Source organism: Lampetra fluviatilis, chromosome 63, assembly GCF_964198595.1.
Source record: "Lampetra fluviatilis chromosome 63, kcLamFluv1.1, whole genome shotgun sequence".
Lineage (NCBI taxonomy): Eukaryota > Metazoa > Chordata > Hyperoartia > Petromyzontiformes > Petromyzontidae > Lampetra > Lampetra fluviatilis.
In genome coordinates this window covers 3114644-3257188 of record NC_136337.1, presented here as the reverse complement: position 1 = coordinate 3257188, position 142545 = coordinate 3114644, and the positions used below count along the sequence as shown (strand labels likewise).

Genomic DNA, 142545 nt, shown 5'->3' with positions numbered 1-142545 from the left:
AAGACTAACGCCCAGCGACCAATGCCAACTGGAGGTGTCCTAGGCTACACCAGAGAGCAATCGTCATCATTATCATCATTATCGTCGTCACACTCCTGGCAGACTAACGCCCAGCGGTAGCTGCCAGCGGAGGGTGCACGAGGCTAGACAAAGGTAGCGATCATCATCGCCGCCTCCTGGCAGACATACGCTCCGGGTTGCTCTTGCGAAGAAGACGCTGATCCTGGCCTCTTTGAGTCATTAACCGGTTCAACGAAAACAACAAACTTCAAACAAATCAAACTTGAAACGTGAATTCACACCGAAGCGGTTTGTGCTTTCGTTACGTTGTCCCAGCCTGAAGGAGGACGCTTGTGTTGCGCCCGAAACGTCGCGATTTAATCGAGTTGTTTTCATTTACTTTATTAAGATTTTTTTTACCAGCGTGACTTCACCGAAAAAACCAAAGAGTTTGAAACGTGAACCCTGGGCCTGCCCCCTTTACCGGTTTGAGCCGCGGCGCAAAACACCGTTTGGGTAACTGGGAGACGGACGCGTTGGGAGAATCACCTTCTTGGTTCTTTCGGTAAAGTCACGTAGAATGGAAACAATACAATAATAAAAATACAACATTCAATAATTCTCACGACGTTTCGGCCACAACGCAAGCAGCCGTCCTCAGGTGGAGAGCAGGTCTGTCGAGAAGACAGCGTCTGAAACAGCGTTGGGAGAATCTTCTTGGTTCTTTCGGTAAAGTCACGTAGAAGGGAAGTAATAAAATAATAAAAACAAAACATAATAAAGTAATATAATAATATCATATAATATATATTATATTATACGATATTATTTTTTTATTTTATTTTATTATGTTTATTTTTTTATTTTTTATTACTTCCCTTTTACGTGACTTTACCGAAAGAACCAAGAAGATGAATCCCTGCAGTCACGAAAGCTTTAAATCGAAATAAAAGCATTGGGAGAAGTGAGTGATCGCCACGCCACCCACCCCCCCCCCCCCCCCCCCGCTGTTCGTCGATCGCTTACACAGGCCGAGATCTGCAGGCTTTGCAGAAGGTGCTTGGCCGGAATGAGGAAGCTGACCAGGTACTGCAGCGCGTCTCCGTGGAAGCCCTGCTCCCACACGGGAAACACCTGACCCAGCAGCGTGGGGGCGGTCAACTCGAACGGAGGGTACAGGCTCGACAGCACCCCTTCGACGCACGCATCCAGGGACTTGGAATCCTGAGAGGCGAAAGGCGCACCGCACACACGAGGAGAAGACAAAGATCACTCAACACCGCTCCCCCGTATAGCCGTTTAACAGACTGCTGGGGCAAGTGCTGTTGGGGAGAGGGCGGGTGGGTGATCAGCCTTACACCCCCCAGTGCTGAAGTTGTATACACACCGCACCGGGTACTTGCTGAAGGCTGAGTCGACTTAGGTGTGGCCCAGAACCAGCTCAGATATTGGCTGTCGCTGTTATAGGTCCAGAGCGGGAATCGGACCCGGGTCACCAGGTTTTTTACGGCAATGCACTAACCACTGCGCCACCACTCCCCCAAAGACACCCCCTGTGTAACCTTTACCCGACTGTTGGGGTAAGTGCTGTTAGCAAGCACCTATGAAGGCCGGTACGTAAGGCACTCCGATTAGCATGGTTGGCTACGTACGGTGCGAAAGAAGTTCAACATACATACAAAGTACACACATACATACTGTACCCCATACACAAAGACAAAGACCCCCCGTATAGCCTTAACATAATGTTGGGGCAAGCGCTGTTAGTGAGCACCTATGAAAGTGTGTTGGCCAGCACCACGCCCGGCCGCCTTTGTCTCCCTAGTGGCGATGTTTACACACTGCACCAGGTATTTAATTTGAGGCTGAGTCGACCTTAGGGGAGACCCAGGACCGGTTCAGATAACCATCAATGGTATTGGTGGCGAGCGGGAGTCGAACTCGGGTCGCCGGGTCTGTAGCGCGGCGCGCTAACCGCGTCACCACCGCTCCCCACACACGCACACGTTGGCCTGAGCAATGTGGTTTAGGACAAGCGCCCTACATAGCCGGCAGATACATTACATACACACAGCCCTTCCGTCAGAGGTCGCAAACGGGTTTTGATTCCTTACCCGTACCCATACCCGGCCGCACCAGGGTCGCAAACGGCTACCCGTACCCGTACCCGGCCGGGTACGGGTAGCCGGGTATCGGGTAGGGTACGGGTATCGGGTAGGGTACGGGTAGGGTACGGGTATCGGGTAGGGTACGGGTATCGGGTAGGGTACGGGTATCGGGTAGGGTACGGGTATCGGGTACCCGGTTGCGATCTCTGCCTTCCGTCAATCCGCTGCTGAACAAGAGGCTCCCCCTAACAGGCTCCTCTCGGATATAGGAGAGGGCAAAGTAGATCTGTTGCGGAGGGGGGTGGTGGGCGACACCATAATAATGGTGGTACACCCCGCTCAAAGTGAACTTGGCTTGAGCTAAAGGGTTACTCGGTGGTGCAGATATCCCCCCCCCCATCCCACCACCCAAGCCCCTACATAGCGGGCGGCCCTGCTCCCCATACTGTATGGGTCACGGGAAGCGTAATTGACTAGACTCCACCCCGCCAGACAATGCGGGTTAGCCCCCCCCGAAGGCAGGCGGAATAGACGTGGGAGCATAGAAAGTACAGCACAATCATGGATTTTTCCGCCGCACTGCCTCTTGTGCTGGTCACCCACGTTAAACCCGCAGCAGCCTATATAGGCGCCTTGCGAGAGCTATCGAGGCTCAAACCCTCAGCTTCAGCTTTGGAGATCCGTCCCACGAGAATGGGTGGCCACGTCGCGGGCGATTCGGTCGGAAGGCAACACCGGCCGGAGCAGTTTACAGAAAACAAAAGATGAAATGGTTTTTGTTTTATTTGTTGTCAGGCGCCTGTGAACGAGAGCGCGCCCCCCGCCCCCCTCTCGTCGCTTGGCATCTCTCCGTCGTGGCTCTCCAAAGAGGGGATAACCTGTTCTCCCCCAAGGCAAAAACAAAAAACACAAAGCCATCGTTGGGGGATTCGAGCGAGCGAACGCGGGCGCGCGGGCGGGGGCGAGTTTCGCCCTCGAAGTCACGCGCAAAAGTCGCGACGTCTCAGATTCTTACTTTGATTTACGCGCCTGAAAGTTCGCGCGTGAATTGTCAGCCCTGGACATCACTCGAATGCTAATAACTGTTATTACAAAACTCCGGTTGAGGGGTGGGAGGGTTGGGTGAGAATGGTGGCACAGTGGTTTGGCTACCCACATTTTGATTCCAGGGCAACGGTTAACATCAGTGGCTGGTTAACATCAGTGGCTGCGAGTGATACTTCTAGATTTGAAGCTTTCGTGACCGCAAGGATTCATGCTCTTAGTTCTTTCGGTAAAGTCACCATGTAGGTAAAAAATGAAATTAAAATGAATAAAAAATAAAAACAATAAAATCACGACGTTTCGGAGGCAACACAAGCTTCCATCTTCAGGTGAAACTGTCACAAGCATCCGTCTTCAGGTGACAGTTTCACCTGAAGACGGAAGCTTGTGTTGCCTCCGAAACGTCGTGATTTTATTGTTTTTATTAATTTTCATTTAATTTTTTACCTACGTGACTTTACCGAAAGAACTAAGAATATGAATGCGAGTGATACGTCAACTGGTCCTGGGTCTCCACCACCCCCACCCCCCCAACTTTAACAACCCGCAGTGACCAGCGTGGTGAAGTATGGTCTTAACAACAATTCCCATGTCACCAACCACGCATGCGGCGGTGGGGGAGACCTTCACTCATCCGGCAGTGCGACTGATAGAGGCCTGTGAATTAATCTATTTATAATATATTCGAATGAACGGCTATTAGTCAGACAAAAAGGGTGAATTATGAACATGGTAATAGGCTGTGTCCATGTTTTTGTGCATGACTTTGTCATGTGAGACTGCCTCTGCCAAGTCACCCCCTTGCTCCCAAATAAGAGATGTCTTGTTTGTCAAATGATGCGTCGAATAATACACGCTCTGCGGTGTGCCTGGCTAACTACGCGACACTACGTACAGCCCCTTTTGTCAATCCACTGCTGGATGATGATGATGATGGCCTCTCCCGGGGTCCATTCGACCATACCTCACCGTGATGGTCAGTGCGGGTTGGCGAAGGCGAGAATGTGCGTACATGTGTGGGGAGCGTATAAGTACAGCGCAACGATGGATTCTGACGCACTGCTGCCAGGAACGTTGCAAAACAACGCTGCGTGCAGCACCACTGAACGTCGCGACGTCGCGCTCCCAGGAGGCCTTGAGGCTGATGGGATTTATACAAAATAGAAATCTCGTGCTATTTATGTGGAGGACACACATGTGAAGGAAATCTACCGTCTGTTCATTTGGCGTCATCTGGTCGAACACCATATGAGACGAGGCTCCAAAGAAAGCTGTCTCTGGTGTGGACCAATCAGTTTCAAAGACAATGCATAAATGACCAGAGTATTGTTTTTTGTTTGCATTTGACTGCAAGTATTGTGGTTAATGTAAACATGATTCCTTGCAAAAGGTGTCAGTTGTGTTGCCAGAAAAAAGGGGAAAACCCTATTAGTTTTCTTCTTGGTTCTTTCGGTAAAGTCACGTAGAAGGGAAGTAATAAAATAATAAAAATAAAACATAATAAAATACAATTCTCACGACGTTTCAGCCACGACGCAAGCAGCCGTCCTCAGGTGAAGAACAGGTCTGTCGGAAAGACAGCGTCCGAATGAACACCACCAGGCTTGGCAGCGTATATTTAAGCTGGGTTAGAGAAGGAAGGGCGCCTTGACAAAGGAATTTGCATATCAACAGGGGAATTTAGCATATTTATGGAAAAAAATTTTGTTGTTATTTTTATTGTCCACAGTGACCCCAATGATTATTTGTGTTGAGTGCAATAACGATGTTAACCAATTCTAATAGAGAACAGCAGCAATTCCATTACCAAGAACACTTTACTGCAGTACGCACAGAGCCCATTTGGCGTCAATCCACTTCTGCACGAGGGCCTTGCCATGCCCAACGGAACCCTTGAGCCTCACAGCAAGAAGGGGCCAATGGTTAAATTCTCGACTTGGGTGCCTTTCTGTGCGGAGTTGGTATACAAGTATGCCCCCCAATGTTCTGCAGAGTGTGAGAGTGTTTGAGTGACTGGGTGTGTGAGGCTGTGTGTGAGTGTGTGTGTGAGTGTTTGAGTGAGTGGGTGTGTGAGAGAGGGTGAGGGTGTGTGAGAGAGTGTGTGAGTGAGTGGGTGTGTGAGAGAGTGTGAGGGTGTGAGGGTGTGTGTGAGTGTTTGAGTGAGTGTGTGTGAGAGAGTGTGAGTGTGTGAGTGAGTGGGCGTGTGAGAAAGTGTGAGTGTGTGAAGGTGTGTATGAGTGTTTGAGTAGGTGAGGCTGTGTGTGAGTAGGTGTGTAAGGCTGTGCATGTGTGAGAGTGTGAGTGAATGGGTGTGTAAGAGAGTGTGAGGGTGTGTATGAGTGAGTGGGTGTGTGAGGCTGTGTGTGAGAGTGTGTGTGAGAGTGTTTGAGTGAGTGTGTGTGTGAGAGGGTGTGAGAGGGTGTGTGTGAGAGTGTGTGTGAGAGTGTGTGTGAAAGTGTGTGAGTGAGAGAGTGTGAGGGTGTGAGAGGGTGAGAGGGTGAGAGGGTGAGTGTGTGAGTGAGTGGGTGTGTGAGTGTTTGAGTGTGTGTGTGAGAGAGTGTGAAGGTGTGTATGAGTGTTTGAGTGGGTTAGGCTGTGTGTGAGTAGGTGTGTGAGGCTGTGCATGTGTGAGAGTGTGAGTGTGTGAGTGAATGGGTGTGTGAGAGAGTGTGATGGTGTGAGGGTGTGTGTGAGAGTGTTTGAGTTAGTGGGTGTGTGAGATAGTGTGAGGGTGTGAGAGTGTGAGGGTGTGAGAGTGTGAGGGTGTGAGAGTGTTTGAGTGAGTGGGTGTGTGAGAGAGTGTGAGGGTGTGTGAGAGTGTGAGGGTGTGTGTGAGTGTTTGAGTGAGTGTGTGTGTGAGTGTTTGAGTGTGTGTGTGTGTGTGAGAGAGTGTGAGGGTGTGTGAGAGTGTGAGGGTGTGTGTGAGTGTTTGAGTGAGTGTGTGTGTGAGTGTTTGAGTGAGTGTGTGTGTGTGTGAGAGAGTGTGAGGGTGTGTGAGAGTGTGAGGGTGTGAGTGTATGAGTGAGTGGGCGTGTGAAGCTGTGTGTGAATGTGTGAGAGAGTGAGTGTGAGGGTGTGTCAGGGTGTGTATGAGTGTTTGAGTGAGTGGGTGTGTGAAAGAGTGTGAGGGTGTGTATGAGTGTTTGAGTGGGTTAGGCTGTGTGTGAGTAGGTGTGTGAGGCTGTGCATGTGTGTGAGAGAGTGTGATGGTGTGAGGGTGTGTGTGAGTGTTTGAGTGTGAGGGTGTGTGTGAGTGTGTGAGGGTGTGTGAGGGTGTGTATGAGTGTTTGAGTGAGTGGGTGTGTGTGAGAGGGTGAGAGTGTGAGCTACAAACAAAACACAAAATGTGAACTGGTCATTGGCCAAAGCGACATCCCAATGCTGCAAAATTTGCACGTCGCATCAATAAACTAGTCTAACACGTGGAAGCATCACCCAACTCCACAGCGCTGTGTGGAGTGAGCGAGTAGCACGCTTGGCTGCGTACGATGCGAAAGAATCTTCTTGGTTCTTTCGGTAAAGTCACGTAGAATGGAAATAATAAAATAATAAAAATAAAACATAATAAAATAATTCTCACAACGCAAGCAGCCGTCTTCAGGTGGAGAAGACGGCTGCTTGCGTTGTGGCCGAAACGTCGTGAGAATTATTTTATTATGTTTTATTTTTATTATTTTATTGTTTCCCTCCTACGTGACTTTACCGAAAGAACCAAGAAGATGAATCCCTGCAGTCACGAAAGCTTTAAATCGAGATGCGAAAGAAGTTCAGCGTGCATTCGGGAAAACTTCACGGGGCTCTCCTTCGAGAGATGAGGCTTTCTTTTAGATAAACAAGGGGAAATAAATTTCGATTTAAAGCTTTCGTGACTGCAGGGATTCATCTTCTTGGTTCTTTCGGTAAAGTCACGTAGAAGGGAAATAATTTACAACAATGTGCTTGGCAAAGCTGAGCTGCAATGTTCGCAACAGGCTATTAGTGTTTGCGGTGCCTACATTCAGATCTAAATACAAGCTATTAGTGGGGGAGGTAAATATCTTAAGAAATGGGGGGGGGGCATGATGAGTCTCCCATACCACAGAGGCCAAACACCACACTGTACGTGGCGCACAGACCCCCAGGAATCTGTGTCCAATTAGGCGAGCGGCACTGACCAGAGAGATTGTGCTGGAGGAGGGGGGGGGTCGTAAGGTCATCCCTGGTGAAGTCGGGAAACCCGATCTTCTAGCTTGGGCCTCAAGGATCCCCTCGAAAGTGCCCGCCCGCAACTGCGATAGTCATTATACGCAAGTCGGGAGTTGTTTTTCGAAGCCGGTTCTGCCAGAGGTCGCAACCGGGTACCCGATACCCGGCTACCCGTACCCGACCGGGTACGGGTACCCTTTTGCGACCCTGGTGCGTCCGGGTACGGGTAGGCCATGAGTCACTGGTGAGTCACCCTTAATTTTGGAGCTTTCGTGACTGCAGGAATTATTCTTTGGTTCTTTCGGTAAAGTCACTCATTTCCCAACGTCTTGTCTCTTCTCACAATTCAAGTTCCTAGAACCAACCCGCACCTGCAACATGGCTTCATCCCAGAGGTCGCAATCAGGTAACCGATACCCGTACCCTACCCGTACCCGGCCGGGCACGGGAAGGGTACGGGTACGGGTACCCGTTTGCGACCCTGGTGCGGCCGGGTACGGGTAGGCCGTGAGTCACTGGTGAGTCGCCGTTTATCACTCATTTCCCAACGTCGTCTCTTCTCACAATTCAAGTTCCTAGAATCAACCCACCCGCGCCTGCAACATGGCTTCATCCCAGAGGTCGCAATCAGGTACCCGTACCCGTACCCGATACCCGGCCGGTTACGGGTAGCCGGGTATCGGGTAAGGTACGGGTATCGGGTACCCGATTGCGACCCTGGTGCGGCTGTGTACGGGTAAGGAATCAAAACCCGTTTGCGACCTCTTCTCTCTTACTTGACGGGGCATTATCGCAGAGCGCGTCGAAATGTTCGCCCGGGTGACGGAGCGGGTAACAAACCGGTTAATGCTTTTCGTCACGCACGCGGATACACGTCTCGAGCAATAAACGCGACGCGTTTGTTTACCACTTTTTTTAAAACTGAGAAAAGGAGGGAGTTACCGCGGTCGTGTGACGGTCAGCGGTGAATGAGCGAGCGCAGGAATTAAGCCGATGGGCAGGTGAGTCGCGGGTGATGGTGATGGTGGTGGTGGGGTAAATTATGGGACAGCCCATACCTCTTCCAAGACGCCTGGTCGGCGTGGAAGAGTAGGCCAAATACCCTTGTCGAGCGGAGAGCTTCTCCGCACCAGCAATTGCTAAGGGCTGCACTTTGACCTTTTAACCGAGCGAGCAACGTGGACAAATGATGTAGCCACGTGATGGATTTGGGCCCGCCGTGCGGTTTGTGCGCTCAAGACGCGTGCCAATCGGTGCGTTCGGCACCGACATTCCACTGGCAAGGGTTACCGGTTCGATGCTGAATAACGGCTACCCGTTTATATAGGTGCGTCGTCTTAAACCCTATTACATGTGTAGAGTATACAGTACTAATTAGCCGTGTTGAATCGATTTCTTAACGAAGGCCATCCACACCAACCCGCGTGGTTCGTGGGGAAGGTGGGTAGTGGCGGTGGGGGGTGTTTGGCCATACTTCGCCACGCCGGTCGGTTGAGGGTCGGTGTATGCAAGGGAGCATAGACTTCAGAGGATTAAAGTGCAGTACAATAATCTCAGGTTTTTTCGGTAAAGTCACGTAGGTAAAAAATTAAAATTAATAAAAATAAAATACAAATCACGACGTTTCGGAGGCAACACAAGCTTCCGTCTTCAAGTGGAACCGTCACAGCACGACTGCTGTATCAAGTGACTTGATTTTAATTTTGTACCTACGTGACTTTACCGAAAAAACCTAAGAATATGAATCCTTGCAGTCACGAAAGCTTCAAATCTAGAATCCAATAATCTCCCCCGCCCACCCCCGCCCCCCCGATGCATCCTATAGCAACCTGTTGCACCCTGCATGGTTGTGCGTCAATCCAAGCCATCATCCAGGCGCAACACCCTGCTTAGCTTCCGAGATCTGAAGAGATCCCAAGTGACAGTGTGTAAGACAGCAACACAGTTATACACAACTAGCTTTACTACCCGGCTTCGACCGGGACATGGATTCACCACGCCCGGCCGCCTTTGTCCCCCCAGTGGCGATGATCACACACCACACGAATGACTCGTTTGAGGCTGAGTCGACCTAGGGGAGGCCCAGGACCGGTTCAAATAATCGACACCGGTGGTGGCCGTGAGCGGGAATCGAATACTAGATCACGACGTTTCGATCGCAACACAAGCAATCGTCATCAGGTGGGACAACCACGGCAAGGAAAAAACTGCTGATGACGATCGCTTGTGTTGCGATCGAAACGTCGTGATTTCTTTTATTATTTTTTCTACCCACGTGACTTCAGCGAAAGAACTAAAGAGTAGATGGAATACTGCAGTCACCAAAGCTTCAAATCAAGATTATCGGAGGATGTTTTTTGGTTTGCATTCTGACTACAGGCATTGTGGTTATTGCAAACAATGATTCCTCGTGAAAGGTTTCAGTTTGGCGTTTTAATATCTTAACACAACTGTTTTGTTGCCAGATAAAAGGGGAAATAGGCCGTCCATAAATGACGTCACGCATGTAGGGGGGGGTCAGACATTTGTGATGTGTGACGAGGGGGGCGGGGTTTGAGAAATGTGACGTCACATCAAAATGCGCAACTTGAAATAAATATAGACAACACGTTCTACTTAATTAAAAAGACTTCTTAATAAATGTTTTCTCCTACAACATCAGAGTGCAGCGCCACATTAAATACGCACTACAATGACAATAGTTTAAAGCGATTTGAAGCATGTTTTATTTTTTTTGGGGGGGGAGGGTGAAAGCTTTGTGACGTCATATTTAAGGGGGGTCTGACTTTTTGTGACGAGGGGGGGCGGTCAAAAATCGTCCAAAATCGCGTGACGTCATTTATGGACGCCCCCAAAATTCTGTTATCAAGATTATCCAAGTTATACGGATTTGGTCTCACATGTTAACGCCGATTCCGGAGTATAAGACGGCACCCCACAATATGGGTCTATCAAATCTAATCCCGCACGAAGATTTTAAAAAATATCATTAATAGGACGCTCCCAATAAGTCTTCTTGGTTCTTTCGGTAAAGTCACGTAGAAGGGAATAAAATAATAAAAATAAAACATAATAAAATAAATATTTTATTATGCTTTATTTTTATTATTTTATTAAATAATAAAAATAAAACATACTAACATCATTATTTTTCTTAAATAATAAAAATAAAACATAATAAAATATTTATTTTATTATGTTTTCTTTAATTTAATAAAATATGAAAAATTCAACATAATAAAATAATTATTGTACTATGCTTTAGTTTTAGTATTTTATTACTTCCCTTCTACGTGACTTTACCGAAAGAACCAAGAAGATGAATCCCTGCAGTCACGAAAGCTTTAAATCGAAATTTAAGCTCCCAATAAGGTTACACAGATAACGTGTGCAGGCCTCACATGGAGTGAACGCACAAGAAGATGAACACATTTCGATTTAAAGCTTTCGTGACTGCAGGGATTCATATTCTTGTTGCTTGATTTTCGTTACTTTATTATTTCCCTTCTACGTGACTTTACCGAAGAATAAGATTAACAAAGTTACACGAATCGAATTTCCCACTCCCCCCTTCTCGCACGGAAGACACCGGATAATAAGCTGCAGTTCTTTAAACACATTGTCCTGCGGAGGGAGCTGGTAGGAACGTTGGGTTGCTCGGTCAATGGCCTGCAGGGTCAACGGCGGCGTGGTGTATTCCGCAAATATGGCCGACTGTGAGGGCGGGCACAAGCCGGCGTGAGTAGGTTAAACGTTGAGTTTTATAAGGGCACCACGGGGTGACCAGCCCCACCCCACCCAGCCCCACCCCTCCCACCCCCCCATCCAGCCCCACCCAGCCCCTGCCCACCCTCCCCACCCAGCCCTCCCCACCCAGCCCCTCCCCACCCAGCCCCACCCCTCCCCCCACACTCCCCCCACACAGCCCCACCCTCCCCCCACCCAGCCCACCCCTCCCACCCCCCACCCAGCCCCTCCCCACCCAGCCCCACCCTTCCCCTCACAGCCCCACCCTCCTCACCCAGCCCCTCCCCACCCAGCCCCTCCCCACCCAGCCCCTCCCCACCCAGCCCCTCCCCACCCCCTCCCCTCCCCCACCAGCCCCTCCCTGCACGACGGACGGACGGACACAATAATCCCCTGTGGGCTGGTGGAACCAGGAGTTTCCTACCAGTAACAAAAATTGACAATGAAGTTGTTACTTAAATACCGTGTCAACCCATACGGGTTTACCCCGTATTCTTGTACGGAGGAAATTGTTTTCCCCCTTTTATCTGGCAACAAAGCAGTTGTGTTAAGATGTTAAAACACCAAACTGAAACCTTTCATGAGGAATCATTGTCTGCGATAACCGCAATGCCTGTGGTCAGAATGCAAACAAAAAAAACATGCTCCGATAATCTTGATTTTAAGCTGTGGTGGTTTCAGGAATCCATCTACTCTTTAGTTCTTTAGGTTAAGTCACGTGGGTAGAAAAAATAGTAAAATAAATGACGTTTCGGGCGCAACACAAGCAATCATCAGCAGTTTTTTTAATCCTTTATAGTAAGTTCACTTGCTTGCTTGCGCGCTTACGACCGTGCACATTTTTCGGTCGTTTTTTAACCCACTTCCCGTGCTCCAATCGAGCTGACATTTTGCACACAGACTCGTTGTGCGTGACAATTTATTTTCGTGAAAAAAATGTTCCAAAATGTTCCACTTTTTAGGAAAAAAAATGTTCATATTTAATTTAAAATACCAATGTGATCAAAATGAAACTCTTACTCAAGAAGAATAGAAATTAATAATAAAATAAAACCGATGCCACGCATATAAAGGATTTATAGTGAAAAACTTTGCTTTTACAGGTTAATTGTTTTTCTTGCTGTGGTTGTCCCACCTGATGACGATTGATTGTGTTGAGATTGAAACGTCGTGATTTATTTCATTATTTTAAGGTCCATACGGCGTAACAGCCGTTTCAATGCTTGGCAATAAAACCCACAAGTTTGCGTGTGTTTGTGTTTCTCCCTTGTGATGGCTACTTTGTAGGATGAACGTTCAGATTTATAAGGAGCACGAGGTGACCAATAAGGTCTTAATTGGTCTGTAATAAAGTAGGCCCTGATAAGGGGTTGACAGGTATGTAGTGGTGAGTGTACTCGTGGTGAGTGTAGTGGTGGTGGGTGTAGTAGTGGTGAGTGTAGTGGTGAGTGTACTAGTAGTAGAAGTGGTGAGTGTAGAAGTGGTGAGTGTAGTGGTGGTGGGTGCAGTGGTGGTGGGTGTACCAGTGGTGAGTGTACCAGTGGTGAGTGTAGTGGTGAGTGTGGTAGTGGTGAGTGTAGAAGTGGTGAGTGTAGTGGTGAGTGTGGTAGTGGTGAGTGTAGAATTGGTGAGTGTAGTTGTGAGTGTAGTGGTGGTGGGCGTAGTGGTGGTGGGTGTAGTGGTGGTGAGTGTAGTGGTGAGTGTACTAGTGCTGAGTGTAGTGGTGAGTGTACTCGTGGTGAGTGTACTAGTGGTGAGTGTACTAGTGGTGAGTGTACTAGTGGTGAGTGTAGTGGTGAGTGTACAGGTGGTGAGTGTACTGGTGGTGAGTGTACTGGTGGTGAGTGTAGTAGTGGTGAGTGTACTAGTGGTGAGTGTAGTAGTGGTGAGTGTACTAGTGGTGAGTGTAGTAGTTGTGAGTGTAGTGGTGAGTGTAGTGGTGAGTGTGCTAGTGGTGAGTGTAGTAGTGGTGAGTGTAGTGGTGAGTGTAGTAGTGGTGAGTGTAGTAGTGGTAAGTGTACTAGTGGTGAGTGTACTAGTGAGTGTATTAGTGAGTGTATTAGTGGTGAGTGTACTAGTGGTGAGTGTACTAGTGGTGAGTGTACTAGTGGTGAGTGTACAGGTGGTGAGTGTACTGGTGGTGAGTGTAGTAGTGGTGAGTGTACTAGTGGTGAGTGTACTAGTGGTGAGTGTAGTAGTGGTGAGTGTAGTGGTGAGTGTAGTGGTGAGTGTGCTAGTGGTGAGTGTAGTAGTGGTGAGTGTAGTGGTGAGTGTACTAGTGGTGAGTGTACTAGTGGTGAGTGTAGTGGTGGTGAGTGTACTAGTGGTGAGTGTAATGGTGGGTGTACTAGTGGTGAGTGTACTAGTGGTGAGTGTACTCGTGGGGAGTGTCATGGTGAGTGTACTAGTGGTGAGTGTACTAGTGGTGAGTGTAGTAGTGAGTGTACTAGTGGTGAGTGTAGTGGTGGTGAGTGTACTAGTGGTGAGTGTACTAGTGGTGAGAGTAGTGGTGAGTGTAGTGGTGAGTGTACTAGTGGTGAGTGTACTGGTGGTGAGTGTAGTGGTGGTGAGTGTACTAGTGGTGAGTGTACTAGTGGTGAGTGTAGTGGTGGTGAGTGTACTAGTGGTGAGTGTAGTGGTGGTGAGTGTACTAGTGGTGGGTGTACTGGTGGTGAGTGTAGTGGTGGTGAGTGTACTAGTGGTGAGTGTACTAGTGGTGAGTGTAGTGGTGAGTGGAGTGGTGAGTGTACTAGTGGTGAGTGTACTAGTGGTGAGTGTAGTGGTGAGTGTACTAGTGGTGAGTGTAGTAGTGGTGAGTGTAGTAGTGGTGAGTGTAGTAGTGGTGAGTGTAGTAGTGGTGAGTGTAGTGGTGAGTGTACTAGTGATGAGTGTAGTGATGATTGTAGTAGTGTGGAGTGTAGTGGTGAGTGTACTAGTGGTGAGTGTACTAGTGGTGACTAGTGGTGAGTAGTGGTGAGTGTACTCGTGGTGAGTGTAGTAGTGAGTGTACTAGTGGTGAGTGTGGTGGTGAGTGTACTAGTGGGGAGTGTATTGGTATGCTAGTGGTGAGTGTGCTAGTGGTGAGTGTACTAGTGGTGAGTGTACTAGTGGTGAGTGTAGTGATGAGTGTACTAGTGGTGAGTGTACTAGTGGTGAGTGTAGTGATGAGTGTACTAGTGGTGAGTGTACTAGTGGTGAGTGTACTAGTGGTGAGTGTAGTGATGAGTGTACTAGTGGTGAGTGTACTAGTGGTGAGTGTAGTGATGAGTGTACTAGTGGTGAGTGTACTAGTGGTGAGTGTAGTGATGAGTGTACTAGTGGTGAGTGTACTAGTGGTGAGTGTAGTGATGAGTGTACTAGTGGTGAGTGTACTAGTGGTGAGTGTAGTGGTGGTGAGTGTACTAGTGGTGAGTGTACTAGTGGTGAGTGTAGTAGTGGTGAGTGTGCTAGTGGTGAGTGTAGTGGTGAGTGTACTAGTGGTGAGTGTACTAGTGGTGAGTGTAGTGGTGGTGAGTGTAGTGGTGGTGAGTGTACTAGTGGTGAGTGTAGTGGTGGTGAGTGTAGTAGTGGTGAGTGTGCTAGTGGTGAGTGTAGTGGTGAGTGTACTAGTGGTGAGTGTACTAGTGGTGAGTGTAGTGGTGAGTGTAGTGGTGAGTGTGCTAGTGGTGAGTGTAGTAGTGGTGAGTGTAGTGGTGAGTGTACTAGTGGTGAGTGTACTAGTGGTGAGTGTACTAGTGGCGAGTGTACTAGTGGCGAGTGTACTAGTGGTGAGTGTACTGATGAGTGTAGTGGTGAGTGTACTAGTGGTGAGTGTGCTAGTGGTGAGTGTGCTAGTGGTGAGTGTGCTAGTGGTGAGTGTGCTAGTGGCGAGTGTGCTAGTGGCGAGTGTGCTAGTGGCGAGTGTGCTAGTGGCGAGTGTACTAGTGGCGAGTGTACTAGTGGCGAGTGTACTAGTGGCGAGTGTACTAGTGGTGACTAGTGGTGAGTAGTGGTGAGTAGTGGTGAGTGTACTAGTGGTGACTAGTGGTGAGTAGTGGTGAGTAGTGGTGAGTGAGTGTGCTAGTGGTGAGTGTGCTAGTGGTGAGTGTGCTAGTGGCGAGTGTGCTAGTGGCGAGTGTGCTAGTGGCGAGTGTGCTAGTGGCGAGTGTGCTAGTGGCGAGTGTACTAGTGGTGACTAGTGGTGACTAGTGGTGAGTAGTGGTGAGTAGTGGTGAGTAGTGGTGAGTGTACTAGTGGTGACTAGTGGTGAGTAGTGGTGAGTAGTGGTGAGTGTACTAGTGGTGAGTGTACTAGTGGTGAGTGTGCTAGTGGTGAGTGTACTAGTGGTGAGTGTAGTGATGAGTGTACTAGTGGTGAGTGTAGTGGTGGTGAGTGTAGTGGTGAGTGTAGTGGTGAGTGTGCTAGTGGTGAGTGTAGTAGTGGTGAGTGTAGTGGTGAGTGTACTAGTGGTGAGTGTACTAGTGGTGAGTGTACTAGTGGCGAGTGTACTAGTGGCGAGTGTACTAGTGGTGAGTGTACTGATGAGTGTAGTGGTGAGTGTACTAGTGGTGAGTGTGCTAGTGGTGAGTGTGCTAGTGGTGAGTGTGCTAGTGGTGAGTGTGCTAGTGGTGAGTGTGCTAGTGGCGAGTGTGCTAGTGGCGAGTGTACTAGTGGCGAGTGTACTAGTGGTGACTAGTGGTGAGTAGTGGTGAGTAGTGGTGAGTGTACTAGTGGTGACTAGTGGCGAGTGTACTAGTGGCGAGTGTACTAGTGGCGAGTGTACTAGTGGCGAGTGTACTAGTGGTGACTAGTGGTGACTAGTGGTGAGTAGTGGTGAGTAGTGGTGAGTAGTGGTGAGTAGTGGTGAGTAGTGGTGAGTGTACTAGTGGTGACTAGTGGTGAGTAGTGGTGAGTGTACTAGTGGTGAGTGTACTAGTGGTGAGTGTACTAGTGGTGAGTGTACTAGTGGTGAGTGTGCTAGTGGCGAGTGTACTAGTGGCGAGTGTGCTAGTGGCGAGTGTACTAGTGGCGAGTGTACTAGTGGCGAGTGTGCTAGTGGCGAGTGTACTAGTGGCGAGTGTACTAGTGGTGACTAGTGGTGAGTAGTGGTGAGTGTACTAGTGGTGACTAGTGGTGAGTAGTGGTGAGTGTACTAGTGGTGAGTGTACTAGTGGTGAGTGTACTAGTGGTGAGTGTACTAGTGGTGAGTGTGCTAGTGGCGAGTGTGCTAGTGGCGAGTGTACTAGTGGCGAGTGTGCTAGTGGCGAGTGTACTAGTGGCGAGTGTGCTAGTGGCGAGTGTACTAGTGGTGACTAGTGGTGAGTAGTGGTGAGTGTACTAGTGGTGACTAGTGGTGAGTAGTGGTGAGTGTACTAGTGGTGAGTGTACTAGTGGTGAGTGTACTAGTGGTGAGTGTACTAGTGGTGAGTGTACTAGTGGTGAGTGTGCTAGTGGTGAGTGTCATGGAACTTTATAGGATGAACGTTGACATTTATAACGGACGAATTATCTCTGAATTGTTCTGTGATTGTGGTTAAGAATTGACAGCTAAGAGACAACCACAACATCGACACATTCTGACTTAACAAAAAATAGGCGAAGGCAACGAACTTGCGAACTATTAAGTTTGTCAAAGTTTGTGTCTCATTATAAATCGATGGATAAATCCTGGACCCCCCCCCCCACCCCCAATAGGCCTCACAACTTCGCAAACTTAACGCAAACCAACCACCCGTTACGTAACTTTTAACAACTCTCTCGCAAATTTAAACAAACAACTAACAAGTTACTGTTATCGTGCGCTACTTTTGCTACCTCGTTTGGGTTTTTTTTATTTTTTGTTTTTTTGTGGGGGTCAATTTAAAAAACAACGAAATCATCGCTAACGATAACAAAAAAAACACAGCACGCTACTCTCACTGTACATACAGTGCGACCAGAATGGTGAAGTATGGACACATACCACCCCGCCCCTCCATCCAGCAGTGGATTGTAAATGTTTAGAGCACTTTAAAGCGCTTCTAAATCAACACAAAGTTGCCTTCAAATCGCACTCAATATGATCGCCGCACGAGGAAGCTAAGCAGGTGTTGAGCCTGGCCAGTGCCTGGATGAGCCATCAAACATGACACAAACAGGTGCTATAGGCTGCTGCAAGCAGGGTACCAACAACACACACACGTGCTCATGCTGCTGCTCTTGTACTGCACGTCTATGCTGCTGCTGCTGCTGTTGTAATGTACTTCTATGCTGCTGCTGTTGTAGTGTACTTCTATGCTGCTGCTGTTGTTGTTGTAATGTACTTCTATGCTGCTGCTGCTGCTGTTGTAATGTACTTCTATGCTGTTGTTGTAATATACTTCTATGCTGCTGTTGTTGTTGTTGTAATGTACTTCTATGCTGCTGCTGTTGTTGTTGTAATGTACTTCTATGCTGTTGTTGTAATATACTTCTATGCTGCTGTTGTTGTTGTTGTAATGTACTTCTATGCTGCTGCTGTTGTTGTTGTAATGTACTTCTATGCTGTTGTTGTAATGTACGTCTATGCTGCTGTTGTTGTTGTAATGTACTTCTATGCTGCTGCTGCTGTTGTAATGTACTTCTATGCTGTTGTTGTAATGTACGTCTATGCTGCTGTTGTTGTTGTAATGTACTTCTATGCTGCTGCTGTTGTAATGTACTTCTATGCTGTTGTTGTAATATACTTCTATGCTGCTGTTGTTGTTGTTGTAATGTACTTCTATGCTGCTGCTGTTGTTGTTGTAATGTACTTCTATGCTGTTGTTGTAATATACTTCTATGCTGCTGTTGTTGTTGTTGTAATGTACTTCTATGCTGCTGCTGTTGTTGTTGTAATGTACTTCTATGCTGTTGTTGTAATGTACGTCTATGCTGCTGTTGTTGTTGTAATGTACTTCTATGCTGCTGCTGCTGTTGTAATGTACTTCTATGCTGTTGTTGTAATGTACGTCTATGCTGCTGTTGTTGTTGTAATGTACTTCTATGCTGCTGCTGTTGTAATGTACTTCTATGCTGTTGTTGTAATATACTTCTATGCTGCTGTTGTTGTTGTTGTAATGTACTTCTATGCTGCTGTTGTTGTTGTTGTAATGTACTTCTATGCTGTTGTTGTAATATACTTCTATGCTGCTGTTGTTGTTGTTGTAATGTACTTCTATGCTGCTGCTGTTGTTGTTCTGCACGTCTATGCTGCTGCTATGCACTTCTATGCTACCCGCGTCTATGCTACTGCTGCAGCTGTTGTACTGTACTTCTATGCTGCTGCTGTTGTTGTAATGTACGTCTATGCTGCTGTTGTGCTGTACGTCTATGTTGCTGCTGTTGTTGTACTGTAGGTCTATGCTGCTGTTGTAGTGTACGACTATGCTGCTGTTGTAATGTACTTCTATGCTGCTGCTGCTGCTGTAGTGTACTTCTATGCTGCTGCTGCTGCTGTAATGTACTTCTATGCTGCTGCTGTTGTAGTGTACGACTATGCTGCTGCTGCTGTTGTAATGTACTTCTATGCTGCTGTTGTTGTACTGTACGTCTATGCTGCTGCTGCTGTACTGTACGTCTATGCTGATGCTGTTGTACTGTACCTCTATGCTGCTGTTGTTGTACTGTACGTCTATGCTGCTGCTGTACTGTACGTCTATGCTGCTGTTGTTGTACTGTACGTCTATGCTGCTGTTGTACTGTACCTCTATGCTGCTGTTGTTGTACTGTACGTCTATGCTGCTGCTGCTGCTGTACTGTACGTCTATGCTGCTGTTGTTGTAATGTACTTCTATGCTGCTACCCCCGCGTCTCTGCTCTCGCATTGACAATCACCAACGCGCATTGACCGGTGCGGTGAAGTATGTCCTTCCCGCCGCACGCACGGTGCGAAAGAAGTTCTACATAGACAAGGTAGCGTCATCCAGCAGTGGAGTGGCGCCGAAGTCGTCTTAACAATCAAAGATGAAGACGCAGCAGCAGCAGCAGCAAATCTGCTGTAACTCACCATGGTTGAGTGGACGATGTAGATGGAGGGTTATGAAGGCCGCTCAAGACTCAACTTCACCGTTAACTCTTTAGGCATCTTCATCATCATCATTATCACGACGATGATGAATCATAAATCCGTCACTCCATCTCTTCGTCGTGGTGGTCCGGATTGCGGGCATCGCCTCCCGCGGTGATCACGACGAAGGGAAGATGGGATGAACTCCATCGGAGCTCAGAGCCATCCCGTTGGTTTATAAACATCCACCGCAAAAAGGTCTTTGTCGTGTTAGCTACTAAGTGTGGGCACCACCACGCCACGCGCAACAACAACTCACAACAACAACAACAACACACAACACCACACAGCACGTGTGTGTGGCTCCAACTGGAATGGGAACCCCAACAACACAAAGTGGGGACCGCCCCCAACCCACGCCCCCATCCCCCACCCCCACTCCCATTCCCCCCCCCACACTCCCATTCCCCCCCCCACACTCCCATCCCCCCCCCACACTCCCATTCCCCCCCCCCACGCCCCCATTCCCCCCCCCCCCACACTCCCATTCCCCCCCCCACTCCCATTCCCCCCCCCACACTCCCATTCCCCCCCCCCCCACACTCCCATTCCCCCCCCCCCCACACTCCCATTCCCCCCCCCCCACGCCCCCATTCCCCCCCCCCCACTCCCATTCCCCCCCCACACTCCCATTCCCCCCCCCCACACTCCCATTCCCCCCCCCCACGCCCCCATTCCCCCCCCCCACTCCCATTCCCCCCCCCCACGCCCCCATTCCCCCCCCCCACACTCCCATTCCCCCCCCCCACACTCCCATTCCCCCCCCCCCACACTCCCATTCCCCCCCCCACACTCCCATTCCCCCCCCCCACACTCCCATTCCCCCCCCCCCCACTCCCATTCCCCCCCCCCACACTCCCATTCCCCCCCCCCCCCACACTCCCATTCCCCCCCCCCACACTCCCATTCCCCCCCCCCCCCCACACTCCCATTCCCCCCCCCACACTCCCATTCCCCCCCCCCACTCCCATTCCCCCCCCCACACTCCCATTCCCCCCCCCCCCACGCCCCCATTCCCCCCCCACACTCCCATTCCCCCCCCCCCCCACACTCCCATTCCCCCCCCCCACTCCCATTCCCTCCCCCACGCCCCCATCCCCCCCCACTCCCATTCCCCCCCCCCCACACTCCCATTCCCACCCCCCACACTCCCATTCCCCCCCCCCCCACACTCCCATTCCCCCCCCCCCCACACTCCCATTCCCCCCCCCCACACTCCCATTCCCCCCCCCCCCACACTCCCATTCCCCCCCCCACACTCCCATTCCCCCCCCCCACTCCCATTCCCCCCCCCCACACTCCCATTCCCCCCCCCCCACGCCCCCATTCCCCCCCCACACTCCCATTCCCCCCCCCCCCACACTCCCATTCCCCCCCCCCACTCCCATTCCCTCCCCCACGCCCCCATCCCCCCCCACTCCCATTCCCCCCCCCCCACACTCCCATTCCCACCCCCCACACTCCCATTCCCCCCCCCCCACACTCCCATTCCCCCCCCCCACACTCCCATTCCCCCCCCCCCACACTCCCATTCCCCCCCACTCCCATTCCCCCCCCCACACTCCCATTCCCCCCCCCCCACTCCCATTCCCCCCCCCACGCCCCCATTCCCCCCCACTCCCATTCCCCCCCCCCACACTCCCATTCCCCCCCCCACACTCCCATTCCCCCCCCCACACTCCCATTCCCCCCCCCCCCACACTCCCATTCCCCCCCCCCCACACTCCCATTCCCCCCCCCCCACTCCCATTCCCCCCCCCACTCCCATTCCCCCCCCCCACGCCCCCATTCCCCCCCCCCCACGCCCCCATCCCCCCCCCCACACTCCCATTCCCCCCCCCACACTCCCATTCCCCCCCCCACACTCCCATTCCCCCCCCCACTCCCATTCCCCCCCCCACCACACTCCCATTCCCCCCCCCCCACTCCCATTCCCTCCCCCACGCCCCCATCCCCCCCCCCCCACGCCCCCATCCCCCCCCACTCCCATTCCCCCCCCCCACACTCCCATTTCCCCCCCCCACACTCCCATTCCCCCCCCACACCCATCCCCCCCCCCACACTCCCATTCCCCCCCCCCCACTCCCATTCCCCCCCCCCCACGCCCCATTCCCCCCCCCCCACTCCCATTCCCCCCCCCACACTCCCATCCCCCCCCCCCACGCCCCCATTCCCCCCCCCACACTCCCAATCCCCCCCCCCCACACTCCCTTTCCCCCCCCCCCCACACTCCCATTCCCCCCCTCCACACTCCCATTCCCCCCCCCCCACACTCCCATTCCCCCCCCCCCACACTCCCATTCCCCCCCCCCCACACTCCCATTCCCCCCCCCCACGCCCCCATTCCCCCCCCCCCCCACTCCCATTCCCCCCCCCACACTCCCATTCCCCCCCCCACACTCCCATTCCCCCCCCCACGCCCCCATTCCCCCCCCCACTCCCATTCCCCCCCCCCACACTCCCATTCCCCCCCCCCACACTCCCATTCCCCCCCCCCCACGCCCCCATTCCCCCCCCCCACACTCCCATTCCCCCCCCACGCCCCCATTCCCCCCCCCCCACGCCCCCATTCCCCCCCCCACTCCCATTCCCCCCCCCACACTCCTATTCCCCCCCCCCCACACTCCCATTCCCCCCCCCACGCCCCCATTTCCCCCCCCCACACTCCCATTCCCCCCCCCACTCCCATCCCCCCCCCACGCCCCCATTCCCCCCCCCCCACACTCCCATTCCCCCCCCCACGCCCCCATTCCCCCCCCCACGCCCCCATTCCCCCCCCCACACGCTCCCATTCCCCCCCCCCCCCCCACACTCCCATTCCCCCCCCCCCACACTCCCATTCCCCCCCCCACACTCCCATTCCCCCCCCCCACGCCCCCATTCCCCCCCCCACACTCCCATTCCCCCCCCCACGCCCCCATTCCCCCCCCCCCCACGCCCCCATTCCCCCCCCCACTCCCATTCCCCCCCCCCCACGCCCCCATTCCCCCCCCCACACTCCCATTCCCCCCCCCCCACGCCCCCATTCCCCCCCCCACACGCTCCCATTCCCCCCCCCACACTCCCATTCCCCCCCCCCACGCCCCCATTCCCCCCCCCCCACACTCCCATTCCCCCCCCCACGCCCCCATTCCCCCCCCCCACACTCCCATTCCCCCCCCCCCACACTCCCATTCCCCCCCCCACACTCCCATTCCCCCCCCCACACTCCCATTCCCCCCCCCCCACACTCCCATTCCCCCCCCACACTCCCATTCCCCCCCCCCCACACTCCCATTCCCCCCCCCCCACACTCCCATTCCCCCCCCCCCACACTCCCATTCCCCCCCCCACGCCCCCATTCCCCCCCCCCCACACTCCCATTCCCCCCCCCCCACACTCCCATTCTCCCCCCCCCACACTCCCAATCCCCCCCCCCACACTCCCATTCCCCCCCCCACACTCCCAATCCCCCCCCCCACACTCCCATTCCTTCCCCCCCACACTCCCATTCCCCCCCCCCACGCCCCCATTCCCCCCCCCCACACTCCCATTAACCCCCCCACACTCCCATTCCCTTCCCCCACACTCCCATTCCCCCCCCCACACTCCCATTCCCCCCCCCCCACACTCCCATTCCCCCCCCCCACACTCCCAATCCCCCCCCCCACACTCCCATTCCCCCCCCCCCACACTCCCATTCCCCCCCCCCACACTCCCATTCCCCCCCCCCACACTCCCATTCCCCCCCCCCACACTCCCATTCCCCCCCCCCACACTCCCATTCCCCCCCCCACACTCCCATTCCCCCCCCCCCCCACACTCCCATTCCCCCCCCCCACACTCCCATTCCCGCCCCCCCACACTCCCATTCCCCCCCCCCCACACTCCATTCCCCCCCCCCACACTCCCATTCCCCCCCCCCCCACACTCCCATTCCCCCCCCCACACTCCCATTCCCCCCCCCCCACACTCCCATTCCCCCCCCCCCACACTCTCATTCCCCCCCCCCCACACTCCCATTCCCCCCCCCACACTTCCATTCCCCCCCCCCACACCCCATCCCCCCCCCCCACACTCCCATTCCCCCCCCCCCCCCCCCACACTCCCATCCCCCCCCCCACACACCCATTCCCCCCCCCCACACTCCCATTCCCCCCCCCCACACTCCCATTCCCCCCCCCCACACCCCATCCCCCCCCCACACTCCCATTCCCCCCCCCACACTCCATTCCCCCCCCCACCACTCCCATTCCCCCCCCCACACCCCCATTCCCCCCCCCCCACACTCCCATTCCCCCCCCCCACACTCCCATTCCCCCCCCCCCCCCACACTCCCATTCCCCCCCCACGCCCCCATTCCCCCCCCCCACACTCCCATTCCCCCCCCCACACTCCCATTCCCCCCCCCCCCCCCACCCACTCCCATTCCCCCCCCCCCCCACACTCCCAATCCCCCCCCCACACTCCCATCCCCTTCCACGCCCCCAATCCCCCCCCCCCACACTCCCATTCCCCCCCCCCACACTCCCATTCCCCCCCCCCCACACTCCCATTCCCCCCCCCCCACCCACTCCCATTCCCCCCCCCCCCCACACTCCCATTCCCCCCCCCCCACACTCCCATTCCCCCCCCACTCCCCCATTCCCCCCCCCCACACTCCCATTCCCCCCCCACACTCCCATTCCCCCCCCCCACACTCCCATTCCCCCCCCCCCACACTCCCATTCCCCCCCCACGCCCCCATTCCCCCCCCCCACACTCCCATTCCCCCCCCCCCCCACACTCCCATTCCCCCCCCCCCCCACACTCCCATTCCCCCCCCCCCCATACTCCCATTCCCCCCCCCACACTCCCATTCCCCCTCCCCACACTCCCATTCCCCCCCCCCCCACACACTCCCATACCCCCCCCACGCTCCCATTCCCCCCCCCCCACACTCCCATTCCCCCCCCCCCCACACTCCCATTCCCCCCCCCCACACTCCCAATCCCCCCCCCCACACTCCCATTCCCCCCCCCCCCACACTCCCATTCCCCCCCCCCACACTCCCATTCCCCCCCCCACACTCCCATTCCCCCCCCCCCCACACTCCCATTCCCCCCCCCCCCACACTCCCATTCCCCCCCCACGCCCCCATTCCCCCCCCCACACTCCCATTCCCCCCCCCCCCCCCCACACTCCCATTCCCCCCCCACGCCCCCATTCCCCCCCCCACACTCCCATTCCCCCCCCCCTACACTCCCATTCCCCCCCCCCCACACTCCCATTCCCCCCCCCCACACTCCCATTCCCCCCCCCCCCCCCCACACTCCCATTCCCCCCCCACGCCCCCATTCCCCCCCCCACACTCCCATTCCCCCCCCCCACACTCCCATTTCTTCCCCCCCCCACACTCCCATTCCCCCCCCCACGCCCCCATTCCCCCCCCCCAACCACTCCCATTCCCCCCCCCCCCACACTCCCAATCCCCCCCCCACACTCCCATTCCCCCCCCACGCCCCCATTCCCCCCCCCCCCACACTCCCATTCCCCCCCCCACACTCCCATTTCCCCCCCCTCACACTCCCATTTCCCCCCCCACGCCCCCATTCCCCCCCCCCCACACTCCCATTCCCCCCCCCCCCCACACTCCCAATTCCCCCCCCCACACTCCCATTCCCACCCACACTCCCATTCCCCCCCCCCCCCCCCACACTCCCAATCCCCCCCCCACACTCCCATTCCCCCCCCCCCCACCCACACTCCCATCCCCCCCCACGCTCCCTCCCTCCCACACCCCCCCCCCCCACACTCCCATTCCCCCCCCCCCCACACTCCCAGTCCCCCCCCACACACAGAGGGAGGAGTTACCAACCAGGCAGCGGCGTCTGTGCCACGCAATGAAAGCCCTCTGTGTGTGTGTGCCTCTCTCTGTGTGTGTGTGTGCGCCTCTGTGTGTGTGTGTGCCTCTGTGTGTGTGTGTGCCTCTCTCTGTGTGTGTGTACCTCTCTCTGTGTGTGTGTGTGCCTCTCTCTGTGTGTGTGTGCCTCCAGCCAATGGCTGCCAGTGGCAAGCAGAGGGCCACGATTCGCTGCCTCTGGCATTGTTCACTTTTGCAAATAGCCCCTCTCCCTCCCTCCCTACCACCTCCACTCCTCTCGCTCTCTCCCCACCGGTGCCACCCACCCCACCCACAGCCCCTCGGCCCTCGCTCTCTCTCGTTGCTGCTGCTGCTTTTCCTGCCACGCATCACCACGTTTTTGGCTTTGCCCACGGCGGTTCTCACTCAGTTTTGTGGGGGTTGTCGGGTCTTTTCGGGCGGGTGTCGAGGTTCAATTCCCCGTTGGATGGGTGGGGCATGCAGGGTGGGATGGGAAGTTGACTCAGCCCCCCCATCATCCTGTCCCTCCGGTGTCGATTTAAAAACAAAACACACACACACCCATCAACTTACAACTTTGTGTGCCAAATGGGCAGTCAAAACAGGGATCGTGCTTTAAATGAGTTTGCCCACCCCCGACATAGGAACGTGGAATGCTTTCGCTCAAATTCCAGTGAGGTGAGGTTTGACTCAACCCATCACTCCTACCTCGGGGGTCGATAGAATGTCTACACTTTGTGAGTAAGTCAGTCAACGGTTGCTGTCTTATGGATGGACTCGCCGTCGCCATACGAACGTGGAATTTCCGTCACTGTATCAAGGCTGTAAACGGGAGATGTGGCTCATTCGAGTAGAATATCACTTTGACCCTTTGACCTGCCTCTCATCAAATCCATTGTTGTTTCGTTTCTCGTGCGATGTGCTGCCGTGAGTGTCAGGGTTTCAACACCTTGGGACTCGAGTCACTTCATGGTCGGTGCCATCAGATCGATCGCCTCGCCTCTGTCCACCTTTTATCCTGCCAAGGGCCATTCGGATATTTGTAACATCATACGCGGGGCCATACAAAATGATCAACTTAAAAAATTAATCCGTAAAAACTAAGTTTTTCACTATAAATCCTTTATATGCGTGGCATCGGTTTTATTTTATTATTCATTTCTGTTTTTCTTGAGTAAAAGTTTCAATTTTATCACATTGGTATTTTAAATTAAATATTAAAAAAAAATTTCCTAAAAAGTGGAAAATTTTGGAAAAAATGTTTTCACGAAAATAAATTGTCACGCACGAGTCTGTGTGCAAAATGTCAGCTCGATTGGATCACGGGAAGTGGGTTAAAAAACGACCGAAAGATTTGCACGGTCGTAAGCGCGCAAGCAAGCAAGCAAGTGAACTTAATATAAAGGATTTAAAAATTAGCCCGTTATATTTGGTCAAACGTTTGATTAACTCGCCCCTAATGCGATGGGCTGGAACTGCTTCTCTTTGGTGAAGCGTGGTGATGTTAGCTGCTGGTGGTGATGATGCTGCTGCTACTCGCAACTGCTGTTCCAGGTTTGCTCCTAGATTTATTGGATTTCGAGTCCCGCCTGCGGTTGCCTTGGCAGGGCCACACCAAATGATTTCGCGGGGCCTTATATGGCCCACGGGCCGGACGTCCCACACCCCTGGCCTAAGCAGTGTACATACGGTGTGACCAAAATGGTGAAGTATGGTCAAATACCTAACACCCCCCCCCTCACCCCATCCAGCAGTGGATTGAATAAGATGACTGTAAATGATGAGTACATTAAATATATTTTGAATAAATGCAAAGTTGGCTGAGAATCGCACTGAATATGATCGCCGATTTGAAGGCTAAGCATGCGTTGAGCCTGGCCTGTGCCTGGATGGGCCATCAACCATGGACACACCAGTTCGTCGATGGTACGTTAGTAGCGTGTGGTGGTGTGCGGTGTGGGTACAATACTCCCGCATCTTATAATGCGTACTCTTCTAGATTTGAAGCTTTCGTGACTGCAAGGATTCATATTCTCAGGTTTTTTTCGGTAAAGTCACGTAGGTAAAAAATTAAAATTAATAAAAGTAAAATTTAAAAAAACTGTTTTCTTGGAATTTCTCTCACTTGAAACAGCAATCGTGCTGTGACGGTTCCACCTGAAGACGGAAGCTTGTGTTGCCTCCGAAACGTCGTGACTTTTATTTTATTTTAATTATACTTTTATTAATTTAAATTTTGTGTTCTCTTGTTTTGCTTTCTGCCTTGCTGTAATTCACTACAGGGTGTTTGAAAAGGATGGACCCAATTTCATAGCAGTATATTTCACGATGGCAACATATGACAATTACACAAAAAGTTACAAACGGTTTAATGAGTTATCAAGTCTTCTTGGTTCTTTCGGTAAAGTCACGTAGAAGGGAAGTAATAAAATAATAAAAATAAAACATAATAAAACAATTCTCACGACGTTTCGGCCACAACGCAAGCAGCCGTCATCGTCGCCTGATGACGGCTGCTTGCGTTGTGGCCGAAACGTCGTGAGAATTGTTTTATTATGTTTTATTTTTATTATTTTATTACTTCCCTTCTACGTGACTTTACCGAAAGAACCAAGAAGATGAATCCCTGCAGTCACGAAAGCTTTAAATCGAGAGTTATCAAGTTTTTACTAACCATTTTATAAATGCTCTATGTGCCCTCCACCTGCTGTACGGACAACATCGAGACGATAGTTGAATTCGTCCCAAACGCCTCTCAAAGTGTCTTCTTCCACTGAGGTCACCGCTTCCGTGATTCTGTTTTTGAGGTCATCCAGATTAGTCGCTAACGGTGGCACAAAAACTCGGTCTTTGACGTATGCCCACAAGAAAAATTCGCAGGGTGCGATGACGTCTGGGGGTGATCTTGGGGGCCAAGAGTGTAGCGTCTAGTCTTGGGGTCCCGTGTGACCTCTCCAACGTTGAGGCAGCGTGTCTTGCGAATGACTGAGGCTCGGGGCTGTTTGTGCGCTGGGAGAGGCATCCAGCGGTCATCATTTGAAACACTTATTGCCCCGCTCTTTCAAGTGGTAAGAGTTTCATTCGTGGGCGATTCGTGGTTGCAGAGATATAGCGATTTCAAATCGGGTCCATCTTTTTTAAACACCCTGTATTTAAAAAATGCGCTCGTTTTTTTCGTCATCCATATTCCACGTGTGTAAAACACAAATAAGAGACTAATCACCAACTTAAAAATCTGCAATTATGTATTCGGATGATGATGGATGAATGGCTAGTGTATGCATGTTGCACTTCTTTCGCAGCGTACGTAGCCAAGCGTGCTAATGGGAGGGGCGGCAGGTCGGATAACTAAACACAGTGGCCGACAATTGGAAGTCATTTCCTTCTTTTAAATCCTTTATATTAAATTCGCTTGCTTGCTTAGGACCGTGCAAATCTTTCGGTCGTTTTTAACCCACTTCCCGTGATCCAATCGAGCTGACATTTTGCACACAGACTCGTTGTGCGTGACAATGCATTTTCGTGAAAAACATTTTCCAAAATGTTACACTGTTTTTGGAAAAAATAAATTATTTAATTACCAATTGTTTAATGCTGCCAGACAATCATCTGACCCATAGGTGGTAGCCATCTCAAGCCAGAGGACGAGAGGACTCTAGCCGCCACGCATATAAAGGATTTATAGTGAAAAACTTTGTTTTTACGGGTTATATTTTTTACCAGGTCAGGCTCACGGAGCTGTTTCGCTCTTTGTCAGGAGCGACCTGGCCACGAGTGATTGCTCAACGAAAGTTGCTCATCGTGCTGAAATGTATAGCAGCCAAAAACTCTAAACGCGTGACGTTGATTCTAAATGTGGAGGGGGAAAACCGGAGAACCCGGTGAAAAATCCACACGGCCACGGGGAGGGAGAGAGAGAGACACACGCAAACTCCAAATATACAGCAGCAGGCGTCAGGGTTGGAATCGAACCCACGACCTCCTGTACACCAGGCGAGGTAGTTAACATCTCCTAGCCACCGTGATGATGATGAGAGAGAGAGAGACACGCAAACTCCAAATGCACAACAGGCGTCAGGGTCGGGATCGAACCCACGACCTCCTGCACACCGGGCGAGGTAGTTAACATCTCCTAGCCATCGTGATGATGATGAGAGAGAGACACGCAAACTCCAAATATACAGCAGCAGGCGTCAGGGTCGGGATCAAACCCACGACCTCCTGTACACCAGGCGAGGTAGTTAACATCTCATAGCCACCGTGATAATGATGAGAGAGAGACACGCAAACTCAAAATATACAGCAGCAGGCGTCAGGGTCGGGATCAAACCCACGACCTCCTGTACACCAGGCGAGGTAGTTAACATCTCCTAGCCACCGTGATGATGATGAGAGAGAGACACACGCAAACTCCAAATGCACAACAGGCGTCAGGGTCGGGATCGAACCCACGACCTCCTGCACACCAGGCGAGGTAGTTAACATCTCCTAGCCACCGTGGTGATGATGATGAGAGAGACACGCAAACTCCAATTATACAGCAGCAGGCGTCAGGATCGGGATCAAACCCACGACCTCCTGCACACCAGGCGAGGTAATTAACATCTCACCACAGGGAGAGAGAGAGACACGCAAACTCCAAATATACAACAGGGTCAGGATCGAACCCACGACACCCTTTACGGCAGGGCGAGGTAGATGACATCTCACCACCGTGGTACCTGGGAGAACAGTCATACGATCTTTAGGGACGAACTTTGACAAATATCATCAACATTAGACCTCCTTTGCCAGTACCAAAATATAATAATAGGGTTTTCCCTTTTTTCTGGCAACAAAACTGAAACCTTTTTGCCAGGAATCATGTCTGCATTAACCACACTATGATAATATATGCATTGTCCTTTAAACTGATTGGTCCACACCAAGGGACGGCTTTCTTTTGAGCCTCGACCCAATTGGTGCATTTTGACCGCAAGTATTGTGGTTAATGCAGTTACATGAATCCTTGTAAAAAGGTTTCAGTTTTGTTGTCAGAAAAAAGGGGAAAAACCCCCCATTATTTGACAAATATGCTGGCAATGCCCGCCTGCCGCTGAACAGCACTGGACCGAGTCGTTTCGTTCAGTGTCAGAGGGCCTTTTGGCGCGACACAGCTGTGCCAAAGGTGTGCGGTGTCGTTGCTACGTTCGAGCGCATTTATTGTGGTCCAACTTGCAGTGGATTCGCGGTGCGCATTCCAAGATGAGTTGTGGGCGGTGCGCGTGGGAGAATGTGCGTTCCTAGCTCGTGTCTGGAACGCGGCCACCACCGCCACCGCCACCAATCATCATCATCATCATCCTCACTGCGTTAAACATTCACAGCAGCAGCAGCAACGTTCCATCCGCGCGGACTTTTGAGAGACGCTTTGAGACGCACACCACCACCACCACCACCAACCCACCTCTCTCTCACTCACTCGCCTGCAAGCATTAAAAAAAAAAACCTAAATGATGAACGAAGCAAAGTGCCGAATACACCGAGCATCTTCTTGTTTCCTCTTATCGTAACAAAACAAAAAATACTACCCCCCCCCCCCAGCGAGCGACAGACGAGCAGGGCTCTGTGCGCCTTTCAGAGTCACGGTCACCGGCGATGTCTGCGAAATATTTCGTGCGCGTTACAAGATTGCATCATCCGTAACAATAAAAATTAACCCGTAAAAACAAAGAATTTCACTATAAATCCTTTATACGCGTGGCGGCTAGAGTCATCTCGTCCTCTGGCTTGAGATGGCTGCCACATATGGGTCAGATGATTGCCTGCCACTATTAAGCATTTGGTAATTAAATATAATTTATTTTTTCCTAAAAAGTGTAGCATTTTTGAAAAAAAATTTCACGAAAATAAATTGTCACGCACAACGAGTCTGTGTGCAAAATGTTATCTCGATTGGATCACGGGAAGTGGGTTAAAAAACGACCGAAAGATTTGCACGGTCGTAAGCGCGCAAGCAAGCAAGCAAGTGAACTTAATATAAAGGATTTAAAAAAGGGGTTCATATTCTTGGTTCTTGCCGTGGTTTTCACACCTGATGATGCTTGCTTGTGTTGCAATGGAAACGTCGTGAGAATTGTATTGTTTTATTTTTATTATTTTATTATTTCCCTTCTACGTGACTTTACCGAAAGAACCACGAATATGAATCCCTGCAGTCACGAAAGCTTTAAATCGAAAAGAAAATGGGGTGTTTTCTTTTTTTTACCGTGGTTGGGCAGGGGCGAGATCGCGTAACATATGAATGTGTCGTTAAACCCGCCACCACCCGACACAGCCACTCCGCAAGGGTTTGTCACGTAAACAGAACGTGGCAAATTGGTTGCTACTTCAGCACCACCTGGTGGGTTGCAGAGTAAATCCACAGCATTTGCAATTGGAGTCGGACGTTTCGCTAGTGATTACAACCATCTTGGTCAGTCTTAAAACCTATTTATACGCTTCCGCGTTTTTAAACGTTTTGTTCATTTGGTAAATTGATGTTTAAAATGTATTCGTAATAGAAACACATTCCTGCGGAGGGAGCTGGTAGGAACGTTGGGTTGCTCGGTCAATGGCCAGGGTCAACGGCGGCGTGGTGTATTCCGCAAATATGGCCGACTGTGAGGGCGGGCACAAGCCGGCGTGAGTAGGCTAAACGTTGAGTTTTATAAGGGCACCACGGGGTGACCAGCCCCTCCCCATCCAGCCCCTCCCCACCCTCCTCTCTCCACCCAGCCCCACCCCTCCCATTTTTGGATGCACGACGGACGGACGGACACAATAATCCCCTGTGGACTGGTGGAACCAGGTGGTTCCTACCAGCATAATTGGTCTGCTGAGTGTCTACTGCTGTGTCCTGTACATCGCTTTGAGATCCTTGATGAAAATCCGCAATATAAATATAATTATTACTCGCGGCAAGTACCCCGCGTTGCCCGGGCGAAAAAGGTAGACACATACATGGACTTACACACAGACATCGACCCACACACATAGAAATCCACCGACTCACACGCACACAAACACATATGGACTCACACACACAGACATCTACTTTAGATACACACATGTAGATTAACACACACACATCGACTGACACACACAGACACACAAACGCTCATTGACTTACACACTCAGATGGAGCCATACACACACATTGACTCACACACACACGCATTCACTTAGACACACACACATCGAGTGAAACACACACGTATGGACTTACACACACATGTGGACTAACACACACACAGCGACTGATACGCACACAAATGGACTGACACACACACACACAAACACTTGTACGTACACACACACACATGGGGCATTGTCCGTTTGAAAAAGACAGACACACACATGGAGTCACACACAGGCATGGACCCACACACATAGAAACCCACCGACTTACACGCACACAAACACATATGGACTCACACACACAGACAATGGACTTTAGAGACACACATGTAGTTACACGCACAAATCGACACACACACAACAACAACAACCGCCATTCGCCACTAAGTGGCGGTGACGTCACCACGACGCTTGTGCCAGGCCATGTGCGCCTTGAGGCCACGTGAAGTGTCCAACGCCCGCTGGCAGGAGGTCACGGGGCAGACCCTTTTTGTGGGATCGATCGCTTAAATACATAAATGTGTCGTTAAAGCCGCCACCACCCGACACAGCCAACTAGTCAAGGGTTGTGTCACGTAAACAGAACGTGACCAATTCGTCACTAGTACAGCAACACCGGCGACAGCCTGATGATGCTGGTTGTGATTACTGGCGAAACGTCGGACTCAGATTGTAAATGTTGTGGCTTGGCTCTCCAACACACCGGTGTGCTGTACTAGTATACTACACTATACACTACACTACTATACACTACATTATACACTACACTATACACTACACTACTATACACTACACTATACTCAACACTATACACTACACTAAACACTTCGCTATACACTACACTATACACTACACTACTATACACTACACTACTATACACTACACTACTATACACTACACTACTATACACTACACTATACACTACACTACTATACACTACACTACTATACACTACACTATACACCACACTATACACTACACTACTATACACTACACTACTATACACTACACTATACACTACACTATACACTTCACTATACACTACACTATACACTACACTACTATACACTACACTATACACTACACTATACACTACACTATACACCACATTACATACTGGTGCTGTACTAGTGACGAATTGGCCACGTTCTGTTTACGTGACACAACCCTTGACTAGTTGGCTGTGTCGGGTGGTGGCGGCTTTAACGACACATTTATATATTTACGCGATCTAACTCACAAAAAACCTCTATTATGGATGATATTGGTCGCGAAAGCCTGCCACGTGTCAAACTCGTATGTTTTTGTAAGTGATTTTAGATTTGAAGTTTTCGTGACTGCAAGCGTGCATACTTTTTGTTTTTTTCGGTAAAGTCACGTAGTTAAAACATAAAATAAATTAAATCACGACGTTTCGGAGACAACACAAGCTTCCGTCTTCAGGTGGAACCTGATACAGTAATTTTGCTGTGACTGTTCCACCTGAAACATCGTGAGTTAATTTATTTTCCTTTTTTTACCTACGTGACTTTTACCGAAAAAAACAAATAGTCTGAAAGCGATTTGTTTACCTTTCCAGTACTTTGTGTGTTTTTTTGTGTTGCTTGTTTGTTGTTGTAACATTCTAACCCGTCCCTACTGGACATCCGTTGAAAGAAACATCAATATTCTGATTCTCTTCGCAGATTCCATCCATCGATCAGTCGATCGACCAACGGAGAGGCCCGCATGCGTCCGAGGTTTCGCTAAACTCCGACCGGCCCACGAGCAAAACTGCGACGCAGCTGCTAGCTGGGTATGCGCCCTACACGTGATCCTTGCCAGGGCCACTTTTAGCCGCTCCTATTTTGCACCGCGCGCAGTTCAAGCCCTCGTCCCGAAGGATTTAAAAGCGCGCGTTCCGCCATCTACCGCCACCCACCGCCACCCCCCCCGTGACTCGTTCTAAAGTCTGTGCCTCTCGCCTGTTACAGCTTGTCGAGACAAATACGCAAGTACATGAGCACGTGGATCGGATGGTCATGTCCGTCAGCTATCGTGCTGTGACGGTTCCACCTGAAGACGGAAGCTTGTGTTGCCTCCGAAACGTCGTGATTTCTAATTTACTTTTATTAATTTTAATTTTTTACCTACGTGACTTTACCGATAAAACCTAAGAATTCGATTTAAAGCTTTCGTGACTGCAGGGATTCATCTTCTTGGTTCTTTCGGTAAAGTCACGTAGAAGGGAAATAATAAAAATAATAAAACATGATAAAATAATTCTCACGACGTTTCGGCCACAACGCAAGCAGCCGTCCTCAAGTGAAGAACAGGTCTGTCGGGAAGACAGCGTCTGAATGAGACAGACCTGTTCTTCACCTGAGGACGGCTGCTTGCGTTGTGGCCGAAACGTCGTGAGAATTATTTTATCATGTTTTATTATTTTTTATTATTTCCCTTCTACGTGACTTTACCGAAAGAACCAAGAAGATTCTCTCCCCTTGTTCTGTACGCGTTTCTTCAGGGTTCTCCGTTTCCTTCCATGGCTAAAACAACAACAACAACAACACAACCCCAACACGTGCAATGTAGCTGGTGTTGGCCGGCCAATCCAAAGGGAGAGCCCTCGAGTCCCCGATCATCAGAGGTCGCAAACGGGTTTTGATTCCTTACCCGTACCCGGCCGCACCAGGGTCGCAAACGGGTACCCGTACCCGTACCCGGCCGGGTATCGGGTAGGGTACGGGTATCGGGTACCCGATTGCGACCTCTGGGATGAAGCCACGTTGCAGGCGCGGGTGGGTTGATTCTAGGAACTTGAATTGGGAGAAGAGACAAGACGTTGGGAAATGAGTGACAAACGGTGACTCACCAGTGACTCACGGCCTACCCGTACCCGGCCGGGTACGGGTACCCGGTTTTTGACCCCCCCCACCCCTTCGTCACACGACGTCACAAAAAGTCAGACCCCCCCTGAAATATGACGTCACAAAGCTCTGCCCCCCCCCCCTCCTAAAATAAAACATGCTTCAAATGCTTTAAACTATTGTCATTGTAGTGCGTATTTAATGTGGCGCTGCACTCTGATGTTGTAGGAGAAAACATTTATTAAAAGTCTATTTAATTAAGTAGAACGTGTTGTCCATATTTATTTAAAGTTGCGCATTTTGATGTGACGTCACATTTCTCACCCCCCCCCCCTCGTCACAAATCGTCACGTCTGCCCCCCCCCCCTAAGTGTGTGACGTCATTTATGGCCGGCCCCCAAGGCACCGAGACTCTGAGCCGCGTGTTCTGTGGAATTCCTCGGCTGCCTCCTGTTTAAGACCTGGGTGCTTGTGGGAATTGTACAGTAGTGTTGTTTTAAAAAAAAAGCTGTTTCTATTTCGTACCGCAGAACACGCTATCCTGGCTAAGTATTCATTTTCACATTTTTTTTGGGGGGGGAGGGTTCTGAGGACACCATTGTAAAATAGATGTAACGATTGCTGGCGATATTTATACGACAAAGGGTCCGTATTTAATTGGGGTTGGTAAAGTTGCGTTGGACTGTTCTCCCATTCCAAACTAAAACTCAACTTTTTTAAAGATGTTACCAGGCAAGGCTCAATGGGCTCTTTTTCAGAAGTGACCTGGCCACATACGATAACAGATACATACTCTAAACGCACGATTCAAAAGTGTGGAGGGAAAAAAACGGAGAACCAGGAGAAAAATCCACCGGGAAAGACACCACAAACTCCAAATATACAGCGGGTGTCAAGGTCGGGATCGAACCCACGACCTCCTGTACACCAGGCGAGGTAGTTAACATCTCCTAGCCACCATTCAGCCTGTGCCACTTGGAAAAAAACCCCGAGATGATTTTATCTTCGTTCATGACTTGTTTGGTGGAGGTGGTGGTGGTGGTTGTGGTAGTAAGGGCTACGCTGCACGTGGACTGTCCCGTGATCCAGCAAACGTCGCAGCAACAGTTGCCAGATAAAAGGGTAAAAAAAACTATTATCATATTTTTTACTGGCAAATGAGGTTCCAATGGTGTAAATGCTTACCCCGAGCTCTCATACTCTGATGGTGCATTGTCTTTGAGTTGTGCGCCTTTTGGCGTCATCTGGTCCAACCCATGTGAGACTAGGCTCTAAGGAAAGCTGTCTCGGGTGTGGACCAATCAACTTCAAGGACAGTGCATACATTAGCAGAGTTGTGTTTTTTTGTTTGCATTACGACTGCAGGTATTGTGGTCTATGCAAACATGACTCCTTGTAAAAAAAAAAGGTGTCAGTTTTGTTGCCAGATGGAAGGGTAAAAAAACAATTATCAGCGAGGGTTTGGTTGATCACAGCACACACCGATGTTGTTAAACTCCCTTCCCGTGGGCGTGGAGGAGGTTGCCATGATCCTGGCTCGCCAGGAGAAGGCGGTATACCAGCAAGTGGATCCAATCGCCACCTGTTTCCATCTGTACGGGGACAGAGTGCTTGTTGTCGCGCGTGATTTTTCTCCGGGTGCTCCGGTTTCCAACCCCCTCATCATGAATTGTCTGTCTTCCCGACAGACCTGTTCTTCACCTGAGAACGACTGCTTGCGTTGTGGCCGAAACGTCGTGAGAATTATTTTATTGTTTTATTTTTATTATGTTATTATTATTTCCCTTCTACGTTACTTTACCGAAAAAACCAAGAAGATGAATCACTGCAGTCACGAAAGCTTTAAATCGAGACCATGAAATTGAAATTTTAAAAATCCAATGCAGGACCCTCCTGAAAAAGAGTCATTTGACGCAGTCTGGCTCTCCTGAATAAATAAGAACATTGCAAAAAATGTTCTTCATCCGTCCGGAGTACAGTAATAATAATATACTCCCACGACCTCTTCCAAAGACGCCCTCCGTCTCACCAGCGGGGGCCAAAATAGCCTCCTCTCTCGAGGGGCTCGAGTCTAGAGCTCCTCCCTCTCTAGAGCTCCTCCCCCTCTAGAGCTCCTCCCTCTCTAGAGCTCCTCCCCCTCTAGAGCTCCTCCCCCTCTAGAGCTCCCCCCTCTTTAGAGCTCCTCCCTCTCTAGAGCTCCTCCCTCTCTAGAGCTCCTCCCCCTCTAGAGCTCCTCCCCCTCTAGAGCTCCTCCCCCTCTAGAGCTCCCCCTCTTTAGAGCTCCTCCCTCTCTAGAGCTCCTCCCTCTCTAGAGCTCCTCCCTCTCTGGAGCTCCTCCACCTCTAGAGCTCCTCCCCCTCTAGAGCTCCTCCCTTTCTAGAGCTCCTCCCCCTCTAGAGCTCCTCCCCCTCTAGAGCTCCCTCCCCCTCTAGAGCTCCTCCCACTCTAGAGCTCCTCCCATTCTAGAGCTCCTCCCCCTCTAGAGCTCCTCCCACTCTAGAGCTCTTCTAGAGCTCCTCCCCCTCTAGAGCTCCTCCTCCTCTAGAGCTCCTCCCCCTCTAGAGCTCCTCCTCCTCTAGAGCTCCTCCCCCTCTAGAGCTCCTCCTTCTCTAGAGCTCCTCCCCCTCTAGAGCTCCTCCCTCTCTAGAGCTCCTCCCCCTCTAGAGCTCCTCCCCCTCTAGAGCTCCCTCCCCCTCTAGAGCTCCTCCCACTCTAGAGCTCCTCCCACTCTAGAGCTCCTCCCCCTCTAGAGCTCCTCCCACTCTAGAGCTCTTCTAGAGCTCCTCCCCCTCTAGAGCTCCTCCCCCTCTAGAGCTCCCTCCCCCTCTAGAGCTCCTCCCACTCTAGAGCTCCTCCCACTCTAGAGCTCCTCCCACTCTAGAGCTCTTCTAGAGCTCCTCCCCCTCTAGAGCTCCTCCTCCTCTAGAGCTCCTCCCCCTCTAGAGCTCCTCCTCCTCTAGAGCTCCTCCCCCTCTAGAGCTCCTCCCACTCTAGAGCCCCTCCCCCTCTAGAGCTCCTCCCCCTCTAGAGCTCCTCCCCCTCTAGAGCTCCTCCCCCTCTAGAGCTCCTCCCTCTCTAGAGCTCCTCCCATCTTCTCAGGTTTTTTCGGTAAAGTCACGTAGGTAAAACATTAAAAGTAATGAAAGTAAAATAAAACAAAACAAAAATAAAAATAAAATTCACGACGTTTCGGAGGCAACACAAGTCTCCGTCATCAGGTGGGACCGTCACAGCCAGATTAGCTGCATCAAGTGAAGCAATGATTCAAGATGTAATCCCTTATAAGCAAGTTGAAGGGGGGAGGAGAGGGGGGGGGAGTTCATCAGAATGTGGTAGCCAATGAATGGAACGTATCGGGAGGGGGGGGGGGGTGGGAGGGGGAGGGAGCCAGCAGTAGATCAACCCCATGCCTCACGGACACGAATGATAGAAGAATTGTCAATTCGCGTGGCATCGCCGCCACCTGCTGGATCCCGTGGCGCCCTGCGATTGGCGGTGCGAGGGCACAATCCTTGCGGAACGAGGTCCCTCAAAGTCCCTCCCGCACACCGGGCCAACAAAATAAGTAATATTCTTAGGTTTTTTCGGTAAAGTCACGTAGGTAAAAAAAAATAAAAGTAATAAAAGTAAAATAAAAATAAAATAATATAATATAATACTTTTATTAATTTTATTTTTTTACCTACGTGACTTTACCGAAAAAAAACCTAAGAATTTGAATCCTTGCAGTCACGAAAGCTTCAAATCTAGAAAAAATAAGTAATATTTAAAAAAAAACTCTTTTTTAAAGTACTTTTTTTAAAACACGCTTTAATGAAATGTACCGTACTCGTGATGACAGAACTCCACGACTCCAGGAAGTGGCCCCGAAGCTTGATATAACGTAAGGCGCCGAGGTGATTTACAGCCAACGTCAGTTGAGCATGGACAATTAGACCCAAGCCGAAACATAAGATATAACAAATTATGTTTCAAAATATTGTTTTTATTGTTAATGATAGAATATAGTATTGCCATCAGTAAGACACAAGTATACCGAGTTTGCAGTCGATGCCACATTGGGAATTGGGTAAAAATTGAGTTACAAGATTTGAGGATACAACAGAGAGAGTGAGTTACATAAAAGCGTGTAATAAGAACACCCAGGAGGCGTCAGGGTCGAGGTCGAACCCACGACCTCCTGCACACCAGGCGAGAAGTCAACATCTCCTAGCCACCGTGATGATGATGATGAGAGAGAGACACGCACGGCTGTGAGGTGGAGGTGGAGGGGGCGATTCGTGAGTGTGGCCGGCAGGGAGCGATGGAGTCCCGAACAAGAAAAATTGGCACCAAAGCTGCCAGCCCAGACTTTTAAATACGACAACAAAAACTAGCTGGGTAACTGGCTACAGCGGGATTTTCCGTCTCACCGCCGCACACAGAGACCCCCACCACCACCCCACCACCACCACCCCACCACCACCACCACCCCCCCCACACCACCCCACCACCACCACCACCCCACACCACCCCACCACCACCCCACCACCACCCCACACCACCCCACCACCACCACCACCCCACCACCACCCCACACCACCCCACCACCACCACCACCCCACCACCACCACCCCACCACCACCACCACCACCCCACACCACCCCACCACCACCACCACCCCACACCACCCCACCACCACCCCACCACCACCCCACCACCACCACCACCCCACACCACCCCACCACCACCACCACCCCCACCACCACCACCACCCCACACCACCCCACCACCACCCCACCACCACCACCACCACCCCACCACCACCACCCACACCACCCCACCACCACCCCACACCACCCCACCACCACCCCACCACCACCACCACCACCCCACCACCACCACCACCCCACCACCACCACCACCCACCACCACCACCACCCCACACCACCACCACCCCACACCACCCCACCACCACCACCCCACACCACCCCACCACCACCCACCACCACCACCACCCCACACCACCACCAGCCCCACACCACCCCACCACCACCACCACCCACACCACCCCACCACCACCCCACCACCACCACCACCCCACCACCACCACCACCACCACCACCACCCCACACCACCCCACCACCACCACCACCCCACACCACCCCACCACCACCACCACCACCCCACACCACCCCACCACCACCACCACACCACCCCACACCACCCCACCACCACCACCCCACCACCACCACCCCACCACCACCACCACCCCACCACCACCACCACCCCACACCACCCCACCACCACCACCACCACCCCACACCACCCCACCACCACCACCACCCCACCACCACCACCACCACCCCACACCACCCCACCACCACCACCACCACCCCACCACCACCACCACCACCACCACCCCACACCACCCCACCACCACCCCACCACCACCACCCCACCACCACCACCCCACCACCACCACCACGTTGTAGCGGGGCAGGGGGGTAGCTGCTGGTTACGCGACTGATGGGGCAGCTGATGACGCCCCGGGCTGCGCTGCGGTGAACGTTGACCGAGTGACCTCCAGCGCTCAATAAACTCACTGGGAGTGATTAGTGCAGAGCCTGGGACTGGAGTGTCCTGATAGGAGCACCCCCCCCCACTCCAGACCCCCACCGCCCCCCCCACCCCCCCCGCACCCTCCTCCCCACCCCCCCCCGCACCCTCCCCCGCACCCTCCCCCCCCGCACTCTCCTCCCCAACCCTCCCCCCACCCCCCCTCCAGACCCCCCTGCACCCTCCCCCCCACCCCCAACCCCCCTCCAGACCTCCCGCACCCTCCCCCCCTCCAGACCCCCCTGCCCCCCCCACCCCCAACCCCCCCTCCCTCCAGACCCCCCCGCACCCTCCCCCCCACCCCCCCCCCCCGCACCCTCCTCCCCAACCCTCCCCCCACCCCCCCTCCAGACCCCCCTGCACCCTCCCCCCCACCCCCAACCCCCCCCCCCTCCCTCCAGACCTCCCCGCACCCTCCCCCCCTCCAGACCCCCCTGCCCCCCCCACCCCCAACCCCCCTCCCTCCAGACCCCCCCGCACCCTCCCCCCCACCCCCCGCACCCTCCTCCCCAACCCTCCCCCCCACCCCCCCTCCAGACCCCCCTGCACCCTCCCCCCACCCCCAACCCCCCCCCCTCCCTCCAGACCTCCCCGCACCCTCCCCCCCTCCAGACCCCCCTGCCCCCCCCACCCCCAACCCCCCCTCCCTCCAGACCCCCCCGCACCCTCCCCCCTCCCGCACCCTCCTCCCCAACCCTCCCCCCCACCCCCCCTCCAGACCCCCCTGCACCCTCCCCCCCACCCCCAACCCCCCCCCCCTCCCTCCAGACCCCCCTGCCCCCCCCACCCCCAACCCCCCCTCTTTCCAGACCCCCCGCACCCTCCCCCCAACCTTCCCCCCCCTCCAGACCCCAACCGCACTCCGCACTCGCTTATTCCGGCACTGCTCCAGCCCGTGCGCTCCCTGAAGGAGTCCGATGAGTAATAAAGCTCTTTCTTTTAAACAGAACGCTACAACAAGAAACAATACAACAACAACAACAACAAAACCCACGATAGAAGTGCAAAGTATAGGAAGGGTAAATCACTTTAACAAAACAACATTACGCAAATAAAACTGAACTATGTTTTAGCTTACCAGGTGGAAGCCCACTGAGCTATTAGCTTATTTCTTTCAGAAGCGACGTGTCCATCACGAACGATGTCCCAACGAAGCGGTGGCGACTCATCCCGTGCAAATTAATAGCGGCAAGTTGATGTAAATAATCTGAACGCGTGATGTTGATTCTAAATGTGCAACTCGGTTTCGTGCAACTTGGTTTTCGTGCAAATCGATTCCGTGCAACTCGGTTTCGTGCAACTTGTTTCCCTTACAACTTGGTTCCGTGGAACTTGGTTCCATGCAACTTGGTTCCATGCCACTTCATTTTGTGTAACTTGGTTTCGTGCAACTTGGGTTCGCGCAACTTGATTCCGTGCAACTTGGTTCCATGCAACTTGGTTCCATGCAACTTGATTCCGTGCAACTTGGTTCCATGCAACTTGGCTTCGTGCAACTTGGTTCCATGCCACTTTATTTTGTGTAACTTGGTTTCGTGCAACTTGGGTTCGCGCAACTTGGCTTCGTGCAACTTGGTTCCATGCCACTTTATTTTGTGTAACTTGGTTTCGTGCAACTTGGGTTCGCGCAACTTGGCTTCGTGCAACTTGGTTCCATGCCACTTTATTTTGTGTAACTTGGTTTCGCGCAACTTGGTTCTGTGCAACTTGGGTCCGTGCAACTTGGAGTTATAACACTCGGTTCCGTGCAACTTGGCTTCGTGAAATTTAGTTCCATGCAACTTGGTTCCATGCAACTTGATTCCGTGCAACTTGGTTCCATGCAACTTGGTTCCATGCAACTTGATTCCGTGCAACTTGGTTCCATGCAACTTGGTTTCGTGCAACTTGGGTCCGTGCAACTTGGAGTTATAACACTCGGTTCCGTGCAACTTGGCTTCGTGCAACTTAAGGCGCTCCTTATTGTGCGGACGTTTCTGCAACGAGCTACAACAATCCGTCCCTTTATACCAACTCGTCGCTGGTGACCAGCGGGGTGAAGTATGGCTCAACACCCCCCCCCCCCACCCCCACACGATTGTGTCCTTGATCACCCCAGGATTGCTGCGACGTCGTTATTACGGCGGCGTTAATAATGGATGTTGTAATTGTGTTTGGGAGCTGATTATATTAACGAGTTGTAGGCGGATGGGATTTTATTTGTAATGAGGTTGGGGTGCCTATTAAAGAGCCGCGGGTTGCACAGATGCGCATCTTGAGGAATGGTCGATACGTATTGGCGCTCTCGTTCCCCACGTGACCTCGCAGCGAGAAGGCACCTGCGTTCGATTCCCAACTCGGTCGTATTCTGTCCCTGTGTGGAGTTTGTGTGATCTCTTACCCTGTTGTGTAGTGAGTGAGTGGAGTTTGTGTGATCTCTTACCCTGTTGTGTAGTGAGTGAGTGGAGTTTGTGTGATCTCTTACCCTGTTGTGTAGTGAGTGAGTGGAGTTTGTGTGATCTCTTACCCTGTTGTGTAGTGAGTGAGTGGAGTTTGTGTGATCTCTTACCCTGTTGTGTAGTGAGTGAGTGGAGTTTGTGTGATCTCTTACCCTGTTGTGTAGTGAGTGAGTGGAGTTTGTGTGATCTCTTACCCTGTTGTGTAGTGAGTGTGTGGAGTTTGTGTGATCTCTTACCCTGTTGTGTAGTGAGTGAGTGGAGTTTGTATGATCTCTTACCCTGTTGTGTAGTGAGTGAGTGGAGTTTGTGTGATCTCTTACCCTGTTGTGTAGTGAGTGAGTGGAGTTTGTGTGATCTCTTACCCTGTTGTGTAGTGAGTGAGTGGAGTTTGTGTGATCTCTTATCCTGTTGTGTAGTGAGTGAGTGGAGTTTGTGTGATCTCTTACCCTGTTGTGTAGTGAGTGAGTGGAGTTTGTGTGATCTCTTACCCTGTTGTGTAGTGAGTGAGTGGAGTTTGTGTGATTTCTTACCCTGTTGTGTAGTGAGTGAGTGGAGTTTGTGTGATCTCTTACCCTGTTGTGTAGTGAGTGAGTGGAGTTTGTGTGATCTCTTACCCTGTTGTGTAGTGAGTGAGTGGAGTTTGTATGATCTCTTACCCTGTTGTGTAGTGAGTGAGTGGAGTTTGTGTGATCTCTTACCCTGTTGTGTAGTGAGTGAGTGGAGTTTGTGTGATCTCTTACCCTGTTGTGTAGTGAGTGAGTGGAGTTTGTGTGATCTCTTACCCTGTTGTGTAGTGAGTGAGTGGAGTTTGTGTGATCTCTTATCCTGTTGTGTAGTGAGTGAGTGGAGTTTGTGTGATCTCTTACCCTGTTGTGTAGTGAGTGAGTGGAGTTTGTGTGATCTCTTACCCTGTTGTGTAGTGAGTGAGTGGAGTTTGTGTGATCTCTTACCCTGTTGTGTAGTGAGTGAGTGGAGTTTGTGTGATCTCTTACCCTGTTGTGTAGTGAGTGAGTGGAGTTTGTATGATTTCTTACCCTGTTGTGTAGTGAGTGAGTGGAGTTTGTGTGATCTCTTACCCTGTTGTGTAGTGAGTGAGTGGAGTTTGTGTGATCTCTTATCCTGTTGTGTAGTGAGTGTGTGGAGTTTGTGTGATCTCTTACCCTGTTGTGTAGTGAGTGAGTGGAGTTTGTGTGATCTCTTATCCTGTTGTGTAGTGAGTGAGTGGAGTTTGTGTGATCTCTTATCCTGTTGTGTAGTGAGTGAGTGGAGTTTGTATGATCTCTTATCCTGTTGTGTAGTGAGTGAGTGGAGTTTGTGTGATCTCTTATCCTGTTGTGTAGTGAGTGAGTGGAGTTTGTATGATCTCTTACCCTGTTGTGTAGTGAGTGAGTGGAGTTTGTGTGATCTCTTACCCTGTTGTGTAGTGAGTGAGTGGAGTTTGTGTGATCTCTTACCCTGTTGTGTAGTGAGTGAGTGGAGTTTGTGTGATCTCTTACCCTGTTGTGTAGTGAGTGAGTGGAGTTTGTGTGATCTCTTACCCTGTTGTGTAGTGAGTGAGTGGAGTTTGTGTGATCTCTTACCCTGTTGTGTAGACAGTGTGTGGAGTTTGTGTGATCTCTTACCCTGTTGTGTAGTGAGTGAGTGGAGTTTGTGTGATCTCTTATCCTGTTGTGTAGTGAGTGAGTGGAGTTTGTATGATCTCTTACCCTGTTGTGTAGTGAGTGAGTGGAGTTTGTATGATCTCTTACCCTGTTGTGTAGTGAGTGAGTGGAGTTTGTATGATCTCTTACCCTGTTGTGTAGTGAGTGAGTGGAGTTTGTATGATCTCTTACCCTGTTGTGTAGTGAGTGAGTGGAGTTTGTGTGATCTCTTACCCTGTTGTGTAGTGAGTGAGTGGAGTTTGTGTGATCTCTTACCCTGTTGTGTAGTGAGTGAGTGGAGTTTGTGTGATCTCTTACCCTGTTGTGTAGACAGTGAGTGGAGTTTGTGTGATCTCTTACCCTGTTGTGTAGTGAGTGAGTGGAGTTTGTATGATCTCTTACCCTGTTGTGTAGTGAGTGAGTGGAGTTTGTGTGATCTCTTACCCTGTTGTGTAGTGAGTGAGTGGAGTTTGTGTGATCTCTTACCCTGTTGTGTAGACAGTGTGTGGAGTTTGTGTGATCTCTTACCCTGTTGTGTAGTGAGTGAGTGGAGTTTGTGTGATCTCTTACCCTGTTGTGTAGACAGTGTGTGGAGTTTGTGTGATCTCTTATCCTGTTGTGTAGACAGTGTGTGGAGTTTGTGTGATCTCTTACCCTGTTGTGTAGTGAGTGAGTGGAGTTTGTGTGATCTTTTACCCTGTTGTGTAGTGAGTGAGTGGAGTTTGTGTGATCTCTTACCCTGTTGTGTAGTGAGTGAGTGGAGTTTGTGTGATCTCTTACCCTGTTGTGTTGTGAGTGAGTGGAGTTTGTGTGATCTCTTACCCTGTTGTGTAGTGAGTGAGTGGAGTTTGTATGATCTCTTACCCTGTTGTGTAGTTAGTGAGTGGAGTTTGTATGATCTCTTATCCTGTTGTGTAGTGAGTGAGTGGAGTTTGTGTGATCTCTTACCCTGTTGTGTAGTGAGTGAGTGGAGTTTGTATGATCTCTTACCCTGTTGTGTAGTGAGTGAGTGGAGTTTGTGTGATCTCTTACCCTGTTGTGTAGTGAGTGAGTGGAGTTTGTGTGATCTCTTACCCTGTTGTGTAGACAGTGTGTGGAGTTTGTGTGATCTCTTACCCTGTTGTGTAGTGAGTGAGTGGAGTTTGTGTGATCTCTTACCCTGTTGTGTAGTGAGTGAGTGGAGTTTGTGTGATCTCTTACCCTGTTGTGTAGTGAGTGAGTGGAGTTTGTGTGATCTCTTACCCTGTTGTGTAGTGAGTGAGTGGAGTTTGTGTGATCTCTTACCCTGTTGTGTAGTGAGTGAGTGGAGTTTGTGTGATCTCTTACCCTGTTGTGTAGTGAGTGAGTGGAGTTTGTGTGATCTCTTACCCTGTTGTGTAGTGAGTGAGTGGAGTTTGTGTGATCTCTTACCCTGTTGTGTAGTGAGTGAGTGGAGTTTGTGTGATCTCTTATCCTGTTGTGTAGTGAGTGAGTGGAGTTTGTGTGATCTCGTATCCTGTTGTTTAGTGAGTGAGTGGAGTTTGTGTGATCTCTTATCCTGTTGTGTAGTGAGTGAGTGGAGTTTGTGTGATCTCTTACCCTGTTGTGTAGTGAGTGAGTGGAGTTTGTGTGATCTCTTACCCTGTTGTGTAGTGAGTGAGTGGAGTTTGTGTGATCTCTTACCCTGTTGTGTAGTGAGTGAGTGGAGTTTGTGTGATCTCTTACCCTGTTGTGTAGTGAGTGAGTGGAGTTTGTGTGATCTCTTACCCTGTTGTGTAGTGAGTGAGTGGAGTTTGTGTGATCTCTTATCCTGTTGTGTAGTGAGTGAGTGGAGTTTGTGTGATCTCTTACCCTGTTGTGTAGTGAGTGAGTGGAGTTTGTGTGATCTCTTACCCTGTTGTGTAGTGAGTGAGTGGAGTTTGTGTGATCTCTTACCCTGTTGTGTAGTGAGTGAGTGGAGTTTGTGTGATCTCTTATCCTGTTGTGTAGTGAGTGAGTGGAGTTTGTGTGATCTCGTATCCTGTTGTTTAGTGAGTGAGTGGAGTTTGTGTGATCTCTTATCCTGTTGTGTAGTGAGTGAGTGGAGTTTGTGTGATCTCTTACCCTGTTGTGTAGTGAGTGAGTGGAGTTTGTGTGATCTCTTATCCTGTTGTGTAGTGAGTGAGTGGAGTTTGTATGATCTCTTACCCTGTTGTGTAGTTAGTGAGTGGAGTTTGTATGATCTCTTATCCTGTTGTGTAGTGAGTGAGTGGAGTTTGTGTGATCTCTTACCCTGTTGTGTAGTGAGTGAGTGGAGTTTGTATGATCTCTTACCCTGTTGTGTAGTGAGTGAGTGGAGTTTGTGTGATCTCTTACCCTGTTGTGTAGTGAGTGAGTGGAGTTTGTGTGATCTCTTACCCTGTTGTGTAGACAGTGTGTGGAGTTTGTGTGATCTCTTACCCTGTTGTGTAGTGAGTGAGTGGAGTTTGTGTGATCTCTTACCCTGTTGTGTAGTGAGTGAGTGGAGTTTGTGTGATCTCTTACCCTGTTGTGTAGTGAGTGAGTGGAGTTTGTGTGATCTCTTACCCTGTTGTGTAGTGAGTGAGTGGAGTTTGTGTGATCTCTTACCCTGTTGTGTAGTGAGTGAGTGGAGTTTGTGTGATCTCTTATCCTGTTGTGTAGTGAGTGAGTGGAGTTTGTGTGATCTCTTACCCTGTTGTGTAGTGAGTGAGTGGAGTTTGTGTGATCTCTTACCCTGTTGTGTAGTGAGTGAGTGGAGTTTGTGTGATCTCTTACCCTGTTGTGTAGTGAGTGAGTGGAGTTTGTGTGATCTCTTATCCTGTTGTGTAGTGAGTGAGTGGAGTTTGTGTGATCTCGTATCCTGTTGTTTAGTGAGTGAGTGGAGTTTGTGTGATCTCTTATCCTGTTGTGTAGTGAGTGAGTGGAGTTTGTGTGATCTCTTACCCTGTTGTGTAGTGAGTGAGTGGAGTTTGTGTGATCTCTTATCCTGTTGTGTAGTGAGTGAGTGGAGTTTGTATGATCTCTTACCCTGTTGTGTAGTGAGTGAGTGGAGTTTGTGTGATCTCTTACCCTGTTGTGTAGTGAGTGAGTGGAGTTTGTGTGATCTCTTACCCTGTTGTGTAGTGAGTGAGTGGAGTTTGTATGATCTCTTACCCTGTTGTGTAGTTAGTGAGTGGAGTTTGTATGATCTCTTATCCTGTTGTGTAGTGAGTGAGTGGAGTTTGTGTGATCTCTTACCCTGTTGTGTAGTGAGTGAGTGGAGTTTGTATGATCTCTTACCCTGTTGTGTAGTGAGTGAGTGGAGTTTGTGTGATCTCTTATCCTGTTGTGTAGTGAGTGAGTGGAGTTTGTGTGATCTCTTACCCTGTTGTGTAGTGAGTGAGTGGAGTTTGTATGATCTCTTACCCTGTTGTGTAGTGAGTGAGTGGAGTTTGTGTGATCTCTTACCCTGTTGTGTAGTGAGTGAGTGGAGTTTGTGTGATCTCTTACCCTGTTGTGTAGTGAGTGAGTGGAGTTTGTGTGATCTCTTACCCTGTTGTGTAGTGAGTGAGTGGAGTTTGTATGATCTCTTACCCTGTTGTGTAGTGAGTGAGTGGAGTTTGTATGATCTCTTATCCTGTTGTGTAGTGAGTGAGTGGAGTTTGTGTGATCTCTTACCCTGTTGTGTAGTGAGTGAGTGGAGTTTGTGTGATCTCTTACCCTGTTGTGTAGTGAGTGAGTGGAGTTTGTGTGATCTCTTACCCTGTTGTGTAGTGAGTGAGTGGAGTTTGTGTGATCTCTTATCCTGTTGTGTAGTGAGTGAGTGGAGTTTGTGTGATCTCTTACCCTGTTGTGTAGTGAGTGAGTGGAGTTTGTGTGATCTCTTATCCTGTTGTGTAGTGAGTGAGTGGAGTTTGTGTGATCTCTTACCCTGTTGTGTAGTGAGTGAGTGGAGTTTGTGTGATCTCTTACCCTGTTGTGTAGTGAGTGAGTGGAGTTTGTATGATCTCTTATCCTGTTGTGTAGTGAGTGAGTGGAGTTTGTGTGATCTATGGGCAATGTTAGTCTATGGGCAATGTTAGTCTATGGGCAATGTCAGTCTATGGCCAATGTTAGTCTATGGGCAATGTTAGTCTATGGGCAATGTTAGTCTATGGGCAATGTTAGTCTATGGGCAATGTCAGTCTATGGCCAATGTTAGTCTATGGGCAATGTTAGTCTATGGGCAATGTTAGTCTATGGGCAATGTTAGTCTATGGGCAATGTTAGTCTATGGGCAATGTTAGTCTGTGAGCAATGTTATTCCATGGGCAATGTTAGTGCACAGACAATGCTAGTCTATGGGCAATGTTAGTCTATGGGCAATGTTAGTCTATGGGAAATGTTAGTCTATGAGCAATGTTAGTCTATGGGCAATGTTAGTCTATGGGCAATGTCAGTCTATGGGCCATGTTAGTCTATGGGCAATGTTAGTCTATGGGCAATGTTAGTGCACAGACAATGTTAGTCTATGGGCAATGTTAGTGTACAGACAATGTTAGTCTATGGGCAGTGTTAGTCTATGGGCAATGTTAGTCTATGGGCAATGTTAGTCTATGGGCAATGTTACTCCATGGGCAATGTTAGTCTATGAATCAACAGAAGTCCCCGTCCTCCTTGTTTCGGGTGTGACAGATTAATTTTCCCCACAGGCGGAATTTGCTGGGGGGGGGGGGGGTGCGGGGGTGGGTGGGGTAACGCCCCCCCGCCCCCCACCAAACTGGGCACCTTTATTAATTTATTTCCCATAGTTTACAAATCAACATTTCAAAAGTAATGAATTATATGCCCCGGAGATTCCTAATGTGACGGACAAAGCGAACTCCTGCCCCCCCTCCACCCCCACCAATATACAAGTCCCTATTGCGACTCTGACGGGTGGTGAGTTGGGGGGGGTGGAAGGGGAGAGGGGTGGAAGTCGCTGTCCCCTGGGGAGGTGTGTGGGTCGGTGGTGGTGGTGGGGGTCCTGAAAACTTTTTCACTTGACGCGTAAAGCCAACGCGTCGCTCCCTAAATATTCATGCGTAGCCTCCAGCCACGCCACGACGTAGCCCTTTCAGCCCGGGGCCACACGACATCACAAATATCTGTCTCCAGAGGAAGTGGGTGGTGAGGTGGTGGTGGGTGGGTGGGTAGGGTTGACAGAGGGCTGGAGGCGGTCGAGAGAGAGAGGTTCGAATTCAGGTTTGAGAGCCGCGCTGGTGGTAAGTGATGACGCTTGCCTTCAATGTTACGCGGAGGTGGGGTTTCTTGTTCCTTTCTCCCACTTCGGCAAAACATTTTAGTGGTAGGAACCTCCTGGTTACACCAGCCCACAGAAGATTATTGTGTCCGTCCGTCCGTCGTGCATCCAAAAATGGGAGGGGTGGGACTGGGTGGAGAGGGGAAGGTGAGGAGGGGCTGGGTGGGGAGGGTGGGGAGGGGAGGGTGGGGAGGGGATGGGTGGGGAGGGTGAGTAGGGTGGTGGTGGGTGGGTAGGGCGATGGTCGGTGGGTAGGGTGGTGGTGGGTGGGTGGGGTGGGTAGGGTGGTGGTGGGTGGGGTGGTGGTGGGTGGGGTGGGTGGGTAGGGTGGTGGTGGGTGGGTTAGGGTGGTGGTGGGTGGGTAGGGGGGTGGTGGGTGGGTAGGGTCGTGGTGGGTGGGTAGGGGGGTGGTGGGTGGGTAGGGTAGTGGTGGGTGGGCAAGTTGGTGGTGGGTGGGTAAGGTGGTGGTGGGTGGGTAGGGTCGTGATGGGTGGGTCGCCATGGTGGTGGGTGGTGATGTGTCCGCAGGGAATTTTAATAGCTTGACGCGACAATGCATATTTGATGATGTAAACACGTTTAAAAATGTAGCTACCGGCCACAGCATCGTCTTCATCATCATCATCGCGATCGCACGGGGTTTTACGTGTGTGGCACTCTCAAGCGGAGTGCCTCAGGGCATGCCCCCCCATTGGCGTGATGGGTGGGTGGAGGGGGGGTTACTAAAGCCTCGTCAGCGTCTTACTCTCTGGGCAACGTGTCCAGAGATTAGAACAAAAACCGGAGATATTCTATACAGCAGATAAATCCCACAGAGTTTTATTTTTTTAGCACGATGATAGCGCATCGTCCAAGTGGTTTGATAAATCATCATCGTCATCATCGCACGTGCTGATAATTTATAGCAGCAGCAGTAGCCAACTAATCTAAAGCGGTCGTGGGTTCGATCCCGACCCTGACGACGCCTGCTGTGTATTTGGAGTTTGCGTGTCTCTCTCTCTCTCTCATCATCACGGTGGCTAGGAGATGTTAACTCCCTCGCCTGGTGTACAGGAGGTCGTGAGTTCGATCCCGACCCTGAAGCTTGCTGCTGTGTATTTGGAGTTTGCGTGTTTCTCTCTCTCATCATCATCACGGTGGCTAGGAGATGTTAACTCCCTCGCCTGGTGTGCAGGAGGTCGTGGGTTCGATCCCGACCGTGACGCCTGCTGCTGTATATTTGGAGTCTGCGTGTCTCTCTCCCCGTGGTTGCGTGGATTTTTATCTCCGGGCCTCTCCAGTTTTGCCCTCCACGTTTAGAATCAACGTCCCCACGCGTTTAGAGTATTTGGCCACTGCTATAAATGTCCACACAACGACGATGATGACGATAAGCCACTTTCGTTGAGCTCTCATTTGTGATGGGCCAGGTCGCTTCTGAAAAAGAGTTACACGTAACTCAGTGGGCCTTGCCCTTTTAAAATAAAATAAAGATGGTACGGCCTCATCTTCTTGGTTCTTTCGGTAAAGTCACGTAGAAGGGAAATAATAAAATAATACAAATTAAACATAATAAAATAATTCTCACGTTTCGGCCACAACGCAAGCAGCCGTCCTCAGGTGAAGAATGAGGACGGCTGCTTGCGTTGTGGCCGAAACGTCGTGAGAAATATTTTATTATGTTTTATTTTTATTATTTTATTATTTCCTTTCTGTTGTGGCCGAAACGTCGTGAGAATTATTTTATTATGTTTGATTTTTATTATTTTATTATTTCCCTTCTACGTGACTTTACCGAAAGAACCAAGAAGATGAATCCCTGCAGTCACGAAAGCTTTAAATCGAAATGTAAATGATATGGCCTCTTCCTCCTCTTCCTTCCTCCTCCTCTCGCATCCCCGCTCAAGCAGCCCCCGTTTCTAACGCCCCAGCAGCACACGGGGCTAGGCAACAGCAGCAGCGGCGGCAGCTGCAGCAGCAGCCTCTCTTCTGTGGAGTCAACTCACTCGAGTTGAAGAATCTCTCACTCCTGACGATCGTCCAATATCGCTCGCTCGTAAATAATTTCTCACGACGAGAAGCTGATTTTTTTCTCTCTCTCTCTTTTGGGGGGGGGGGGGGGGGTGCCGGGGTGGGGGGACTCTCCTTTTGCTCGAAACACGAACCGTTGATTTATTTATTGGGGAGAGGGTGGTCCAAGGGTGCGTGGATAGAAGTTCATTTCCGCCCGATAGGAGAGAGAGAGAGAGGACGCATGCGGCTTCTCTGGGTGTTCAACTAAGCAAGGGCAAGAAACACAACTAACCCCGAAGAAGAGCTTTTTGTCTGTCTGTGTGTGTGTGACAAGCGGGCAATCTGTGCGCGGCTGAATTATTGATGGCCAGAAATCGCTGAACAAAAGTCGGAAGGGGGGAAAAAACCCCGAAGAGACGAGATTGAATGTCAGATGGTTCCCTGCGGGCAGCCACTTCGCACGCCGCTGCCAAGCCTCGAGATAGAGAGGGGGGGGGGCGTTTTCTGACATCCAGGTGTCACGTGGGGGTGCCCGTTCTGTGACATCCAGATGTCACGTGGGGGGCCCGTTCTGTGACATCCAGGTATCATTTGGAGGGGGGGCAATGCTACCGCAGGCAAGAGTATATAGCTCGCGAAGTCGCTGTGTGTGTGTGTGTGGGGCACCACGGTGGCGAGATGTTAACTACCTCTCCTAGTATACAGGAGGTCGTGGGTTCGATCCCGACCTTTGACGCCTTCTGTATAATTGGAGTTTGCGGTGTCTCTTTCCCCGTGGTGGTCGTGTGGATTTGTCTCCGGGTCCTCCTGTTTTGCCCTCCACATTTAGAATCAACTTCACGCGTTTAGAGTATTTGGCCACTGCTACAAATGTCTACATCACAAGCCACTTCGTTGAGCGGGCATGTGTGGCCAGGTGCGCTTCTGAAAATGAGCTGTACAGCTCAGTGGGCCTTACCTGGTTAAAAAAAAAACCTGAAAAAAATAGTTGATCGTTTTAATAGTTTTGTTTATCCACCACACACAGCTCCCCCCCCCCTCTTGCACCTGGCTATGCCTGTGCGACCAGCAAGGCCCCCCCGCCCACTCTTCTCATCCCTGCCTGGGACGCGATGAATAGATAATGACCTCAGGTAGAGAGAGAGGGGGGGGGCATCATTCTCCTGGCCCGGCAAAAAAAACAAATCTCAACTGCGGATCGGAGAAAGACGGAACACCCCAGCAGCAAGATTGGCGAGGGGGGTGACGGGACTGTGAGAGTAAGGGGGGGGGGGAGGGGGGGGCTTCTGCATCAATAATGCAGCGCCTGTTAGAAGCAGGTGAACGCTGCGGCGCAGTGGCGCTGATCGGCTCTGACGAGCGCTGTCGCTCTGAATCGGGATCGGCCCCACTGGGCACAGCTGCACGCGGCCTCGCGGAGAGTCGGCAGCCTCCAGGCACTAGCTGCCGTCACTACCTCCCGGCACTACCTCCTAACACTACTTCCCAGCACTAGCTGCCGTCACTACCTCCAAACACTACTTCCCAGCACTACTTTCCAGCACTACCTGCCAGCACTACCTCCTAACACTACCTCCAAACACCACCTCTTGGCACTACCTCCTAACACTACCTCCCAGCACTACCTCCTAACACTACCTCCCAGCACTACCTGCCGGCACTACTTCCCAGCACTTCCTCCTAGCACTACTTCCCAGCACTACCTCCCGGCACTACCTCCTAACACTACTTCCCAGCACTACCTCCTAACACTACCTCCTAACACTACTTCCCAGCACTACCTCCTAACACTACCTCCTGACACTACTTCCCAGCACTACCTCCTAACACTACTTCCCAGCACTACCTCCTAACACTACTTCCTAGCACTACTTCCCAGCACTACCTCCTAACACTACTTGCCAGCACTACTTCCCAGCACTACTTCCCAGCCCTACCTCCTGACACTACCTCCCAGCCCTACCTCCTAACACTACTTCCCAGCACTACCTCATAACACTACTTCCCAGCACTACTTCCCAGCACTACCTCCCAGCCCTACCTCCTAACACTATTTCCCAGCACTACCTCCTAACACTACTTGCCAGCACTACTTCCCAGCACTACCTCCTAACACTACTTCCCAGCACTACCTCCTAACACTACTTCCCAGCACTACCTCCTAACACTACCTCCTAGCACTACCTGCCGGCACTACCTCCTAACACTACCTGCCGGCACTACCTCCTAACACTACCTGCCGGCACTACCTCCTAACACTACCTGCCGGCACTACCTCCTAACACTACCTCCCAGCACTACCTGCCAGCACTACCTGCCAGCACTACCTCCTAACACTACTTCCCAGCACTACCTCCTATCACTACTTCCCAGCACTACCTCCTATCACTACTTCCCAGCACTACCTCCTAACACTACCTCCCAGCACTACCTCCTAACACTACTTCCCAGCACTACCTCCTATCACTACTTCCCAGCACTACCTACTAACACTACCTCCCAGCACTACCTCCTAACACTACTTCCTAGCACTACCTGCCAGCACTACCTCCTATCACTACTTCCCAGCACTACCTGCCAGCACTACCTGCCGGCACTACCTCCTAACACTACTTCCCAGCACTACCTCCTATTACTACTTCCCAGCACTACCTCCTATCACTACTTCCCAGCACTACCTCCTAATACTACCTCCCAGCACTACCTCCTAACACTACTTCCCAGCACTACCTCCTAACACTACTTCCTAGCACTACTTCCCAGCACTACCTCCTAACACTACTTGCCAGCACTACTTCCCAGCACTACTTCCCAGCCCTACCTCCTGACACTACCTCCCAGCACTACCTCCTAACACTACTTCCCAGCACTATCTCCTATCACTACTTCCCAGCACTACCTCCTAACACTACCTCCCAGCACTACCTCCTAACACTACTTCCCAGCACTACCTCCTATCACTACTTCCCAGCACTACCTCCTAACACTACCTCCCAGCACTACCTCCTAACACTACTTCCTAGCACTACCTGCCAGCACTACCTGCCAGCACTACCTCCTATCACTACTTCCCAGCACTACCTGCCAGCACTACCTGCCGGCACTACCTCCTAACACTACTTCCCAGCACTACCTCCTAATACTACTTCCTAGCACTACCTGCCAGCACTACCTGCCAGCACTACCTCCTATCACTACTTCCCAGCACTACCTCCTAACACTACTTCCCAGCACTACCTCCTAACACTACCTCCTATCACTACTTCCCAGCACTATCTGTCGGCACTACCTCCTAACACTACCTCCTGGCACTACCTCCTAACACTACTTCCCAGCACTACCTCCCAGCACTACGTCCTATCACTACCTCCCAGCACTACCTCTCGGCCCTACCTATATATGTAGCCAACCACGCTAATCGGAGCTGCGGGGGGAAGGACAACAAAACACAACATGAAAGCAGTTACAGATCCAGTGGGTTCGACCGCCTTCACTTCACGTGACGTCACACTGCCGGCACGGCACCCACGTGTCCCCACCCACGTGTTGCGCGCCACGTGTCGTGGATTTCACGTGACGTCACACTGCCAGCGCGACGCCCACGTGTCCCACCCATGTGTCCCGCCCACTTGTGCGCGGTCTGCACGGGCTCAGTGTACAGAGTCGCGGCTCGGCTTCCGGCTCGGCGTCCAACGCTCAGTCTCGGCAATTACTTCATCCGGCTCAGTCGTCTTCTCGCGTATGGATTAATAACGGCAGATTAAAGATGTAATTTTAGATTTGCTATCGCCGCTCAGTTGCCTGTTCAGAAGCAGAGTGGATCTCGTCCATTGCTCCTTTTAAAAGGAGTGAAGGCAGCAGCAGCAGCGGCGGCGGTGGAGTGTTTACATTGCGGTCGACGGGTTGGGATTCGTGGCTGCACACTCGCAGGCCGCCGAAACTTCGATGCACCATTCGTGCACCGGGTGGCCGCATCGACCACGTGGCCCAGTCCCGATTCGGTTGATGGTCGACCATTGGTGGTGTGGAAGGTTGAAATCGGGTGGAGGTTTGACAGTCGGGTCCGCGTACAGTCTCTTACCTTCAGTTGCTTCGAGGGAACGTTTAAATGAGCTGCCTCAGCGAAGTGGCTTGGCTCGGGCTCGGCTTGTGGGAAATCGTGAGCGTGGCCCTGAGCACGGCTCACTTGTGGTCAGAGCCATGAAGCCTGAGCCGATTATTTACGTTAATTCTGCCCGTCCCCAAACCCTTTGACCAATATCGCTCGTCAATTCCACGTCGCCATGAGGCGCATAGACGGCTCCAGTCAGAACTCTCGCAGCCAGCGGCCGGCAGTGCGACTGCGACTCTAATCCCGGGCCCCTTCTTGAGTTTCCGCCTGCTTCGTCAAAATCAACCCGACACTTGAGACTGGCAAGTGTCAGGTTGACACTTGAGAGGTGACGCGCCCCAGTAGTCCGCAGCGACTGACGTTGATCCTGAACATCAGGGTGTGAGGGTGGAGGATTGAGATACTGAGTAATGGGCTTGTGACGAAACACGTGGTCACCCCCCCACTGCCTCCGCCCTGGCGGTGTTGGCGGTGGTAGCGGCTGAGTGGCCCCACTCAGCGTTGTCCATGGCCAATGTTGTGAAACGAAGTCTCAATGCAGCCATTGAGTTACCATGTTACTCCCACCTTGTGACCTACATTGCTCCCACTTTGCTTCTCGACTGTGCTCCCACCGTGATCTCACTTTGCTCCCATCTTGCTTCCATCTTGTTCCCACCTCACTCCCACCTCGCTCCCAACTCGCTCCTACCTCGCTTCCACATCACTCCCACCTCTCTTCCACTTTTCTCCCACCTCGTTCCCACCTCGCTCCAACTTCGCTTCCACCTCGCTCCCACCTTGCTTCCACCTTGCTTCCACCTCGCTACTCTTCTTAATTTGCTGCCCCACGTGGCTCCCACATGGCCCATCCATGTCATGCACGCACTTCCTCCTCCCTTCTGCGCATGGTGAATAAATGATGTGGTACTGCTGGGAGCGCCACGCTTCTGATCGCGTCTGTCAATGGCTCATGCATCATTGACGAGGGTTTTCAGGCCATTGGCGACTTCTCTATTGTAGGGGGCGGCACGAGAAGGGGGGTGGTTGGGGAGGGGCGAGGGTGAGGGGGTGTCCCCAGCTCTTGGGTTTGATGGGAATTGGCGGTGTCACTTTCAAATTGGTTATTAGTGCTGCTTACAACGTTGTCTCTCTGTTGCCGCGGTGGCGAGATGTTAACTACCTTGCCTGGTATACAGGAGTTTGAGGGTTCGAACCCAACCCACGACGCCTGCTGCTGTATATTTGGAGTGTGCGTGTTCTGCCTCCACATGTAGGATTTAACACGCGTTTAGAGTATTTGGCTGCTGCCATAGATGTCCACGTGATGATGATGATAAGCCACTTTGTTGAGTTGTCATTTGTGAGAGCCCAGGTCGCTTCTGAGCAAGAGCTACATAGCTCAATGCGGCCTTAACGGTTACATTATTGTTTTATACAATTCTGGCTCTGCACTCCCCCTGACCAACTCCCTCCCAGCGTGGGGGGGGGGGGGGGGTGAAAGAGGGGGGTAGATCCGAAGTCGATGGATGGGGTTAGAACCCTCAATCTCGTTCAAGGCACGGCGGTAGGACTGTGCACAGCGGCCAGAGAGAGTGTCTAAGACGGGAGCAGCTGCCCTGCCTGCAGCTGCTCCTGGATTGTTGCTCACTCCCCTCTCATTAATTAAGTCTCCCCCGTGTCACACCCCCCCCCCCTCCACCGATGATGAAACGATTCAGGAGAAGAGATCCCGCCTCTGTTGGAAGTTGACACCGTTGTTGAAAAGCTCAAGCCCTTTCCAATCTCGCGTTCTCCGTTTGTTTTGTGCCCTAAATAGGGGAGGGGGCGGAGGGGGGAGCAGGCTTCAGTTTAATCAACAGAACCTCCCCCCCCGCCACCCACCACCTTCATTTTTTCCATCTTGACATCACAGGGGGGTCTGCGGTCAAACCCCCCCTCTAAGAGAGAGAGCGCGCACGGCAGAGTGACAGCGAGTGAGAGAGAGAGCGAGAGACTTTGACTTTTAAACAACTTTTATTGCCGCCAGCAGCAAAAGCACTGGAGGCGCTTTCGATATGAAGTCACCAGCAAACAAATGAAAATAAACGCTACAAATCCACGCACTGTGGCGCGTGGTGTGGTGCGAGAGAAAAAGAATGAGCGAGAAAGCAAATGAGGAAGCGAGAGAGAATGAGTGAGAGAGAGAGAATGAGGGAGCGAGAGAGAGAGAATGAGCGAGAGTCTCTCTCACTCCTTCCTCTCTGAGCTTTAAACGCGCCGCGTCCTCCGAGAGGCGCTGGGGTGCGGGGCTGCGCAGGAGGGGACGGGGGGTGAGGAGTGAGGCGTGAGGAGTGCTGGGGTGAGGAGCGTGGTGTGTAGGGGGAGGGGGGGATACGGGCTACAGGGTGAGGAGCGTGCGTGCTATGATGTCGGTTGCTGGGCACTATGTCCGGGGCACCTGCAATGTACACATTCTCAAGATGTAGGGCGCCGATAATGGGTGACTGGATGCAGGGTGAGTGTGTGCAGGGTGGCTGGGTGCAGGGTGACTGGATGCAGGGTGACTGGGTGCAGGGTGGCTGGATGCAGAGTGAGGGGTGCCGGGACCGGGCGTGGTTGGGTGCCGTGTGCAGGGCGCGACGTGTAGGGTGATGTGTGTCGAGAGCACAGCCGTGCGGGGCGCTACGTGTGCCGGTACCTAGGCCGGCTGGCACCCTGCGCGCGTATCGATCGGGCCTTGTGGCGCCGGAGCTGAGCGCAGGGTGTACGAGGGGGTGCCGCGTACGTGGGGGTGCATGGCGCCGCTCGCGATGAACGCCTCTCAAGGGTTGTAGACTCCCCGTGGGGCCGCGCCGCCGTAGCGCGCGGGGAAGATCGCGCCGGGATGAGGAGGATGATGAGGTGGGAGAAGAGGAAGAGGATGATGCGCTGCGCTGCACGGGTAGGGGCTGAACGTGGAACCGGTACGGCACAACTCTGCGGGGCCCTGGTACAGGGACGCAAACCCCTGCGGGAACGACATCATCTCTATCTCCACTGCTTCTTTCACTCTCCCGTATTCTCCCCCCCGCCCTCTCCCTCTCCTCTCTCGCTCTCTTTGTTTTACGATCAGTGGAAACAAGAAGATGCTCGGTGTAGTCGGCACTTTGCTTCGTTCATCATTTCGTATTTTTAAAAAAATGCTTTGCTTTATGTAACCCCCCCCCCCTCTCACTCTTGCTCACTCTCTCGCTCACTCTCGTTCTGCACGCAGCCCTTCTCGCAGTCCAACGGCCTCCGACGGGTAGCTCATAACTGCATGCAGAGCTCTCCGTCATCTGCCACCGAGCACACGGCCTCCTCCATCGCCCACTGCTCCTTGAATGCCGGCACGGCGTGGGTCAGCCGCGCGTGGTGGAACTCCAGCCCACACACCCTGGCTCCGACCAGAGCGCGGAAGATGCTCAGGCTGCTGGCTGGACGTTTCCCCTCCAGGGCCACCTTCCTCACCCTGTATATGGTGAGCTTGGCGTAGCTGACGAGCACGTTGACCAGCCCCTGAAGATGTTGGGGTCTGTCGCCCTTCAGGTATCCAAAGATGAGGACTGTCGGGGAAAAGTGGAGGCTGAACCTTAGGAGGATGTTTCTCAGGACCTTGAACAGCGAGTCCAGGCTCTTGCTCCCTCCATCCCTCCCCTCCTTCCCTCCAACCCAGCCGGGCAGCACCCCGTACGTAAGAGACAATGACAGTAGTATGATTATCATCATCATCATCAACAGTAGCATCAATGTATTCATCCTGGAGGAATCCGATGAGCTATGAAGCTCTTTGTCACAGATGTTCAGTAGGGGACACAGGGCCAGAACGTTATAACAATAAACAAAAATACGTTATGAGTGCAAAGTATTGGAAAGACAAACAAATCACTTAAATATAAACACAAATAAAACTGAACTATGTTTTTTTTACCAGGTTGAAGCCCACTGAGCTATTAGCTTATTTTTTCAGAAGCGATCTGACCATCACAAATGATAGCTCAACGAAGCGGTGGCGGATTATCATCATTATAATAATATTATTATCATCATCATCATCGTCGTCGTCGTGTGGAAATGTATTACCAGCAGACAAAAACTCTAAAACACGTGATGTGGATTTTTAAATGTGGAAGTTAAAAACCCGGAGGACCCGGATAAAAATCCACGCGACTGCGGGGGTGGTCCAGATGTCTTGTGGACCCCCCCCACCCCCATTTAACTCTCTAACACGTAATATTTATTTTTAAGTTAAGGTTTAATTAAAACATAAAATGAATATGCAGACGAAAAAAACATTGTGGGGTGAATTAATTGCGGGTCACGGGACTTCTGGACCACCCTGGTGAGGTGGTGATGGTGATGTGCTGAGGTGATGGTGACATCTGGTGAGGTGGTGGTGAAGTCTGGTAAGGGGTCTGGTGAGGTGATGTGTGGTGAGGTGATGGTGAGGTGATGGTGAGGTGTGGTGAGGTGATGTGTGGTGAGGTGATGTGTGGTGAGGTGTGGTGAGGTGATGTGTGGTGAGGTGATGTGTGGTGAGGTGTGGTGAGGTGATGTGTGGTGATGTGAAGTGTGGTGAGGTGTGGTGAGGTGATGTGTGGTGATGTGATGTGTGGTGAGGTGTCTGGTGAGGTGATGTCTGGTGAGGCGATGATATCCACAATTGGTGGTGAGTTGATAGCAGAGGTGTGGACTCGAGTCATGTGACTTGGACTCGAGTCAGACTCGAGTCATGAATTTGATGACTTGCGACTCGACTTGGACTTGCATAACAATGACTTTGTCCCACCTATGAGATGTGGACTCGAGTCATGTGACTTGGACTCGAGTCAGACTCGAGTCATGAATTTGATGACTTGCGACTCGACTTGGACTTGCATAACAATGACTTTGTCCCACCTCTGGTTGATAGTAATATCTGAGTTGGTGGTGAAGTCTGGTAACGTTGAGGTGTGGTGAGGTAATGTCTGGTGAGGTGATATCTGATGACTGGTGAGGTGATGGTAATGTCTGGTGAGGTAATGATGATGACTGGTGAGGTAATGATGATGTGAACGTACAATCCCCCCTCACCCTCTAAGGCTTGGACGACGGAGGCACCGCCGACGCTGCGCGGTTTTCCCGCGTTGAGAGAAGGGGGAGGCGCGAGGTCGGCGCGATGACGTCACGGGGGGAGGCGCGAGGTCGGCGCGATGACGTCACGGGGGGACGCGCGAGGTCGGCGCGATGACGTCACGGGGGGAGGCGCGAGGTCGGCGCGATGACGTCACGGGGGGAGGGGAGAGGCGCGAGGTCGGCGCGATGACGACACAGGGGGGAGGGGAGAGGCGCGAGGTCGGCGCGATGACGACACGGGGGGGAGGGGAGAGGCGCGAGGTCGGCGCGATGACGTCACGGGGGGAGGCGCGAGGTCGGCGCGATGACGACACGGGGGGAGGGGGTAGGCCGGCGGCGGGCGGGGTCGATGCGGGGGGAGGGCGGTGATTGGCGGCTGTCGGAGACGCGATGACGACGACGGCGACGGAGGAGGGGGTGGACTGAGGGGGGGGACATTGAGGGGGGACATTGAGGGGGGGACATTGAGGGGGGGACATTGAGGGGGGAACTGAGGGGGGGGGGGGACTGAGGGGGGGGAACTGAGGGGGGGGGGACTGAGGGGGGGGGGGACTGAGGGGGGGGGACTGAGGGGGGGGGACTGAGGGGGGGGGACTGAGGTGGGGGGGAACTGAGGGGAGGGGGGGGGACTGAGGGGGGGGGGAGGAGCCGGCGGCGACGGCGGCGGCGAACCCGAGAGCGAGGCAGGCAATGGCTGAGGGGGGTCCCGTTCTGGACCGGGTCCTGCAGTTCTTGCTCGCCCAGGGGGGACGCGTGAGGGACGGCGAACTCACCGAGAGGTTCCGGGGCTTCCTGGAGGAGGGGGACCCCGCCAAGAGAGGTACCACCCACCCACAACCACCCACTACCACCCACCACCGCGCGGGTCTTACACTCACAAACCCTGACTGCGAAGGCCTTCGCACTCACTGCCAAGGCCTCACCCTAACACCACGGGGGCCTCACACTCACCACCCTGACAGCGAGGGCCCTCACCATGCTCACCATCACCACGCTCACCATCACCACACTCACCACGCTCACCCTCACCATGCTCACCATCACTACACTCATCCTCACCACACTCACCCTCACCACGCTCACCATCACCACACTCACCCTCACCACACTCATCCTCACCACACTCACCCTCACCACACTCACCATCACCACGCTCACCCTCACCACACTCACCCTCACCACACTCACCCTCACCACGCTCATCCTCACCACGCTCACCCTCACCACACTCACCATCACCCTCACCACACTCACCACTCTCACCCTCACCACACTCCCCCTCACCACTCTCACCCTCACCATAACTACTCATCCTCACCACACTCACCCTCACCACACTCACCCTCACCATAACTACTCATCCTCACCACACTCACCGTCACCACACTCACCATCACCATAACTACTCATCCTCACCACACTCACCCTCACCACACTCACCGTCACCACACTCACCATCACCATAACTACTCGCCCTCACCACACTCACCCTCACCACACTCACCACACTCACCATCACCCTCACACTCACCACACTCACCATCACGACACTCATCCTCACCACACTCACCCTCATCACGCTCAGCCTCACCACACTCACCGTCACCACACTCACACTCACCACACTCACCCTCACCACACTCACACTCACCACAGTCACCCTCACCACACTCACCCTCACCACTCACCACAATCACCCTGACCACACTCACCCTCACCACACTCACCATCACCACAATCACCCTCACCACGCTCAACATCACCACGCTCACCCTCCCCACGCTCACCCTCACCACGCTCACCCTCACCACACTCACCCTCACCACACTCACCCTCACCACACTCACCATCATCACACTCACCACACTCACCCTCACCGCACTCACCATCACCACGCTCACCATCACCACACTCACCACGCCCACCATCACAACACTCACCATTACCACACTCACCATAACCACACTCACCACACTCACCACGCTCACCATCACCACACTCACCCTCACCACCACACTCACCCTCACCACACACAACAACCGCCACTAATTGGCGGTGACGCTTGTGCCAGGCCAAGTGCACGTTGAGGCCACGTGAAGTGTCGAACGCCCGCTGGCAGGAGGTCACGGGGCAGACCCAGCAGGTGCCACGGGTCGACTGACTGAGATGACCGAGATGACTGGCTGATGCACCACCTGTGCCCCCTCCTGTGCCAACTTGCTGTACTTTAGCCACCCGGCGCTCCGCTCGTTGTTGTGAGCGTCGCTCCACCGCTCTCCTTTGTTGGAGGGCGACTGCCTCCAACTAGCCAGTAGCATCATTCACGAGCCTCTTCCACAGAGGCCGATCTTGACACCGCTGTTACCAGTCATCGGCAAGTCCACTCAGCTCCACGTCCTCCTGTACCACATCACTCCATCTCTTCTCTAGCCCGTGCCGCGCCCGCTTAGCCCCCTCGATCCGGCCGAACAAAAGCTATTTAGGCATGCGGTGGCTGGGCATGCGGGCTACATGACCCAGCCAACGCAGCCTTGCCTGCCGGAGGAGCTCACCGATGGGACTTTGTCCAGATCTTTCAAGGATTTGTGAGCTCCTCACACAATCCAGCCGTAAGTCTGTTCAGGAAGATTATATTGAGACTGATCATATTAAAATTACAAATTAAGTGATTGACACGGTTAACAGATACACTGGGTGGCTATTGTACTAATATGTAAACAGACGAGGATATATGTCAAAACATAGTGGATACCTTCATTGGCAAGAGAGAGGTACGACACCTGAATGCCTGTACAGGTGAGGAGGGTGTGCTAAGTGTTATCCCGGCAATGTTGATTTGGCAGGTGAGTGGGCCTGAGCGAATGCTAAATCTTCCGTGACAGTACCAGCAGCTGATCCGTGCAGTGCCACTTGACCTGTGACTGTTCCGCGCCGTGTGATGTATTATCAGTGGGGAGCGGTAGTGTAGTGGTTAGCATGCCGCGCTACGAATCCGGCGACTCGAGTTTGATTCCCGCTCACGGCCAACACCGGTAACAATTATATGAACCGGTTCTAGGCCTCCCCTAGGTCGACTCAGCTTCAAATGAGTATCCAGTGCCATTTGTAAACTGCGAATGAGCGCCCTTGGAAGGCGTGTGGTGTCATGGCGGTTTGACAGCCAGACAGCAGAGGTCGCAACCGGGTACCCGATACCCGTACCCTACCCGTACCCGGCCGGGTACGGGTAGGGTACGGGTACGACCGGGTACGGGTACCCGTTTGCGACCCTGGTGCGGCCGGGTACGGGTACGGGTAAGGAATCAAAACCCGTTTGCGACCTCTGCCAGACAGCCACTACGTGCCGGCTTTTGGAAGAGCCCCGTCGTGTCCCCGCGCCGTGCCCGGCGCCAACGGGATGTCTCCCATGCGTTCGAAATCTTCGCAGATTTGACGGCGGGCCCGAGCTTCGCTTGACTTGGGACGCCGGTTTGTAGGAGAGCCGTCGATACTTGGAGAAAGCTACGATGCGTCGTCATACCATAGAAGTGCTCCGATAATCGCGTCTCATCCATTCAGATAATTTAATCGCCGCATCCTATGTGTGTTTGTTAAACTTCTTTCGTACCGTACGTAGCCAACCGTGCTAATCGGAGGTGTGGGGGAAAAGAACAAGTTAAACACAAAAAGCAGTTATTAAGAAATGAGTTTTAGATCTATATTTAAAAGTGTATAGCTCCACACCATTATCGTTGCTTTGGATTTTTTCTCTTCCAAATTTTGTTGATATTTCAGTACAAAATAATTATGAACTGACAATACGGTGATTAATGCTCCCAGTCATAACGATAATGTGATTAGTCCGGGTTACAAATAAATAGTTCCTAGCCATTATAATCGCAGGTTGTTATTGTTGGCTTGATGGTTGTGTGACGACATCATTTCCTGACAGCCTGCGTGGTGTAGATAGTCAAATCGCAAAGGTTGCAGAAGGCTCATGGGCATGCTTACATTGAGAGAACTACAGCTGATGAAACTGTTTAAGCTTTCCATATTCCTACTGAAATTGCCAACACATTGGCATGTTGCATAGTTGGGTCTCGCCTTGACTATTGCAACTCCGCCCTAGTCTAGACCTCCGCTGGCAACCTAAAGAAACTTCAAAGACTACAAAACAACCTGGCACGCGTCGTCATTGCCCACACTCATCCCCGTCTCGACTCACTAGCTTGTCTCCGTGCTCTCAACTGGCTCCCCATCGCCAGTAGGGTCACATACAAGACAGCCTGCCTCTGCCACAATGCCTTCATATCCGCCTGCCCGCCGTACCTTTCTTCATTATTGACAACTTGCAGCTCAGCACACGGCAGATGCCTGCGCAGCGCGACTCACGACCTCCTCTTGATACCGAGATCCAGGATGGTCATGTCTATGCGCCGCTTCTCGGTGGCAGCCCCAACATTCTGGAACGATATTCCTCTGCACATTCGCAGCATCACCTCAATCGCCTCCTTCAAGAGAGACTTAAAAACTCACCTCTACAATCATGCTTTCGAGCGACTCTGAGCTTGGCTCTGTGCCTCTGAGTTGTGGCCACTACGTCTGCAAATTTGCGCACGCTAAAAGTTTAACTATTATTATTATTAAGTATTTCAGGCAGTAAAAGTCAATGTTTTGAGGATCGGTTACTGGTTCCAAAAGTCAGGAAAACGGTGACCGATCCTAGTGTAATATTAGTCATGAATGCACGCAATTTAAACTTCTTCATCCTCAACAGCCGTGATCGATCCACTGCTGCTGGATGATTGAAACTTGCACCAATTATATCCACTGCTGCACCTGGAGATGACATCGAACCCGTGCGCTAACCGTGACTACACCGCCCTGACAGCTTGCCCACGTTTTCTCAGTTAAGAAGATAAACACGCCGTGTTTATCCTTCTAGACATTTCTGTTTCATGCGGCAAACGGGTAACGGTATTTTAACCGGTTTTTATTTTACATTCAGTTTACTGGTAACGCACAAAATACGATTTTAACATCCCCAGTAAAAGCCATGGGATACAATTACATAGTGACGTTACACCGATATTGTGATAAGTGATATCCGGTGAACACAGTAATTCCTCATTTAACACAGTAGATGCGTTCTCTAAAATGTCCGCATAAAGCGAGGAATTCCTGTACGTACATTACAGGACATGAAGAAATAGGTTAATAAAAATGTCTAATTTGAATCGCATTTGCACTATAAAATCAGCCTGCAGCCATCCCATAGCGGGACAAACAACTGAGAATTGGGCTAGGCTGACGCGTACCGCATCACTCCCCGCCTATACTGAGAATTCCCATACCAATCAAGAAAGTAGCTTGTCATCGACCGCTCAGAAACCGCATCACAAGAGGCTCGTTCCGCTTTCTAACGGTGCGCGTGCCGCGTTGTGCGAAAAGTGCTCCCCAATAATCCGAACCGTGTTGCAGCAACAACGCGTTGCGCGAACACACGTCAAGCGAGGACTCGCCGTACGTATTTGGCATCTCGTGGATGTGTGAATGAGTTACCGCGGTGACCCTGGTGCTGTACCCCGTTCTGTGTGCCCCAGCGGAGCGCTGCGCGGAGTGGAAGGCGGCGCTCAAGGCCTGTGCCGTTGTCAAGCAGGACAAGGTGAGTAAGGTGGGGGGGGGCACCCTGTGTTGACCACTCAGCCCACCAACTCCGTGCTCACCAAAGACTCCCCGTGTAGCCTTAACAGACTGTTGGGGAAACTGCTGCTAGCGAGCACCTATGAAAGCCGGAACAGCACACGAGGGGGTGAGTGGCCAGCACCATGCCCAAACGCCTTTGTCTCTCCAGTGGCAATGTTTACACACCACACTGGGTACTCATTTGAGGCTAAATAGACCTAGGGGAGGCCCAGGACCGGCTCGGATAATCGTCACTGGTGTTGGCCGTGAGCGGGAATTGAACCCAGATGGCCGGGTTCGTAGCGCAGCGTGCTAACCGCTACACCACCGCTCCCCACACCACCACCGTGTCTCTACCCAACCGCCACGCATCGTTTAAAGCACCGGGTGAGATAGGCTGCACCTGTCTCTCCATTCCGGGTCCGTCTGCCATCGTGTCCGCCCTTCTGCGGAATTGGACTACATTTTGGACGCGTTAATGTATGGGTCATAGTGTATTCGTGAGTTAGAATTAGTTCCCATGTGCGCTATTAATTACGTTGGCACTTTGGGACTTGTTTTATACTTATTGAGTGAGGCATGATATTAAGCCATAGATGGCGATGATGATGGTGATGTACAATAGGAAGATGTTTGGGATATTATATTTTCAGAGCATGGACTTTTCGGAAATTTAAAGACAATTTCAGAATTTTATTTTAGATTTTCAGATTTCAATTATGTACTCATGTCAAGTGTCTGCCCGCTCACTATAGTGCCACGAGATGCCACTCTTACTGGCAAGTGACGTCTTTTGCGTGGCGTCACGTCCAGTTTTTGGATCAGTGTGGAACAAAACAAACATTTTGGATCGTCTCAAATTTGATATCTGAAATTAGATTTTTTTTTATTTTGATAAATCCAAAAATCGGGAATCCCAACTATTTTTTTTCAAATGACAATGCAGGTCTGGCCACAGTCAAGCCAGGAAAGTGGCCTTTGATGGGTGGCAGAGTGGCACAGTAGTAACGTCTCGCAGCGAGAGGGGGCCTGTGTTCGATTCAAACTCGGGTACCTTTCTGCGTGTCGAAGTTTTTCTGTTCTCTCCCCGCTGTTCCGGAGGGGTAACCTCCCATAGCCAAACGACATGAGATGCATTGTAGCTGGTCTTGACTAAAAACATCCCAATATTGAAAATTTACCTGCAAATTACTCAGTTGGGATCCGCACGAAGCAACATCGTAAACCCTACTGCGAACAACTTGTGCAGGAACCTCCTGGCAAACGAATCCTTAGACTCTGCGAGTCTTTCCTGGGTAAACAAGGAAAGTAATCATTAATTGGCTCATACACCTGGCCCTGCATGATGTAGTGGCTGATGACGTTGAGTTGAGCTAACGTTCATCTAAAAGAGCTTTTAGATCAATGGGGCTTGCCCGAAATAAATCCGACCGACCGACTGAAGTGGCAGCTCGGGCCAGGCCGCTTTCGTCAGTGGCCCAAAAACCTGCGGCTCCGCCGTGGGCGGCAGCGGACGGTCACCTCCCAGTGTGGAGGATGCAAGACCGTTACTGGGCAGCTGGCTCCCACCGGTTAAGGAGCTGCACCCAACCACCGGCCTACTGATGGAGAGCCAAGGGAAACTTTGCGCCACCGCCGCCTTATCCGATGGAGAGAACAAACTCGCCCTGGCCGAGCGAGTGTTCGAGAGGCGGAGGAGTTGCAGTTGCAGTGGCGGTTTGCTTCCCACCGCCGTGGGTAGCCTCATATTTCAAAAACAAAAGGCCCGTTCATTCGGCCCGGTCCTGTTCACCCTCCCATCGCTGTTTTGGTTTAAAATATTTGAATCCAAGGCTACAGCGTTGAGCGCTCCCATGCCAAATCCCAATTATAAGGGTTTAAGGGAAGCCAAATTAATACTGCGGTCAAAACGAGTACTGCCCAGCCAAGCTTCAGGTGGAGTCGTGCATTCATTGTGGATTGTGATGGTACCACAAAAATAGCGGAGAACTACAGAAAACGCTTCTGTGTGTGTCTGTGCGTGTCTGTGCGTGTCTGTGTGTGTGTCTGTGTGTGTGTGTGTGTGGGGAGCGGAAGTGTAACGGTTAGCTCACTGCGCTGCGGACCTGGTGACCCGAGTTCGTTTCTTGCTCACGGCCAACACCAGTGATGATTATCTTAACTGGTCCTGGGCCCCCCACCCCTACGTTGACTCACCCTGAAATGAGTACCTGGTGCGGTGTGTAAACATCGCCACCGGGGAAACAAAGGTGTGGTGCTGACCAACCACCCCCTCTGTCGTGTGCTGTGTCGGCCTTCATAGGTGCTCGCGAACAGCACTTGCCCAACAAAGTCTGTTCAGGCTACTTGGGGGATATTTGTTTTTGTGTATGTCTGTCCTCGTGTCTGTGTGCATGTCCTCAAGTGTGTTTGTGTCTGTCTGTGTTGTCTCTGTGTTTCTGCACGTGTCTGTGTCTGCGTGTCTATCTCTGCCTGTCTACATATCTGTGTCTGTTAGCCCCAAAGTGCACACAGCCTGGCACAAGCGCTGCGATGACATCACCGCCACGTAGCGGCAAATGGCGGCTGCTGCTGTTGTGGTTTGCGTATCTCTGCAGGTCTGCCTGTCGAGGCGTCTGCATGTCCTCTATATGTGTGTCGGAGTGTCTGCGTCTTAGTGAACATCCGTTTGAGCCATATGCGTGCCTTGTGGTGAGTGTCGGTGAAATTTGTGAAATTTCCAAGGCCCCACTCGGCTCTTTGGTGGCCTTTCGACGTCGGAGCAGGAAAGTAAAAATAAATCAATCTGTGTGGAGCTTTGAGTGCATTCCCTTTGTAAGTGTGGTATTTTCTCCGGGTTCTCCAATTTCCCCCGCCACGCAACAAGCCAGACGTGAAGTTGAACTACAATTGGCCAAGCAAGCAATCCTAGAGCAGAAGTCTCCTAAAAAGAATCTTGAAACTATTTTCCCTGCATGACAAAAATAAAAAAACGCACGTTGTTATCGTGACTTAGAATTTTGACCTTCGGTTCATTACGCCGACATCTCAAAGTCAATCCCCGTGCGATATTTGGTCGAACGAATTGGAAGGGTCGAACTGTTTACATTTTAGTTACGATCAGTGAAAACGAGTTTTTCCATGTGCCGTTGACTTGCGAGTGATTTCTTTTAAACTATGCAGATAAAACTGTTCATCCTTGAACTCTCAAAATAATCATTTGCATACTTGTGCAAATACTCTAATAGCAATGCCCCTCCTTTCTATAATTTTCTATTAACAATTAAAGTATATTTTTGACGCATCCCATCAGCTACGCGGTCTTCTGGAAGTGTGGGTGGTTGATGGGATGTGTAATAAAAACAACACTTTTTTAATGTGGAGAAACATTTTAAAGAGGTGCATTAACAGCTTATTGATTTTAAATATTACAACCTTACATTTTTGCACTCTGGGGACCTCCACAGCGCTAAGTTGTGGTCGCTACCGACAGACCAGTCAACCAATCTCTCTGTGTCCCTCCTCTCTCTGCCCTGTAGTTGGGCCAGCACCCGAAACGTCCGCATTAATCTAGAGAAGTTTCTGTCGATGACAGACACGGCGAGTTGTTTTCGTCTGTGTTCACGCGGAGCACGTTGCCAGACCCGCGTCCCCCTCCGTCCCACACCAACCTCTCTGTTAAAAATAAAATAACTCCCCCCCCCCCCCCCCCACAACAAGTTAAACACAGCGCGAGCTCCGACCCCCGTGCAGAGCCGCCACACGCGCCATACGCTGATTCGTCTCAGCTGTTTGACCTCCGCGCGCCTTAAGGAGCTCTCTCCGAGCAGGGCCGCGGGGCCACGGGGCCGCTGTTTTGGCTTCGGCGGGGAGCCGCTAATGGCCGGGAGACACAGCACGGCCGCCGCTGACCCAACTCAAACTCAAAGCGGGTGGGGGGGGGTACCTCACGCCACACGCCCCCCCCCCCCGGTGGGGCCAGCGCGCTCCGGTTGCCTCCCTCGGGTGAGCGCCCCCGGGTCCTTGCCGGCGTGGCCGGCGTTTTAACGAATTAGGGTGTTTATGAGGCAGTGGGTAAATTTACCGTGCGCCGTGTGTGCCTGCGTGCCTCCTCCCTCCCCCCGCACCCCCTCGAGGGTTCTGGCATCCGAGCGCGAGCTTTTGATTTTCCTCGCCAGTTTGCGCGCGGCACGCTCTCGCTTTCCGTCTTTCAAATGGAGCGCCGCTCCTTGGCGGTCGCAGAGGGCCAGAGGTCGCAACCGGGTACCCGATACCCGTACCCTACCCGATACCCGGCTACCCGTACCCGGCCTGGTACGGGTACCCGTTTGCGACCCTGGTGCGGCCGGGTACGGGTACGGGTAGGCCGTGAGTCACTGGTGAGTAACCGTTTGTTACTCATTTCCCAACGTCGTGTCTCTTCTCACAATTCAAGTTCCTAGAATCAACCCACCCGCGCCTGCAACATGGCTTCATCCCAGAGGTCGCAATCGGGTACTCGTACCCGTACCCTACCCGATACCCGGCCGGGTACGGGTAGCCGGGTATCAGGTAGGGTACGGGTACCCGTTTGCGACCCTGGTGCGGCCGGGTACGGGTAAGGAATCAAAACCCATTTGCGACCTCTGCAGAGGGTCGAGGAGCAGCGCGGCAGCGAGCACTGGGCAGCGGCAGCTGGTCATTTACGGGGAGCAAACACGCGGCTTCGATAACGCTTCAGCCGTCACTGTAGCGCATTCCGGACGCCCGAAAACAACTTTTGGGGGGGGGCTGCGACTAATTCCGTCGTGGAGTTTGTTGTTTGTTGTTGTTTTTAGCGAAAACGCGGAGAATGGATGGGTTGTTTGGGATCAGCGTGAGCATCTGCGAGCGGCCGCGATAAGTCGGGGCGATGCGAAAACAAGGCCACGTTGTTTATTTGGTTTAGCACAGCAGCAAAAAGGCACAAACTATGAAGTGTTTCTCTTCCCCTTTGGCCAGCGATGTTTTTTTCGGTGATGTATGGGCACCTTGAAAGGCCCTTTATAAATGTAATGTATTGTTATTAGTCAGTGGCCAATAACAAACAGCACTGCCATAACGTGTAGGTGTTTTTTTTCTTGGTCGCAGGCGATATTACAATTCAATATTGTGATTTATTTATCTTTAGGTTAGGCCTAAGCCCAAAAAAGTAATTATGAATCAGCAACTATTATCAAAGTTGTAAATTAGGCAAGTGGTGATGAACGTGTTTCTCGAGTGGAGCTTAAGAGCTTGGGGAAAACGAGCCGATGGGAGGGCATTCCAACATGGACTATACCCCACCATCGATTCGATAACCGGTCTGCCGTCGTTTTCACGATGAACGGGAGGCGCAAAGGACCAGTTCGGATATTGCTCTCACGCTGACGTTCACCGTGGCTGGGAATCGAACTCAGGTCATCGGATTAACCGCAAAGCACGGGGACCGCCACCGCTCCACCACTCCAAATGAATCTCTTATTGTTCGTCATTATCTATATAAAGACCTTAATCTTTATGTACGTATGTATGACTCAAAAACCTCCAGGGTTTTTCCCAACAAGGTAGAAAGCTGAAATGTGGTACACAGGTAGCTTTTAGGACACAAACAACAGGACACATCTGAAAATCCGAGGTTCTTTATTTTAAGGCCCCCAAATCTCGATTGTAAGTGCCCCACAAACATGTTTGTGCATGGTGTCCTTCAGAAACCATTCAAAATATAAGATTGCGGTTTTTTTTTGTTTGATAAGAGCGTTAGCAAATACAATTTAAGCGAAAACCATCGTTCTATCTTTTATTGTTTTTGAGATATTTCGGATTCTAGCGGTTTTAAATAAATAAATAAATACGCATTTTATGATGTTTAAATCTGAATAATTTTTTAACGGTAAAGGATTGGAGCTTCCACCCGGAAAGTAATAAGTTAATATTTTTTTTATTCTTTCAAATAAAAAAAGAACGAAATGTTTAACTTGAGCAGTTTCCAATGGGTACGTTTTAAATATATGAAAGTGAATCAAGTCATCAACAATTTTTGTGGGTTGCAGAAAAATACGCATTTGTTGTCTGATTATAGCTTAAAATTTAAACAAACATCACATTGGCTTAATTACTATAATCTATTGAAAACTTTTGCCTGAACTAGTCGTTTAAAAAACATTTAATGTTCATCACGTAACGTGAATACTAATTTCGATTTAAAGCTTTTCGTGACTGCAGGGATTCATATTCTTGTTTTTTTGGGTAAAGTCACGTAGAAGGGAAACAATAAAATAATAAAAATATAAAACAATAAAATTCTCACGACGTTTCGATTGCAACACAAGCAATCATCATCAGGTGTGAAAACCACAAAACCGTTTTTTTCTAACGTTAGAAAAAAAACGCCACTTTTTTCTAATTTTCTTGTTGTGGTTTTCACACCTGATGATGATTGCTTGTGTTGCAATCGAAACGTCGTGAGAATTGTATTGTTTTATATTTTTATTATTTTATTGTTTCCCTTCTACGTGACTTTACCGAAAGAACCAAGAATATGAATCCCTGCAGTCACGAAAGCTTTAAATCGAAATTAGTATTCACATTATGTGATGAACATTAAATGTTTATTGAACGACTAGTTCAGGCAAAAGTTTTCAATAGATTATAATAATTAACCCAGCCACAAGAGCAGCAATGTTGATGGGCAGTCTACAGACTCGACTTCAATATTACAGGAACAGATTTGAAGTTTTAGTAACTGCAAGGATCCATACTCTTTGGTTTTTTCAGTAAAGTCACGTAGGTAAAAAAAGAAAATAATTTAAAATTTAAACAACTCAATTAAATCACGACACTGAAGCGGTTGTGCTTTCGCTACGTTGTCCCCACCTGAAGATGGACGCTTGTGTCGCGCCCGAAACGTCGTGATTTAATTTATTTGTTTAAATTTTTAATTTATTTTATTTTTTACCTACGTGACTTTACCGAAAAAAACAAACAGTATTACAGGAACATTTTTCTTCCACGTAGCTTCTGAGTGACGGTGGCTACGCACGCGGCCGCTAATCCAGCACTCTGTGGAGGCAGTAGGAGCGAGGGTTGTTGGATCGCCGCACTAATGTTTCCGAACTCCCTTGGGCTGGCGTCGAGGAGATTCCCATACCCTGGCTCACCAGGAGATGGCAGTACAGAAAAAAAAGTGTGCACTCTTACCTGCTCCACCTGCATGGGATAGAGTGTTTCCCCCTCACTTCGCACTCGTGGGGTTTCTCCGGGTGCTCCTGTTCCCTCCCATGTGAACACTCATTCATTTTGCGACAAACAGTTTAATATATAGAGAACCGCAGAGCTTGGAGGAGGGGCAGGGGGGGGCAGGAATTATGTGCCGGTTCACCTCCTGGTCGTGTGCAGTTCCTCGTGTGCGGTTCCTCCTCGAGCCTCAGTCGCCCTCCCCCTCTCTCTGCGAGTGCGGGGAGCGGGGACACGGTGGCGCGGCGTGAGAAGTTGCCACCGTTGTAATCATGATTATTAGGAGGGAATGCAGGGCTGAGAGGTCGTTACGACTTGAACCAGAGACCGGGATATTCCCAACATTTTGTGGCGTGTGCAACCGAAGCGACGGAGGAATGCTTGGCGATGAGTTTATTGTTATTATTTTCATTACCTGGCCCAAACATGCTGCGTTCGTACCACGTACGGTTGCGTAAACATTTGCGTTCGCTTGCCGATCGTAGCCTCTTCCTTAACATTCAACACAGCGGGATGGTGGGGGGAAAAGGGGGGGGGGGTGGTTCTCGCGTTTGGCAGCCAGAAAATTCAAAATAAATAACGCTTCCCATCGCACGACCTAAATGTGTTTACTCTGAGACTGCGCGATAATCGGCCATCGAAACTGAAAACCGTCCCCGGGGACGAAACAGTGGGGGGGTGGTGGTGGGGTTGGGGAAATCGGCCTCGCTATCTGATGCCGCAGCACGTTGCTGCGGGCAACGCGTTTTCTTGGAGAGAGCCGAGCGCAGGCGAGCGAGCGTGCGAGCGGGCGGGGAAAGAGGGACAAGATTGCGGCCCCTGGGGGCTGCGTTGGGAGCTCGTTTCACCTCCGCGCGCTGCCCTAATTGAACGCCGCCCGCGCGCGTCTGCGTTTTTTTTTTCTTCCCGCGTTCTGTCCGCGAGGCGCTTTCCGCGCAACGGTGGCGGAGACGGTGGACGGTGGGCGGTGGGGGGGGGCAGTTTGCCCGATTAAAAAAATCAAAGGTGAAATAAATAATTGTTGATTTTATTCAGTTTGCGCTGTTGGCGTCGTGTAATTTTAATGTTTTTGTTATTCCTAGCAGCCCGCACGTCCTTTCGACGTAACCGTCCGTCCATCCCTCCCTCCAGTCAGCCAGCAAAACTTTTTTAAAAATCTGATATAGTGTAATTATTATTTCATTATTGCGCTTATTTACCAAGAAAAGCCTCGCTGAGTATCATGACTTTTTTCAGGATGGTCGTGCCAAGTTTTTGCAGGAGAGGGGGCACGATGTTGCTTTGCGTAATCCCAGTTAAGTAACTTGCGGTGTAATCTTTCAAGCATTGGGATGTTTGGCCCAATACCAGCTACTTGGGATGTTTTATTCTTTTGCCTGTTAAAAGTCTCCAAGTATCTCGCTGTTGCCTGGTGTCGCTCCTCCGATGAGCTCGGTCGCCTGCGTGTACGGTGGGGAAGAAGTTCAACACGCATACGTACGTACACCCTGTGTTAGAGCACTGCCCGACTGAAGCAGCTATCATGGAACTACTTCTAAGATCTTCTTGGTTCTTTCGGTAAAGTCACGTAGAAGGGAAATAATAACAATAAAACATAATAAAATAATTCTCACGACGTTCCGACCACAACGCAAGCAGCCGTCCTCAGGTGAAGAACAGGTCTGTCGGAAAGACAGCGTCTGAATGAAACACCACCAGGCTTGGCTGCGTATATTTGGTGGTGTTCATTCAGACGCTGTCTTTCCGACAGACCTGTTCTTCAACTGAGGACGGCTGCTTGCGTTGTGGCCGAAACTTCGTGAGAATTATTTTATTATGTTTTATTTTTATTATTTTATTATTTCCCATCTACGTGACTTTACCGAAAGAACCAAGAAGATGAATCGCTGCAGTCATGAAAGCTTTACATCGAATTTTACTTCTAAGATGCCTACAAGTTTCCGTTCTTTATTTATCTTACCCTCGGGTGGCACAATGTTTCAGGTGCCATGGCTGCAGAGAAATGTTTGCCACGTGAGAGTCAAACTTATTTTTCGTGCATTTTCACCGAAGGAATTTAGCTATATTTCGGTGAAGAGCACTACTTTAATTAAACACAGATACATATTTATTCAAATATTTCACCTGGAAAGGCCATCGGAGGTGGAACATCTCGTTTACAGAGATTTTTATTTTATTTTGTTTTGTTTTCACCTACGTGACTTTACCAAGAAAACCAATGAGTATGCATCCTTGCAGTCACGAAAACTTCAAATCTAGAAAGAATGTCCAGGCTTATCAACGCATTTCATAACTAGTTTGTTTTGGGTGAGATCGTGCAGGTGTAACGTCAATGTTTTAACTATTACCGTCCACCCCCCCGAGAGATCCAATCAAATCAAGTTGCACCATGGGCAAATCTACAAATCGATTTTGGGTTGAGAACAAGACCAGAGGAGGAGGAATGTTGAACAGGCGAAGCACAATTTTTGATGATTTTGTACGACGTCGTATCGCCAGAGATTACACCCAGCATCATCAAGGTGTCAACAAAAACTCCGCTCTCCCTCTCTCCTTGCGTGACAGAGCTTCCTGATCCGGGGTCCTTAAGAGTAGGTGCCATGACGTCATCACGCCAGCCATGCACGCGAACCGGTTGAATAATTAGTCGATGGCTCGTTGATGGGTTGTGATTGGCGGGTTAGATTCGTGTCAAAAGGTGAATCTATTTGGCGGTTGGTGAAATGAGGATTTTCCTCGATTTTATGATGGCGTTTAGTGTTGGTAATAAAGCTGGATTATTATATATGCGAGGAGTCTAATATAAAACAATTTCATTTGATGGCTTTAATGGGCGGTCGTTGGTGACCAGGCCGAGATCCATCAGCTCGCTGCACTTGGGAACCTCGTTCAATCGCTACGGCTGCGCGGCTGATACTTGGACTCCAACGCAGGCTCTCATCTGCGCCGGCTTTAGCGTCGCTGACCCCTGAGCAGAGGTCGCAATCGGGTACCCGATACCCGTACCCTACCCGATACCCGGCTACCCGTACCCGGCCGGGTACGGGTAGCCGTTTGCGACCCTGGTGCGGCCGGGTACGGGTAAGGAATCAAAACCCGTTTGCGACCTCTGCCTCTTGAGCCACCCCATGGCCCACTCGTGGCTAATACGAGTCGCCCCTTTCTGGCAGAGCCTGTGATGCGTGAACTCATTACGCTCCCCACATTCTGTTCCCCCCCCTCGCACCACCACCCGCCCCATGCGAGCGAGCGGACGTCTCTCCACTCCAGGGTAGCAGCGGACAGACTCTGGCTCACTCTCTCCGCAGGAGTTAACTTGAGGCCGCGGTCAGGAAGGGGTGGGGGGGGGTGCGAGGGCTGAGCGGCAGTAGGGGGGCAGCCGTTTTATCAGTCATCGCCCTCCATGGCCCTCACAGCAGACCTGCTACAGGAGGCATCTCTGGAATGTTATGAGCTGTCAAGTGCTGGCTTAGCATCCCGACCCCAGCCGTCAACACCTGTCAGCCACCGCCACCACCGCCGCTGGCCACGGCGAGCTGTCCCCACGTTTGTTCCTCTGCAGGGGCCGCGGTGCAGTGGTAACGCTTGTGCCTCGCAGCAAGAAGGGCCTGGGTTCGATTCTTGACTCGGGCGCCTACTTTGCGTGTGGAGGAAACCCCATGTTCTGCATGGGGTTCCTGCATGTTCTCCAGTTCCTTCACACGGCAAAAAAAAATCAACACACGTGCAGCGTAACCGGTATTGGCCCAAAACATCGCAATGGTGAAAACACTCGTTGCAAATTACTCATTTGGGGTTACACGCAGAGCAAGATCTGCATGTAAGGCAGTACCCTCATGGGTAAACGAGTGGAATAATAATAATAATAATTGACTCATCGTCCCGGCCCTACGCGATGATGCAGAGGCTGTTGATGTTGAGTCAAGCGAAAGTTAAGCTCAATGAGCTTCTTAGATCAATGGGGGGGGGGGGGGGCCTCGCGCCAAATAAACGCGACCGACCGACTGAAGTGGCAGGTCAGGCTTAGGCCAACTTTTAATCGGCGGCACGGAACCCCGCGGCTCGGCCGTGGGATAATCGCTCGGGCAGCAGAGTCCCGACTCTGGAGTCCCGCGAGAGGCCGGCGCTGCCTCGCGATCGCTCGCCACTCTCGACGAGCGATTGGCGCGCCGATAGCCGCGGGTCTCGCGTTTCCCGAGCCGCCACGCGGGTTAATCCCCGAGGTTTATCTCTCTCTTTCTCTCTCTCTCTCGTGTGTGTGCAAGGTCATCAGCACGTCCTCCGCAGGTAGAGTCCGCAGGGGAGGGTGGTGGGCGGTGGGGGAGGGAGGGTGGTTGGGGGTTCCGTGGGTTCTGTGGTGTCCGCAGTTCATCTTCTTGGTTCTTTCGGTAAAGTCACGTAGAAGGGAAGTAATAAAATGATAAAAATAAAACATAATAAAATAAATAATATTTTTATTATTTTATTACTTCCCTTCTACGTGACTTTACCGAAAGAACCAAGAAGATGAATCCCTGCAGTCACGAAAGCTTTAAATCAAAGTGTCCGCAGTTATCATCATCGTGGTCGGCAGCAGTGGTCATCATCGTTATCAGCAGCAGCCGCAGCAATAGCATCATCGTCATCAGCAACAGCATCATCGTTGTCATTAGAAGCAACATCATCAGCAGCAGCGGTCACGTGATCGTCTTCTGCAGCAGTGTCATCATCATCATCATCATTCTTATCATCATCAAGTGTTACGTGACCAGAAAATAGTACAGTCAAAGGAAGAGATGTATAGTGGATGCGGTGTGCCGGATGATTCCAAGCATGTTGTGAATCCACTCAGGTTGAGATCTCGGTCTATACCAGACTCCAGTGTTTCATATCATCCATACTCACTCATCCACCCGCTCACACACCCGCCCAGTCACTACGCTGCAGGTCACGACAATTCTGTTTCTGCTTCTTCCCGTGCACCGCTCCCCTTGGAATTCCCTCTTTACCCCCAAGCATTTTTTTCAATCAAAGAAATGTGTCAACTCTTATTTACATTACAACTTTGACAATAGTGCTGCTTGTTGCTGGCCACTTGACACTTCAGGCCTCTGGAGGCCCGTGCTCACCAACTACAACTGTTGTCGTGGAAGCCGCAGAGAGAGAGGGTATACTTGATGTGGTGTGACGGGCGCGGAAACATTAAGCCCCGGTCATGAGAAAAGCGCAGCCAAACTCAGTTGGACCCCCACCCCCCCCCCCCTTACCCCCCACCCCCCCCCCCACCTCCCCCCCACCACAGCCCGCCGGCCCCCCGAGATCGATGCTTGTCTTACTTGGGCTGCTGTATGCTCCCCACTAAGTACTGCCCCCCACTGTGCACTACCCCTGCCCCCCCCCCACCGTGCGCTGTCTGCCGCAGGGTGCACGGTTCCTGGTGCTGAAGAAGAAGTTCCGTCACCTGCTGGGTGGCGATGCGGCTGCGGGAACCCACGGGTCGGGAGGAGGAGGAGGGGAGGAGGAGGGCGAGCGCGGAGGATCGTCCCTCACAGTGGAGGCACAGCCCCACGTCCACGATGGAGAGGAGGGGGAGCAGCAGCAGCAGCAGCAGCAGGAGGAGGAGGTGAAGAAGATGGACGAGGAGGAGGAGGAGGCAGGGACGTCGGGCGATGGTGCCGAGCCGCTGGAGGTGGAGGGACGTGGCAAGGAGGTGGAGGAGGCGATGGAGGTGGAGGAGAAACAGGAGGTGGAGGAGGTGGACAAGGAGGAGGACGTCGTGGAGGCCCAGGAGATGGTACGCACGCATCTCTGCCGCGTGACGTTAGTTTGCCCGACGATTTTTTATTTTGAATGGCAAATGTCGAACGCCGGCCCAAAAGGCCTACAATGCACCGCGGCCAGAAATTATCTGCCGTTGATCGTAGTGCAGCAGATAGGGACCAACACGTGTCCCGAATTGAGCGAGGTCATAGGAACGCAGAGCGGTGCGAGGGAAGAAGCAGAGAGAGAAGTGAGGTGACCTGCAGTGTGGTGCGTGAATGAGTGGGTGGACGAGTGGGTCAGTGAGCGTTTTTCTGACCTGCAGCTTGGTGAGTGAGTGAGTGAGTGGGTGACGATCGCACCAATCTCGCATCGCGGCGTCTCACGCAGCGGGCGCTCCGATCGAGACCAGGCTGCGGCATTGGCAGCCGACAGCCGCTCGTGGACTTGACGCTTTAAGCCAGGCCCGGCGCGAGCATGCCGCCCGTAAATACAACGGCGGCGGAGGCGACGGGCGACCGGCGGCGGAGGCTGGCGTGTCGCGGTCGGGGACGACATCGGCCTAGCCCTCCCTTTTATTTACGCCGATCGCGAAAAGCGCCGCGGGGGAAAATGCGAAACGCTTCTGGCAAGCGTGACCGCCGCAAGGCTGTCTCCGCTAAAGCCCCCCCGCAGACGGGACGGCCCCGGTCGCGTCGCCACAGCGCACTGGAAGACACGATTGGTGAACTGCAGCGTTAAGGGGTGGACAACTAAACAAGGTGGCACGGCAGCTGGCCTGCTAACGGGTATTAGTCTGCCAGTAGAGGAGGCGGCGGTGACTGCCACCGTGTGTGATCTCAATTGGGTTACGGGTTACGATGGGGCCTACTCGGCTACCCCCCCCCCCCGGGCAATTGACCGTGACGGGGCGTTCCCAACCTGAAGAGCAACGCTCGGCTCATCCACCTCCTCGCTCGCACCTTCCGGTTTAACCACGGCTTTCCGATATGTACGCACCTTGAACTTCTTTCACACCGTACGTAGCCAACCGTGCTAATCGGAGGTGCGGGAGAAGGACAACAATCTAAACATGAAGTAGCAGTTCTAAAGGAATTCGTTTTCAATGTAGATGATTTAAAAGCACCAATGGCTTCCTAATATCGGAAGGAAGAGCGTTCCAGACGGCCGCAGAAACGCATTTTAAAGCGCGCGATGCAGTGACCGTCTTTGTTCGATGGCTAGCCAAGTGCTGCTGCGAGGATGACCGAAGTTCCCGTGATGGTTTATGCTCCTTAACGAGATCAACAAGGTATTGTGGTTCACTAGTGGCAAGCACTTTGAGTGTAATGGGTGCGACGGAGCACTGGTGGGGTTGTAAACATCATCGCTGGGGAGACGCCTTCCCGTCGTGAATGGTTACCGGGCTTAATAGGTGCTACTCACCAAAAGCACTTGCCCCAACAGTCAGTTAATACCATACGGGTGATCTTTGCCTTTGCGACCGTATCCGGCCCCCCACGCCCGCCGATGCTCGCTTGCTTTTGAGGGTGTGCCAGGTCACCTCCTCTAGAGACGAAGGAGCGACGCTCCACGCGCAAACACGGCTCCCACGCAAGCACGGCTCCATGTTTGCTCAGCTGTAAGCGGCGGAGACGTCGAAGTCGACGTCACGTTCACGTGTGTGTGTCTGTTCAGTACCCAGATGTGTGTGTGGTGCACAGGGAGGTGTATGTGTGTGGAACATCTCTGTCGGTTAGAAACATTTAGGCTGGCCTGGGTTTAACCAGGCTGGATTGTGTGAGGAGCTCACAAATCCTTGAAAGATCTGGACAAAGTTCCATCGGTGAGCTCCGGCAAGCAAGGCTGCGTTGGATGGGTCATGTAGCCCGCATGCCCAGCTACCGCATGCCTCAACAGCTTTTGTTGGGCCGGATAGAGGGGGCTAAGCGGACACGAAACGGGCTAGAGAAGAGATGGAATTATGGGACGTGGAGCTGAGTGGACTTGCCGATGACTGGTACCAGCGGTGTCAAGATCGGCCTCTGTGGAGGAGGGCAGAGGAGCAACGCTCACAACAACGAGCGGAGCGCTGGGCGGCTAAAACAGCGAGTTGGCACAGGTGGCGCATCGGCCAGTCATCTCAGTCACCTCAGTCATTCGACCCGTAGCACCTGGGTCTGCCCCGTGACCTCCTGCCGGCGGGCGTTCGACACTTCACGTGGCCCTAACGTGCACATAACCTTGCACAAGCGCCGTGGTGACTTCACCGCCACTTAGTGGCGAATGGCGGTTGTTTTTGTAGGGCGGTATTGTAGTGGTTAGCGTGCCATGCTATGAATCCGGCGACCCAAGTTCGATTCTCACTCATGGCAAACACCATTATTTCAACTGGTCCTGGGCCTCCCCTAGGTCGACTCAGCCTCAAATGAGTACCCGGTGCGGTGTGTAACATCACCACTGGGGAGACAAAGGCGGCCGGGCGTGGTGTTGGCCACCGACCCCCTCGTGTGCTGTGCCGGCCTTCATAGGTGCTCGCTAACAGCACTTGCCCCAACAGTCTGTTACAGGCTATACGGGGGATCTTTGTATTTGTTCTGTAGAGCAGTAGTGTAGTAGTTAGCGTGCCCCGCTACAAACCCGGCGACCGGCGTTCGATTCCAGCTCGCGGCCAACACCAGTGACGATTATCTGAACTGGTCCTGGGCTTCCCCGAAGTCAACTCATCATCCTCATAAGAGTACCTGGTGTGTAAACATTGCCACTAGGAAGACAAAGGTGGTTGGGCGTGTTGCTGACAACCCACCCCCTTGTGTGCCATCATATTTGTTTACTCGCTAAGAGCACTTGGTCCAAAAGTTTGATAAGGCTATATGGTGGATCTTTATCTTTGATGCATGGGGGAGGTTGTGTGAGATATACGGGGATGTGTGGGTGTCGGGAGCGGTGGCACAGTGGTTAGCGCACAGCGCTGCGAACCCATTTAATTCCCGCTCACGACGAATAATAGTGGCAAATTTTTGAACCGATCTTGAGCCTCCCCTAGATCGACTCAGCCTTACATGAGTACCTCGTGTGGTGTGTGAATATCAGCATTGGGAAGACAAAGGTGGCCTGGCGTGGTGTTGGCCACCCACCCCCTCATGTACCTTGCTGGCCTTCATAAGTTCTAACAGCATTTGCCCTAACTGTCTTAAATAGGCTACATGGGGGAGGGATCTTTGTCTTGTGTGTGTGCTCTCCCATTTAATCACGGCGCTCTGCAATCAGCATTCTGACCGCATTAATCACAGCGTCAGAAGCGGCAGGCCATGCTCGTGTCTGCACGCAGAGCAGGCGGCCGGAGCGGTCGGAAGGTTCAATAAAACCGAACCAGTTCCTGCCTGCCGCTGCATGAGGTGTCAGCAGCCGCACTGCACAGCGCTCCGATCTGCTATCAGGAAGCTGCGCATGTTGATCCGCACGATGTCCGACGTTTCGCTTCCCCCCCCCACCCCTCCCTCCATGGCGCCGCGGGACCGTAAAGGACTTGCGAGGGCATGGGGTGACCTCCATCCAGCAGTGGATGGACAATGGCTGATGACGATGACGACGATGAATTTGGAGCGAGAGATAGAGAGGCGCGTGTGAGTGACGGCGCATGAAAACGCCAACCCCCCCCACCCACCCCCACCACGTGCTCCTCATGGGGGGGGTGGGAGGGCCCAAAATTGCCCCCTCCTACCACCCTACCACCCACCCGTCCACCTTGCTCACTCCGCCACCCCCATCCACCCCACCCCCGTCTCTTTCAAGTTGGCTCAAACCTTCTTTTCATAAGTGGAGAAATTTACCATTTCCATATATATATAAACATTTAAATACAAACACCTTGTGGATATTTAAAGATTAAATAGGATTGTGGCTTCTTCTTCTTGAAGCTGTTTGGAGCTGAGGGGTGCATCAGTCTTTGACGGAGCTGCCGATCCCGTTAACCCCTCGTGTGCCGAGCGCGGGGCCGGGTACCAGTGGGGCTGCTGTGCGGTGCCATGCCGGTCCGGCGGTAGCCGCGCCGAACAGTCGTTCCACCGTGACGCCGTCTCCGCCAGCAGCGCTCTCCGCATCTCCTTCTTCTGGTCTCGGGGACGTTGGAGACTGTTCTTGCCATTGTTGGGGCCGTTGGGGTGGTTGGGCGCCGTTGGGGGCAGTTGGGGGCCATTGAGGCCGTTAGGACCGTTTCGGCAGTTGGGGGCAGTTGGGGGCAATTGGGGGCCATTGAGGCAGTTAGGACCGTTTCGGCAGTTGGGGGCAGTTGGGGGCCATTGAGGCCGTTGGGGCCGTTTCGGCAGTTGGGGGCAGTTGGGGGCCATTGAGGCGGTTAGGACCGTTTAGGCAGTTGAGGGCAGTTGGGGGCCATTGAGGCCGTTGGGGCCGTTTAGGCAGTTGGGGCGGTTTGGGGCCGTTAGGGGCCGTTAGGGACCATTGGGAGCTTTTGGAGACTGTTGGGGACAGTTGGGGTCATTGGAGGCTATTTGGGACCATTTCCTTGACCGATATGTCCTCCTTTCTAAATATGAATCCTGAGAGCTTCACAAAGGTTTGTGAGAGTCTTGAACACGAATAGCCCCCTGTGTGTCTGTCCACAGGTCCTGCCTGATGAATCGCTGCCGGTGAACTGCCAGATCTTCATAGGCAAGGGCCTTCTCTGTGAGATATGGGTCCCTAGTTTTGACGCAGAACCCTGCAGCGCACAAAGCAACGGAATTAATAAGCCGACGAGATGCCCTATCGGCAAGGAGGCGCGGCGCCTGTTTATTTAATTGCTTATTTCGTTTCTTGCGGCGACGGTTGTGATGCGGAGAGATGGAGCGTCTCGTTTGCGGGTTGTGTCCGGGTTCGACACAACCTGGACACGCGGCACGGTTGACTACTTACGGTGCTAAAGAAGCTCAACATTCGTACATGCTAGCCTTGGTCAGGCGAGTCGAACTGTGAACCATGATTCTTGTTTAAAACAAGACGAAGAAGATAACACCGCTTTGATTGGAGCTACCAAGAGGTTTCATGTTGCAGGGACGTGAGGCTGCCGGGGGTGACTGAGTGATCGAGGGGACTTCATCCTTTCTTTAAACAAGGCTAGAGCCCGCCCTTTAAGACCAAGAAGTCTCTTGTTTGAGAGAGGCCCCCCGGGTTTAAGATGAAATTCAACCAGCGGTTAAATATATTCATCACTGGAAAAAACACTTTGTCCACCGGGTTAAAGATATCTCAAATGTAGCTTCAAAAGTGTAAATGAAACGGAATCAAGAACTTCTTCTTGGTTCTTTCGGTAAAGTCACGTAGAAGGGAAATAATAAAATAATAAAATAAAACATAATAAAATAATATTTTATTATTTCCCTTCTACGTGACTTTACCGAAAGATCCAAGAAGATGAATCCCTGCAGTCACGAAAGCTTTAAATCGAAATGGAATCAAGAAAGTTGTTGAACTCTCCCGAATCACCCCCCCCCACCACCTGTGTCTAACCAGCAGTATAAGTGGGTCCAGCAAAGCTGGACCAAGATGTCTTTGCCAGCGTGGAAGAGTAGACCAAATACCCTGCTGCAGACTCACCTCTAGCGGGGGGGAGGCCCTTCTGTCAGTTGGTCAGCATGTCGTGTGCGGTGGGGTAAAGTGTGTGCGTACTCACGCCACCTCTTCCGAGATGTCTTTGCCAGCGTGGAAGAGTAGGCCAAATACCCTGCTGCAAACCCACCTCTAACAGGGGGAGGCCCTTCTGTCAGTTGGTCAGCATGTCGTGTGCGGTGGGGTAAAGTGTGTGCGTACTCACGCCACCTCTTCCGAGATGTCTTTGCCAGCGTGGAAGAGTAGGCCAAATACCCTGCTGCAAACCCACCTCTAGCAGGGGGAGGCCCTTCTGTCAGTTGGTCAGCATGTCGTGTGCGGTGGGGTAAAGTGTGTGCGTACTCACGCCACCTCTTCCGAGATGCCTTCGCCAGCGTGGAAGAGTAGGCCAGAAATGCCACTCTCGAAGAGTGGCGACTCTCCACTCATTTTCAGAGGAAGGACCACTTTCGCCGATAAGACGTGATCAGTGTGAGGGCCGCCACACATCTGAAACCGTTTAGGATTGACAGCAGCACAATGATGGCGGCGGGGGGGGGGGGTGTTTTCACATTTGCGTATTGTCGGGTGGGCAGCACGTCAGAGGCCTCACTAAAGGCCACCAGGGGCCGCCAGTGGCCCGCGGGCCTTGCAATTCAGAACACTGCTCTAGAGCTTCCCTCTGGTGGCGGCCCCTTTCCGCCTTGAGCCGGCAAGCTGTTGCAGGGGCTGCGCCTGTTACCTCCGAATGAAGCGGTAGCCTCCGGGAGGAGAGCGGAGGCCAGAGGTCGCAAACAGGTTTTGATTCCTTACCCGTACCCGTACCCGGCCGCACCAGGGTCGCAAATGGGTACCCGTAGCCGGGTACGGGTACCCGTTCCCTACCTGTACCCTACCCGAAATGAGTGACAAACGGTTACTCACCAATTCTAGATTTACTCACCAGTGACTCACGGCCTACCCGTACCCGTACCCGGCCGCACCAGGGTCGCAAACGGCTACCCGTACCTGGCTGGGTACGGGTAGCCAGGTATTGGGTAGGGTGCGGGTATCGGGTACCCGGTTGCGACCTCTGGCGGAGGCGCGGGACATCGTCGACGGGGTTAAACGGGCGTCCCCCGCAATTTATTAATATTTTTATTATTTGCGAGCAATTGTATTTTTATTGCGGTGGTGGCGATGCGGGCGGGGGTGGAGGGGCGGGTGGTGGAGTGGCGGAGGGGCGGCCGGAGGGGCGCGATATTAGCATTTGTCACCAGCCCAAGCTGGCGAGCTTCACGGGGCGAGAGACGCGGCTGTCACGTCGAGCTGGCGTTTCTCGCCCTCTCGCTCCGCGACTTCCGCATTAATATTTATGCTCCCGCTAAATTGTCATCTCTGTCTCCCCCCCCCACCCCCACCCCCTCCCCCAAGGATTCCCCCGATTGAAATCAAACGCTTCTGGGCTTTTAAATATATGAGAAAAAGAGGGGGGCGGGTTGGGGGTGGGCACGTGGGGGTGGGCGGCGGGTGGGTGGGGAAAAGAGATTGACTGGGTAAGAAGTGAAGTGTTCTTAACCCTTTGTGCGTGGTGCCCACGCCGCTGGCGGCAGGGTCCTGCTGCCCCGACACCCCCCGTGCTCCCCCCCCCCACCCCCCCTTCTTGTTCGGTGCCTTGAGCTCCTCCGTCATGGCACCGCAGCCCTCACGGATTTCAGAAGCTTGTGGCTTGTTTAACAAAATATATATATAAAGTTCCCGTTCGTCTGTCTTTTTGGCGCGGCGAGAGGAAACACAACTGCTGTGGGCGCTGGGGCGACGGCATGGGAAGCGGTTAAGGGTTGTCAACATTTAAATGTCACTCATCCCGCGGCGGTTAGCGCGCAGGGCCTCCTGTCCCGGCAGACGCTTAACCCTTCGCTCGCCCGGCCCCCCCCCGTGCCAACCTCCATGCTGCCCCCGTGCGTCATGAAGCTCGGAATTCTGACTCGCGGCCAAGATAAAAAAATATATTTCCACCCGCCACACCACGTCCAGTACACCTCTCGTGATAGCTGTGGACGCTTGTGACCCGCTGCCACCCAGGCCGGTTCTACCAGCGACCTGGAAATTTCATTTCCAACGTTTCGCTCCATATAATGGGAGCCTCTTCGGATCGCCGTGACAATATACGCCGTGCGGCAGCTGGTGCCAGGCTAGGTGAAGGCGGGGCGGTCGCCACGGGGTTAACTCCTCGCGCAGCTTCCGCGCGTGCCACTCGGTGTGCGCCAGGGTTTGAAGTCATTACCTCCGCACGGGCAGCCGGGTGGGCGGAAAGCGGTTAGCAGCGTGGGAGCAGCGTTGGGAGCAGGAGGAAGAGAGAGCCATATGCCGGCGGCCTTTAAAAACTCGACGAGGGCTTAATTCCAAACTCGTTTTTTTTCGCCAGTCGCTGGTAATGGCCACTGCAGCCATCGCGAGAGGCATACTGGATGGCGTGCCGGTTGCCGAAACGCTTCCTGGATCGTGTCCTGATGATGCTTGACGCAGTCCCAAACGAAACGTCACGTGTCTAATGCTTAATTTCTGGTGTGAGAATGGCTAGTCGACTCGCCGCCGACTGAGCTGAACCGATACGAATTGGCGTGTCGGGTGGTGGAGGGTTCTTTAACGACATGGATTTAGCCAGATTATCACGTGGTGGCCTCACGCAAAAATCAATAACGAATTTAATTCCTTTGTTTATTAATTCAGAGATCAATTTAACACGTAGGCTGTCATTCTCTTTGGCTCTTTCGGTAAAGTCACGCCGGCTTGTGCCCGCCCTCACAGTCGGGCATATTTGCGGAATACACCACGCCGCCGTTGACCCTGGCCATTGACCGAGCAACCCAACGTTCCTACCAGCTCCCTCCGCAGGAATGTGTTTATCTTACGGAGCGTGTTTACCTCGGAAAGTCTCAATGAGCCTCAAGACTCTTTTTTCAAGAGGGTCCTTCTAAATGTCCTGAGTAAAGGGGGGGAAATGTGGCAATGTGTCACCTCAATTGACTAATTTGCAGTACATTTTTCAGCATTGGGAAGTTTTTGGCCAATAATAATTCAAGTTTATAAAGCGCCCTTAAACAATCGTCCTCAGGGTGCTTGCTACGGGAGACAACCGGAGAACACCAGAGGGACACCCGTGCAGAACAGGAGGGGAGCGTACACGCGCCACACACTCTCTCACGCACTCACCCTCTCAATCACGCACTCACACTCTGGCAGAACAGGAGGGGAGCGTACACGCGCCACACACTCTCTCACGCACTCACACTCTCAATCACGCACTCACACTCTGGCAGAACAGGAGGGGAGCGTACACGCGCCACACACTCTCTCACGCACTCACCCTCTCAATCACGCACTCACACTCTGGCAGAACAGGAGGGGAGCGTACACGCGCCACACACTCTCTCACGCACTCACCCTCTCAATCACGCACTCACACTCTGGCAGAACAGGAGGGGAGCGTACACGCGCCACACACTCTCTCACGCACTCACACTCTCAATCACGCACTCACACTCTGGCAGAACAGGAGGGGAGCGTACACGCGCCACACACTCTCTCACGCACTCACCCTCTCAATCACGCACTCACACTCTGGCAGAACAGGAGGGGAGCGTACACGCGCCACACACTCTCTCACGCACTCACCCTCTCAATCACGCACTCACACTCTGGCAGAACAGGAGGGGAGCGTACACGCGCCACACACTCTCTCACGCACTCACCCTCTCAATCACGCACTCACACTCTGGCAGAACAGGAGGGGAGCGTACACGCGCCACACACTCTCTCACGCACTCACCCTCTCAATCACGCACTCACACTCTGGCAGAACAGGAGGGGAGCGTACACGCGCCACACACTCTCTCACGCACTCACCCTCTCAATCACGCACTCACACTCTGGCAGAACAGGAGGGGAGCGTACACGCGCCACACACTCTCTCTCACGCACTCACACTCTCAATCACGCACTCACACTCTGGCAGAACAGGGGCAGAACGCACACACGCCACACACTCTCTCACGCATTCACACTCCCAACACGCAGAAAAGCCCCCACGCCGAACGCAGCATCCCTTCTTGCCGTGAGGCCACACAAGCATTACCACCGCACGCACCGTCACAGCCTGCCACTATATAGATTGACGTCGGTTGTTGTACCATACTGCGCGAGCGTTAATTATCGCGAGCCCCCCCCCCCCCCCCCCCCGCCGGGTTGGGGACGTCGTGGACGAACGCGTGGGATCGGTTCGTTCGTCCGTCCGCACGTCGTCCGTAATCCGCGCGATGACGTCCGCTCCCTAAATTAAATTACCCCGGCTCGATATGTGGCCCCCCCCTCCTCCCCCCCCCCCCCCCACTTGCCCCCCTCCCCCCCCCCCCCTTGTGTTCCCTACCCCCCACTGCTGGGGCTGTTTCTCTCTCACCGGCGTAATCCGTCACTAGCGGTGTCGCCTGCAGGTCGCCCCCCCCACGGAACCCCGGTTCCGTGCTCTCCCTCTAATTGGTCTGATTGAAGAAAATTAATCATCTGAAGCCGCTGCTGCTGTTGAGTTGGCAGCGGTGCACACAGCACAGGCAATGACAACCGAACAACCCCTACGCACGCTCCCGCGCCGGTGGTAACACTGCGGCCTGAGAAAGAAAAAGTCTCCACCAGATAGGTGACGTTTTGAGCAATGGCGGAGAGTTAAAGGTCACTCTGCCCTCTTTGGCGTCTCTGTCCACTGTCTAAGCGTCACCTGGTTTACACAGTTTCTTGTCGAGGCCGCACAGATGCGGTGGTGTCATTGAACATGCGGGAGTTGAAATCGTTCGGTGAATGGATTTGGGGTTTCCCCGTAGAGCAACGGTTGCAGTGCACGGCGGTGTGGGTGTCGTGGTTGATGCTGCGGTGTTTGCTAACCATGCGGCGTGTGCGGTGTGCGTTAATGGGGTTCGTGTTGCAGTGTGAGCAGGAGGCCCCGGCTGAGTCTCGTGGCGCTGACCCCGAGGCCTCGTTGTCGTCGTCATCCGAGGGTGGCAGGGTGGAGGATGGGGGCGGGGAGGATGCACGGGGCCCCCCCATTGGGGGGCATGAGCCGGTGTCTGCGAGCAGCGAGACGATCTCTGAGCAGAGTGAGCAGCTCCAGTCCATGTGCTCTAGGGTGAGTGCTCGCGTTCGTTCGCTCACTCACTCGGTTATTAACTCTCACTCTATGGCTCATTCGCCCGCTCATACGTTCACTCCCTCATTCACCCACTCGTTCAGTAATTAAATCGCTTGCCCGCTCACTCTTTGACTCAGCTACGCAGTTATTTACTCATTTGCTCTCTCGTTCATTCACTTATTCTCTCACACACTCATTCACTTGCTTGCTCACTCTTTCGATCACTCACTCGATCGGTCACTCGGTGTCTCATTCACTTCGCTCGCACGTTTGGCCATTCACTCACTCGCCCACTCGCTTGATCCGTCGCTCACCCACCCACTCACTTGCTCAGACACACACGTGCGGTTCCTCTCGCACCGCGTGTCCCTCACAAGCCCAGCTCACGCCACAGGGAGCCATTCAGAATGAGAATCTTTATCTAGACTGGAGGAATCCGACGAGGTGCAAAGCTCTTTTTCACAAACGTCCAGTACGGGCGGGTCAAAAATTGACATCTGGACCCAAATCATGGCCCACACAGTGGCGGCTTCTGGTTTCTCCAGCAAGCCCAGGGAGCGGAGGTTCTAAAGGTGTTGTGACGCGTTGGCAGCGCCCACCAGTGCGCAGTGCCCCCACCCCCCCCTCCCCCCCCCCCGTGTCTCCACGCGCCCCCCCCTCCCCCCCGCGTCGTCGTAAATAACGTCGGGACCACGACCCGTGGCGAGCTGCTGCTGCTGCTCACGCGTAACGATTATCAGACAGCGGGGGCCCGCCGCGTTCCCCGCTCGTTAGATAACGCGACAAATGAAGACAAACTGGGTGCAGACAAACGGCGCGGGAGGGGAGCGACGGCGCTCGCCAGATAAAACCCGGGCGCTGTCGATGTCACCGGCGGCAGCGGCGGCCTGGCGCGCGAGACGCGATGCAGTGCTCGCTCGCTCGCTCGGCGCGACCCTCGGCGCTGACGCCGATGCCGACGCCGGCCTCGCTCGCTCCGGAAATTGCTCCCGAGAAACCCGACGAGAGAGATTCTTAGCGCCGCCGCTTTTCTTTTTTTATCTCTGCCCATTATCTCCGGCGGCGGCGGCAGCAGCGGCGGCTGAGATAGCGCGGCCGAGACGCACCGCTCCGCGGGACGGAATTGGCCGGGCTCTGCTGAGACCTCGGAGGCTGTGACTTCCCCCCCCCACCCCGTGCCCCACGCCAAACGTGTCGGTGGCCACAGCCGAGTGGTGTGGCGTCGGCGAACGAGGTGCCTAGATCTTCTTGGTTCTTTCGGTAAAGTCACGTAGAATGGAAATAATAAAATAATAAAACCAAGAAGATGAATCCCTGCAGTCACGAAAGCTTTAAATCGAGGTGCCTAGAGTTAACGTAATTATGATCCGCACCCTTTGCTTATCCGACAAAGCATCGTTGAGCCTCTCGTTGCGAGGGTCCTGCATTGGGGTGGCCGAACTGCGCGTTGTCGTTTTGTCCGCACGCGCGTCGCGTGTGTCATCGGACTCGAGCCAGACTCGCGGTGACCTCTGACCCCACCCCCCACGTGTGCGTTTCAGGCCGAGACGGAGCAAGAGGATATGGGGAGCATCACCGCGTCGTCCGTGACGGTGAGAACCGGGCGCCAGCTCCCACTCGGGTCCCGCCCCATGCCGACTCCCCCTTTCACTGCCGCCTCACTCCCATCTCACGCCACTCGAGGGCCTAGCGCCCGCCTCTACACACGCGCGCACAGACACCCGCAAAGCCGACTGTAGGGTGAAGTGGCGACGTTTACGCGCCGCACCAGGGACTCTATTGAGGCTTAGTCGACCTAGGGGAGGCTCAGGACTGGTTCAGATAATCGTCACCGGTGTCGGCCGTGAGCGGGAATCAAACTCGGGGTTGTCGTAGCGCAGCGCGCTGACCGCTCCCCACACAGCATGTGTGCACACGTGCTGCGGTTGATACAGGCAGACCGATTGCCCTAGCCGCTGGTGGCTGGAGGCAACTCATTCACCCTGAGCGGGCGAGAGGCTCGGCTGAGGGGAGAACGGGGGCGGCCATCCTGGGCGAGCGGGCGGAGGGGCGCACGCGACGCTGACAGCACCGACGGATGGGCCCGCATCTTCGGCGCCCGCGACGTCACAAACGCACGGCCGAAGCGGCGATCTCTCACTGACCACGCGAGGACCCAGCAAGCTGCCCCGACGATCGATTCCTCCCTCCCTCCCTCCCTGCTCCACCCCCCCCCCCCCACGGGCTCGCGAGGGGCTTGCAGCCTGCGCTGCGGCGGGCAACGACGGCGAACCGTTCGGTGTCTGGCATCCAAAACTGTAAACTCAAAACAGAGTTCGGCTCGGTCGGGTGATGAACGACCCCGTGAGTCTCCGCCGGGCGTCTGGTTTCGTCGGCCTCCTCGTGAGGGCTCGGGGGAGGGGACGTGGCGTTTGGTGGGTCGGGGGGGGTGTTCCCGAGCTGACGGCTCGTGAGCCCAGTACCTCCGCGGTTGACGGGAAGGCTTGCGCAGGGCCACGTGAGACGCCGCGGGTCCCGCTGAACCAATCGGTCCCGCGTCCATGGGATTAGATCGTCACTATTTGGGGTCACCATTTGGGGTCAAGAGCGACGCGCTGGGATGAACCGTGTCCGTGTCGAGAGGGAGACTTGAGTCACAACAGCTGCAGAGCACACGTGTCGGTGTTTAAAGATCGACGCGACACCGGAACGACGTGGTCCGGAACGCCAAGCAATGATGAGCTTTGAGCCATTGGTGCTCATCTCCTGTTCACAGCCCTGCAGAGCCAGTGGCATACAATTCCATATTCCTATGGTGGGGAGCAGGTCTATCCATAGGACCACCACTGTTGACTTCACCATTTCAACCCCACCAGTCAGGATTTGAAGGCACCGCGACCTTCCGTTTGATCGCTCGCTCAACCGCCGAACCACGCGGCCGCATCGCCGCCCATCTTCCCCCACCCACCCCCCTCCTCCCCTACACCCCCCAAACTGCCCCCGCTCTCGCCGTGGGGCGTGGGGGCGAAGCGGATCCTGACAAGCGCCGTGCGACCCGGCGCCCCGTCGCTTTGAAGGCGTCCCCTGCCCCGTGGCGATCTCGCGTTGCTGCCTCCTCCTCCTCCGTAATTGGCCCAGCCTTGGGTAGCGGATATCGGAGCACCCGCCCGCTCCACGTTCCTCGTTTGCCGGCGCCGCGTTGCGATCGTTCCAGAGGCGAGCATGGAGGGAGTGGGGAGGGCGGCCCCCCAAGCGGGGGGCCGCCCGTGCCCCCCCCCCCCCTCCGTGACCTTGAGGTGGAATGTTTGGTCTGAGGACTCGTGGCCCCGCGCGTCGCCCGCCACATGAAAGCCTCTCTCTCCCATCCCCGCTCGGCCAGCTCGCTCGCAAACTATGCCGCCCACCCACCCACCGCCGCCCGCCCCCCCAACTCACCCGCCGCGTGAATGAGTCCGTGAGGCTGGCTTCTTATTTTATTATTATGATCAAGCTTTCGCCCCAGAGAAAAGCCGCACTGAGCCTCATGATTATTCTATTAAGACCCTTGCCGAGTTTTATCCGCGGTTGGGTTGCGATGTTGCCACGCGCGAACCCTAATTGAGTAATTTGCAGGTCGCTTTTTTTTCTTCTTGTTTTAGCATCGATGATGTTGTTTTGGGCGATATCAGTTACGCGGTGTGTGGGGTTGTTTTTAGCTATGGGGGAGGCAACCGGAGAAGCAGCGCAAGGGGAGAGCGAACAAGCTCCACGCAGGGAACGTCGCCCAAACGTTACGTCGGTGCCACCACCCAGACAAACCGAGATGAAACGCTCTCGCAGCGTCGGCCTTCTGGGCCGCGGCACGATGCGTCGAGCCAAATCGATTCCTGCTCACGCACACGGTGCGCGCGCCGGAAACGGTGGATCGTTCACGATCTATGCAAATCGTGTGAAAATCAGCGTCACCGCTCGGCTCACCGAGAGAACGTAACCGCGCACACGGAACGAGAACCACAGGGCCCGAGACGCGCAACGAGCAGGACGCAAATGCGATCAAAGAAAAACGACGACGGATCCTCGGACCAAATCACGACCCTCCACTCCCTTCCCCGGTGATAGTTTTTAACGCGTCAGGTTCTAACGGAGGTCACACGGAGGGTTCGCGGTCCAGGTTGGCCTCGCCGTGCCAGACACAATGCTCTGTCTGCCGCTCGCTCTGCAGGCCGCGCAGATGAACGTTCAAATGTCGCTGTCGCACACTTGTCTCATTTCTGCCTTTCTTCTTCCTTTCCTCCTGCCCCCTTGTGCTGTTTGTCTGTCTGTCTCACACCCCGGCCTCGGCCACGTGCTCTCTCACCGCGCCCGCCAACGCCGCTTCGACTCCGTTCCTGACGCCCTTCCACGGCCTTCTCTCCTTCTTCCTTGACCTTCCGCCGCCAATTCCCGGCCCTGCGAATCGTTCGAACCTCCGGCGATGACCCCGGCCGCACGACACCCCCTTGGCGACCCACCCCCCCCTTCCCCGGACCCGTGACCTCAGTCCCTGTTTGTGCACATGCAGCTGGAGCCGCTGGAGAGGAAGTGGATGCGGGGGGCAGCCGTGGGGTGCGCCGACACGCTGAGGCAGCTGCTGGCGCAGGACCCGAGCCTTGCCTCGCACAGGGTGAGGGCCATCGCAGAACACGCTGGCTCGCTCGCTCACAGACACGCAGTCTCGCTCACTTCTAGACACGCCCACTCACAGACACGCCGACTCACAGACACGCCGACTCACAGACGCGCAGACTCACAGACACGCCGACTCACAGGCACGCCGACTCACAGACACGCCGACTCACAGACACGCCGACTCACAGACGCGCAGACTCACAGACACGCCGACTCACAGACACGCCGACTCACAGACGCGCCGACTCACAGACACGCCGACTCACAGACGCGCAGACTCACAGACACGCCGACTCGCAGACACGCCGACTCACAGACGCGCCGACTCACAGACACGCCGACTCACAGACACGCCGACTCACAGACACGCCGACTCACAGGCACGCCGACTCACAGACACGCCGACTCACAGACACGCCGACTCACAGACGCGCAGACTCACAGACACGCCGACTCACAGACACGCCGACTCACAGACGCGCCGACTCACAGACACGCCGACTCACAGACGCGCAGACTCACAGACACGCCGACTCACAGACGCGCCGACTCACAGACACGCCGACTCACAGACGCGCCGACTCACAGACGCGCCGACTCACAGACACGCCGACTCACAGACGCGCAGACTCACAGACACGCCGACTCACAGACACGCCGACTCACAGACGCGCCGACTCACAGACACGCCGACTCACAGACACGCCGACTCACAGACGCGCCGACTCACAGACGCGCCGACTCACAGACACGCCGACTCACAGACACGCCGACTCACAGACGCGCCGACTCACAGACACGCCGACTCACAGACACGCCGACTCACAGACACGCAGACTCACAGACACGCCGACTCACAGACGCGCCGACTCACAGACACGCCGACTCACAGACGCGTCGACTCACAGACACGCAGACTCACAGACACGCCGACTCACAGACGCGCCGACTCACAGACACGCCGACTCACAGACGCGCAGACTCACAGACACGCCGACTCACAGACACACCGACTCACAGACGCGCCGACTCACAGACACGCCGACTCACAGACACGCCGACTCACAGACGCGCAGACTCACAGACACGCCGACTCACAGACACGCAGACTCACAGACACACCGACTCACAGACACGCCGACTCACAGACACGCCGACTCACAGACGCGCCGACTCACAGACGCGCCGACTCACAGACACGCCGACTCACAGACACGCCGACTCACAGACACGCCGACTCACAGACACGCCGACTCACAGACACGCCGACTCACAGACACGCAGACTCACAGACACACCGACTCACAGACACGCCGACTCACAGACACGCCGACTCACAGACACGCCGACTCACAGACACGCCGACTCACAGACACGCCGACTCACAGACACGCAGACTCACAGACACGCCGACTCACAGACGCGCCGACTCACAGACACACCGACTCACAGACACGACGACTCACTCGCTCACAGATGTGAGAACTCGCTCACTCACAGATGTGTGAACACGCGAACTCACAGACACATGGACTCTCTCTCGTGCCGTTACTCGGTGCAGCGATATCTTTAACGTAACCTGTAATTACCAGATTGAGTCTCTCCCTGTCACTTCTACCAGTAATCCCCTGTTGTAATGCACACCTGTAATCACTGTTTGTAATCTACACCTGTAGTCACGAAGACTGATTTGGTCGTATGAGTCATGCAGAGTGGATGGGGCCCCTCGTACACCGACCTTCTAGAGCCGTGCGTTGTGTGTGTGTGTGCGTATGTCTTTGTCGCTGTAGTGGTAGTGCTCTGCACTACGAACCCGGCGACCTGAGTTCGATTCCCGCTCACGACCAACATCAGTGACGATTATCTGAAACAGTACCTGGGCCTCCCCTCGGTCAAATCAGCCTCAAACAAGTACCTGGTGCAGTGTGTAAATATTGCCACTAGGGAGACAAAGGCGGCCGGGTATGGTGCGAACCACCCACCCCATCACGTGCCATGCTGCCTTTCATAGGTGCTCGCTAACAGCATTTGCCCCAACAGTCTGTTAAGGCTACACGGGGGATCTTTGTATTTTGTCTTTTTTTATGTCGCCGTAGTGTAGCAGGTAGTACTCTGCGCTACGAACCCAGCGACCTGAATTCGATTCCCGCTCACGGCCAACATCAGTGACGATTATCTTCGGCCTCCGATCGGTCGAATCAGCCTCAAATGAGTACCTGGTATAGCGTGTGAAAGATCTCTGCTCGGGAGACAAAGGCGGCCGGACATGGTCCTGGCCACATCTCACCCCCTCATGGGTGGTCCCGGCCTTCGTAGGTGCTCGCTAACGGCACTTGCCCCAACAGTCTGTTCAGGCTATAAGGGGGGGGGGGGGGTCTTTGTCTTTGTAACGTTGGCATATTAGGGGGCACAGGTGGCGCATCTGCCGGTCATCTCAGTCAGGCAACCCTTGGGTCTGTCCCGTGACCTGCCAGCGAGCCTTCGACACTTCACGTGCGCAAAGCCTGGCACAAGCGCCTTAGTGACATCACCGCCACTTGGCGGGTGTTATAGTATCGCTATGCCGTATCAGTGCTGTGTGTGTCGCTGTGTATTGGTCCTCTGTGTCGCTGTGTACCCAGCTGTGTGTCCGTTGTGTATCAGTGCTGTGGAATCATCTCTTCTGTTGAACGGTGGGTGGGTGGGTGGGTGTGTGTCTGTGCGAGTGTGGGCGGGTGGGTGTGTACGCGTGGGTGGGTTCTGTGAGTCCTCGCCCGCGTGTTTACGTTCGGGGTGAGCGAGCGGGACACCCTTAGCACACAGGGGCGTGGGTTCCCTCCCCAACGCCGCTCACGGCCTCTGCATCGGTGGTGGCAGCAGCTCAGTGGCAACACTCGTGTGGTCTCGCAGAAGGAAAGGGGCCCGGGTTCGATTCCCAACTAGGGCACCTTTTTCTGCGTGGAGTTTGTACGTGCTCCCCCTGTTCTGTTGGGTTAACTCCAGGTTCTCCGATTACCCTCCCATTGCCAACAAAAAAAGCCCCAATAATATGACTGACGTTGGGGCAAAACAATGCAGAGAAAAAATTGCCTGCCAATTAACTCAACCGGGATTGCATAGAGCGGCATTGCCCCCCTTACTGGCAGGAAAACGTGGCAGGACCCTCCTGGAAGAGTCTTTAGACCCAGGATCTGCTGGGTAATCAAAGGCGCACGCGCATGTAATACAGCGCTGTGGAGTCACGAGGGGTAGGTGGATCACCGCACACATGTTGTAAAACCCCCTTCCCGTGGGGAGTTGAGGAAGGTTCCATACCCTGGCTCAAGAAGCCGATGCATAAAAATGTGGACTCCGCCTGTTCCATCTGAACGGGACATCATGTCGTAGCCCCCTAGCGCGTGTGGCTTATCAGTTGGCAGAGATCAACTTGATATTTCGGGGACAACAGAGCCGGGGCAAGTCGTTGGTTAGCGCCGGCTTGCCCGCGTGGCTGCTGCCGCCTATCCCGGTGGCCCGAGGTTGCTCCTCGTGCCTCCCGACTTGTCCTCTCTGTGCGAGAGCGAGGAGCGATTCTGGTACGGTGGCGGCGGTGGTGGTGGCCGCGTTACAAGTTATGACAATATATAGATTTGAAGCTTTCGTGACTGCAGGAATCCATACTCTTCGGTTCTTTCGGTAAAGTCACGTGGTGTTTATTTGTTTTTTTTAAAGTTATAACGAGTGTGTCGTGTCCCGTCTGCGTTGGTCCATTCCGTGGCCACATCACGTGACCGTGTCCTGCAGCTGCTAGCGCCGTTGCTGCTGCTGCTGCTGCTGCTGTTTATCAATGAACCCACGACAACCGGTGCAAGACGAACCCTGCGACCTTGACGAGAGACGGTGACCTTACTTTGAAGCTCGATTTGGGCAACTGCCGTGGCTTTTCCCGCGTTTGTATCTCAGGGCGGTGGTGGTCGTGGTGGCTTTGGTTGAGAGAAGCCAAGAGAGTGAGGGGGAGGAGACGGGGGGGGAGAGAGAAAAGCGGCAGCAGTGCCTTGCTGGGAGCAGAAGATTATCTGCAAAAACAAATATTCGTAATCGCAAACGTTTCACGGCCGAGAGCAAATATTGCTCATTGTTTCGCTAAAGAGTCAGGGGGCGTCAAGGAGCAGCGGCATGGCGGAGGTCGGGATTGGAGGAGGAGGAGGATGGGATGAGAGGAGAGGCGAGAGAACGGGCGGGGGGAGGCGAGGGGAGAATTGAGAGATGAGGGGAGAAGTGAAAGGCAAGGCGAGGGGAGAGGGGAAAAGTGAGAGGCGAGAGGAGAGGAGAGAAGCAAGAGACGAGGGAAGGGGAGAGGCAGAGGAGGAGAGAGGCGAGGGGAAAGGGGAGAGGCAAGGGGAGAAGCGAGAGGGGCGAAGCGATGGGCGGAGAGGCGAGGAGGGCCCGCTTCTTTAAGCGAGCACTCTCTTTGTGGAGGTGGGCAGATGAAAGGGGGAGAGGCGTGCGTGCGTGCGGCGGCGCGCTGCGTCCCGTTTGAAGTCGGCGGTGTAAGTTTAAAGGGGGGGGGGAGGGTGGAGGCTTTGCTCGTTTTTGAAGTCTCCGGGCGTTTGGTGGCCGAGTGGGGTCGGGTTTGCAGAGGGAGGTGCAGATGTGTGAATACGCGCGCGTGTGTGTTGTGTGCGCGTGTGTGTTGTGTGCGCGTGTGTGTGCGTGTGCGTGCACACGTGTGGGGAGTGGCGGCGTTTGTCGTTAGCGTGCTGCGCTACGAACCCGGCGACCCGACTTTAATTCCTGCTTACGGCCACCAACACCGGTGACGATTAATCTGAACTGGTCCTGGGCCTCCCCAAGGTCGACTTAGCCGCAAATGAGCACCTGGTGGATCGTGTAAAACATCGCCACTGGGGAGATAAAGACGGCCAGGCATGGTGCTGGCCACCCACCCCCCTCGTTTGCCGTGCCGGCTTTCATAGGTGCTGCTCGTTAACAGCACTTGCCCCAACAGTCTGTTAAGGCTACACGGGGGATCTTTGTGTGCGTGCGTGTGCACGCGTGTGTGTGTTTGTGTGGCCGTGTGTTTCCTATATCACTGACCCGCTTTGTGCCGATGTCATGACTCCATGACGCCTACGAACACGCCGGCAAACACAACACTGCTGTTTCAAACGATTGTGTCAAGTGGCCGCGCGCTGCTCCCTCACACACTGCCTGACACGCTGCCCCCTCTCTCGCTGCTCCCTCTCGCGCTGCCCCCCTCTCTCGCTGCCCCCCTCACGCTGCCCCCCTCACGCTGCCCCCCTCTCTCGCTGCCCTCCTCTCTCGCTGCCCCCCTCTCGCGCTGCCCCCCTCACGCTGCCCCCCTCACGCTGCCCCCCTCTTTCGCTGCCCCCAACTCGCGCTGCCCCACTCTCTCACTGCCCCCCTCTCACGCTGCCCCCCTCTCTCGCTGCCCCCCTCTCGCGCTCCCCCCCCTCTCTCGCTGCCCCCCTCTCTCGCTGCCCCCCCCTCACGCTGCCCCCCTCTCTCGCTGCCCCCCTCTCTCGCTGCCCCCTCTCTCACTGCCCCCTCTCGCGCTCCCCCCGTCGCGGTGGTGAGTGCGAGTATACGGTGAGTGTCTGGTGAGTGGTGGAATGTCGTGGGTGCGAGTCCCTGGTATTAGGTGAATGGTGAGTATCTGGCGATTGCGAGTAGCTGGCGAGTGTCCGATGGGTAATCTTCCGGTTAAACGATTGAAGTTTATCGGCGGAAGGGAACTCCTCTGGTGGAGGACGTCCTGCCCTCTAGCACTCCTCCATCTCTCCGCCACATCGCTGGTCTCCTTGTCAGCCCCCCCCCCACTCCGTACATCCATCACTCCGATTCCCGCTCGATCACGGCCACTCGTCCGTTATGTAACTGACGTGGATGTGTGGATGTTCAGCGGTGTCCCCAACGTGTCTCGTCCCCTCTTATCTTTTCTTTCGAACTGCCTTTCGCGTGTTAGTTTGATGTCCTTCCCCCGAACCTCTGATTAGCACGGTTGGTTTATGTAAGACGTGTGAGAGGTTCAACATACATGCGTACATATGATGATTATGATGATGATGGTGGGGATGATGATGAACCCTTTTTTTTTTACCAATGAGAGTCCTAAGCCTCTTTTTCACGCGGGTCCTGTACTGTTTTTATTACTGTTACGTTTTAAAGCTTTCGTGACTGCAGGGATTCATATTCTTGGTTCTTTCGGTAAAATCACGTAGAAGGGAAATACGTTTATTATTTTATTATTTCCCTTCTACGTGACTTTACCGAAAGAACCAAGAATATGTTTTCAATACTGTTACATTTTTATTTTACCACTGAGCTAGACAGCTCTCTTTCAGAAGTGACCTGGCGACAAAAGATCGCTCAACGAAGTGGCTTATCTTGTGAAAATAAGCAACGGCCAAATACTCTAACCGCCTGATTCTAAATGTCGAGGGAGAAAAATCTACGTGACCATGGGGAGAGACACGCCAACTCTGTGGTATCATCGCTCTCGAGGAGAGAGTACGGCAGGGCGTGGTGCTGGCCACCTACCCCTTCGTGTGCCGTGCCGGCCTTCGTGGGTGCTACTCGCTAACAGCACTTGCCCCAACAGTCTGTGTGGGCAAAGGGGGGGGGGGGTTGTAGGGGGGGGATTGGGAATCTGCATCTTGGTGTGCGGCCGAGAGTACGAAAGGGTGGCGGCAGCGGCGACAGTGCACAGAAGGCCGCGGGAGAAAGCACCTCACGCTCGTCACAACCTTCACGGCGTGGAACGGATCGCGCGCAAGAAGGGGTGGGCCGGGGGGATGGAGGGGGGGCGGAGTGCGGGGGTGGGGGGGGGGCATCAGTGCGGGGGGGGGGGTCGCCCCGGATTCTCTCGCCCTCGATCGCTCGCCCTGTCGTCAAAACCCGGCTCGAGAAATAAAGAAAAACTAATAATCTGAAAGCAGTTTGCTGTCGGCCTTATCTGTACCCGGCCAAATTACTCTCGCCGCATTTCCCCGTTACAACTTCACTCGCCCCTTAAATCCAATCGCGCCTTATCTGCCGCACGGCAGGCTTATCGGCGCTCGCGGGCCGCTGTAAGTAATACGGACGCCCCCAGGCGGGTAGGCGAGCGGGCGGGCGGGCGTTTGCACGCTCCGTGGCGAGACGAACGGCCGCCCCGTCCCGTGCCCCTCATTGAGGAGGCAGCGGCGCGGCACGGCGCCTGTTAATCGTCCCTGGCCCGCGCCTCCTCTTCCCCCGTTGTTATTTTTCCCTCTGCGTGCGAGCGTGCGGGGGGGGAGCGTGCGGGCGAGCGTCTGTGAGCAGCCACTGTGACGTTTTATTAGCTAGTAACTCGCTCGCGAGCGAGTGAGTGAGAAGGCGAACGAGGAAGGGGGGGTGGTGGTGGTGATGGGTGATCCTGGGATGAGTTGTGAGCAGTGGGGGGATTGTGACTTCTGGGATGAACGTGGAGAGCGTTGCGTGCGGACAGACGGGGCGACGCGTAGGGATGAGCAGGCAGGGGATGGGTGTCCTGTTGGACGAGTGAACCGGTCGATGAATAATACCACGTGTTTACCTAGTGGCAAGCACGATATTAGCCGAGTCTCTGGCATCGTCCCGTATCACCCCAGCAAACCACTACTTATTATGAATATTCTGCTTGTTCAACTGGGAATGCCTCACCGAGTCTCAGGACTCTTTTTCAGGAGGGCCATGCCGAGTGTTTTGGCAGGAGTAGGGGGGGTGGTGACGTGGGCGCTCTGTGTGTGTGTGATGCAAAATGTAAAAAAAAAAACTGCTTTAGGACGTTGTTTGGCCAATACCAGTTTCACTGTATGGGTTATTTTTTAAGCTGTGCGAGTAAACTGGAGAACAACGGAGGACACCGGTGCAGAACAGCGGGGGGGGGTGAACGTACGGAGAGGCGGTGCCCGAGTCGGCGATCAAAACCCGGGGCGGCGCGACACTGCTGCTGTGCGTAGCGCCAACTCAGTAAATATATCCAGGTGCAATTTTTTTACATTGCCACGTTATGACCAACACCAAGGAATTACATCGCGTGCACGCTTTCATCGGCGAGGTTGAACCCTTGACTGCAACGCGCTCTGAACCGCAACAATTACAGCGCAGTATTGTCGCGACGGGGCCTCGGGATACAAGTGCTCATCCAGCCGCGTGAATTTCCGCCAACACCGCAGCAGCACCAGCAGCTGTGATTGCGGCTCCCTGCCTGCCGAGATACTAGCCGTGAGAGTCGGGGTCCCATGCTGGGAGCACTAGCAGTCCCGCGCTCGCACGTAGCGACGTTGTTCGGAAGCCTCAACGCGGGGAGCTTTAGGAAAGAGAGAGAGAGAGAGTTTGTGTCGTTTTGCTGTACTTCCATCGTTGAAGTAGTGCAGAATAGAGCGGTTTACTTTATGGCCCATAGAACAGGTGAGAGTCTGAACGGGTGAGAGTCTGAACGGGTGAGAGTCTGAACGGGTGAGAGTCTGAACGGGTGGGGGTCTGAACAGGTGAGAGTCTGAACGGGTGAGAGTCTGAACAGGTGAGAGTCTGAACGGGTGAGAATCTGAACGGGTGAGAGTCTGAAGGGGTGAGAGTCTGAACGGGTGAGAGTCTGAACGGGTGAGAGTCTGAACGGGTGAGAGTCTGAACGGGTGAGAGTCTGAACAGGTGAGAGTCTGAACGGGTGGGGGTCTGAACAGGTGAGAGTCTGAACGGGTGAGAGTCTGAACGGGTGAGAGTCTGAACGGGTGAGAGTCTGAACGGGTGAGAGTCTGAACAGGTGAGAGTCTGAACGGGTGAGAGTCTGAACGGGTGAGAGTCTGAACGGGTGAGGGTCTGAACGGGTGAGGGTCTGAACGGGTGAGAGTCTGAACGGGTGAGGGTCTGAACGGGTGAGAGTCTGAACGGGTGAGGGTCTGAACGGGTGAGAGTCTGAACGGGTGGGGGTCTGAACGGGTGAGAGTCTGAACGAGTGAGAGTCTGAACGGGTGAGAGTCTGAACGGGTGAGAGTCTGAACGGGTGAGAGTCTGAACGGGTGAGAGTCTGAACGGGTGGGGGTCTGAACGGGTGAGGGTCTGAACGGGTGAGAGTCTGAACGGGTGAGAGTCTGAACGGGTGAGAGTCTGAACGGGTGAGAGTCTGAACGGGTGAGAGTCTGAACGGGTGAGAGTCTGAACGGGTGAGAGTCTGAACGGGTGGGGGTCTGAACGGGTGAGAGTCTGAACGGGTGAGAGTCTGAACGGGTGAGGGTCTGAACGGGTGAGGGTCTGAACGGGTGAGAGTCTGAACGGGTGAGGGTCTGAACGGGTGAGAGTCTGAACGGGTGAGAGTCTGAACGGGTGAGGGTCTGAACGGGTGAGGGTCTGAACGGGTGAGAGTCTGAACGGGTGAGGGTCTGAACGGGTGAGGGTCTGAACGGGTGAGGGTCTGAACGGGTGAGAGTCTGAACGGGTGAGGGTCTGAACGGGTGAGAGTCTGAACGGGTGAGAGTCTGAACGGGTGAGAGTCTGAACGGGTGAGAGTCTGAACGGGTGAGAGTCTGAACGGGTGAGAGTCTGAACGGGTGGGGGTCTGAACGGGTGAGGGTCTGAACGGGTGAGAGTCTGAACGGGTGAGAGTCTGAACGGGTGAGAGTCTGAACGGGTGAGAGTCTGAACGGGTGAGGGTCTGAACGGGTGAGGGTCTGAACGGGTGAGGGTCTGAACGGGTGAGGGTCTGAACGGGTGAGGGTCTGAACGGGTGAGAGTCTGAACGGGTGAGAGTCTGAACGGGTGAGAGTCTGAACGGGTGAGGGTCTGAACGGGTGAGGGTCTGAACGGGTGAGGGTCTGAACGGGTGAGGGTCTGAACGGGTGACGGTCTGAACGGGTGAGGGTCTGAACGGGTGAGGGTCTGAACGGGTGAGGGTCTGAACGGGTGAGGGTCTGAACGGGTGAGGGTCTGAACGGGTGAGAGTCTGAACGGGTGAGGGTCTGAACGGGTGAGAGTCTGAACGGGTGAGAGTCTGAACGGGTGGGAGTCTGAACGGGTGAGAGTCTGAACGGGTGAGAGTCTGAACGGGTGGGGGTCTGAACGGGTGAGGGTCTGAACGGGTGAGAGTCTGAACGGGTGAGAGTCTGAACGGGTGAGAGTCTGAACGGGTGAGAGTCTGAACGGGTGAGGGTCTGAACGGGTGAGGGTCTGAACGGGTGAGGGTCTGAACGGGTGGGGGTCTGAACGGGTGAGAGTCTGAACGGGTGAGAGTCTGAACGGGTGAGGGTCTGAACGGGTGAGGGTCTGAACGGGTGAGGGTCTGAACGGGTGAGGGTCTGAACGGGTGAGAGTCTGAACGGGTGAGAGTCTGAACGGGTGAGAGTCTGAACGGGTGAGAGTCTGAACGGGTGAGAGTCTGAACGGGTGAGAGTCTGAACGGGTGAGGGTCTGAACAAGTGAGGGTCTGAACGGGTGAAAGTCTGAACGGGTGAGGGTCTGAACGGGTGAGAGTCTGAACGGGTGAGAGTCTGAACGGGTGAGAGTCTGAACGGGTGAGGGTCTGAACGGGTGAGGGTCTGAACGGGTGAGAGTCTGAACGGGTGAGAGTCTGAACGGGTGAGGGTCTGAACGGGTGAGAGTCTGAACGGGTGAGGGTCTGAACGGGTGAGGGTCTGAACGGGTGAGAGTCTGAACGGGTGAGAGTCTGAACGGGTGAGGGTCTGAACGGGTGAGGGTCTGAACGGGTGAGGGTCTGAACGGGTGAGGGTCTGAACGGGTGAGAGTCTGAACGGGTGAGGGTCTGAACGGGTGAGAGTCTGAACGGGTGAGGGTCTGAACGGGTGAGGGTCTGAACGGGTGAGAGTCTGAACGGGTGAGAGTCTGAACGGGTGAGAGTCTGAACGGGTGAGAGTCTGAACGGGTGAGAGTCTGAACGGGTGAGAGTCTGAACGGGTGAGAGTCTGAACGGGTGACGGTCTGAACGGGTGAGGGTCTGAACGGGTGAGAGTCTGAACGGGTGAGGGTCTGAACGGGTGAGAGTCTGAACGGGTGAGAGTCTGAACGGGTGAGAGTCTGAACGGGTGAGAGTCTGAACGGGTGAGGGTCTGAACGGGTGAGGGTCTGAACGGGTGAGGGTCTGAACGGGTGAGGGTCTGAACGGGTGAGGGTCTGAACGGGTGAGAGTCTGAACGGGTGAGAGTCTGAACGGGTGAGAGTCTGAACGGGTGAGGGTCTGAACGGGTGAGGGTCTGAACGGGTGAGGGTCTGAACGGGTGAGGGTCTGAACGGGTGACGGTCTGAACGGGTGAGGGTCTGAACGGGTGAGGGTCTGAACGGGTGAGGGTCTGAACGGGTGAGGGTCTGAACGGGTGAGGGTCTGAACGGGTGAGAGTCTGAACGGGTGAGGGTCTGAACGGGTGAGAGTCTGAACGGGTGAGAGTCTGAACGGGTGAGAGTCTGAACGGGTGAGAGTCTGAACGGGTGAGAGTCTGAACGGGTGGGGGTCTGAACGGGTGAGGGTCTGAACGGGTGAGAGTCTGAACGGGTGAGAGTCTGAACGGGTGAGAGTCTGAACGGGTGAGAGTCTGAACGGGTGAGGGTCTGAACGGGTGAGGGTCTGAACGGGTGAGGGTCTGAACGGGTGGGGGTCTGAACGGGTGAGAGTCTGAACGGGTGAGAGTCTGAACGGGTGAGGGTCTGAACGGGTGAGGGTCTGAACGGGTGAGGGTCTGAACGGGTGAGGGTCTGAACGGGTGAGAGTCTGAACGGGTGAGAGTCTGAACGGGTGAGAGTCTGAACGGGTGAGAGTCTGAACGGGTGAGAGTCTGAACGGGTGAGAGTCTGAACGGGTGAGGGTCTGAACAAGTGAGGGTCTGAACGGGTGAAAGTCTGAACGGGTGAGGGTCTGAACGGGTGAGAGTCTGAACGGGTGAGAGTCTGAACGGGTGAGAGTCTGAACGGGTGAGGGTCTGAACGGGTGAGGGTCTGAACGGGTGAGAGTCTGAACGGGTGAGAGTCTGAACGGGTGAGGGTCTGAACGGGTGAGAGTCTGAACGGGTGAGGGTCTGAACGGGTGAGGGTCTGAACGGGTGAGAGTCTGAACGGGTGAGAGTCTGAACGGGTGAGGGTCTGAACGGGTGAGGGTCTGAACGGGTGAGGGTCTGAACGGGTGAGGGTCTGAACGGGTGAGAGTCTGAACGGGTGAGGGTCTGAACGGGTGAGAGTCTGAACGGGAGAGGGTCTGAACGGGTGAGGGTCTGAACGGGTGAGAGTCTGAACGGGTGAGAGTCTGAACGGGTGAGAGTCTGAACGGGTGAGGGTCTGAACGGGTGAGGGTCTGAACGGGTGAGAGTCTGAACGGGTGAGGGTCTGAACGGGTGACGGTCTGAACGGGTGAGGGTCTGAACGGGTGAGAGTCTGAACGGGTGAGGGTCTGAACGGGTGAGAGTCTGAACCGTTGAACCACCGGGTTAGTTATTGCGCCACGATGTCGACAAAGCTCATGAACCCATGACTTCCTCTGTGCACTCCCTGCTCCCCGGTCCCCCCTGCGACCTACTCCCCTCCCCACCGCCACTCACGTACTCAGGTGCTGCTCTTGAGCAGCGGGTGGTCGCGCACCGCAGACAGCGGGGAGCGGCACCCCCCTCCCCTGTTAATTAGCAAACTAATTACCGCCTGCTGACATTCCATTACCGCCGTGATTGATTGTGGCAGAGAGGAGCTCCCGTTAGTGGGGTGCTGCTGTGTGCGTGTGTTGCTGCGTGCGCGCGTGTTTGTGTGTGCGCGCGTGTGTTAGTGTGTGCGCGCGTGTGTTAGTGTGTGCGCGCGTGTGTTTGTGTGTGCGCGCGTGTGTTAGTGTGTGCGCGCGTGTGTTAGTGTGTACGCGCGTGTGTTAGTGTGTGCGCGCGTGTGTTTGTGTGTGCGCGCGTGTGTTAGTGTGTGCGCGCGTGTGTTAGTGTGTACGCGCGTGTGTTTGTGTGTGCGCGCATGTGTTAGTGTGTACGCGCGTGTGTTAGTGGGGAGCTGCTGTGCAGTGGGTTAGCGTGCTGCACTACGAACCCGGCGACCCGAGTTTGATTCCCGCTCACGGTCAACTCCAGTGACAATTATCTGAACCAGTCCTAGGCCGACTCAGCCTCGAATGAGCACCTGGTGCAAAGTGTAAAACATCGCCGCTAGGGAGACAAAGGTGGCCGGGCGTGGTGTTGGCCACCCACCCCCTCATGTGCCATGCCAGGCTTCATAAGTGCTTGCTAACAGCACTTGACCCAACCGTCTGTAAAGGCTTAATGGGTGATCTTTCTCTTTTCTCCGTGGTTTTGTGGTAATTTAATTAAAGGTGGAGGGGTCACCAGCAACTGGCACTCGTCCCGAGCCCCCCATTGGCCGCTGTGGCGGCTGCGAGCATGCTGGGAGGGGAACAGCTGGGGCGAGTGCTGTTTGCGAGCACGTATGAAGCCCGGCATGGCACACAAAAAGGTTGGTGGCCAGCACCACGCCTGGCCGCCTTTGTCTCCCCCAGTGCTGACGTTTACACACCGCCATAGCGGAGTCCCAGGACCGGTTCAGGTATCCGTCACCGATGTTGGGCCGTGAGCGGGAACCGAACTCGGTTTCACCGGCTTCGTGGCGTGCACGCAAACCACGCCGGTTGTGCAGGTCGGGAGTGCGCGCACGTGGGCGTCGAAGCGCTCTCGTTTTGTTTATTTTCGTTGCCCGTTACTCGAGTTCTCATCTCGGGTTTTCCCCTCCTAGGAGCGGCAGCGCCGAGGCGGCGACGCGCGATCCGTTTACAAAAGACAGCCGCAGCCGCTCGTGTTCAGTTGGGGTCACCGCCCGCCCCCCCCCCCACTCCGGCACACCCCCCCCCCGACACCACCCCCGCCGCCCTCCCTCGCCGCGTGTGTGGACTCACGGTGAGCGACCACCAGGGCCTGAGTTGGGCCTCGGCGATTGCCCCCCCTAACCCCCTTGAGAGTCCCGCTGGAAGCGTGGGGGCACCGGGAGTTTATTCAGGCCCCGACCGGCAGCACAGCCGCGCAGACGAGCGCCGGCGTTAATGACGACAGCGGGGAGTGGTTTTGCGTTTTTGATAAAGAGCGGGGCCCTCCTGTGCACCGTGGCGTCTCGCGTCACTTCGTCTCAACAACGTTTTGAACGGTGAACGGTGACCGCCCCCCCCCCACCCCCGGCAGTAGCTGTCCGCGGGCGTTAAGTCCGCCATTTGGGGGGGGGGTGTGGGGCGATGATTTGTATTTGCGTGGTCTAGCCTGGGGCATCCCGACTGGCAGCTGAGTCCCCGTGTGGCACGTGGTTGCTCAGAGTAGTGGGTGGGCCTGCAAGCGGGCGTTAGTCTGCCAGCAGGGGGCGATGATTGCGCCTATCTGTGTCATCCCAGTGGTAATGAAACAGGCAAAGGGTGATCGCTTGATCCACCTTCTCGAGAATGCGGCTCAGGCATTGGCACCGCCGTTGGGGCTGCATGAGACCTGTGAATGAGGCGGGGGAGGGGTACACCTGGAGGGGGGGCTCTGTGTGTGGGTGGCGTGGGGGGGGGTGGCGTGTGAGTCAGTGGTGTGAGTCAGTCCCGGTGAGTGTAAACAAACATCGGTCTGTCAGCAGCTCACAGGGGTTCCTGGGGTTCCTGGTCTCCCCTCACCTCCCCGTATTTGCTTCTGCATCTCGAGTGTCAGTGCGCCAATCATCACCAGTCGCTATCATCGTCACCATCAGCAGCATCAGCAGCATCAGCAGAGTTATCGGCAACACCGCCGTCATTACCGTCATCTTAATCGTCACGCCCGGCTGCGTAAGGAGTTACAGCTCCCGCGATTCGTTGACTTGTCGCCAAGCTGCTTTTTGAGGATTACCGTTCTTTTTTTTTGCTCTCGTTTCAACCGCCACGTTTGTATTTTGTTTCTCGGTTATTTGGTCCAATGAGCGCGTGGTTTGCCAGGAGTTTGCCTAGACAGCCGACGCGTTGTTGCGCGCCCAGCGTAGTGATGAGAATTGGCGGCGGCGATGGTGCGGTTGCTCGTAAGGACTGGCGGTATTGGTGGCCGGCGGTCGTAATGGTGCGGAGGTCGGTGATGGTGCAGCTACTTGCGATGGTAAAGTTGCTCGTGGCGATATGACTGCTGGCGGTGTTGATAGCAGTGCGGTTGCTGCTGGCAACAGTGGTGATGGTGCAGTTGCTGGTGATGGCAATGGCTGCCAGTGGTCATGTCCCTGGTACTGTGTGACCGCGAGGCCTCAGCATGGTGCCACCCCCTGACCTGCGTTGTCTCTGCCTCTGTCCCCATGGCGACCGCGTGGACGCGGATGCTGGGGCCCTGGGCCTTCTCCCCGGACTCCGTCCCTGTGCCAGGATTTCACGTCGGTAAGAGCCGCACCCTGCCGGTGCAACCGCCACAACCAATACAACCGTCACAACCGGTGCTAGGATGTCTCGCGTTTCCCTCCCCCCCCCCCCCCCAATGCTTTAGCGGCCGAGCCGAGCTCCTGAATATTCATGAGACCTGGTCACGATTTTAATCCGATTCGTCACTCAACGTCAGTTCCCTTCCTCACCGACGCGTACGTCAAATTGAGTGTGCGTGTGTGCGCACGAGACGTTCGATTATTTACACGGATTCGTGTAGATTCTACACAGGTGGCACCCTAATGACACGCAAATGACACGCGGGCGGTACAATCTGGCTGACCGCAGCAGATAAAACCACAGATATTAGATGGTGGGCGGTGGGGGAACATGAGAACCCAATATAAACGATGCGGGAAGGACTCCGTTTAAAAAATTAACCCAATTGTTGGATGTAATGGTGAGATCAGATCTCGTCAATTAATTCAATCGTCGCTTTCCCCGCTAATCTGTGATCCTCGCGGTGACCCTTTCAGGCCGCTGTCTCGGCTGCTTTAACGAGGAGGGCCGAGGAGCAGGACCCCTCGTTAGAAATTGACTCGTTAATTATTTAACCAGCGACGGCATCAGTCGCTGTCGCTCGTGCCAGCGCCGCGCTCGGCCGCCCGCACGGCCCCGGCGTTAGGATGGCGTCGCCAAATTTGCGCCCGTCGGCGACGCCGAGAGAAAAATCGCAAACGGCGTCGCCATCGTCATCGACAGCAGCAGCATTTGGAGCTCCGCTACTTTTCTTTCGAGCCGGGGCATCTCCGGCCACCACCTGAAACGCGCGCAAGCAGCTGCTACCGTCGCTTCACTCCCCCGGCGTTGCACCGCTTAAAAATCTCTTTTAGGAGAAGAAAACGGATTACTGCAACATTAGCAGCCCAGATGTATAAACAGAGGGATTTGCTGCTACTGCGGCGGTGGCGGCGGTGGCGGCGGTAAAAGAGTCCACCCCACGGTCTCCGGGCTCCGCCGAGGGTTGCCCCCTACACACGGCGCAGATCGGCCCCGCCGAGCATCTGGGCCCCGTTAGCGGCCGAGAGAAAAGGAAACAAAGTCCAAATTGGATTTGGGGGTAAACACGGAGGGGCGCGCCACGCTGAGCGATCCGCCTAATCCTCTTAAGTGGAGCGAGCACGCTGGGGGGGGGCGGCATAGGGAGGGGGGGGGGGGATGGGGGGGGGGCAAGCTAGCGAGCCGGCCCGGGATTTGGCCCTCAACATCTGGGCCTGCTGTGACCGCTCTGGATGAGGCCTCTCTAAGCCTTGGCTCCTGGCTCCTAGAGCCGCTGTGAATTCACACCCCTGTCCCACCAGCGCCCTCACCCGCCGCCCACCTACGCCGCCCGGCAGGCTACGTCCGCTGCTCCGTGCGCTAATTACCACGCAAGCTGGGGGGGGGGGGGTGAGGGGGGGTGAGCCGAGCGACTGGGAGAGGAGGCTAAGTCGCACCGTCTGGGAAGGATTTGCTCGCTCCCCGAGTGCCCTGAAGCACCCCTCCACGTGCCGTCGCGAGTTTTGTGCCGGATCCTCGGGGAATCGGAGCACCCGCTTCCTCGCTGGCTGCCCCGCTGAACTCCCCCGAAACGAGCGAGTTAAGCTACACGTTCTTTATCTGTGCTGGGCGAAGGGTAGGGAAGGAGTTGGAAGGACGGGGAAAGATGGGGAAGTATGTAAGTCTGTTGAACTTCTTTCGCACCGTACATAGCCAGCCGTGATAATTGGAGGTGCGTCTGACGTCATCACAATCTTATTTTATAGTAATTTATATGGCGCCTTGACCAAGGCACTTGAAAGAGACGGTGGTGCATGGGCATGTGACGGTTCGGATGAGGTGAATACAATAGATGAGAGGATGTAATGGGCGAACCTGTAATTGCGTGAATTACGTAAAAGAAAAATTGACGAGCAAATGATTGGATGGATGGGTACTCAGTGAAGGCCGTGAGGAGAGAGATTGGGAGGGAGGGACAGGAACGGTAGTGGTCAGAAAGGGGAGATTAAGGGGCCGTGGGATGAGCTAAGGGGAAAAAAAAAAGTGGTCGAAGAGACCAATGCAGTTAACGACCGGGTGTTTGAGCGGATTCTTGGCCGAACCCTTTGGTGGATGTATCTCGCGTGTGACAGTGGTGCACGGAAGGATGGGGGAAGGACCAGGAAAGGGAGTGAAGGACTGGAAAGTCTTCATCTTCTTGGTTCTTTGTGTAAAGTCACGTAGAAGGGAAATAATAAAATAAAAATAAAACATAAAATACAATTCTTACGACGCAAGCAGCCGTCCTCAGGTGAACAACAGGTCTGTCGGAAAGACAGCGACTGGAAGGTGTTGGCGGGAAGGATGGGGAAGGACGGGGAAGGATGGGGAAGGATGGGGAAGGTTAGCTAGTATTGAGAAGGATGGGGGAAGAACAGAGAAGGAGAGTGAAGGACTGAGGATGGAGAAAGACAGGAACGGACCGGGAAGTACTGAAACGGACGGTAGAAGGAGGGGCGGTCCCGTGCCAGCTCAGACACAGGTCCGCCGTGTGAGTGCGCGCGAGCGAGTCAGCGAGTCAGCGAGTCAGCGATTCAGCGAGCCAGCGAGCGAGCGCCGCTCGTTTACTGCAGCGCTCGAGCCGTGGGGGCGGGGGGGGGGGGGCGCGCGACGGAGGTCTCCGCCCCCGCCCCCTCCCGTGCGTGGACCTCGCGACGCGGGGAGCGGAGGGAGAGATACGCTCTCCTGAGCGGAGCGTGGTAGGTGGCGGCGGGGCGGGGGGCGGGGTACAGGCTGTCCAGGGGCACACCCTCTCGCCCCCATCGCGCTGTTTATTGTCGTTTGTGAGAAACTGATCATGGTCTCTCTCCCACTCCCCCTCCATGCCCCCCCCCCCCCTCTTCTGTCGACACCTCCGTCCCCTCGGTGGCTCCCGGCCGTGGACTCACCTGTGGACCGACTCGCCTGTATACTATCTCACGTGTGGATGGGCTCACTCGTGTACCTACTCACCTGTTGGTGGGCTCACTTGTGTACTGACTCACCTGTTGGTGGGCTCATCTGGGGATGACCTCACCTTGGATCCACCTGCAGGGGGTGAGTAGCTGCCGTGCCCTAAAACTAAACTAAACTTTACTTCTTCACCGGGTAAGGCCCCACTGAGCTACGTAGCAACATGGCCACAAACGATAGCCCAACGAAGTGGAAATGTTCTAGCAGCCAAGTGCTCTAAACACGTGATGTTGATTCTAAATGTGGAGGGGAAAACGGGAGGACCCGGAGACAAATCCACGCGACGATGGGGAGAGAGACACGCAAACTCCAAATATACAGGAGGCGTCAGGGTCGAGATTGAACCCACGACCTCCTGCACACCAGGTGAGGTAGTTAACATCTCACCACGGGGAGAGCGAGAGACACACCAAAACTCTAAATATACAGCAGGTGTCAGGGTCGGGATCGAACCCACTACCTCCTGTATACCAATTCAATGGCTACACTCAATGGCAGAGCCAGGATTTTCAGGTAGGGGGGGCAACCCCTCCAGCAATGAAAAATGATAGAGGAGTTGTTAGTAAGTAAGGACTTGCCCCTTGCTTTTTATTCGACGCGTGTGCGGCGATGGCGCAGCCATCGATCGAGGGTCGAATTCGAACCGCGTTGTGTGATCGGCATCGCGCTCGCTGAAGGTGTTTGCCTTCAGGGAAGTCGTGGACTGCCTATGCAACTGGGCACAATTCTGTGAGCCACTTATAACCGCTTTTCCGTTACTTATTGCCAATTATGGACTCAGACTATTGTTCTATCATGTCATAAGAGTCCCTGGCACGTAAAAATATGCGACACAGTGTCAGTGGGGGTCGCAAAATGCCGATTTATTACTAATAAACCCCAACGAAATCCCTAATTTCGATCGGATCATTTGGGGGGCACGTGCCACCCCCTCCCCCCCCCCCCCACTGGCTCTGCCAGTGGCTACACTCTGTCGCCCTCCTCTCGTCCGCAGGGGTGTGCTGTGCACTATCGGTGGACCCCTCGATCAGAAACAAAAATCACTCCCTATCATCCGTGCAGTTATCTTCAAGTGCAGATAATAGGACTATGCCTCGCAGTGCTCTGACCAAATTTGGCACACTCATCAATGACACAATGTGCCCTTAGAATAAAATATATATATATAATGGCCGACGTTTCAGGTAGTGGACCTTCTTCAGGCACATACATGATGTGTAAGAGCCGTTCTGCATAGCACGTGTGCCGTGCGGAAGCGCCATTGCTTGATCATCGCCGATTACACGTTTTGTCTTTTAAGGCCACACACACACACACGTGGTGTTAGTGATAACGAGTGTGTCCAGTTGTTGTGGGATTTATATTCATCAAAGTCACATTGAACATTTCACTTGGTTATCGGTGGAGTTTCATCAGTTCTCTGCACAGTTGAAAAGTGCCTTCTGTGGGTTAGCAATCCGGCTGGGTGGCATCGTGGTTTAGGTGGCCTCTACTCACAATCTGGCTGGGTGGCGTGGTTAAGGTGGCCACTACTCACAATCTGACTGGGTGGCACTGTCAACACGGCAGCAGCAACATCAGCAGATAATTTGACCAAATCTGTGTCGTTAAGAGCCTCCACCACCCGACGCAGCCATACGAAGTCAGTTGTCACGTGGTGTGCAAGAGTGAGGGTAGAGGGGTGAGGAGGTGGGGGGGGGGAGAGTTGGGGGTGAGCAGGGTGAGGGGGTGAGGGTCAGCGATGCTCAGGGAGCTCTGGGTGTTTGTGGCCGGATTTGGGATCAGAAAGCTCCTTTAGCCTCTTCTAAACAAAGGCCAATGGGACTTCTCGCGCCATTGACTCCCGGCCGCTCACAAAGCGGCCGCAATGAGAGGCGTTTGAAGCCACGGGGGGAGCCCCCACACACACCCAGGAGCCCCCCCCCCCCCGCGCCACACACAGCTCTGTCATCTCCAGCGTGATCCACCCCCCCACCTCACAACCACCGCTACCAGCAGCAACAGCAACAACAATGTGACACCGCCACCACTGCCGCCACCAACACAAGCAATAACAGCGACACCACGGCCACCACCGCTACTGCCACCGCCACAAACAGCTCCGTCATCTCTCTTCCACCCCCTCCATCCCCTCCATCCCTCCCACTGCCTTCACCACCACCAGCAGCGGCAACAACCAGTGGCGTAGCTAGGATATTTTGCGCCCGGGGACGAACTATAAAATTGGCGCCCCCCCCCGTTTAACCGCATACCAAAATGTAATTACATGACATGTAGGCTGTGTGTGGCGGGATATATAAACTTTTAGGTTGAGGTGTAGATTTGTGCAGTCGTTTCAGGCTGCTGCGCCCGCCGCAATAAGTTATAATGTAACGTTGTAAGCCTCATTTTGGCGCCCCTTTACCTTGGCGCCCGGGGACATATGTACCCCCCTGCCCCCCGCTAGCTACGCCTCTGGCAACAACAGCAGCACCACCACCACGGCCGCCACCACCACCAACATCTCCGTCATCTCTCTTACAGCCCCCTACAACTACCACCTATAACAAACAAACACAAAAACCTTTAAACTATTTTTATTTTACCAGGTAAGGCCCACTGAGCTATTTAGCTTTTTTTCCAGAAGCGACCTGGCCACAAATGATAGCTCAACAAAGTGGCTTGTGTGGAAATGTTTAACTGCCAAATAGTCTCAACGCATATTTCTAAATGTGGAGGGAAAGAACGGAGGACCCGGAGAAAAATCCAGCACCCACCCCATCATTCCAGTCTAATGGTAGTAGGGGTAGAGGGGTAGGTGTCGAGGGGTAGGTGTAGAGGGGTAGATGTAGAGGGGTACGTGTAGAGGGGTAGGTGTCGAGGGGTAGGTGTAGAGGGGTAGGTGCAGAGGGGTAGGTGTAGAGGGGTAGGTGTAGACGGGTAGGTGTAGAGGGGTAGGTGTAGTGGGATAGGTGCAGAGGGCTAGAGTCTAATGGTAGGGGTAGGTGTAGAGGGGTAGGTGTAGAGGGGTACGTGTAGAGGGGTACGTGTAGAGGGGTAGGTGTATAGGGGTAGAGTCCAATGGTAGGTGTAGAGGGGTAGGTGTAGATGCGTAGAGTCTAATGGTAGGTGTAGAGGGGTAGGTGTATAGGGGTAGAGTCTAATGGTAGGGGTAGAGGGGTAGGTGTAGAGGGGTAGAGCCTAATGGTAGGTGTAGATGGGTAGGTGTATAGGGGTAGAGTCTAATGGTAGTGGTAGGTGTAGAGGGGTAGAGTCTAATGGTAGGGGTAGGTGTAGAGGGGTAGGTGTATAGGGGTAGAGTCTAATAGTAAATTTGGTGTAGAGGGCTGGAGTCTAATGGCAGGGGGTTATATGGGTACAGCTGGGGAGTAATTCACTGCCTGCGTCCCCTCCCTGGCCACAGCCGCCACGCTCCACGCGTTCGCTAAAGACGCAGGAAAGAGTCACTCAGCGGCGACGCGCCGGGGCCACCGCTGGATGTTTACCGTAAACACGGGGGGGGGGCGGGCGGGGGGCTGGACGGGGGGGGGGGGGGGAGAGGCCTGGTGTGGGAGTCAGGCCCGGCGGCCGCTCTCACCGGGCGAACCACCGCACCGCTCTCACCGGGCGGCCGGTGAGAGCGGTGCGGTGGGCCGCAGGACCGGGTGTCGAGTGAGGCTTGCCGCACGCGCACGGCGTTCCCACCCTGGGCTCGTGTTCTCGGCCGGCGGTGCCGCGCGCGTGGGGGGTAACTGCTGATTGCAGCGGCTATCTCGGTGCAGAGACGCGTGTGGGTTCACGCTAGAGAGTGTGTGTGTGTGTGGCTTCACGTTAGAGAGTGTGTGTGTGCGTTCACGTTAGAGTGTGTGTGTAGGTTCACGTTAGAGAGTGTGTGGGTTCACGTTAGAGTGTGTGTGTGTGTGTCGCTTCATGTTAGAGTGTGTGTGTGTGTGGCTTCACGTTAGAGTGTGTGTGTGTGTGGGTTCACGTTAGAGAGTGTGTGTGTGTGGCTTCAAGTTAGAGTGTGTGTGTGTGTGTGTTCACGTTAGAGTGTGTGTGTTGGTGGGTTCACGTTAGTATGTGTGTGTGGGTCGCTTCATGTTATAGAGAGTGTGTGGGTTCACGTTATAGAGAGTGTGTGTGTGTGTGGGGTCAGGTGAGAGTGTGTGGGTTCACGTGAAAGTGTGTATGTTGGCTAAATAGGGGACACAGGTGGTGCACCTGCCAGTCATCTCAGTCAACCTGTAATGCGGGCGTAAACGGCTTCGCGGATATGACGTCATGGGGGGAGGAGTTAGGTCACGTGGGTGAGAGGGGTGAGGTCTAAAGGGAGAGATACCGGAAGAGACGGGAGAGTGTGGGAGACTGAGTTAGAGTGAGGCCACGCAGGGCGGAGGTCGAGGAGTGGCGAGATCGCCACACACACGGGGGAGTAAGACTTGGCACCGTCGGCCAGCGGTGACCAAGCGCGGAAGAACGACGGGCAGCAGTGGAGCTGCAGTAAGAGCAGCGATGGAGCTGAAGTGAGCGCAGCCGGAGGACTGCACAAGGGGTCTGCAGCAGAGCTGCAGAGGTGTGGAGGCTACGGGAGCGAGGGCAGCTACGGAGCTGCCAAGGGGAGAGCTCTGAGCGAGGGCTGTGCGGGAAAAGTGTAAGAACCCGAATAAAGGACGACGGAGACAGAACCAGGATCGAGTTCCTTATTACACTGGTGTCAGAAGTGAAACGGCATGTCAAAACAGCTCAGAAGAAAGAATATTCCTGCGCCATCGTCTGCTACAACATCCTACGACGACGACCTTCCTCGGGCGGTCGACCTACCTGCGATGGAGGAGGAGATCCGTGCGGGAACAAGTGCGGGTCCGGGAGTCGAAGAGGTCGCCGCGTCGGTGGACCCGTCTGCACCTGTGGACGCGGATTGGCGATGGAGGCAGATGGCGGCGCAGCTGGAGACGCTGAAAATCGTGCTCGCGCAATTGTGCGAGCTCGTCACGCTGAGGACGGCGTTGGGGGGAGCCGATGGAGGTCCGCAGGTCGCTGCCTTGCCTCCGCTGTCGGCGCCATTGACCACGCGGCAAGAAGACGCCATCTTGGGCGTGGCAGGAGAAGAACGGCGGGAAGCCGCCATCTTGCGCTCTCCGCGGCGAGAGGCCGCCATCTTGAACACGCGGCGATGCGACGCCATTTTGAATATGCCGCCTGGTGAGTCATCGGAGGAGGACGGTGCAACAAGGAGTCGCAGTCGTCATCTCACGACCGTCAAAGAATTCTCCATCGGGGGCGATTGGAGTGCTTTCGCCTGCCGATTTCTGGCGGCGGTACGCTCAGCGAGGTGGACGGACGCTGAGGCTTTGGAGGTTTTACCGACTCTTCTCGATGACGAGTCGGTGAGATTCTTCCGCTCCATCAAGGCGGAGAAGAAGAAAACATTGAGAGGTGTTTTCGACGAGATGGCAGATGCATATGAGCCACCGGATGACGCTCATCGCCGGTTTGTTCAACGTCAGCGAGCACCCGAGGAGTCGCCGGTGGCATACAGGGATGCGGTATTGGAGTTGGCCATGGCTGCATACCCGGAGACGGAGCCTGACCTGCTCGAACCTCTCATCTTGGGTAAGATGCTCGAGCTGTCCTGGGATTTGGGGATTCCTATGCCGGTGTGTGGCCACGAAAAGCTTACGTCCCGGGCGGCCCCTAAATGTCTTGATGCCCAGTTCAACCTGCGCCGTTGGAAGCAAGTCACGGCGTGGACGGGGGGACCCATCGTCGAGGGAGGTGCCGCGGGTTGGGATCCCAAGAAGGCGGTGTACGTTCCTGACGGGGGGGGCCCGCAGGAGCTGACAGCCGCCTCTGCTCAGTGATCGGCCCGCAGTACGCCGGGGCTGCGATCTGCGCCACCGCCACGGGAGCGTCGGGACGGGGTGCCTGCGGCGCGGCGTAATAACATCGACTGCTTCCGCTGCGGCCGTAAAGGCCATTACGCCAGGGACTGCTGGCCCCGCGTCCCGGGTCCGCCCCAGCAGGAGGCCTCGTCAGCGGACGTGCCACGGAAGGATCCTCCAGGACAGGCAAGTCGGTGCGCACCAGACACCCGGCAAGGCTTGACACCTCACTCATCACCGTTGTCGTGCGATCCGGGTGTTGTTAATAACGGGGGGAGGCCATCGACTGGGCCACGTCGCTCGGTAACGCAGTGGCGTAAATTGGCACGTCGGGTCGTCGCGGCCGCTACTGGCTCGTCCACCGTACCTGGTTCTATACAAGGGGTGGACGTACGTGTGTTAGTGGATTCCGGGGCGTCCGCGACCATTGTATCGGATGTCATTTTCCATCTGTTGAACATCCCACCTGAGGCCGTGCGTCCGGTATACGATTCTTGCGTCGCTGCCAACGGGGGTAGCATGGGCATTGTGGGCCAGGTGGACGCTACAATATCTATTGGGGGAGTGTCGGCCTCGGGAATTGTGTTAATTTCGAGGTCCCTCGCGGTTCCTTGTTTATTGGGAACTGACTTCCTGGCCAAGATGCCCATTCTAATTCAAATTAATCAAAACTGCATTGAATTACCGGGTGGCCGTAAAATTACGTTTCTACCGTCGCCCTGGGGGCGACCTGCTCCGGTCGCTCAGGTGCAGGCGTTGTCCGAGGTATCTGTTGATATTCCACCTGGCTCACAGATGCTTATCCCCTTGCGATATCAGAAGCCTGTACCTGGTCGTCAGGGTGCAATTAGAATTTTGTTGTCGCCGTCCGCCACTGTAACGGGCGGAGCGGCGCTCGTGGGGGCGCAAACTATTGTCCGGCATGACCAGCAGCCGTTTCTGCAGGTTCTTAATGCGAGTTCTGAGAATGTGTGTGTGCCGGCTGGTACGGTTGTGGCGCATGCCACTACGGCGTTTACGGCACAAGATCATCTGGGCAGCCAGATCGTGGTTGGTGGTGTTTCAGGTCCTGGTGCCGCTGATAATCGCTGGATCGCCGAATTGTGTGGGGAAAATTCTTCCCTTTCCGGGGAACAACGTTGTGCGCTTCGTAAATTATTATTGAGTTATTCTGATGTGTTTAGCTCCGACGATTTGGACTTGGGACGCACCTCGTTGCTTTACCATCACATTGACACAGGGGACGCTGCCCCTATTCGGTTGAACTCGCATCGGATGAGTCCGGCGGAGCGAGATCAGGTTCGAGGGGCAGTGGATGACATGTTGGCTGCGGACATAATATCTCCATCTAACAGCCCATGGGGCGCGCCTGTTGTTTTGGTTAAAACGAAGGATGGCAAATTGCGCTTTTGTGTCGACTTTCGTAAGTTGAATAAAGTGTCTGTGGCAGATGCGTACCCCCTGCCGCGTATGGACGACTCCCTCGATGCCTTGTCGGGGGCGAAGTTCTTTTCAACGCTGGATCTCTCTTCGGGATTCTGGCAGCTTCCCCTTGACGAACCCTCGCGGGAGAAGACTGCTTTCCGTACGCCGCAGGGGTTATTCCAATTTAACTGCCTCCCGATGGGGCTGAATGCTGCCCCTGCCACATTTCAAAGGTTGATGGAGTTGGTGTTAACGGGGTTGCAGTGGGAGACGTGTCTGATATATTTGGATGATATTATCGTCTTCAGCCGCACATGTGATGAGCATTTACTGCGGTTGGAGGCGGTGTTCGCCAGGATGCGATCCGCAAATTTGAAATTTAAGCCTAAGAAATGTCACCTACTGCAACGGTCCGTGCGCTATTTGGGGCATATCGTAAGTGCGGACGGGGTGGCCACGGATCCGGACAAGACAGCATGCATCCGTGACTGGCCGACCCCGGCCACGGTGGTGGATGTACGTCGCTTTTTGGGCTTTGCCTCATATTATCGGAGGTTTGTTCCTGATTTCGCGACGATTGCGAGGCCCTTGCACCTCCTTACGGGTAAAGGAAGGAAATTTGCTTGGGGACCGCCGGAAGAGGCGGCGTTTCAGAGCCTACGCGATCGACTGGCTACGGCACCGACGTTAGATTATCCTGATTTCGATCACCCCTTCATTCTGGATACGGATGCGAGTGACACGGGCATTGGGGCCGTGTTGTCTCAATCAAAAGGTGGTGTGGAACGCATGGTGGCGTATGGTAGCCGGGTTTTGTCTCCCGCAGAAACTCGCTACTGCGTCACACGCAGGGAACTTTTGGCTATTGTTTTCTTTCTCCGCCAATTTCGACCGTATCTCTACGGTCGTTCGTTTATTGTTCGCACGGATCATGCGGCCTTGCAGTATGCTCTTAAGATGGACCAACCATCCGGCCAGTTGGCGCGGTGGCTGGACACGCTGCAAGAATTTTCCTTCCAAATTCACCATCGGAAGGGGGTGCGTCACGCGAATGCGGACGCGCTTTCTAGGTTGCCGCAGCCATCCCCTTGTGCGTGCGCGTCGGGGACGCATAGATGTGCGCCGATTCAGCAACCCCCTCAGCCTGTTGCGTTGGCGGTCGATGTGCCTGAAGCTCCGAAGGAGCCGGGACCGGCTGATGGGATTTTGAATATTCCAAGGGCTGTGTGGATTCGGGAACAAATGTTGGATGGTTCATTGGTCTCGTTACGGAATCGGACTGCGACGAAGAGTGGGGGACTGGGTACGGGTGGTATGCCGGAAACCGCTCTCCGCGATGGTCTGCTAATGTGGAGGGAAGGGTTACAGGAATGCTGGCGTCTGGTTGTACCGGCATCCTTGCGGTACGAGTTGGTTAGGACTCTGCATGGGGACACGCTTTTACATCTGGGGGTGCAGAAGACCCTATTGACGCTGCAGCGAGATTATTTTTGGCACGGCATGACAACGGATGTCGTCGGTCACGTTCGCGCGTGTCCCGATTGTGCCCGGCGGAAACCACCTAAACAACCATATGTGCGGCCCATACAGTCTATTCAGGTGTCTAGAGTTAACGAATTGGTGGCGTTGGACATTTTGGGACCCTTCCCGCCATCCGCTAAGGGAAATAAATACTTGTTAGTTGGGGTAGAGTACCTCTCCCGATGGCCGATGGCCTGGCCTTTGCCTGACCAGTCAGCGGCGTCTATCACAGACGCCTTTCTATTCGGGTACGTTATGGACAAGGGGGCGCCGGAGAGGCTCCTCACAGACCATGGCCGTAATTTTTCTTCTAAATTGTTGGGGGAGGTGTGCGCGGCTCTTGGGACTAAAAAGATACGGACATCTCCCTACCATCCGCAAACGGATGGTATGGTCGAACGGCTAAATCGGACATTGTCCGCCATGTTGTGTCACACCGTGAGTGAAAAACAATCGGATTGGGATTTGCATATCCCTGGGGTACTTTCGGCATACCGAATGACGCCGCATGCGGCTACAGGATATTCGCCGTTTTTCCTTATGTATGGTCACGAGAACGTGCCGCCAATGGATGTGCAGTTGGGAACTGGAGTGAGGGGACCTGCTAAGCCTCTTCCTGATTACATTCGGGATACTGTTCGCCGGGTTACTGAGGCACGGGAGGGGGCCCGCATGGCTACTGCCAAAGCCCAGGCCCGGAACGAGCAGTGTGCTCGACGCTCGAGGGGGGAGTGCCCCTGGAAGGTGGGGGACATGGCCTGGCTCCATTGCCCGCAGGTGCGGCCAGGTACCTCGCCTAAATTACACAAACCATGGCAAGGGCCGGTCCGCCTCATCGAGGTTCCCAACCCACAGTCTGCGCATGTTCGGTTTGAATCTCGGCATTGGTTCATTCACACGTCGCGCTTGAAACCATACGTGGCCCCTCGAGACGATGCGTCATCTCCCGATGTTGCCTTGCCGGGGTCTGTGGCTGCCGACTCATCCTTGCCTGTGCCTGTTGACCTTGCAAGAGCGCCTGTCGTGCCTTTTACAGACAAGCCGGCCGTGACATTGCCGGAGACAGGAGACTCTGCTCGGGGTGTGCCTGCCACGGCTGCGGGGACTCCGAGCCCCGCCGCCCCTCCGACCCCGGCGCAGACACGATCGCGACGCACCCCCGACGCTGGGCCTTCAGGGACACGGGACCGGGACGTTGACGGGCCTCCAATAGCGACAGGAGGACTTCATCCTGTCGCTCCTAAAACCCCGTCACGTTCCCGGTCTGCAGGAGGGCCGTCGCCCGTCCGGGACGGACCGGCGACCCGAACGCGCTCAAAGTCCCTTACATTTCGTTAAATTTTACAGTTGTGTTGTTGTTGTTGTTATATTTATTGTATGCTTCGTTGTCCTTGAATGTGTGATGGTTGTGTTCGCTCGCATTACTGGTCTCGTTATTGTTCAGCCGAGGTCGGCTGGATTTTCTCTACGGGGGAGGGTGGTGTAATGCGGGCGTAAACGGCTTCGCGGATATGACGTCATGGGGGGAGGAGTTAGGTCACGTGGGTGAGAGGGGTGAGGTCTAAAGGGAGAGATACCGGAAGAGACGGGAGAGTGTGGGAGACTGAGTTAGAGTGAGGCCACGCAGGGCGGAGGTCGAGGAGTGGCGAGATCGCCACACACACGGGGGAGTAAGACTTGGCACCGTCGGCCAGCGGTGACCAAGCGCGGAGGAACGACGGGCAGCAGTGGAGCTGCAGTAAGAGCAGCGATGGAGCTGCAGTGAGCGCAGCCGGAGGACTGCACAAGGGGTCTGCAGCAGAGCTGCAGAGGTGTGGAGGCTACGGGAGCGAGGGCAGCTACGGAGCTGCCAAGGGGAGAGCTCTGAGCGAGGGCCGTGCGGGAAAAGTGTAAGAACCCGAATAAAGGACGACGGAGACAGAACCAGGATCGAGTCCCTTATTACAAACCCATGGCACCTGCAGGGTCTGTCCCGTGACCTCCCGTCAGTGAGCCTTCCGACACTTCACGTGGCCTCAAAGAGCACCTGCCCTGGCACAGGCACCATGGTGGCTGTCGTTGTTGTGTGTAGGTTCGTGTTAGAGAGTGTGTGGGTTTTTTAAATAGAGAGTGTGTGTGTGTAGGTTCGCGTTAGAGAGTGTGTGGGTTTACGTTAGAGCGAGTGTGTGGGTTCGCGTTAGAGCAGGGGTGGTTAACCCTTTCTCTGCCAAGGGCCATTTGGATATTGAAACATCATTCGCGGGCCATACAAAATTATCAACTTAAACATTAGCCTGTTCTATTTGGTCAAACATTGAATTAACTCACCCCTAACGTGATGGCTTGAACTGCTTCTCTTTGGTGAAGCGCGTGATGTTAGTTGGCGTTGATGATGATGCTGCTACTCGCTTTTCCAGGTTTGCTCCTAGATTTGTTGAATTTCGAGTCCTGCATGCGGTTGCCTTGGCAGGGCCACACCAAATGATTTTGCGGGCCTCATACGGCCCGCGGGCCGGACGTTCCCCACCCCTGCGTTAGAGTGTGTGTGGATTCACATTAGTGTGTGTGTGGGTTCGCATTAGACAGTGTGTTTGTATGGGTTCGTGTTAGAATGTGTGTTTGTGTGGGTTCGTGTTAGAGTGTGTGTTTGTGTGGGTTCGCATTAGAGAGTGTGTTTGTGTGGGTTCGTGTTAGAGTGTGTGTGTGTGTTTGCGTACCGGCTGCACTCGCTGTTGTGGAGGTGTTTTTCTGACCATTAACTGTTTCTCGTCCCCTTCTTCTGCCGTTGCGACACTGCCACCCGGGGCGACTCTTCTCTCCAACCTCAGTTTGTAAGTGTCTCCTCCAACCTGTTCACGTGATAGTGCGTGCAAGTGTGTGAATGGGTTCACGTGAAAGAGTGTGTGTGTGTGTGTAGCGCAACGCGATAACCGCTGCACTACCACTCCCCACACGCTCACAGATCCACAATCACGCACTCACTCTCACACACACACACTCGCGTACACACGCACGCACGCGCTCAGCGCCCCGTGGATCGGCTTATGCAAAGAGCGTGGGGAACGGAGGTGGGGGGGGGGTCTCTCAGCGTGGCCTTGATGGCATTAGCGCCACTCGCTCACTCGCTAGCTCCTCGCTCCTTCCCCAGAAACCCGATTATCTCGGGCTCAGGCTCTTCCCGGGAAGCTCACGTTTCTCGCTGTCTCCCCACCACCGTCCCCCGCTGCCTCGCTCGGTGGCGCCGCGGTTTAACCCGCGGTTACCCCGTAGCGCTTCCTGGATTGCGTTTAGCTCCGAACCTCGTTCGCCCGGCCATCAGCCGCGCGGTTAACCCAGCGGTTAACCGAGTAGCGCTGCGGCTCAGAAGTTACCCCGGCACGCTCGGTGAATCGCTGTTAGCCCCGATCCTCACACACCTGTCGGTTAACCCCGCGGGTAACCCGGGAGCGCCGTGGCTTTCTGTTACCGCCCATGTCGGCGTAGATGAGCGCAGCCAGTTATGGTCGTCACGTCGACGAGTGCAGAGAAAATTGCACTTGTTGTGTTTTCTCATTTAAGTTTACCCAATTGCGCGTCCATGCTCCAAAGAATGGCCCGAAAAGTCGCCTATTATGTAATCGTCCTTTTGAGGCCACACACACACGGTGTTGTTATAGATGAACGAGTTGAGTTTGTTGTCATTTGGTCTCGTGCACCACTGCCAACGCAGCCGCAGCAGCAAATCATCCGTTAATCAAAGCCAGTGGGACTTCGATTTAAAGCTTTCGTGACTGCAGGGATTCATCTTCTTGGTTCTTTCGGTAAAGTCACGTAGAAGGGAAATAATAAAAGAATTAAAATAAAACATAATAAAATAATTTTCACGACGTTTAGAAACGTCGTGAGAATTAGTTTTAGTAACGTCGTGAGAATTATTTTATAATGTTTTATTTTTATTATTTTATTATTTCCATTCTACGTGACTTTACCGAAAGAACCAAGAAGACCAGTGGGACTTGGTCAGCATGCGTCACGTCTGGATGGGACGGTGGCCGGCGATGATGGAAGTTGCTGCTGCTGCATTGCGAAACCCGGGAGCGGCGGCCTTCATCCAACAGTGAATAGACCTTGGCTGCTGCTACTGCTGCTGACGGTGACGATGATGCGTATCTCTGGCAGACAGCGCTGCACTGGGCGGCGAAGCACGGCAGCGTGGAGACGGCGACGCTGGTGGCGGAGGCCGGGGTGGACGTGAACGCTCGCTCGGTGAGACGCGGCGGCGCCCCGCTATGACGGCACGCCCCGTTGTGGTGGCGGCAGCCCGTTAGAGCAACACGGCCGGTTATAACGGCGGTGTCGTGTTATAACGGTGGCACCTCGTTATAATCGCAGCATTGGTGTGTTGTTATAACGGCACCCCCTGTTATCTTGGCACGCCACGTTATAATGGTACACCTCGTTATAGCGGCATGTCCAGTTATAAAGGTGACACATAAAGATGCCCGGTTATAACAGCAGTACGAACTCACCCCGTACTCTGTTAGTGCCCCTGTCCTGAGACCGACGTACCATTGTGCTGGGGGTGACGTTGTGACGTTGAACTAGGGGTGACGTTGTCCCGGGGGTGACGTAACGTTGTACTGGAGGTGACAGTGACGTGCTGGAGGTGACGTGATGTTGTGCTGGGGGTGACGTGACGTTGAACTGGGAGTGACGTAACGTTGTGCTGGGGGTGACGTCCCGGGGGTGACGCAACGTTGTACTGGAGGTGACAGTGACGTGCTGGAGGTGACGTGACGTTGTGCTGAGAGTGATGTTGTGACATTCTGGGGGCGACGTTGTCCCGGGGGTGACGTAACGTTGTACTGGGGGTGACGTGATGTTGTGCTGAGGGTGACATGACGTGCTGGAGGTGACGTGACGTTGTGACGTTGGTCCTGGGGGTGACACTGTCCCAGGGGCGAGCACCGTGGAGGGCCCCGGGTGACGCCGTCCCGCGGCGTTGCGAGAGACGTTGGCGGCAGCCCCACGCCGCCGGGCAATCGCTGCCGGCCGTCCTCATCTCACGCGCACGTTAGCCTCCACTTGAAAGTCTTTCTTGCTTGTTCTCCTGCTCTCTCTCTCTCATTGACGAGCGGCAAGCGTTGCCCGGCCGGCAAAGGCCCCCCCCCCCCCCCGCGTTGTTTGTGTGTTTGCGCTCGCGTTTTGTAAATAGAGAACTCTCCGCGGAGATGCGACGGCTCCGCCGCCGGGAGCCGCCAGCCCCACGTTGCCCGCGATGTTTATGTGCTCGGGTTAATTTGTTTAAACGCCGCGCGTTCGTGCGTTCGTCGGAGGGAGGCAGTGGGGTGGTGGGCGGGGGGGAGCTTGAATTCTCTGGTGCGTGTGGGCCTCTGTGTGTTCCTTCCCCAGGCAGGTGTCTGTGTGTGTGTGTCTTTTGTTTTTTGTGCCTGTGTGTCTCAACTAAAACTTAACTATATTTTATTATACCAGGTAAAACCCACTGAGCTTATGTAGCTATCTTTCAAAAGCGACCTGGCCACAAATGATAGCTTAACGAAGTGGATTATCATCGTTTGCACATTTATAGCAGCCAAATACTCTAAAACACGTGACGTTAATTCTGAATGTGGAGGGGGGAAAACCCGGAGGGCCCGGAGAAAAATCTGCGCGACCACGGGGAGAGCGACACGCAAACTCCAATATACATGCGTCAAGATCGGGATTGAACCTATGATCTCCTGTGTACCAGGCGAGTTAACATTCCGCCACCGTGTGTGCGTGGGGGAGCGATAGAGTAGCGGTTAGCGCGCTGCGCTACAAACCCGGCGACCCGAGTTCGATTCCCGCTCGCGACCAACACCAGAGTGACGATTATTTTTACCTGTCCTGGGCCCTTGTCTGCATGTGTGTGTGTGAATGTTGTTGTTTTTTATTGGGTGCCGCGAGTCGTTAGCGGAATGGGTGAAAGTGTCCCGTGTGGCGCAGTGGACGGGCGGGGAGAGGAGGGAGCGGGGGCTGGTGCGGGGCGGGCGAGGAGGGTGTGGTGGGGGGGTGAGGGGGGGTCAGTCGTGGGGAGGGAGGGGCCGTCTCAACAGCTCTATCCCATCCCCTGTAATTACCTAATTAACTCCCAGCCCGCGGGTAATGGCGCGGCTAAACAGGAGCCGTCAGCCGGAAACTAAATCACGAGCCAATAATGCGCCGCGCGCCGTCGGAGCGGGGGAACGCGCGCCCGGCGCTGGTGGTGGCGGGCGCAGCGCCAAGCGGGGGGGGCGCCGCGGCTTACTCGGCTAACCACCGCTAACGCAAGCGCCACTGTTCACCGCCGTCGCTATTCACCGCGAATACCGTCGCCACCTTTCATCGCCACCACCATTCACGGCCAAGCCACTGTTCACTGCCATGACCGCAACTACCGCTATCCGCCTCCACCCACCGCCACCAACATGATGATGACCAACACCACCACCACTACCACCAACACAACCGCTACCACCACCGCGACCACCACCGCTATCACCTTGCTGCCACTGCTGCCTCTGCCGCCACTACCGCGACTACAGAGCCACGTCCCCCAGCTCTCGAATCAGCCCTAATCCTAACCTTGTTTGGGAAAGACTGCGTCTACATGGAAATTAAACCACCACGGGTTACCCCTGTCCCTAATCCTAGCCCCATCTTTAACCCTACCCCTAAACTCTACACCTAGCCCATTCCTTAACCTTCCCCCTAAACTCTACACCTACCCATAGCCCCATCCTTAACCCTACCCTTAAACTCTACACCTAGCCCCATCCTTAACCCTACCCCTAAACTCTACACCTACACCTAGCCCCATCCTTAACCCTACCCCTAAACTCTACACCTACCCCTAGCCCCATCCTTAACCCTACCCCTAAACTCTACACCTACCCCCAGCCCCATCCTTAACCCTACCCCTAAACTCTACACCTACACCTAGCCCCATCCTTAACCCTACCCCTAAACTCTACACCTACCCCTAGCCCCATCCTTAACCCTACCCCTAAACTCTACACCTACCCCCAGCCCCATCCTTAACCCTACCCCTAAACTCTACACCTAGCCCCATCCTTAACCCTACCCCTGAACTCTACACCTACCCCTAGCCCCATCCTTAACCCTACCCCTAAACTCTACACCTACACCTAGCCCCATCCTTAACCCTACCCCTAAACTCTACACCTAGCCCCATCCTTAACCCTACCCCTAAACTCTACACCTACCCCTAGCCCCATTCTTAACCCTACCCCTAAACTCTACACCTACCCCCAGCCCCATCCTTAACCCTACCCCTAAACTCTACACCTAGCCCCATCCTTAACCCTACCCCTGAACTCTACACCTACCCCTAGCCCCATCCTTAACCCTACCCCTAAACTCTACACCTACACCTAGCCCCATCCTTAACCCTACCCCTAAACTCTACACCTACACCTAGCCCCATCCTTAACCCTACCCCTAAACTCTACACCTACCCCTAGCCCCATCCTTAACCCTACCCCTAAACTCTACACCTACACCTAGCCCCATCCTTAACCCTACCCCTAAACTCTACACCTACACCTAGCCCCATCCTTAACCCTACCCCTAAACTCTACACCTACCCCTAGCCCCATCCTTAACCCTACCCCTAAACTCTACACCTACACCTAGCCCCATCCTTAACCCTACCCCTAAACTCTACACCTACCCCTAGCCCCATCCTTAACCCTACCCCTAAACTCTACACCTACCCCTAGCCCCATCCTTAACCCTACCCCTAAACTCTACACCTACCCCTAGCCCCATGCTTAACCCTACCCCTAAACTCTACACCTACCCCTAGCCCCATCCTTAACCCTACCCCTAAACTCTACACCTACCCCTAGCCCCATTAGGCGCTACCGCTCAGCGGTCCCGTGATGCTATTTCTCCGCCTGCCGCCGCTGTCTTGAGCGAGGCGGAGGGAGGTGAGGCCGTACAGCCCCATGAGTCCCCGCGACCCCACGTCTGAGCATCTATCCCAATGTTCCTCCGCCCTCATCTGTCTCCCAACGTCCTCTCGTCCCCGCGTCCCCGCGTCCCTGCATCACAATGTCCCTGTGTCCCAGTGTCCCTGCGTCCCAGTGTCCCAGTGTCCCCGCATCCCAGTATCCCCGCATCCCAGTGTCCCAGTGTCTCCGTGTCCCAGTGTCTCAGTGTCCCAGTGTCCCAGTGTCCCCGCATCCCAGTGTCCCCACATCCCAGTGTCTCAGTGTCCCAGTGTCCCAGTGTCCCAGTGTCCCTGCATCCCAGCATCCCCGCATCCCAGTGTCTCAGTGTCTCCATGTCCCAGTGTCTCCGTATCCCTGCGTCCCAGTGTCCCAGTGTCCCTGCATCCCAGCGTCCCCGCATCCCAGTGTCTCAGTGTCTCCGTGTCCCAGTGTCTCCGTGTCCCCGCATCCCAGTGTCCCAGTGTCTCCGTGTCCCAGTGTCTCCGTGTCCCTGCGTCCCAGCGTCCCAGTGTCTCCGTGTCCCCGCATCCCAGTGTCCCCGCATCCCAGTGTCCCAGTGTCTCCGTGTCCCAGTGTCCCAGTGTCCCCGCATCCCAGTGTCCCAGTGTCCCCGTTCCCCCATCTTCCCATCTCCCCACGTCCTCACGTCCCCACGTCCCCACGTGTCCCTGCATCTCCCGCTTCCCAGCGTCTCCCGGGTTCTTTGCGGCCTCGCATTCCACCTCTGGTGCCGAGCGAACGTCTGAATAAACGCAGGCGGTTAGCGGCGTTAGCGGCGGCACTGGCGTCAGCGTTGGCCACAGCGGTGGCGCCGCTATCTCGCCGAGCGCCGGGGAGAAATTGAATCCGGCCGGCGACGACGCAACGCAGCCACACACGAGCTGCCAGGGGCGTGTAAATTACGCGCGGGGGTGGGGGCGCTCCGTGGTAATTTGTCCGTTCATGAGCCAGTGATCGAACTGTTTGTGGGGAAAAATTATCCCATTCTGATATGATATACCCGACCCGTTTTTATTATTTTTCCTCGATGTATTAATTTACGTCCGAGCGTCCCGGCGGAGAAGAATGGGGCGATAAACGAGATTAACCGACTAATTATATCTGTTCTCATCCCTGCCCTCCCCGTTCCCCTGTGCTCCCGTGGTGCCCTCTCACTCACCCCCACACCACGTGCCTCTCTCCTCGGCTTCTTTCTCTCTGCTCCCTACTCCCCTCTCTTTCCCCCTCTCCCTCCCCCCTCTCCTCCCCCATCTCCCTCTCCCTCCCCCTCTCCCCCCCATCTCCCCATCTCCCTCCCTCCCCCCCATCTCCCTCCTCTCCCCCCATCTCCCTCCCCCTCCCCCCCCCCCCATCTCCCTCCCCTCTCCCCCCCATCTCTCCTCCCCATCTCGCCCCCCCATCTCCCTCCCCCTCTCCCCCCCATCTCCCTCCCCCTTTCCCCCCCATCTCCCTCCCCTCTCCCCCCCATCTCTCCTCCCCATCTCGCCCCCCCATCTCCCTCCCCCTCTCCCCCCCATCTCCCTCTCTCTCTCCCCCCCATCTCCCTCCCCTCCCCATCTCCCTCCCACTCTCCCCCCCATCTCCCTCCCCCTCTCCCCCATCTCCCTCCCCTCCCCCCCCCATCTCTCCTCCCCATCTCGCCCCCCCCATCTCCCTCTCCCCCCCATCTCCCTCTCTCTCTCCCCCCCATCTCCCTCCCCTCCCCATCTCCCTCCCCCTTTCCCCCCCATCTCCCTCCCCTCCCCCCCCCCATCTCCCTCCCCTCCCCATCTCCCTCCCCCTCTCCCCCCCATCTCCCTTTCTCTCTCCCCCCCATCTCCCTCCCCCCTCTCCCCCCCATTTCCCTCTCCCCCCCGTGCTCCCCGACGCTCATCGATGGCCGCCGCCACCGCCTCTGTGCGTCGCGTGTGGCGCGGGCGCCCTGGCAGCACGTGAGTAAAAGCGCTCCGTCTCCGTGAGTCACCGCGCGTTATTAATATTAAAAGTTAATTTTCTCTCCGCGCGCGCCGCGCGCCCGCGCACCGCGAGCGCGCGTGGGCTGCCATAATATTTTGACAGTGACGTCCGGGTAATTTCCCCGGGAGCTGATTTACGCGGGGATTGAAGGGCCGCTTTAACGCTTTCCCGCGCCCCCCACCACCACCAGGTCCGCAGGCTGTGCCGTCGTTGGCGAGCGTTCGCGACGGGCCACCGCTTGTTTTTCCTACAGAGCTTCCTTCGTTGGGCGGCGACGGTTGCTCGGGTGGGGGGGGGGGCGGTCCGGCATGTGGAGGCAATCCGCGGGGGGGGGGGTGACTAGCGGTGGCGGTAGTGCCGCCCCTGGCTACCCGCGGCATCGGCGGCGCGGTGGGAACACCGTGCGGACGAGAGCGGTGCGAGCGGCTGTGGGGTTAAGTCACGCTCCAGTTCTTAAGAATAATTTACCGCGACGTTGAGCAGTGCTAATGGAGCCCCCCCCTCCTCCAACTATGCCCCCCCCCCCCCGCCGTGTCTCCCTGTGCGGCCCGCGCCCTCACCGTCTCCGTGTCCCCCCAACGTCTCCACAACGTACCGGCACCCGGAGCAGGGGGTAAGCAACACCCGTAACCCAGACTCCGAGGCTCTCATGAACACCACCATTACCACCACCGATCAACGCCCGCCGCCGTTCTTGATCTTCCATCCATTTGGTTAGCTCCACCCGGCCGCGCGTGTTTGATTTTGTGGGGGGGTTTTGGTTTCTTCCGGTGCCACGCTACATTCAGAGCGTTTTCTTTTGGGTCGTTTGAAAGAATTTATGAAAAAATCAATGCCCATCTTAAGCACTTCGGCCCAAATCTCCACGGACGCAGAACGATTGTAGCCCCGGGGGCTCTCCCCCGCCCCCCCCCCCCCCCGCTGTCAGCGGTAAACAAGACCGTGAGTTAGCGGGGGGGCCGTGCGCCCCTCCCCTCCACTCCCCCCGTAAAATGTAGATCCTCCGCATGAAGGCGCGGAGCGTGGGGACAGGAGCGGAGGCCTCCAGGCAAGGTCTTCATCACCAAGGCCCCATGGGGGCCAGCCTCTCGGTGGCTGTGTGTGGCCGTGCGTGGCTGTGCGTGTGCGTGGCTGTGCGTGTGTGTGGCTATGTGTGGCCGTGCGTGGCTGTGTGTGTCAGTCCCTCCAGAAAAACGCGATTATGCGATCGCAAGATTTCACGCAAAATCAGCCAAAGTCCGCATATTTATGCGGGGGGCGCGTTTTTTCAAATACGCCGCACTTTCGCCGCATAAATTGCAGATTTCCGCGCGCAAAATATGCGGGCTTGCATGATTTCATAATCCCCGCATTTTCGTTGCAAAAAGCCACATATATCTTAGCAGAAAGTTGAAAAATGTTGCGTTTACTTCACACAAGCGCAGCCATTTCCCCTGTTGCCATGGGAACGTTATGAAGTGACGTCACTCATTACGCGACATCATTGAAAAGCTGCAAACCCCGCGATGCCAATGAAACCATGATGAAGCCCGCAAATCTTTCTCATTTGCCAACAAACATAAGCGCAAAAGACCGCGCAAAGCAGTTCCCCAGTGTGTTACATGACAGTGGGGGCAAATTATTTTGCATAGCTACCTCTGTAAAACAGGAAGCACACATTTTATTTTTTAATATTTTATTTATTCATTTTTACAGAAGTTGTAGCATATTCATTTTGTAAAGCTACAGAACTTGTTCGACTCAATGTTTTGTAAGTTTGAGCCATCTGTTTGTTAAGGTCTGAAATAAAACAAGATGCGAACTTAAATATTCCCAGCACTTTCTGTGATGTAGTATGCTTGCTTATCATAGGAAGTAATAAGAAATGACTCTTTACATTAAAGTAGTAGCCTAGTGAATAGGGTGTTGGGGGAATCACTTTTTTTTCTCTTTTTCTTCTCTTTTTCATCAAACCGCAGTTTTTGCAAGTTCCCGCAATTTTTGCAAGTTCCCGCAATTTTTGCAAGTTCCCGCAATTTAATCGCATAAAATTGCATAAATATCCCGCATATTCCATCGCATTTTTTAAGAAAACGTGCCGCATAATCAACGATTTTTGCCCGCAACAATCACCAAAAAACTCCGCGTTTTTCTGGAGGGACTGGTGTGTGCGTGGCTGTGTGTGTGTGTGGCTGTGCGTGGCTGTGCGTGGCTGCGTGTGGCTGTGCGTGGCTGTGTGTGGCCGTGCGTGGCTGTGTGTGGCCGTGCGTGGCTGTGTGTGTGCGTGGCTGTGTGTGTGTGTGGCTGTGCGTGGCTGTGCGTGTGCGTGGCTGCGTGTGGCTGTGCGTGGCTGTGCGTGTGCGTGGCTGTGCGTGTGCGTGGCTGTGCGTGTGCGTGGCTGTGCGTGTGCGTGGCTGTGCGTGTGCGTGGCTGTGCGTGTGCGTGGCTGTGCGTGTGCGTGGCTGTGCGTGTGCGTGGCTGTGCGTGTGCGTGGCTGTGCGTGGTTGTGCGTGTGCGTGGCTGTGTGTGTGCGTGGCTGTGCGTGTGCGTGGCTGTGCGTGTGCGTGGCTGTGTGTGTGCGTGGCTGTGTGTGGCCGTGCGTGGCTGTGTGTGTGCGTGGCTGTGTGTGTGCGTGGCTGTGTGTGTGCGTGGCTGTGTGTGTGCGTGGCTGTGTGTGTGCGTGGCTGTGTGTGTGCGTGGCTGTGTGTGTGCGTGGCTGTGTGTGTGCGTGGCTGTGCGTGTGTGTGGCTATGTGTGGCCGTGCGTGGCTGTGTGTGTGCGTGGCTGTGTGTGTGCGTGGCTGTGTGTGTGCGTGGCTGTGTGTGTGCGTGGCTGTGCGTGTGTGTGGCTGCGTGTGTGCGTGCGTGGCTGTGTGTGTGCGTGGCTGTGTGTGTGCGTGGCTGTGTGTGGCCGTGCGTGGCTGCGTGTGGCCGTGCGTGGCTGTGTGTAACGGGGAGGGGTAGTGCAGTGGCTAACGTGCCGCACTACGAACCCCACGGCCCAAGTTCGATTCACGCTGACGGCCACCAACACTGCTGACGAGCTAGTCCTGGGCCTCCCTTAGGTCGACTCAAATGAGTACCTTGTGCAGTGTGTACTCATCATCATCCCTAGGGAAACAAAGGCAGCCTCCCACCCTTGTGTGTGCCTTGCTGGCCTTCATAGGTGCTGCTACTCGCTAACAGCACTTGCCCCAACAGTCTGTTAAGGCTACACGGGGGATCTTTGTTTCTTTTGGTTGTGTGCATGGTTGCAGGGTTACACGGCGCTACACATCGCCACCATCCACAGCCGTGAAGAGATGGTGGAACTCCTCATCACCACCCTACGTGTGTAGCGCCCACCTCTACGCTCACCTCCATACCCACCTCCACTCACCTCTACGCTCACCTCCATACCCACCTCCACTCACCTCTACACTCACCTCCATACCCACCTCCACTCACCTCTACACTCACCTCCATACCCACCTCCACTCACCTCTACACTCACCTCCATACCCACCTCCACTCACCTCTACACTCACCTCCATACCCACCTCCACTCACCTCTACACTCACCTCCATACCCACCTCCACTCACCTCTACACTCACCTCCATACCCACCTCCACTCACCTCTACACTCACCTCCATACCCACCTCCACTCACCTCTACACTCACCTCCATACCCACCTCCACTCACCTCTACACTCACCTCCATACCCACCTCCACTCACCTCTACACTCACCTCCATACCCACCTCCACTCACCTCTACACTCACCTCCATACCCACCTCCACTCACCTCTACACTCACCTCCATACCCACCTCCACTCACCTCTACACTCACCTCCATACCCACCTCCACTCACCTCTACACTCACCTCCATACCCACCTCCACTCACCTCTACACTCACCTCCATACCCACCTCCACTCACCTCTACACTCACCTCCATACCCACCTCCACTCACCTCTACACTCACCTCCATACCCACCTCCACTCACCTCTACACTCACCTCCATACCCACCTCCACTCACCTCTACACTCACCTCCATACCCACCTCCACTCACCTCTACACTCACCTCCATACCCACCTCCACTCACCTCTACACTCACCTCCATACCCACCTCCACTCACCTCTACACTCACCTCCATACCCACCTCCACTCACCTCTACACTCACCTCCATACCCACCTCCACTCACCTCTACGCTCACCTCCATACCCACCTCCACTCACCTCTACGCTCACCTCCATACCCACCTCCACTCACCTCTACACTCACCTCCATACCCACCTCCACTCACCTCTACGCTCACCTCCATACCCACCTCCACTCACCTCTACACTCACCTCCATACCCACCTCCACTCACCTCTACACTCACCTCCATACCCACCTCCACTCACCTCTACACTCACCTCCATACCCACCTCCACTCACCTCTACACTCACCTCCATACCCACCTCCACTCACCTCTACACTCACCTCCATACCCACCTCCACTCACCTCTACACTCACCTCCATACCCACCTCCACTCACCTCTACGCTCACCTCCATACCCACCTCCACTCACCTCTACACTCACCTCCATACCCACCTCCACTCACCTCTACACTCACCTCCATACCCACCTCCACTCACCTCTACACTCACCTCCATACCCACCTCCACTCACCTCTACGCTCACCTCCATACCCACCTCCACTCACCTCTACACTCACCTCCATACCCACCTCCACTCACCTCTACGCTCACCTCCATACCCACCTCCACTCACCTCTGCACTCACCTTCAATGGCCCTTCGTCACAGCAGAAAGATTTGTGCACTCACGGTTGACTCTGACTTTGACCCCCCGCCCCCTCCACCCGTGACCCCGACCCTGATGATCCAGGCGTGCGCCAGGACGTGCGTGACTACAGCGGGCGGCTGGCATGGCATTACGGCAAGGCCCGGCACGGAGAGGCTGTGACACCGAACCCCACCACACGTAAGCCTCCGCCGTGTCTCCCCCACGTCTCCCACTCATCTCCCAATCATCTCCCACGCGTCTCCCACTCATCTCCCACGCGTCTCCCACTCATCTCCCAATCATCTCCCACGCGTCTCCCACTTGTCTCCCACTCATCTCTGATTAACACGGTTGGCTACGTACGGTACGGACAAAGTTAAACATACGTACATACATCCCCCCCGTGTCTCCCCCACGTCTCCCCCAAGTCTCCCACACATCTCCCACACATCTCTGTATTTCCTCTGTATCTCCCCCGTGTCTCCCACTTGTCTCCCTCGCGTCTTCCATGCGTTTCTTCTGGATCTCCCACGCGTGTCCCCCGCATCTCCCATGTGTCTCCTCCGAGCGCGCGGCTCGGCGATTATAGTCAGGTTCATGATATAGGGGTTTTTTTTTTTGGGGTTAGATCACGTACGTATAATTACGCGATCTAATCCAAAAAAAGCTACATTATGGATGATATTGGTCGCGAAAGCCTCCTACGTGTTCAACTATAGTCAAGTTCTCGGGCTTTCTCGATGCACACGTGCGTCGAGAAAGGCGCGAGGTACACCTCCTGCACCGCTACCACACGGGAGGGCGGCCGCAGTCGGCGCTGGCGGTGGGCTTGGTCGTCAGCAGGGCGCTTCGCGCTTAACGTCACAACGCGCGCACCGGGGCGGTCGCTAGGGATCTTTTTTCTTTACATCCGCGTCTCTCTACGTCACGTGGGGGTGGCAGCGCAGCGACCGATCGCGTCGCCGGAATTCGCCCCGGCGATTTGCCGCCGCGTTAACACGAACGGGAACCAGCGCCGGGGGGGGGGGGGGGGCAGCGGCGGCCGGTCGATCGCGGTGACGCTCGGGTGGAGGTGGCGCTGGCGGGGGACCCGCTCTCACTGCCGTTGGGGAAATAATTAGGAATCTCGGTGCCGCCGTCATTTCCGCGTCTTTCTTTGCGAGCTGCCGCTCCCCGGCATTAAAGCCGCGCTCTCCGAAGGGAGGAGGGGGGGAGAACCTCGAGGTGGATTTTTCCCCCGCGGATTATTGAGCTCCTTCAGCGGGAGTCCCGCGGCGATCGATCGTGTCTCGCGATGACGGTGCCACGCAGTTCCACGGCCGAGTGGACCCTGGGGTGCGGCGTGCGTGTCGTGACAGGCCTGCCTGCCCTCGGCTGCCCCTCGGCTGCCCTCAGCTGCCCTCGGCTGCCCTCGGCCGCCGCCCGGCTGCCCATTCGCGTTGTCGTGCCGACCGTCGGCTTGAAGTTTTCGTGACTGCAGGGATCCATACTCTTTGGTTCTTTCGGTAAAGTCACGGAGGTATAAAATAAATTAAATCACGACGTTTCGGGCACAACACAAGCGCCCGTCGTCAGGTGGGACAACCTTCAGCAAGAAGCAGTTGCTGAAGTGGGCAAAAGGGCTGCTGTAACAAGAGACTATATAGGTAAGAGAGGGTGGAGGAGCCAGGGAGGAGAGAGAGAGAGAGAGAAACGACTTGGCCGTGAGCGAAGGAGGCCGCGGCTTGGTCGTGTTTTTACACACAGCTCCGTTGATAAAACTGCGTCTCCCAGGCTCCCCGGTGGTGGTGCGGGGGGGCATGGACCGGTAGCGTAGCGGTGAGCGCTCCGTGCTACTAACACGGCCAACCGAGTTCGATTCCCGCTCACGGCCAACATCGATGGCGAATATCTGAATCGGTCCCGGGCCTCCCCCTGGGTCTACTCAGCCTGAAACAAGTACCTGGCGCGGTGTTTATAAAACATCAGCACTGGGGTGGTGTTGGCCACTCGCCCCCTCGCACGCCATGCCAGCCTGCATAAGTGATCGCGAGCAGCACTTGCCCCAACGGTCTGTTTAGGGCTACGCGAGGGATCTTTGTCTTTACATCCGCGTCTCTCTGCGTCACGTGGGGGCGGTGGCGCATCTCGCCGACGATCGGCGTGACGTGCAACCGCGTGACGTGCAACTGAACGGAGCTCCTCTGGCGAACCGTTGAACTCGGAGAACCGCGCGCCGTGCCTTGCCGACCCACGTGTTTCCCGTGCCGTGTGCGCGCCGCAGCGATGCGCGCCGACAAGCGATCATCGCGCAAGCTGGCCGGCGCCTTCCCGGGGCTGCTGCCGTACCGCGCCAGCCTGGCGGGGCCCGCGGGGGTCCCCGGGGCGCAAGCGGCGCAGCTGGGAGGCCCCGGCAACCGCGCGTCGTGGAGCGGCGGACAGCCCTCGAGGGGGGGCGGCGGCCGCTGGGGGGGCGGCCACGGGCGGCGCCGTTGGGGCTCGGCCGAAGACCTCGTGGAGGAGGAGGAGGACGGCGACGCGCTGGCGGCGCTGGCGGCGGCGGCGGCGGCGGTGGGGACTCCCGGCGGTCCGGCCCCGCAGTCTCTCAAACTCGGACGCAAGTCGTCCAAGTGACGGCACCCCCGGCCACCCCGCCCCGAGCGACCCGCCGTGCGGCCTGGGCGGCGGAGGGAGCGATGTCGACGCCACGTTCTCGGAGTGGCTGGCGAGGGTTCTCCAATCCCCCTACACCCCCCCCCCCCCCCCACGACGGCCCGCACGTCGACACGCCACGCGGACACGCGGGGACGTTCGCGTCGCGAGCCGTCGGGGTGGAGGCTTTGGGCGGTGAGGGGGAGGGGCGGGAAACGCGACGGCCCTGGACGCCTCTCTCCCTCTGGGCCGTGTGCCTCTCAGTATTAATCCAGGGCCAGTACCGCACGCTTCCCCTACGTTCGCTCGCTTGCACACTTTTGCGCGTTTAAAACAAAAACAAAGCCATTGCACCCGGAGGGAGCCGCGGACCCCCCCCCTCCCCCTTCGGCTCGCGACCGCAGCGAGCTTTTTCCATGGCAAAGCTCCTGCAGAGCCCGGCAACTCAGTGATTTTTTTTATAGCCGCAGCGCTTGCCAAATATCTCGGTGGGTTTTATACGAGGAGGAGGATACGAGGAGGAGGAAGGAGGCGGTTTTTATAGAAGAGTTTTGGCCGTCGAGGTCCGGTCGATGAATCCCGGGGTGACTGGCCCCCCCGCGCGCTTACTTCAATAAACGTCTCCCGCGCTTCTTGCTCTGGTCTCGGTGTCTAACTGCTTGCCGAAGAGTCGTGCGTGGCCGGTCGGCGGGTCGAACGGTGCAAGGGTCGCGGAGTGAGGGGTCAACGGATCGAGGTGCCCGTTGAGTAGTGTACGGGAGGACGAGGTCACGCGGTGACGCGTCGTGGCACGGATCCCTGATCCACCGCGGCGCACGGTTACCGCATCGGCGGGGACCCCCTGTCTCCTGGAGGTTCCGTCACGTGGGGCCACAGGAACCGGCCTCCCGGCTCCCGTGCCGCACACCCACCGGCCCCGGCCGCCACGTCACGTGCCGGCTTGGCGCCGCTCTGCACCGACCGGGACGATGCCTGTCGTCGCGGCGATGCCTCCGTTGTCGTGGCGATGCCACGGTGCTCGCCCCCGGCGTGTACTGAGCCGAGCCGGGTGTTTGGTACCCGCAGCGGAGGCCGCCTGCCGGGAGACACCGGGCGTCGCAGGTTTGTGCCACAAGATCGCCGAGAGATGGGATGGGACGCGGGATCGTGAACCCGTCCGTGCGTTGGCAAGAGGAGGCCTCGGTGTCTGGAGCAGCGAGGGGGGGAGGAATGTGGTGAGAGTGGGACGAGGTGGTGAGAGGGGGGTGGTGTTAGTCCATGGATTGAACGTGGAGACAGTGGGGACTGGGAGAGACGGAGGGGAGAGAGGTGAAGAGACGGTGAGGGGTGAGCGTGCAGGATCTTGAGAGCCACGGTGAGAGAGCGAGAGCAAGAGGCAGGGAGGGGGGAGAGTCCTCGGAGAATCTGGAAAGTGTTGCGGCGCTGGCCGCGGCGTCGCGTGCGCGTCTAAAGCGCCGTTGACAGACGCCCGCGCCGCTGTCAGCTGCTCATCTCCCCGAGCGGCCCCGCCGCTAATTGGCTCGCGAAAAGCGAGGGGTTCATTTGCGCGTTTCCATTTTAAAGGTCGCCGCAGTAGCGACGACGGCCGGGAGGTCGGGAGGCCTGGAGCGACCCCCCCACCCCCCCAAGGGCCGCTCGCTCCGAGTCGGAGGCCGTGGCTCCGGCCGCAGCGGTCTGTGTGGAAGAGAATTCACCGATCCAGGCCGAGCCACGACCAAGAAGAGGATGGAGCGGAGCGGAGGAGGTGATGATGCTGATGATTGGGCAGACCCTCGGCCATCGTAGCCGGGAAGGAGTTTGTGCAATTAAAGTGATAATTTCCGCGGGATCGCGATTCTGGATCTGCAGGCTAATGCAGTGCCACAAGGTTTTTTTTTGTTTAAGTTAATAGTCTAAATTAAACGTGGGAGTGGGGGGCGTTGGGTTATTCCGCCCCGGTTTAATTACGTTATTTATTTATTGAGAGCGTAATCTATTTTGCTTGCGTATGGCGTGAAGGTGCCTTGCTTAAAAACCCCGAGAACCCTCCATTAAACTTTGATGACGGGATCGATAAAGTGCGCCGCATCTGAATCCAAGCAATCGGGCTTTCTTATAATGCAGCAATTAAAAGTTAATTGTGTATTGCCTGTACCCTCCCTCCCTCCCTCACCTCCCTCCCTTCCCTCCCTTCCTCCCCACCCACCCACTCCCCGTGTCCGCAGTGGTACCACTATCAGATGGGAGCCATCGGGGTTTGGGTGCCCCCTGGCCCAGCGCTGCCTTGGGCCGGGAAGCGTCTGTGTGTGCGGGGTAATTAGAGCCATCACGGAGCGCGAGTGCCCGCGTGTTACTCACACGCACACACACGCGCACGCACACACGCGCACGCATGCACATACGCGTACTCACGCACACGCGCATACTCACACGCGCGCACGCACACACGCGCACGCACACACGCGCACACGCGCATACACGCGCACGCACACACACGCGCACACGCACACGCGCGTACTCACACGCGCACGCACACACGCGTACACGCACACACGCATACTCACACACGCACACTCACAAAAGCACACGCACGCGTACTGACAAAAGCACATGCACGCATACTCAAAAGTACACACGCGTACTCACAAAGCACACACGCGTACTCACAAAGCACACACGCATACTCACAAAAGCACACACACACACACGCGTACTCACACACACGCGCACGCGCGTACTCTCACACGCGCGTACTCACACACGCATACTCACAAAAGCACACGCACGCGTACTCACAAAAGCACACGCACACACACGCGTACTCACGCACGCACACACGCGTACTCGCACAAGCACACTCGAAAAGGCAACGATTACCCCCCCCCCTTCCCCGTGTAGCCTTAACAGACTGTGGGGGCAAGTGCTGTTAGCGAGTAGCACCTACGAAGGCCGGCACGGCACACCAGGGGGTGGAAGGCCAACACCACGCTTAAACACACGCACACTTGCGTATACGCAACCCATATATATTCACACACATTCAAACAAATAATTATATTTTTATTATA

General features: G+C 54.5%; 4 protein-coding genes across 7 annotated transcripts in view; 2 read left to right on the top strand and 2 right to left on the bottom strand.

The window, feature by feature from the left end:
* The window catches only part of LOC144951648 (uncharacterized), a 106788-nt gene extending 87427 nt beyond the window's left edge, over positions 1 to 19361 (bottom strand). Inside the window, exons 1-2 of the mRNA XM_078881940.1 lie at positions 19069 to 19361; positions 1027 to 1224 (exon numbers count right to left, since the gene is read on the bottom strand). Of these exons, the coding sequence (XP_078738066.1) occupies positions 1027 to 1224; positions 19069 to 19071 (201 nt within the window). The 5' untranslated portion in view covers positions 19072 to 19361. The remainder of the gene's footprint in view (positions 1 to 1026; positions 1225 to 19068) is intronic.
* A 37321-nt stretch (positions 19362 to 56682) lies between these two features.
* Positions 56683 to 61540, bottom strand: LOC144951647 (uncharacterized). The gene is made up of 4 exons (XM_078881939.1): positions 61485 to 61540; positions 58081 to 58884; positions 57538 to 57547; positions 56683 to 56817 (listed from the first exon to the last, which is right to left on the bottom strand). Exons 1-4 carry the CDS (start codon positions 61538 to 61540, stop codon positions 56683 to 56685), a joined length of 1005 nt encoding a protein of 334 aa, XP_078738065.1.
* Positions 61541 to 61731: 191 nt separating this feature from the next.
* On the top strand, positions 61732 to 110451 carry LOC144951755 (uncharacterized). 4 transcript variants are annotated; one of them, XM_078882110.1, is made up of 7 exons: positions 61732 to 61909; positions 66672 to 66733; positions 79367 to 79738; positions 90230 to 90427; positions 91972 to 92022; positions 94950 to 95051; positions 110361 to 110451. In XM_078882110.1, the coding sequence occupies exons 1-7, from the start codon at positions 61780 to 61782 to the stop codon at positions 110433 to 110435; spliced, it is 990 nt and encodes a 329-aa protein (XP_078738236.1). In that variant the 5' UTR covers positions 61732 to 61779; the 3' UTR covers positions 110436 to 110451. The 4 variants fall into 4 exon arrangements, with proteins under 4 accessions (XP_078738236.1, XP_078738235.1, XP_078738234.1 ...); XM_078882109.1 differs by having other exon boundaries at positions 94929 to 95051; XM_078882108.1 differs by lacking the exon at positions 110361 to 110451 and adding an exon at positions 108749 to 108928.
* Positions 110452 to 132635: 22184 nt separating this feature from the next.
* On the top strand, positions 132636 to 140135 carry LOC144951762 (uncharacterized). The gene is made up of 4 exons (XM_078882122.1): positions 132636 to 132715; positions 135338 to 135410; positions 136970 to 137065; positions 139131 to 140135. Exons 2-4 carry the CDS (start codon positions 135383 to 135385, stop codon positions 139478 to 139480), a joined length of 474 nt encoding a protein of 157 aa, XP_078738248.1. The 5' UTR covers positions 132636 to 132715; positions 135338 to 135382; the 3' UTR covers positions 139481 to 140135.
* The last annotated feature ends 2410 nt before the right edge of the window (positions 140136 to 142545 follow it).

Excerpts from the sequence above, each read along its gene's own strand:
- LOC144951647 (XM_078881939.1), bottom strand. The coding sequence starts at position 61,540 with ATGTCCCCCCTCAATGTCCCCCCCCTCAGTCCACCCCCTCCTCCGTCG. Across the intron at positions 58,885-61,484 it reads CCTCCTCCGTCGCCGTCGTC|CGCATCATCCTCTTCCTCTT; the intron begins GTCATCGCGTCT and ends CGTGCAGCGCAG.
- LOC144951755 (XM_078882107.1), top strand. The coding sequence starts at position 61,780 with ATGGCTGAGGGGGGTCCCGTTCTGGACCGGGTCCTGCAGTTCTTGCTC. Across the intron at positions 79,739-90,229 it reads TCGTGGAGGCCCAGGAGATG|TGTGAGCAGGAGGCCCCGGC; the intron begins GTACGCACGCAT and ends TTCGTGTTGCAG. Across the intron at positions 90,428-91,971 it reads TCCAGTCCATGTGCTCTAGG|GCCGAGACGGAGCAAGAGGA; the intron begins GTGAGTGCTCGC and ends TGTGCGTTTCAG.
- LOC144951762 (XM_078882122.1), top strand. The coding sequence starts at position 135,383 with ATGGTGGAACTCCTCATCACCACCCTAC. Across the intron at positions 135,411-136,969 it reads ACTCCTCATCACCACCCTAC|GCGTGCGCCAGGACGTGCGT; the intron begins GTGTGTAGCGCC and ends CTGATGATCCAG. Across the intron at positions 137,066-139,130 it reads GACACCGAACCCCACCACAC|CGATGCGCGCCGACAAGCGA; the intron begins GTAAGCCTCCGC and ends TGCGCGCCGCAG.